Source organism: Microcaecilia unicolor, unplaced genomic scaffold, assembly GCF_901765095.1.
Source record: "Microcaecilia unicolor unplaced genomic scaffold, aMicUni1.1, whole genome shotgun sequence".
In the NCBI taxonomy this organism is placed as follows: Eukaryota; Metazoa; Chordata; class Amphibia; order Gymnophiona; family Siphonopidae; genus Microcaecilia; species Microcaecilia unicolor.
This window is the reverse complement of record NW_021963122.1, coordinates 1-144,179: the sequence shown is the minus strand read 5'-3', so window position 1 is coordinate 144,179 and position 144,179 is coordinate 1. Positions and strand designations below refer to the sequence as shown.

The 144,179-nt window shown below is 43.4% G+C and overlaps 2 protein-coding genes across 2 annotated transcripts; both read left to right on the top strand.

Annotated features, from left to right (window-relative positions):
* The first annotated feature begins 35,218 nt into the window (after positions 1–35,218).
* Positions 35,219–71,626, top strand: LOC115458964 (prolactin-releasing peptide receptor-like). The gene is given in 4 exon segments (XM_030188820.1): positions 35,219–35,340; positions 38,505–39,319; positions 39,322–39,427; positions 70,210–71,626. Coding segments are annotated over 3 exon segments (1,050 nt in total). The 5' UTR covers positions 35,219–35,340; positions 38,505–39,009; the 3' UTR covers positions 70,844–71,626.
* A 19,657-nt stretch (positions 71,627–91,283) lies between these two features.
* On the top strand, positions 91,284–143,122 carry LOC115458963 (rab11 family-interacting protein 1-like; the record flags this gene model as incomplete). The annotated part of the gene is made up of 5 exons (XM_030188819.1): positions 91,284–91,742; positions 120,591–121,045; positions 129,992–131,000; positions 133,384–135,345; positions 143,014–143,122. Coding segments are annotated over exons 1-5 (3,885 nt in total), but the record flags the coding sequence as incomplete, so codon positions are not given.
* Positions 143,123–144,179: the final 1,057 nt, after the last annotated feature.

Below are 144,179 nucleotides of genomic sequence, written 5' to 3'. Positions count from 1 at the left end.
AATCTTTATTGCAAAAAAAATGACTCAACACAGCAGCCGTGTTTTGGCGCGCAAAAGCGCCTTCTTCAGGAGTCTACGAGATATACAATTTTCTAAATATACAAACAAAAACATCAATAAAAAAATGAACATGAAACATATATTGCCAAAAAATCAAGGTTAACCTGAAAATGTATAAAAATAACATAACAATTATACACATACACATAATTATAAATGAGAGATGTCATATGTAAATAAACAATCCATCTATCTATCTATCTATCTATCTATGTGAAATAAAAATATATGACCTATGTATAATGAATTAATATAGCATAAAAAATATACCTATGATTCATACATATATATATCTAAGTATAGATTTAGGCACAGAGGGACATGTTCTATAACAATGCACATAAATTTTGAAATGCCCATTTCCCTGCCAATAACCATGTCCCTTTTTGTCTAACTGCATTAAAATTTAGGCACTCTGCATTACAGAATACGCTTACAGAATTGTGCACATAAATTCTAATTACTGCCAATTAGTGTTCATAATTGCTTGTAAGATGCACTTAACAATGCTGATTAGCTTGTTAAGCCAATTAGGTTTGCACATAGTTACAGAATATGCTTGGATATCAGCACAGAGCTCTAGGCACACTATATAAAATCCAGGGGTAAGAGATTTGCCCAGGGTCACAAGGAGCTGCAGTTGGAATCAAACCCAGTTCCCCCCCCCCCCCCCCCCCCCCCCACTGCACTAGCCATTAGGCTATGCTTCTTATCTTTATGAAGATAAAAACAATCCAGCAGAAAAATCCTTGTGTAAAAAAGTGCTGTAGGATTTGCCCTTGTGAATTAGGATCAGCTAAAATTACAGGGTATTAAAACACACTTTAAAATATAATGGAAATGTTGGTGTGCTATCCAGGGCTTCCTTGTTCCCTCTTTAGACAATGGTTGTCCCATTATAAGTATCTAATCTATTTTCTATCCATCTATCTGTTCCACACCAATACTGATTAAGACAACTGCTTTCCTTAGGAGTGCTTTTTGAAGACTCGTTATCTTTCAGTGTTTAGGTTTCTCAAACTGTTAAAAAATCTTTTTGTATTCTCTGGAAAATCAGATCACTCAGACCCTATCTGGAGGACAAAGCCCTCAAGATTCTACTACATGCATTCACCTTAAATCACCTGGATTACTGTAACTCACTGCTGACTTGGTTACTGCTTTATTCACTTGAATGTCTTCAGCTTGTACAGAACACAGTAGTCAAGTTCATCTATAGAGCAAAAAGATCAGACCACGTTACTCCGCTTTTGGTAGAGCAGCACTGGCTTCCAGTTAAATATGGGATTCAACTTCTTAGGCTAGCACATTGGTCTTTTTAGTCTCATTTGCCATGTTATCTACCTTCAATAATGATTTTCTATCCTTATGCCCATTGACTAAGATCAGCAAATACCAACCTTCTTGTGATACCCACTTTCATCAAGATGCAGTTAGATAGCTCCCATGCCACATTTTTGTCATGTATGATGTGCCCACTTTATTGAATTCTCAACCAAAGGTCTTTCACTTGGAACCTAGTGAACACAAATTCAAGTCTGCACTAAAGGCCTGAGGAATTTTGGTATAAATAAATAACTAAAAGCATTGTTGCTGATGCTTAATGGGCCTTCCCTTTCCCTTCCCTATCCCCCATTTTTTAAATATTTCCCCCTTATGTGTGACTGCTCTGTGCTCTTCAGTTTTAGATAAATATGGTTGTGCTATTCATCTTTCCTTCTGTGTCCGCCCATTTCTTTTTGCCTGGTTTTATGTAGATTCTCTATTACTTGATCCCTGCTTTCTTTAAGGATTGTAAACTGCTTCAAAGTGTAGCAGTATATCAAATTCTGAATAATTAAATAAGGGGACCTTTTCCTAAGCTGAGTTAGGCACTATTGCATGTCTAATGCAGCTAAAAATGGAGTACCATGGGACGCACTCAGGCATCCTGCGGTAACTCCAAACTTTGTGCATGCTAACTGTGCATTAAAAAAATATTTTTAATTTTTTTGAGAGGACAAGACATGGGCAGAGAGCGAGCATTCCTGTGCTAACCAGTTAGTGCATCTACATTATCGCGTGATAACTGGTTAGCACAGGGATACTAAAGTAAGCCCTTACAGCCTACAAAATGGATGGCGGTAAGTGTTCACGCGGTAATTTTTTTAAATGGCCACACATTAATGGCAACATTAGCACATGAACAAAAAAAGCAACACTGGGCTTTCAGGGTTGGGATAAGCAAAGTCCTCCTTTATTGAAAGATAGACCCGACACGGGCAGCGTGTTTCGGCGCACTAGCGTATACCTTACTTATTGTTGGACTGTAATATTTTTATAGATTATTAGTGTTTGGTATATGTGCATGTTCTTATTTATGATTATGTATAACTGATATATTTTTATGTTGTTTTATATTAGACCCCTGAGGCAGGCGCTAGTGTGCTGAAACACGTAGCCCGTGTCAGGTCTATTTTTCAATAAAGGAGGACTTTGCTTATCCCAACCCTGAAGGCCCAGTGTTGCTTTTTTTGTTTCTGTATTGGTTTGTATACTGCTTTATCCTCTCTTTTGTGATCTTGTAAACATTAGCACATGGTCATTAATGGGGAAAATAGAAAACTGGCCATTTTATGGCTATAGTAATAAAGGCCTTGGCATATGGGGAAAGACCCATGTAAGGGCACACCAAGACCATTTTTTGCCACAGCTTTATATATATATATATATACACACATATATTTCTCAGAGAACAGGAGGCCCATGTAATCTGTTTGCTTTCAAAGCCTTCATTACAAAAAAGTTGCTTCCCCTCACTTTAGCCATGGTGAAACCTGCCAAGATTTCTACACTGGTTGAGTCTGGAGAAATGTCGCAAGAGAAAGTCACAATATCTCCTTGTGACTCTGAACTAATCCCAGTTCTGCCGCTGACTGTGTGACTTCAGGCAAGTCACTATCTCCCTGTGAGGTACCACACTGCAAATAGGGCATTGCTCTAAATCTGGGGTTCCCAGTCAATATAGGAAGTAAATACATTTACCATATATTCTGAAAATGATAACAGGAACAGGCAAATGGTTCACTTACCACACAGCCATTTCTTTTCCCGAAAAAAAGACAGCCTTTTACCCACTGTGGTAAAAGGGAGCCTCAGCGCATGTCAAAAACAGGTGCTGACACTAACGCAGGCCCCCTTATACTGCAGCTTAGTAAAGGAACCCCATAATGACTTGTACTCTAACCCATAGGCCTGTTCAAACAGCTGGGTACATAAATGACCCTATTCTATAACATTGCACCTAATTTCTGGGAATGCTCCTGACCCACCCATGCCCTACCCATGCCCCACCCATTGCCTGCCCATGACCACAACCCCTCTTCAGTTACAAGCTAAAAAATTTATATAATAGGGCACAGGATAGATTCATATGTAAACTCAAATGAGTGCCAATTAACAGCAATTATTGACTATTAACAGCTTATTAACTGATTAGTTTGCATGCAGATATGGGATCTGGGCCCAAATTTGGCAACCGATATAGAATCCAGGGGACAGTGTGTACAATTTGCAAAGAGTGCCTACTATTATTAGTAACTGACAAAACAACAAAATGGCCAAACAACAATTAAATAAGATGAATATTCCCATAAATGACACAGGAAATAACACAAAACGAAAATTTTCTGACTGCCCATCTCTAATCTTTTGCTGCCTGAGATTCACTGGCCAAGAGCCATATCAAAGCTCTTGTGCCATTCCCACCCCTCAATTTACTCTGGATAATCCTCTATGCAGTTCTAATGGAAAAACTGCTCCTGCACCTTACATAATATTACTTAGGCCTCACATTAACCTGATCGCTGTTCACAGCAGCTGTATCCAATGTCTTATTACCACAAAAGTTCAACAGCTCATACCTAAAACATCCACAACACTGAAGGCACTCGGCAGGTCCTGGTTTCAGTCCCCCACCCCCACCCCCTGATATAAAGCATGTGGTCAGTGCCACACTAAAGGGATCTTTTGAAAGAGATACCTGTTGCAGATAACTTCAGGCACAGGCAGCTCCTTGTGACTCTGGGCAAGTCACTTAACCCTCCATTGCCCCATGTAAGCCGCATTGAGCCTGCCATGAGTGAGAAAAACGCGGGGTACAAAAAAAAAAAACTTAAGGGCCTTTAGACCAAGCTGTGGTAAAAGGGGTCCTTTGCGAGCAGCAGCAGCATGTGTTTCTGCCCTGCGCCAAGGCCCCGTTTACCGCAGAGGGTAAAAAGGTTGAAAGAAGAAATAGCCATGCGGTAAGTTCACACTTGCCACGTTGCCATTTCAGGGCGGAGCACTTACCGTCACCCACTGAGGTGGCGCTAAGGGCTCCCATGCTAACCCGGCAGCAACTGGGTAGCGTGTAGCTCTGCCCGATTACCACCGGGTAATCCCAGCAGTAAAAATACGGAAATATATTTCCGTAGCGCCGGAAATGGCATGTGCAGCCTGGTGGTAGTTACAGATTGGCAAACAGCAAACCTATTGCCGTGCACCAGCCCTTTCGTAAAAGGGCCCCCTTAGACACTAAGGTCAGCTTCACTGTTCAGCTCCCAGCAGTCGGCAGAGCTTTTTGAAATGTATGACACTGAACAATGTCTATTGTTCTGTGACCTTTACCATTTTGCAGGCACTGACATATTTTCCAGTGCTGCTGTGCATGAGATCTGCAAGTGAAGAAGGATTAAAAAAAAGAAACTTAGAGCCAGTCCTTTGGCAGAGCTGTGCATGGAGCTGCCATGCGGAAGGACACTGGTTCGGTTCCCAGCTCAGCTCTTCCAGTCCCAGCTTGGCCAGTGCTATTAATGCTATGAGCCCCAGTCATTGTGCAAATGTGACTCCAGGGGGTGGAGGGGGAGGCAATGCTATAACAGGACTCCTAGAATTAGGTGCCCAGAGGGCTCATGTTAAGAACTTTTTCTATAAAGGAAAGTAGGCGCTTGATTAGCTTTCGAAGGTAGCCCTTCTTCATCAGATCGATTTTCCAATCTGACGAAGAAGGGCTACCTTTGAAAGCTAATCAAAAAATGTATTATGTCCAATAAAAAAGGTATCATCCTATTTTCTTTTCTATGTTTTATTTTGTTTTGTTTCTATTGATTACCTTTAAAAGTGGACTAACACGGCTACCACATCTCTCTTCTCAAGATAGAATATTAGTATAAGGGGTATAAATGTAACAAATAAATAAATAAATATAACCATAAGAACATAAGCACCGCCATAGTGGGAAAAGACCAAGGGTCCATCAAGCCCAGCATCCTGTCTCTGACAGTGGCCAATCCAGGCCTCAAGAACCCAGCAAAAACCCAAAAACAAAACAAAAATTTAAATTAATAATGTTCAATGGACTTTTCCTTCAGGAATCTGTCCAAACCCCCTTTAAACTCAGCAATGCCAACTGCTGTCACTATATTTTCCGGCAATGAGTTCCAGAGTCTAACTACGTGCTGAATAAAGAAAAACTTTATCCTATTTGTTTTAAATCTACCACATTCTAGCTTCATCTTATGTCCCCTGGTTCTATTATTGTTAAAAAGTGTAAACAAACGCTTCGCATCTGTCTGCTCCATTCCACTCATTATCTTGTAGACTTCTATCATATCACCCCTCAGCCGCCTCTTCTCCAAGCTGGTATATGTGTGCTTAATATTTAGGCACAAGCACTTAACACCAACTGCAAAGCTTGTTGGTGCCTAAGCACTGCAGATATTTGCATAACTTACAGTATTTTCAATAAATGACACATGTGAATGGAAGTCCCACCCATGCTTTGTCCCTGTGTATGCCCCCTCCAAATACAAGCTATGTGATTATTTGCAGAAAAGCACTTAGGTAGCATGCTGGCATATATGCTCATAAGTGTGCACAGACCCTCTACAGACACAGCCGACAGCCGGTTCACAGTGTAAAACAGAACAAACCTCTTTATTGGGTGGTGCATCAATTATATACCCAGGCCTGTTCCTATCAAAGGCCTGGTAACTTAGGGACAAACATAATCCTCTTGTAACTGTGTTGACTTAGAAAGGGAATGGTTCCTTCCAGACTATAGCTACTCAACATGTACTCAAAAGTATCAAATTATTTAACAAACAAGGATGGGCCTGGCTTCTGGTAAGCCATGAGGTCAGCAATTCACAATCTTCAACTGGAGTGGAGGAGTGGCCTAGTGGTTAGGGTGGTGGGCTTTGGTCCTGAGGAACTGAGTTCAATTCCCACTTCAGGCACAGGCAGCTCCTTGTGACTCTGGGCAAGTCACTTAACCCTCCATTGCCCCATGTAAGCTGCATTGAGCCTGCCATGAGTGGGAAAGCACAGGGTACAAATATAATTTAAAAAAAAACTTTCCAGCCTTGGCCATAATTCTGGTTCTTTGCCCTTAACTTGTAGAGGTCTACTCTGAAGGGCTATTCTGTCCTGCTCCTGATCTTCCTGTCTCTTTCCTGTTCTGGGTTTTTACTTTACCCTAACTGGAGTATGCAAGGAGGTTGGATGAACAGGAGACAAAGTAAACCTAGCTTGTCCATTCGGGGGGGGGGGGGGGGGGCTTTTACTAAGCCACAGTAAAAAGTGGCCTGCAGCAGTGTAGGCATGTGTTTTGGGTGCATGCTGGGCCAGTTTCTACCGCATCTGCATAAAAGGGCTTTTTTAAAATGGGACTGGAAAAGGGAATGCAGTAAAACTAAAACCCATTGATCTAGCAGTAAGGGTTCACATGCTATATGCGCAGTGACTAGTCGGCGCATGCCAAATGCCAATTACTGCTGGAAAGGCCATGCGAGTGTAGTGGAAGTGAATTTTAAAGATTGTTTTTCAACTCTGCCTTGACCAACCAGTGCACTTGGGGTCTGTATTTGTGATTAGAAGTAATTCTGTTTAAAAATGATTTTTTAACTTTGATTTTATTAAAATAAGTTGGATTGTAGAAGATTTATTTATTTATTTATTTATTTATTTATTTATTTATTACATTTGTACCCCGCTCTTTCCCACATACAGCAGGTCCAGTGTGGCTTACATAGTAAAAGAAAGCATCTTACATGGTAAAAAAAAAATACAGTAAAAACAAGGAAATGTAGGAACAGTATTACAAATTGTGATGATCATAACTACTTACATTATGAAAGGCATTACAAAGGACATGTGAAAAGAACGTAATGAACTAGAATAGGGAAGGTAGACAAGGATATGATAGGTGAAAGGGAAGGTGAATGGGAGGGAAATGGTAAAGGATGGAGGGAAGAAGATGAGGGATTGAGTATAACATTGGGGTCAGAGTAAGCGTCAACATCTTAGCAGGAGTATCATAGATGATCTGATGGAATTAAGCTGGTCCATTAAGGCAAACTTGCTTGAAAAAATGGGACTTTAACATTTTCCTGAAAGGTAAATAGTTAACACAGCTCTAATTAATTTGGTATGTGAAGGGGGAGACTGTTTTCGAGTTCAGATTGGCCACCTGGACTGGGAAACATGTGACCACATTCCCACAGTATGGCTTGTTTCTCAAGCATTCTGTAATTTTCCTTAGCTCTAAACATGAGCACTAAACCTAATATAAAAGGGGGGGCCTCTGGCAGTGAAGTGGGAAGCCCATCTATGGGTGGACGCACCGTGTAGAATCAAACTCCTGGTCAAAGAAGCTCCTGGCTTTCACTGTGAACAGGGCCCCCCAGCTGATAAGAGCCTGGATGACGTAAGGACCAGTGATGATTGTTTTATTGCTTTTTTTCCTGGTCTAGGAACTCCTAGCATTGCTTAGATGTAGGAACCAGTGATGTAATGATTGTTTATAGATAGGTTTTCTTCAATTATAGATAGAATGATTATAGGCATTGTTTCTTTTCAGTTATATAGCTAATCATTGTATATATATCTTAATCATTGTAGATTTTAGCACCTCTAATAAGTCTCATTTACCTAATACGAATCCAAAAGAATCCACAGTAATTACTGTGTAGTCTGTGTTAGTGAAACAGGCTGTAAAAATCCATAGCAGTACAGCGTGGGAGGAAATAAATCATCCAGGTATTATGGGTGCACAGCAAATCTGAAATTACCACCAGGGGGGGTGTGGTAGCATGGCGGTAGTCTCATTTTGGTGCACACTGCATTCATGTAGAGCCTAACACACCTTTGCAAAATGGCCCCTTTATGAGCTGAAGCAAGTAGGTGGAGCTTCCAAGCAGTAGGCAGAGCTTAATGCTATTTTACTTCACCCAAAACAATAGCAAATGCTATTGAAAACAATAGCCAAAGATTATTAGACATAAGTGACTGCCTATACTTGGTCTATCTGTAAAAAGTCTAAAGCTGTTCCAGTTGGATAGGCAGTGCCTTAAAAAGTAGAAGACAAAAGATTTTTTTTTACTTATTTGACAGCTTTTTAATTTATTTGAAAGCTTCCTATATCTAGATATAAATATCATGAAATTAAAATTGAATATCACTAAAACATCTTACAAAATTATTGTAGTTGGTAGAAACATCACTTACAAACTGTATTTTGTACTCATTTTTCTACACTGTTCTATACAATACAGATGGCCAAATTTCAGTGAGGATATCCTGTTTCCTGTTGGGTTCATCTTAACTGTTGTTGTAATCTGCCTTGGGAAGTCTGGTGTTATAAAGATGGAATATATTGAAATTAAATGGAAGTAAATTAAACTCTCCATTCATTGGAAATATGGAATCACAACTACATCTTTTGTAAAAGTTTACATTTTAGATACATAAATGGATTATTCTGTTGTTTGAGCATGTTTCAAGGACAAGAGGTTTCTAAGTCAAAATAATAAAAATAAACATTTTCTTTCAAACAAATCACTCATTTGTTGAAACATAACTAAATGGGCTATAAGCCCCTAATGCAATCCATTGGTTTTCTTATATTTTGTTCTTGTGATGGCTTATTCTATGCCAAAATTGGAAATACAGTGAGACAGAATAATAGAATTCAGTAACATCCCAAACTTATTTTTTATGTTTTAATGATCTTTATTAAAAGCAAAACATGTTGGTTGATAAGCTTCATATAGAACAAGAAAAACCAATGAACCATCTGATAAGGCACAATATCAACTTTTACAGAGAACATACCACAAGAACCCTTCCCCTCCTGTACTCTCCTCCTTCCCTATAAGGCCACCTGTTTCCACCCACCAAAATAAAACAGATGTACAGATCAGTAGGACCCAAAGCAGTACAAAACAAATAGAGTCATAAACAACACAGTTTATACCAAATTGTTTAACCACTCTTAGGTTTTGCCTTTGGGTTTAACAAGTAATACCATATGCATGTAAGGTCTAGATAAATGAATTTAAACAATCTATGTTTAAGGCATATGCCCTAAATATGTAATAGTTGGTAGCAATAATGAAAGAGTGATGGAATTTTCAAATAGCAGGCAGCCAACAGATTTAATTTCCACTGAAAATAATTAACTTTGTATGAATATTAATGTCATTCAGCTCCAAATGCTTTCCCTTAGCCATAATTATTCCCATGACTCATCTATATGCAAACACACAACCAGGAGACAAAGATTAACCCCCACCCCTCCCAAAAAAACAAAAATGCCTTTTTCAACCAAACAGACTTGAGGAAGAAATAAATACATATCACTCGAAAATGTTGGCACATTTAGACTGACTCTAAACTTCTGAATGAAGGTAGCTTTGCCCTTATTATTAAATATCTCTTCTTTAAATAGTAGTAATAAACAATATTAAGTGCATTTTCATAATATACCAATGCATTCCACAAAACAAAAGGAGCAAGTTCCCACAAACCATCTTTCTCTTTTGATCTAGGCACAGGGAAAAAAAGACTTTTAATGTGGGATAGAAATGTCATAAATAAGTAGATAGAAACTCTGAATGTTGAGCACCTGATTCTCATAACATAATTTCTGTTTTAGTGACCCTTTACCAGGAAAAAAAGATCTCTGTACAAATATAACACATGCCAGGGTGCCCCTATAACAAGCCCCTCCAAATGACACACTGATTACGATTTATAACAAATTGCTACTCTACCTATGAAAAGTTATTCCGTTATTATACTTCCTCTGTTTGCCTCCGTATGCTACACAAGCCGGCATGTTTGAAAATATAAGTGGGATCAAATAAAAATGCTACCAACAATAAAGAATGACAACGTGGATGCAGCAGCTCATAGGTTTCTTTGCTTTGTTTTGAGTTTACTAGATGATGGCTGCACGGGAAAGGCCTAATTGGCTTCAACGTTTTGATGTCATTCTGTTCCTGTTTTATTGAACCTCCTTGGAAGCATAAACTCCTGGCTAAGCAGTCTAGAGCTAGAATTCTCTTAAGGTGGCAGTGTGAAGGAGTATACTTAAGGAGAACTGGGTTTATTCCACATACTCCATCACACACTGCTTGTAGTAATGGTGTGGGGAAGGAAAATGCTGCCTTAATTAAAATACAAAAAAGTGTAATATAATGAGTACAATCTGTGAAAACAGATGACTTTTTAAAAACCTTTCTTTGAAGCTATTAGAAAGGGTCACTACCATCAATGTTACAGCTTTTTTTTCAGTTCTTCATAGACTATTCAGTGAAAACCATGGAAACAAAATGTATAATTAATACTAGGATGGAACACCATCACAAAAATAGGGCGGAAACAAAGAAATGTAATTATGCTATATTTGTGTGTTCCTAATGTGATTTTCATGGACATGTGCAAGTGAATTTTCATAGTAACGCAGTAACATACTAAATGACAGCAGATTACGATCAGTTTGGTGCTTCTAACCTGCCCAGTATGGTGGTTAAGACTGTAAATGATATATCCTCCCCATCCTTGATTGTTCTTGAGCCCTTCCCTCGACACAGCATGATTATGATTAGTATTTTGTAAATCACTCAGAAGCCAGTTCCTGGCGTGGGCGGTACATCAAATGTTTGTAAATAAAATAACTAAATACAGCTGTGTACAGGTTAGCCCCTCACGTCTGTCTAGAGTTGTAGCTGCTGCTCCGTACAGGTTACCCCTCCCCTTCATACCTTTGTTTAGGGTTGTAACTGTTGCTCCAAGCAGGTTACCCCCATGTCTATTTGTACTTTACAATAATGATATGTGAATTGTACGAACACATTGTAACCTTGCAGATCTTCGTGGAGGCTGATGTTAGATGAGCCACCTATGCTGCCAGGCTTTGACGTTACGACCTTGGAATGCCCTTCTAGGGTCAATTCTGCTTGGGCATAAGTGAAGGAGATGTAACCTGCTAATAAACTGGGAATAAGAACATAAGTTAAGCCATGCAAAGTCATACAAAGGTCCATCAATCCAGCAACCTATCTTTGATCATTTCTAGTCCAAATCACAAGTACCCAAAAGTAGATCTATGTCTCATAGCTCACTTCAAAGAACAAGCAATGGTTCTCTTGGATCTACCTGGCTGATAATTTATTATGGACTTTTCCTCCATGAACTTATCTAAACCTTTTTTGAACCCCACTATGCTAGTTATCTTGACAGATCTGAGGCTATAATTACAATCCCTCCCCTGCTCTTCAAAATTTGAGCTCACTTTAACTGTGAGAAAGGAGAAGTTGTGTGGAGCAGCAATGCTTGTTCTCCTCAAAGCCTGTTAGGTCCACCATTAGGGTTGGGTTGCTATAGAAGGGATCATTCTCTTATTTAGCAGCTTGGGTCTTAGCAATAGTACAATGACTCTACCAGTATGGGTCAGGCAGCACCAGAGGCTAAGGGGTGAGTATCACATACCCACCATTATCTTCCATATTCTTTGGATGAGTCAGGGTCCTAGGCAGATGAAGAAGGATAGGGCCAGACACTCACCATTTCTTTCATGAAGGAACTTCCCAGGTGGCTTGAGTTAAGGCTGGGAGGAGCTTAGGGCTTTGATGTAAGTCTGTGAAAGGGGTCTAAGGGAAATATTTTTTAACCAGTTATGCCTGCATCAGGGCTAGTTGGGGGGGGGGGGGAGGCACTCAACTTCTAGGCATTAAAAGCCACCAAGAAGAATCTAGGGGCACTCAGATTCTATGACCCCATTGTCCAAAGGGGAACTTTTTTTTTTAATTTTTGCAAATTGCAGCAGCCAGGAATTTACAAAATTCCCAAAACGGTTTCTAGCTATGAGTTGCAGATGAGTACAAGAATTGAGCAGTAGCCAAGTGATTAGAGTGCTAGACTTACTATCCAGGGGTGCCCTGTTCAAATCCCAGTACTGCTCCTTGTGATCTTGAGCAAGTCGCTTATCTCAGATACAAAATTAGATTGTGAGATTTCCACAGACAGGGACTTATATTTTCAAACAAAAAGTTGTGAGCAAAATACTAATAAATAATAAACAATGATACTAACCTGCAAACATTTGTTGCTTAGTACATAAGGCCCCTTATCAGCAGGTGCACTGCAGAGTTCTAGTAATTATCTAGGTACTGGAGTCTGTGATATTGAGTATTAGACCAATGTAAGAATGATATAATCATGATGGTGCTGGTGAACCTCTGAGACCACATCAACAGAAGGAACCTGTATGTGGCCTTGAAAGCTTCTAATATGGGGATTTATCAGATGCAAGAGTACATTGGTGGCTTTTGTATTACTGTCCTGTCCTAACAATAATTTTATGTTAAATTGCTATTCTGCATGCTTGGACTCTGTTTACATTGTTTATGTGTTATGCTGCCACCTGCTGACCTCATTAGAAAACTGCATCAATTTCTTTAAAGGGGTAGATTATTCATAGGCACTTATTGGGTTAGCAGATGTCGCTAACCCCACAAGTGCTGGTAAGAGGGATATTCAGCAGCAGAGGTGCCAATTTACCCTGTTCAAGCTGGAGAATTTGGGACAGTCCTGAATTTCTGACCCCACCTATCCTGACATTAGTACTGAGCAAAATTACTGAACACATAAATAGCCATGGTTTAATGGAACAAAGCCAAAATGGAATTAGCCAAAGGAAATCTTGCCTCACCAATTTGCTACATTTTTTTTGAAAGTGTGAATATGTTTGTATATATTTATTTGGAGAATATGCGCTATCACCTTCTCTGGTGGACAGGTCAAGGTGGTTTACAATAAAACTTATAACAGAGAAATAAAAAGTTCAGAAAAGTGGAACTCCATAAAATATAGGAAAGATTCACACACAGAGAGAAAGACACTCAAGCCAGGTACTCACTGTGTATCTGACCAAAATCCAATCTGCAATCGAATTCAGTGTTAAATGTCATGGTGAAAAAAAAAATTAGCTTTGAGGACGGATTTAAATTCCTTCAAGGATAATTCCTTATGAAATTAGACCAGAAGTGCATACCATAACATAGAGGCAAGAAAGAAAAGGTAGAATGACAGGTGGATTCAAAGTGAGCTCAGGAAGATGCTGTTCTTTGAAGCAATTGAAGAAAGTAGCCTGAGACATGAGGCGACAGTAAAGCAGATAGATATGAAGGCATGATGTGCTAGTGTCAAATTTTAAACTGAAATCATTAGCGTATAGGCAACCAAACCAATGTAATCCTTTATGTAAAGGAGAGATGTGATTAAATTTCTGTGACTTACAGAGAAACCTACCAACTGTATTTTGCAGCAATTGCAGATGCTCGATCTGATACTGTGGAATACAAACAAAAACAACATTGCAATAGTCTAAACATGAGACTAAAAATGTAAGAATTAAAAGTTGCAGGGTTTGAAAATCAAAGAAGTGTTAGAGTGTAGTTGTCTCAGAACCAGAAAGCCAGATTGCATCACTGAAGTGATATGGTCCCTAAAAAGATGATCTGAGTCAAAGATAATGCCTAAATATATGAATGATTACACTGTTTGGACTGGGGCAGAGGCACCCCAGCCAGTCAGGTTACTGGGATATCCACAATAAATATCCATGAGAGATATTTGCATGCACTGCCTCCACTGCATACAAATCTCTCTCATCAATATTCATTGTGGATATCCTGAAAATCTGGCTGGCTGGAATGCTCCAGGACCAGGTTTGGAAACCACTGGACTGGGGAATTCCAAAGAATAGGAGGAAAGGGAGGGGGTCTGAGGTGGTCAGTCAACCAACCAACCAACCAACCAACAAGTGGTTGTTTTATTGGAGTTAAGAATCAGCAAACATTCCCTGAGCCAGTCAGCAACTTTAAGCAGACAAAGCTGAAGAGTACTGTGCCAAGGTGAGCCAGTTGATGTAGTGTATCTAGATTTTCACAAAGCTTTTGATAAAGTCCTTCATGAGAGACTGCTGAGTAAATTTTAAAAAAATCCATGGGATAGGAGTCAATCTCCTGTTCTGGATTGAGAAGTAGTTAAAAAGATTGAAAACAGAGAGTTAAATGGCCAATTCTCTCAGTGGAGGAACGCGAACAGTGGAGTTCCAGAAGAATCTGTACTGGTACTAGAGCCTTTTAACATTTCTATAAATTATCTGGAAATGGGAACAGTGAACAAGGTGTTCAAGTTTACAGATGACACAAAGGAAGACATGTGGAGAGAAGTTTTCACCTCCAAAAGCTAGTCAAAAAAGTATTGTTAGTCCAATAAAAAGGTTATCATCTTATTTTCCACACTACTTTATACAAAATTATTCAAAGTTCTTAAATCGTAGGCAAGACTGTGAGAAATTGCAGGAAGACCTTGCAAGACTGGGAGACTGGGCATCCAAATGGCAGATGAAATTTAATGTGGACAAGTACAATGTGAGGCACATAGGGAAACCTAACCCAAACTATAGCTAACCAGTGCTAGATTCTACTTTAGGGGTAGCTTCCAGTGAAAAGGATCTAGGTGTTATTGTGAACAATACATTCAAATATTCAGCTTAGAATGTGGCAGTGACCAAAAAAAGCAAATAGACTGTTAGGAATTATTGGGAAAGTAATGGAGAATAAAACAGAGAATATAAAAATGCATTTGTAGCACTCCATGGTGTGACTGCACCTTGAATATTGCTGCTAAAGTAGAATTAGAAAGCTACAGAGAAGGGCAGCCAAAATGATAAGGGGGATGGAACAATTCTCCTATAAGGAAAGGCTAAAGAGATTATAAGGGGCATTTTCAATAGGACGTCTAAATCTGATTTTGGACATTTTGCTGAAGACGTTCAAAACTCAAGTGGTGAATATGGCCATTTTCCAAACCAGACATCCCAGAAAAGCAGTGGGGCACCCTAGGGGGCACTGTAGAGGACTTCACATAAAAGGTCCCAGATACACATCTCACTATTACCCCCTTATATTGTATAGTAAGCCCTCCAAAACCCACCAAAAACCTGCTGTACCCAACTCTACACTACAATAGCTCTTATGACTGCAGGTGTCACCTATATTATTTATTATTATTATTTATTGCACTTGTATCCCACATTTTCCCACCTATTTGTAGGCTCAATGTGGCTTACAGAGACCTGTTATGGCATCGCCATTCCAGGGTAAAAGGTACTATTGGTGTTACAAAGAGATCAAGGATGACAAAAAAGAACTTAGCAGACAGTTATAGAAAGAGGATATTCAGAATAAGGGTGGAGTGGTGATGTGCAGAATAAGGGTGGAGTGGTGATCCATAGTTAAGCTATGGATTCTCGTGGTAGGCCTTGTTGAAGAGATAGGTTTTCAGAGATTTGCGAAAGTTAGTGATAAATGCTCCCAGGTATACATCTCACTGTTGCTCCCTTACCTTGTCTACTGAGCCACCCAAAATCCACTACCTCCAAGTGTACACAACTACGATAGCCATTATGGGTGAAGGGCACACCTATAGGTGGGTACAGTGGGTTTCTGGTGAGTTTTGGAGGGCTCTCAGTTTCCACCACAAGTATAACAGGTAGGGGGAGGTATGGGCCTGGGTCCACCTGTCTGCAGTGCACTGCACCCACCACTAGACTACTCTAGGTACCTGTATGCTGTTCTAATGGACTTGAGTATAACATCTGAGGCTGGCATAGAGGCTGGTAAGTAATGTTTTTAATCACATTTGGTGGGGGGTAGGAGGTGATCACTCCTACTGGGGGAGTAAGGAGAGGTCATCCCTGATTTCCTCCAGTAGTCATCTGGTCATTTAGGGCACCTTTTGTGCCTTATTCTTTATAAAAACAGGTCTAGTTCAAAACATCTTAGTTTTAGTCCTGGGTGGGTTTTATTTTGCTTATGGCTGAAAAATGTCCAAGTGTTAGGAACACCCATATCTGCCCCCCCCCCCCCCTTAACATGCCCCTGACACACCCCCTTGTGATTTGAATGCACTTCTGATGGACTTCTTAAGTTGGTTTTGAAAATACCAATTTGAATGTTTTTTGTGAGAAAAACGTCCAAATGCAGATTTATGCCACCTTATTGGACATTTTTCTCTTTTGAAAATGAGCCTCATAGGCACCAACCCCTGAATTCTATAAAGCTGCACACCCAAATTTCTGACCTGTGCACTAATTTGGGCGTGCACATTATAGACTAGTGCCAGTTGTCTGCCTAACTTAGGGGCTGTTTTACAAAGCGTCAGTAAGCCCAACAAGGGTTTACCAAATGCTAAATCAGGGCTTCTGCTGGCCCAACACAGCCACCAGAGGTAGTTCTTCCCCAAGCGTGCGCCATTTCAGGGGGAAAACGAAAGTGCGTGGCGGTAATCGGGCATTGCCGCACGCTACCCAGTTACCGTTGGGTTACCGCGGGAGCCCTTATCGCCACCTCAATGGGTGGCAGTAAGGACTCCCCGCCGCATGGCCATGTGGTAAGACTTCTCTTACCACATGGCGATGTTTGGGAGCTTTTTACTCGCTGCAATAAAAAGGGCACTGGCACATGGGAAAATGGCCCCTGTGACCAGTGCAGGGCCCTTTTTCCTGCGGCTTGGTAAAAGGACCCCTTAGTTTTGGAGTGCTCACACTTTCCACCACAAGTGTACCAGTTAGAGTGGGATATGGGCCTGCGTCCCTTTCTCTACAGTGCACTGTACCAACCACTAGGCTACTCCAGGGACCTGCTTGCTTCTGTAATAGGACTGGCCATAACATCTGAAGCTGTCGGCTGGTATGTACTGTTTCTTTCACATCTTTGGGGAGTGAGAGGGGGTCAGTGACCACTGGGTGAGCAAGAGGGGATCATGCCTTAATCCTTCTAGTGGTCATTTATTTATTTATTGCATTTGTATCCCACATTTTCCCACCTTTTTGCGGGTTCAGTGTGGCTTACAATATGAGTTAAATGTTGGATATACAATTTGTTACAGATTGGTTATGGATTACATTGTGCAGAGTTATGCGAAACAATCGAGGTGTCATTAAGGAATGTAACAATGGAACACAAACATTGAAACTTTGGAAGGAAACAATGGGAGCTTAGAGGGCGATAATAAGGCATGACGACATATGGTATATATCTTTCTGTGAGTAAAGGTATGAGTGATGTGATAATACAGGAATGAGAGTTCAGAGGTGAATGTATGATGCATTAGTGAACAGTAAGTGTGGACTTTATGTGTTTTGGTTCTTTCCATAAATGTTTTCAAAAAGATGGGTCTTCAATAATCTGCGGAAGGAAGATTGCTCGTTGATTGTTCTTAAGTTGCGTCATTTAGGGCATCTTTTTGTGACTTAGTCATGATTGAAACAGATCTAGACCAAAATGTCTAACTTTTAGATCTGGATGTTTTTGCTTTGTTCCATTATGGCCTATAATATCGCTATAGGCACCTACATGGTTAGCAAGTGCGCTAAGTGTTGCCAAGTGTTGGCACGCTAAAAACACTAACGCACCTTAGCCCTGAATTTTTTAATGACAGAGGTAATGCTTGTGACTGGATCACATGAGGAAATGGTTTACAATCCTGCTGTGTTTGTGGGGATGTTGATCTCAGTTAAACATCAGATTACTACTAGTTTGGGTATTGTCATTGACTCACAGTTGTCTATGCAAGCGCAAGTTTCAAAGTTGGTACAGACATGTTTTTTTTTCAGTTGAAAGTTTTGAGTAAGCTGAAACCATTTCTACCAATGTATGATTTTCAGATTGTGGTTTAGATTTTAGTGCTTACAAAATTAGATTATTGTAACAGACTCTTTTGGGGCATTTCAGGGGCGAAACTCAATGCACTGCAGGAGTGGAGGAGTGGCCTAGTGGTTAGGGTGGTGGACTTTGGTGCTGAGGAACTGAGTTCAATTCCCACTTCAGGCATAGGCAGTTCCTTGTAACTCTGGGCAAGTCACTTAACCCTCCATTGCCCCATGTAAACCACATTGAGCCTGCCATGAGTGGGAAAGCGCAGGGTATAAAAATAACAAAAAATAAATAGTTCAGCATGCTGCAGTATGTATGATTTTTGGTTTGGGATATTATGAGTTGTTTATGGGTGCGATTAAAGCTCTTCATTGGTTGCCCATTGCCTATAAAATTCATTTTAAATTGTTATCACTGTTTTTTAAGACTTTGCTTGATTCAGTTCCTGAATATTTTAGGAAGGTCTTGCAGTATTATAGACCTACATGAGTACTGCGTTCTGAAAACACACAGCGCTTGATTGTTGCATCATTTAAATGTATGTGCTCTTCTGGTGTAGCAAAGACAGCATTATCTTATGCTGGTCCCAGTGGGTGGAATGAATTACCATTAAGAATACATGTGCTGCAAAGATCTGACATGTGTAAGAAACAGCTCAAGGCATCGTTATTTGCATAGTCATGCTTAGGGTTTTAAATTCATGTTCCTGTATTTTATGATGATGTGACAGTTATATGGTTATTATGCTGTTTGGATATGAGTTTGTTGGATTACTGTGTTTGTTTTATGTAACCCACCTAGTTAATAGGTGGGCTATAAATATTTTAAATAAATAATCATTTTTACACCTAAGTTTTGGTGCCATTTTTTTGTTACTGTCTTTACCAAACAGCCTCAAAATAAGCACTACTTGGATTCCCAAACTATGTGACCTGTTATAAAATGATTATCCTGTCAATGTGGATTTCTCTCCTCCTGGTGCCTGGGAATACTGTAGATGTAGCATTCTCAGCCACCCCATCCCCCACATACCACCACATGGGAAAGGATTCTTAACTGTGCTATTCATGGGAAAAATATTTTCTCTTGTACATTGTTTGTTGATGTTTTCCTTTCCTGGAGTTGCAGGATCTTTTATCCTGGAATTACATAAGCAAACTAACCTGTAGGCTTTTTGCACTTTTTTTTTCCCTGAAATGTAAATTATGGACTATGCTATTTCAGCTTAATTAACAAGTATCATTCATCTGGAGCTACTATGGGCTAGCTTAACATCATCCAGTGCCCCACATTATTACTCAGAATAACTGGTTAATTTTCCCCGAACAGGGAGCCTTAGTTACTGTACAATAATCTTGCACTGAGCTGTTCAACAGGTACAGGCTGTCTTGGTTTCTCTGTTTAATGGGTCTGTGACAAAAAAAAAGGTCTTTGCTGGTGGATATACAGGGAATGCAGCTATTTCTAACCAGATTTCAAGATACGAAACAACCTCAGTTTACAGAAACAGAAAACCAGGTGTATACTCAAAATGCTGTGACATTTGAAAATTACTACAAAGTCGAAGGAGGTGAAGTTCAATATATACCACAAAATCAACATATAATACTGTCAACTATATTCATAGCACCTCAGAAATTATTTTAAAGAAAACATAATGAGAGGAAAAAGCATCAATGAGCCAATCGCCAATACTTTGCTGCAGTCACACACTGGCAACAATATTATCACTAGCATTAAAAAACTCTTGTGTGCTTTTATACTTTTATTTTTCTTTACTCAAGTTTAAGAGCACGCCTTCTTTAAAGGTACTGTGCATCAGAAATGTATACTTAGCTTTCTGAAAAAAAAATAACCATTCTGTATGTAGCTGCCACAACTGCCTGACGATGGCCAGCGTTTCATCCACCTGCTTCAGGGACCTGCGGTATTCTTAAAAACATAGAGAGAAGGCGTAAGCTAAGGTAAAACATTTAAAATGTATTTATTTTTGTTACATTTGTACCCTGTGCTTTCCCACTCATGGCAGGCTCAATGCAGCTTATATGGGGCAATGGAGGGTTAAGTGACTTGCCCAGAGTCACAAGGAGCTGCCTGTGCCTGAAGTGGGAATCAAACTCAGTTTCTCAGGACCAAAGTCCACCACCCTAACCACTAGGCCACTCCTCCACATTCACACTCTCAAAAAAAACATATTATAGTGCTTAAACACTGGGCTTCCACTGCTGTTATTGGCTATGAAACACCTAAAATGGTATCTCAACTTATATCAGATGCCATGGCGGGAAAGCCAATCAGGAAAAGACAAAAAAAGAATGCAAAAAGTCATCATGGTCTGAATAATCACATCAAAGCAATAGGGATACTCTCCTAAAAAAAAGTGATGCCATTCAACTTTGCCCTGTGGTTCTAAAGACTGTAATTTAAATATTCACTGCTGCTTTGCTTGAAGGAAACACTACCAAGGATTACCTCCTCTATCATCAGGAGGAATCCATTCCAGAGCCCAACACTTCAAAGAAAGGAACACATGATTAAGCTGTTTACAATGAGCTGAGAAGGGTGAATTTTTGTTTTGAGGCACTATGGTGTTTTTGTGTTACAAGACCCGTATCTTAAATGGTCGCTTTGTCTGCCCTATGTAAAATTTTTCACACGGGCATTGAATACAGCACACCACAAATGAACACAGGTGGTTTTAAATTGCAGTTTTAAAACCACCAACCACAGGGTTCAAACATTTTTGTACTGAAGCTGAAATCCCACAGATCACACAGTTTCCACAAGCAGTATGACTAGGGTTACCATACGTCCGGATTTACCCGGACATGTCCTCTTTTTGAGGACATGTCTGGGCATCCGGACGGGTTTTAGCCAGCCTGCCCATTTGTCTGGATTTCTGGACAAATGGGTGGGCTGACGCTGACGTGCGGGCGGGCGCGCGGTGGACCTCCCCTCCCCTTACTCACAATCTTCCCTGGTGGTCTAGTGACTTCGGGGCAGGAAAGAGCCCCCTCTTTTCTGCCCTGCACGCTGCTCTGCATCCTGCATGCTGCCTGTGACGGTCTCGGCGAGATTCAAAATGGCCGCCGAGAATTGAAGTCTTGCGAGGCTGCTTCAATTCTCGGTGGCCATTTTGAATCCCGCCAAGACCGTCACAGGCAGCATGCAGGATGCAGAGCAGCGTGCAGGGCAGGAAAGAGGGAGCTCTTTCCTGTCCCGAAGAAGTCACTAGACCACCAGGGAAGATAGTGAGTAAGGGGAGAGGTGGTGACGGGGCCGGGGGGAGGGGAGATGAGGTGAGGTGAGGGGGTGACCAGGGGAAGGAAAAATGTGACAGGGGGCGGGGCGAGGTGCGACAAGGGGCAGGGCGAGGTGTGACAAGGGGCGGGGAGAGGGTGTGAAAGGGGCAGGGTGAGGGCGTGAAATGGGGCGGTGCATCTGATGGAACCAAATTCCTTTTCTGTACATCTGAAGGACACAGCATCGCCTTTAAAGTTTTTCCTCTACTGTATGCCACACAAACACTACATCTCTCAAAGCTGGGTAAAGTGGTGACCAACTTCCAATGACATCTTAAAATTTTTACCAACAAGTTTGTTGCTGTATTATGTCTTAGAACACATGTCAGGACATCTCAATCTTCACTGTCTTCTACCGCCCTTGAATATTCCAATAATAAATTGCTATCATTATATTTTGCTCTTGTATAAGCTCTTTTAATAACCGAAGTAGGGTATCCTCCTGCACTGAGCCTCGCTTTCAAAATTTGACTTTGACTCTTAAATTCCTTGTCTGTGGAATAAATTCTTCTATATCTCAAAAATTGCAAAACAGGAAGACTATTTTTTAAGGAATAAGGATGACAGCTATCATAATGAAAAAATGAATTCCTATCAGTTTGTTTTCAGTAGTGGCAAACTCATGGTGATGTTTAATGATTTACACATCAAGTAAAGATATCTCAGTATAATGCCACTGTACCATAAATTTCAATGCAGAACAGCAGCGTAGCCAGACCTACTATTTTGGGTGGACCCACAGTTAAATTGGGTGAGCCCTTTCACCCCCCCCCCCCCTTTAGCTCAGCAATTCCTCTATCCTCCCCCGCCCCCAAAGACCAGCATCTATCCCCTCCTTGAATCTCCTCAGTGTGCATCAGAGTCAACCCGGCAGCCTCAGCAATTCATCTTCACTGTGATCTGGACCACACAGGCTTTTGGCCTCTGCTGCATCCCACCAGTGAGGAAAAAGGAAGTGACATCAGTGAGGGAGGGACATGGCAGAGGCAAGCCTGCGGGAGCTGGTGCAGGCAGTGAAGATGAATCACTGTGGCCGCTAGGATATCTCTGAGGTACACCAGGGAGAGTCAGGGTGGGGGCCACCGGTGGAGAACAGGAAGCGAGGGGAGCGAGACGCTGCTATTGGATGGACCTGAAACAAGAATGGGTGGGCCTGTGCCCACCTAGGCCCACCTGTAGCTACGCCACTGATGTAGAATGACTTTCATTCAACCAAAAACAGAACTCTTCCAGTTCTCATGATGATTCTGCCCATAAACAAAAAACATCATCTATGAATCGCAGCCACAGCCAGACAACCATGGTTTAATTGGACAGAGTCAGCATGGATTCAGCCAAGGGAGGTCTTGATTCACCAATTTGCTTCATTTCTTTGAAGGTGTGAATAAACTTTAACATATGGATAAAGGAGAACCAGTTGATGTCATGTATCTAGATTTTCAAAAAGCTTCTGACAAAGTACCTCATGAGAGACTCCTGAGAAAATTAAGGAGTCATGGGATATGAGGCAATGTCCTTCTATGGATTCAGAATTGGTTATTGGACAGAAAACAGAGGGTAGGGTTAAATCGCCATTTTTCTCAATGGAGTAGGGTGAATAGTGGAGTGCTGCAGGGATCTGTACTGGGACCAGTGTTATTTAACATATTTATAAATGATCTGGAAATGGGAACAATGAGTGAGGTGATTATTGCAGATAACAACTATTCAAAGTTGTCAAAATGCATGCAGATTGTGAAAAATTGCAGGAAGACCTTAGGAAACTGGAAGACTGTGCATCCAAATGGCAGATGAAAATTAATGTAGACAAATGTAAAGTGATGCACATTTTGAAGTATAATCTGAATCATAGCTTATCTGATGCTAGGATCCACCTTAGGAGTCAGCACTCAAAAAAAAACCTAGGTGTCACTGTAGACAATACACTGAAATCTTCTGTCCAGTGTATGGCGGCAGCCAAAAAAAGCAAACAAGATGATAGGAATTATTAGGAGAGGATTAAAATAAGACCAAAAATATTATAATGCCTCTGTATCACTCCATGGTGCGACTTCACCCTGAGTATTGCATTCAATTCTGGTCGCCGTATCTCAAAAAAGCGTCTGTTCACGCTTTCCAAAATAGTAGGACTAGGGGGCATGCGATGAAACTACAGTGTAGTGCATTTAAAACAAATAGGAGAAAATATTTCTTCACTAGATGTGGTGTATTTAGATTTTAGCAAAGCCATTGACATGATTTCACATAGACAACTAATAAATAAACTGAGTGCCCTTGATATGGGTCCTAAAGTGAATGGGTTAGGAACTGGTTGAGTGGATGGCAACAGAGGATAGTGGTAAATGGAGCTCATTCTGAGGAAAAGGATGTTACCAGTGGTGTGTCGCAAGGTTCTCTTCTTGGGCCAATCTTTTTAACATTTTTGTAAGCGATATTGCTGAAGGGCTGTCTCTTTGCTTCTGCAGATAATACCAAAATCTGCAATAGGGTAGGTACCCCTAATGGTTGGATAACATGAGGAAGGACTTAGCGAAGCTGAAGGAATGGTCTGGAATTCGGCAGCTAAGATTTAATGCTAAAAAATGCAGAGTCATGCATTTGAGCCTCAAAACCCGAGGGAATGGTACAGTTTAGGGGGTGAAGAACTTTTGTACACAAAAGAGGAGTGGGACTTTGGTGTGATCGTATGTGATTATCTTAAGGTGGCCAAACAGGTAGAAAAAAGCGACAGCATAAGCTATAAGGATGCTTGGGTACACAGGGAGAGGAATGGCCAGTAGTTTCAAGTTTATTCAGAGTCTTGATATACTGCTTAGGAGCGAACCTATCAAAGTGGTTTACAAAGTAAATATATTGTTAGGTAGAAATGAACTTCAATAAAAACAGGAAGTAAAAATAAAAACGTAAAACAGAAAAATGACAAAAAAAAGGTGATAATGCCGCTGTATAAGACTCTGTTGAGACCTCAGAGTATTGTGTACAATTCTGGAGGCCGCACCTTCAAATAAAAATCTTAATAGGATGGAGTTGGCCCAGAGGGCGGCTACTAAAATGATCATTGATTTTTGAAACAAAGGTTAAAGAGGGGCATTTTCGATATGACGTCTAAGTCCGACTTTAGACACTGCAAAAAACATCCAGAATCTGAATAGGAAAGAAGTTCATTTTTAAAAAAGAAAAATGTCTGTCTTGTTTTCAAAAATACTGTTTCTAACAAGGTTTTATGCTTTGGACATTTTGTTTTTTTAAGTCCATTTAAAAAAAATAAACCTTCCAAGTGAAAAACAGAGAAAATCAAGCCATTGGGATGTAGTACAATACATTTTATGCTGCTTATTCTAGACATAAGCAGTGGATTTTCCCCAAGTCCATTTTAATAATGGCTTATGGGCTTTTCTTTTAGGAAGCTATCCAAACCTTTTTTAAACCCCACTAAGCTAATTGCTTTTACTGCATTTTCTGGCAAAGTATTCCAGAGTTTAATTACATGTTCAGTGAAGAAATATTTTCTCCAATTTGTTTTAAATTTACTATTTGTAGCTTCATTGCGTGCCCCCATAGTCCTAGTATTTTTGGAAAGAGTAAACAATCGAGTCACATCTACCCATGGTCATAGTTTACTTGTCTTCATTTGTTCTTCCTGCATATTCTTTATTTTCAAATCTAGAAATAGAACATTTAGATTTTGTTTCTTTTATTTGCTTTGCTTACATATGTGCCCTTGTTCTTCATTTAGTACTATTACTGGGATCATATCTGAGTGACTGACCCTGCTGTACAGCACATCTGTCACCCACAATTGTTCAATAATCACAATACTCTGGTCCCTGTGTACACAGTGTCTCTCACAGAATGTGAAAGAATAAAACAGGCACACTGCAGAGCAGAATGACTTTTACATATGCGTGCACAAATACATTTTCTCCATTTGTTTAGCGATGTGAAAGGGTTTCTGAGATTAATGTATGCTGGTTTGCAAGCACATAATTGCTGAATACTGAGTGCGGTACAAGTTACTGGCACTTGCTGTCAGACCTCAGAAATAAAAATAACAATCGTTTGCAATGATAGAATTTTTTATCCAGGCAGAAACTTGGTGCCTTTTGCAAATTACTTCATATTCATGTATGAGCCATCGCTGCGGTAAATGTCTGAGCAGTAGACTTCTGAAGTTTGGACTGCAAACAATTTCTAAACACGAGAAAATGGGATTATTAACATTGGAAAACTTGTCATTCAATTACTGCTGTATTAATGCTTGGTAGAAAAAAATACCCAATGCCACTTTACGCTATTTTTAAGATGATTTTCTGTTTTTAAAATGAGCCCCGCGGTGGGGCAATTTTGATATGATGTCTAAGTCAGACTGAGGTCTTTTGAACATATTAATATAGTAATAACCGTTTTGGGCATAAGTGCTAGTTTGGATGTTAATTTTATAAGTCAGACTTTGGACATTTTGTGCAAAACTTCCCAAGTTCAAATAGGAAATGTGGAGGGGCATAATCGAACGCGAACGCCCATCTCCATGGGCGTCTATCTCCGAGAACAAGTATGTGAAGGGGCAGAACAAACCGTATTTTCGGAAAAAATGTGCGTCCATCTTTTTTCCGATAATACGGTTTGTGCCAGTCAAATGCATCGGAATTGTGCAGATTTAAGCTGGGTGGTTTCGTTTTTCAGCGATAATGGAAACTGAAGGCGTCTAGCTCAAAAACGAACAAATCCAAGGCATTGGGTCGTGGGAGGGGCCAGGATTCGTAGTGCACTGGTCCCTCTCACATGCCAGGACACCAACCGGGCACCCTAGGGGGCACTTGTAACAATTAAAAGAAAATTAAAATGCCTCCCAAGTCCATAGCTCGCTTACCTTGGGTGCTGAGCCCCCCAAAACCCACTGCCCACAACTCTACACCATTACCATAGCACTTATGGCTGAAGGGGGGCACCTAGATGAGGGTACAGTGGGTTTTGGGGGCGGTTTAGAGGACTCCCATTTACCACCACAAGTGTAACAGGTAGGGGGGGAATGGGCCTGGGTCTGTCTGCCTGAAATGCATGCACCCACTAAAACTGCTCCAGGGACCTGCATACTGCTGTGATGGAGCTGGGTATGACATTTGAGGCTGGCATACAGGCTGGAAAAAAAAGTTTTTAAAGTTGTTTTTTTTTGGGTGGGAGGGGGTTAGTGACCACTGGGGGAGTCAGGGGTGGTCATCCCCAATTCCCTCCGGTGGTCATCTGGTCATTTAGGGCACTTTTTTGGGACTTGTTCATGAAAAAAAAGGGTAAAAAAAAAGTGACCCAAATTCGCGCTAAAAATGCCTTTCTTTTTTCGATTATCGGCCGAGGACACCCATCTCTCCTCGGCCGATAAACATGCCCCAGTCCCACCTTCACCACGCCTCTGACGCCCCCATCAACTATGGCTGTTTCCTCGACAGATTGCAGTTCAAGACGCCCAAAATGGGCATTTGATTATACTGATTTGGCCACCCACGGGAGAAAGACACCCATCTCCCAATTTGGGTCAAAATATGGGCGTCTTTCTCTTTTGAAAATAAGGCGGATAGCCATTTTTGAAAGAGCAAAACACCTATCTTTTTTTTTTTTAATGGCCACTTGCTAAATGGTTTTGTGCTCTGTGCATTTATCTTTGTGGTCCATTTTCGGGAAAAAAAAAAAAAAAGGAAGTCCAAGTGCAAAATGCACAAAATCAGCCATTGAAATGTGGGAGGAGCCAGCAATCTTAGTAGACTTGTCACACAGACACGCTAGGAGCGCAATGGGGGCACCCTAGGGAGCACTGCTGTGGACGTCATATAAAAGCTCCCAGGTACACATCTCACCATTACCCTCTTATCTTGTCTTCTGAGCCCCCCCCCAAAAAAAAAAAAAGCTCATCCAAAACACAGCCCCAACTGTACACCACTCCAATAGCCCTAATGACTGAAGGGGTCATCTATATGAGGGTACAGTAGGTTTTTGGTCAGTTTTGGAGGGCTCATACTTTCCACCACAAGTGTGACAGGTAGAGTGAGATATGGGCCTGGGTCCCTTTCTCTACAGTCCACTGCACTGACTACTACACTACCCTACGGAAGTGCTTGCTGCTTTAATAGAACTGGCTATAATATCTGAAACTGTCATAGAGGCTAGTAAGTACTATTTTTATTCACATCTTTGGGGGGGTGGGAGGGAGTCAGTGACCACTGGGAATGTAAGGGGTAAGTATCCCTGATTCCCTCCAGTGGTCATCTGGTCACTCCATGGAGTGGAGGAGTAGCCTAGTGGTTAGTGCAGAGGCCTTTGATCCTGGGGAACTGAGTTCAATTCCCACTGCAGCTCCTTGTGACTCTGGGCAAGTCACTTAACCCTCCATTGCCCCTGGTACAAAATAAGTACCTGAATATATATAAACCACTTTGAATGTGTTATGATTGGGGTCAGAACCCCTCTCAAACTTACCTCTTTCCTGGGGTCAGCTTCTTAGCTGGCTTCTGTTTCTTTTCTCTGTCCTTTCTGAGCTGGCTCTGTCTCTCTGTGCTGGCAGCTTCCAGCAGCATGGGGTTAATTGTTTTACATTACTACAGCTGTGTGGGTGGACTGAGTTAACTCTACCTCTCTTTGGGTGTACTGGCTTCAAGTGCTTCACGGTGTTGCATTGGTGTGGGTTGGGCCTCTCTGGGTCAGTGTGCTTTTGCCTAGGTCTAGGGAGTGTGACATCATCAGGGAGGGCCTTGATAAGGAAGTGGTGTTGTTTCCTTCAGAGCCTTTGCAACAGTGGTGTTTGCTTTAGGTAGGGTGGTGCAGTGTGCACTTCTGACTTTGTGTCTAGTTTCCCTGCTTGCTTTTGCTAAGGGCCAGGTTAGTGTTAGTGCAGTGTGCACTGGTGTCTGTGTGTTTAGCTTTCCTGCTTTTCCCTTTGGTTCCCCTACTTTTCCCTCTTGGTTTTGGAAGCATTGCTGTGTGTAGGGCTTTGGAAGTTCTGATGCTGATAGAAGTACTTCAGGGTTTGGTGTTGTTAGGAACACTGCAGAGTTTGCTGTTAGAAGTACTTCTGGTGTTTGTGCTATTGGGAGCATTGCAGTCTTTGCTGTTGGTGTTTGGTGATTTAGAATCACTCTTGGTTTATGCGTTAGCTTCCCTGCTTTTTCCTTGTGGCTCCCCTGTCTTCCTTTTTAGTGCTAGGAGCTCTTCTGGTTGCTTGCCAGAGTAGTGCTTAGGAAGCATCGTGTTAGTTTTGTTTCTAGCTTGCTAGAGCAGTGCTTAGGTAGCTTGTTAGTTTTGTGTTTAGCTTGTTAGTGTATAGCTCTGCTTGTAGCTTGGTGCTTAGTAGCACCTGTGTTAGCTTTGTGTTTAGTTCCCTGCTCTGTTAGTTTAGGGCTTAGGAAGTCCCTTTCTTGAGCAGGGCTTAGGAGCTCCTGTTTAGTATAGGGCTTAGGAAGTCCTTTTGTCAGTTTACTGTTAGGAACACTCCTGCTGGGTTAGGGCTTGGGAGCACGTAGATCAGTTTAGGTTTAGGAGCACTTCTGTTTCCAGTCCTGGTCCCTGTGTCATCCGGTATCCAGTAAGTCCTGCCGGCTACTCGAACCCAGGAGCTCAACTCCTGGGGGGCTTAGTAGCTAAGTGCAGGTGAAGCTGTGTGGACCAGTCCGGTGTGCTGCAGTCCGGTGTTCCAGTCCTGTGTCCTCCAGTCTGGGGGATTCCAGTCCAGTGTTCCAGTCTGGGGGGTTCCAGTCCTGTGTCCTCCAGTCCGGGGAATTCCAGTCCAGTGTTCCAGTCCGTGTGTTCCGGCTCGCTGGGCGGTGCCTGCAGTCCCTGCCGGTGTCGGTGTGCTTGCCCAGCGTTGGTTGGTGGGTTTTGCCTGCTGCTGTCGCTCCTCGTCAGCAGCCCAAGGGCTCACGTTTGCTCCAGAGCCCAGCCCCGCGGGCTCTGAACCTGAGAACCTGACAGAATGTAGTTGCAAAAACCTCAGAAAGGCAGTATATCAAGTCCTATTTCCCTTTCCCTTATTCATTCTACAAACAAGTCTAGATCAAAACATTAAAGTTTTAGCCCTAGACATTTTCATTTTGTTCTATTATGGCTATAAAACATCCAAGTGTTAGGAACAACCTAAGCCCACCTTAATCCCACCCCAACATGCCCCCTTGTGATCTGGATGCATAGATAAATGTCTGCAAAATAGGCTTTGAAAATACCAATTTGGACATTTTGAGAAGGAATACGTCCAAAAGCTGCTTAATGATACTTTTTGGACATTTTTCTCTTTCAAAAATGAGCCCCATACATCATGCCAATGTTTTGATTTTTCCATGCTTAATTTTTACTTTTGTATGTTTAATCCGCCATAATTTTTTTCCTCCTCCCCTCTGTTTGACTTATGATTTAAAGTATATGATTTAGATAATATTCTTGTTTCCTTAGTTTTTATTTCTTATAATTATTTCTTATGGCAGATTGTATTTCTAAATCAAGGAGATGCTTATTAGTTCATGTTTAACTAATAGAAATAAAATTAAAGAAAAAGATAGGAGCAATTAGAGTATGGGTACAATTTTACAAAGGTTATTGTGATGGGTAACTCAAATGATTGGTTTTCAATGAGCACCCAGGAAAAGTCAAGAAGTATATTGCATTCTTCTGTATCACTCTGTAGTACAATGCTACTGAAACTCTACATTTCATTGAGAAGTTTTGATGATGGATAGCCGGAGGCATGCTTCAAGGAAAAGGTAATTTTATTTATTAGTCAGAGTGTAGTCTGTACATCCACACTAGGAATGCAGTTTTCCTGGGGTGATTACTCAGATAGGATGACAAACATTGGGGTCCTTTTACTAAGGTGCACTGAAAAATGGCCTGCAGTAGTGTAGACGCGTGTTTTGGGTGCACACAGAATTATTTTTCAGCGCACCTACAAAATAATACCTTTTTAAAATTTTTGCCGAAAATGGACGTGCAGCAAAATGAAAATGGCCACGCATTCATTTTGGGTCTGAGAGCATATCACCAGCCATTGACCTAGTCTTACATGGTAACGGGGCGGTAATCACCTAGGCATGCCAAATGCCACTTGGAGCGTGTCCGATATGCTTGGCAGAAAATAAAAATTCTTTTTCGACCATGTGTATCAGATGCATGCCAAAAATGAAATTACCACAATAGCCACGTGGTAGCAGTGTGGTAACTCCATTTTGGTGCATTGGGTGCACGTAGACACTTATGTGGCTTAGTAAAAGGGCCCCATTATCTTGTGAGCCAGGAAATAACATTTAAGATGTGCACCAGACACCTCTGTGCTCAATTTCTCCAACTTTCAACTTGCTAGTGGGGTAATTAGTTAAAAAAAGAGTAAATGTAAATAAATTTTATTAAATGATAAACCAAGTAATTCCATCTGTTAAAGACCAGCTCTGGTGGCACAACATCAATCTCAAGTCGATGCTTCAGTGCGATGTTGTGGAGCATACAGCACATCGTCACAATGTCCACCACCTTGACATGGGAATATGGTAGGGATCCTCCTGAAAGATGCAAGCAGTGGAACTGGCTCTTCAGTACCCCAAAATTGTGCTTGATGGTACACCTGGTCAATATGTGGGAATCGTTGCAGTGCTTCTCTGGGTGCTGCGAGCAGGGTCATCAACCACGGCTTGAATCTGTATCCAGCACCCCCTGGAAGAACACAGCAGCCCATTAGTGAGGTTATAGTATCACATACCCAACAAGAATGGCCCTTGTCCAAAGTCCGTGTGTCATTTTTAAAGTGGGATGGATGCACACTGCAAGCCCCCCCCCCCCCCCAGCAATGTCCACTCTCCACAAACACCTCTGGCTCCCATGTCACATCTGTTAAAAGACAATAGCATTCACCAAGTACCCATCCTTGTCTGAATATACCCTGTGCAAATTTCTGCCCTAGAGAACAGTTTGCCAGAATATGAGTTATGGCAGCTCCCAGAGAGCAGGACATGGCATAAAGGATCCTCAGGCTTTGTATCACAGACCACATGGATGTTCACTGAATATCCCATCTTGTGGATGAGGTACTGGATTTCCTGATCCAATGGGGGGGGAGGGGGGTAAATGCCACATGAGTACAGTCAATGGCACCCAAGACATTAGGCATACCAACAATCTTGAAAAAGTCTTGTTTTATCTTCTGTAGTTCGTCTTCCTCCACCGGGAACCTAATATACAGCCCAACACACTTTTTCTGAAAGGGAAATAAGATGAGACCATTTTAGTGGGAATGAGGTAATACACATGAGCCTCCAAAGGTGACCCTTCTTCAGTTTTAAGTTTAATATTTAAAAAAAAAAAAGAATAGCAGTTCAAAAATGCTGAAAAGAGCAAATGGTGACCAGAATATGTCTGTATCTGTGTCAAATATCTAGACACAGTAGACTGGTCCACACCACTGTTACCCCCTATCATGTACTAGAAGTTCCCCATGGCAGGGAACTGCAGGACAATCACAGCTTCACCAGGCTAGCTACTGCATAGAGCTCATAAATAGCCATTCTGGTCAGACGGTATTCATCCACGACTTTCCGGATCAACATTTCTTCTACGGCCACCCAAGCACAGAACACACAGGGATGTGGCCAGGGACGGGCATAAGGCAAGATCACCAGCTGCTGTTCCTCCCTCCTTTGGTCATCATTGTGCCTTGGCTCATCTTCACAGTCCAGCTAGGCCAGGTAGAATCCTCCATCCATGTCTCTGGTTGCACACTTTGATTTGTAAAGCGCGGGCTTCAAGAGTGGTGTTTATTGCACGAAAATGGTCCCAGGAGTCTCTGTGGTGCTTGCCTGCCATAAAGTGAGCCTGAAATGCACATCATATGCGTGTGACCACTCATGTAACATCATAGGAATTTCTTGTTGTGTTCTCTTTCATGCCAAAAAGATGCAAATCACTTTTTAGATCTTTTTTGTTTTTATAGAGTGTTTTTACAGAACCATTATGACAAAAGTGAGCAGAATTGGATACAGCATTGAAATATCATTGCTTTCAAACTCAATAGAAATGATTTAAGAAAATAAAATACTCAAACCACCTTATCATTACTGTAGCCATGGCTTGCCTACCTGTTCTATCTGGTCGCACAATAAACACATTTTGGACGGTTTAAAATCATTTACTATAACACTTGTTTTCTGAGAATTATATAAATAAGAGGGAAGTGATTTCTAGGGGATGTACAGGGAGGGGCAGGGAGGATGACTAGGTAGAGAGGGGATTATTTTATAGAGCAGGAGGAGGAAATATGTGCAGCAGGGTTGGGAGAGGGTTAGCTAATTTAAAGTAGGGTAGGGGAATTATTTCTTCAAGAAGGGTACAGGGTATGGGGGTGATGAGTTTTTCAGTGGGGACAGGGGAGGGAAGATGGGTGCCCTGGGGTCAGGGGTGTAGCACAGCTGGATCAACGTGGGAGAAGAAATATTCAAGCACAACAACTGTGCCTTCTCCTTAAACTCACCTGCTCTGGTAAGATCTTCATCAGAGGGGGTTGAGAAGTATGGGGGAGGTGGCATGTTCATTAAGGGTGGGGGGAGGATGGGGAGGTAGAATTATCAACAAGGGTGGGGGAGGAAGGATTGGGGCCTGAAAATATAAATAACACCTGACAGACTGCATCCAACATGCATCCAACATCTGTGTTGGCAGATCCAAAAATGTAGTCCAGCTGTGTGAAACTCATCATGGATGAACATGCCTTTGAATAGAGCCAGGATTGGGGGTGACATGGTAGGTGTCCGGAGAAGAGGGTCCCTAGCAAGAGACAGGAGGGGGCCAGTCCAGGGGGAGCATTGGGGGAAGGGGGTCAGATGAGTGGCAGGAGGGTGGGTGGACTGAAGGGAGCATGGGGGGAGGGAGGAGGACTCTGGAGAGGGGGGATGTCCAGGGAAGCCTGTGGGGAAGTAGGGGGCTCAGCACAGGGGTTGGAGGGAGGAAGTCCACAGGAAGCCTGGAGGAAGTAAGGGGACTCAGCTCAGGGATGGGAGGAGTGGTACGGTGTGAGGGGCCGGACTTGGGAGTGGGCAACTGTACAAGGGGACGAGGGCTGGTCCTGGGACGCATGGGGAGAGGGGGTGGGAAGAAGGGCTGGGATGGAAGACGGAGTAAGGATAGGGATGGGAGCCAGGGGCAGGACCAGAAAGGGGGAGGGGGCAAGATCAGCCAGACCCTCCTCCTCCTCCTTTTCTTCTGAAGACACTTCCAAAGAGAGACAAGAGGGAAACTGTCACAGCCCCTGATCATGCATGTCACCAATTCAATCCAGAACCTGCCATAAGTAACCCAGACATCATGGGCAATGAATAGATACCTGGGCTGTTGTCAAGGCAACCATGTACAGCATCAAGCCAGCCTGGACTGTGTTTCCTCAGCTGCTTGCCCTCTTCTTTAGTTCTTCAAACTGAAAAACAACAGGTCTACAGTTGTCATCGGTGCCCTGAGGTAACAGAAAGTGTGTATGAACAATGGAGATGGGGGTGGGGAGGGAGGTGCAGCAGCTCTATGAATAGTGGAAATGCAGTCTTACCAAATGTGGAATTTACATAGACATCACATGAACAATGCTGGTGCCAGTAGGGTTCCCACACCTGTTGGTCAACATTTTACAGGACCAGGACACTGTACCAGTGACTTCACAGTGAGAATCCTGAAAGGTAACTTTAAAACCATACAAGAAGGTAAGACCTTTGAAGTCAGAATGATTGAATATTTTAACACCCAACAGAAAGGACTTAACAAGGATCTGGGGTTCCTAGCCCATCATAAACCATAAAGCTGTATGTCTCTGTTGATCACCCCACCCCTCACCTATCCACACCCATCCTGTTAGAATATCAATGATATGCTTTGATGTCCCCATGCATACCTCCGACCCACCCCCATCCTCCCACCCTGTCAGACTGTCATAGTAATGCTTGAATGTTTTCACTTATATACACTGTCAGCTAGCACATTTGCTTATTTCCGATCTGAGGAAGAAGGGCGACCTTCGAAAGCTAATCAAGAAATGTATTAAGTTATGTCCAAGTACACGATCTATCCTCACACTTTCTGCATTTCCTCTTTTCATTAGGCAGGTACCGGTACTACGGGAAGTATGAGCTGTATATTGGACTGATTGATAATGAGATCATACTCCACATACCTTAGCTTAAGAGTGGGGTTCGTTACTGTCATCCTATGCAGAACACTAACCCATTTGGAGATACTGCTCTTCCCAAATCTAATACTTGTCTAATTGCTTTTCAGATACATTTAAGACCAAGGATAGGTCACAGAATACCTGTTCTCCACTGATGGTCTTCCAGAAATAAACATTACCTACTAGTCCACGTTTAAAATATATGAATAAAAAAATATAACAAACTCATTATTGTGCGATGTTCCAGGAAGGTCCGTTGACCCGCAACACCCTTCCCTGAACTTCTTGTATATCCGTTCCAAAACACACAGTTGTCCGCCCTTCACCTTCATTGCTTGTTTTTGGCCATCCTATGCCCGCTGAACCTTTCACTTGCCCAAGAGGCTACTACAGCACGGAGAGTTTCCTGCAACATTTTATTGAAACGAACACATTCAGGTGTCATTAAAAAAACAAAATCCACCCACCTCCCTTCCCCCACTAGTTGAGAAGGAAACTTTCCCCGCCCCAGGATTTGCAAATTCACTGGGAAGGCAGCACGGTGGCGAGCGTTTTTTTAATCTAAAGAAGCCCAGCGCCAGGCAAACGCGGATACGGCCATTGATGAAAGAGACCAGTAGGGGGAGACGGTAGCGTCTTCCAGGGGTTCGGGAGACTGAAGTCTGCAGAAGGATCGTAAACCAAAAGGCTGCTGCAACCTGCTCGCTATCCTCAGCTCTGTTTTCCTACAATGAAATTACGCTCCCGACAGCTGCCTTCCGATCTCCTTTAACTTCAGGTGGGTAATGGTTATATTTGCACCAATGGATGCAAAATCGAGACTGCAGTATGGATTTCAAAGTCCCAGGTAACCTGAACCTGAACAAAACAGTGCCGGTACCTGAGGAACAGGGGAGGGGAGGGTGTGTCGGGCAGGGCTGTAAACTGTATTTCATTTTCCCATTTTCTCTTTTTAAGCATTTGAACACCGGTGAGATTTGGTAAACTTCACGGGAAAGTGTTCAGAGAGCTGGATGAGGTCAGGCTCTCATTTATTGTAACTACGATTTTACCCCAGATGTACTAAAAGGTTTTTTCCTTCATTCCGTATCCATGAGAAAACTGCTGAGTACATCTGGCCCTAAGTTATGTTTTGCTTGTTTGTTTTTATTTTTTTAATGTCAGAGGAATGCGTTTCGATTACCGCCTAAGAGGGTTTCCAAAGTTTATTTCCGGCGCTTTAGTCACTTTGTATTTAAAAGACCTGTTTACTGTGAAATAGAGAATAGTTTGCTTTTTCTTATCGCCTGAGGGAGGGGGAGAGGGAGAGAAAGTCTTTAAAGAGTCCTGCACCGCTTTGCTGAATGCTGATAGATGGGGGCATTAAGATATTGTTCAGATCTGGCTGATCTGTGTGGATTTGATCGTGAAACCTCCCCAACACTTCCCATGGATAAATTATGTTGCAAGACAAATCATATCGAAGCCGAAATTAAAACTAGATCCCAGATAATAAGCTGCTGCCATGGGGGGCCTACAGGTGTGTAAAAAAAACTATTGATTTGTATTACTTCACTGATTGATTATTACTTTTTAAATCACGGACTCCTAAGTGATCATTGGCGGGTGCAGAACGGAGATATAAGACAATCCCATTTTTTTAGCAGCCCCTGATTGGAGTATCACTAAAGTGGAGTCTGTAGAAGTAAACCTTATGCAGGATGTGAATCACCACTCTGGCGTTGCTATAGCTAATTATTGCTAAGAACCAACAAACGCACATATTTTTTTTATTTATTTATTTTAGCCATACACGTTGACTAAAAAAGCTGAGGGAAAACATATTTTCATTTTAATCCTGTCAGATCGAAGTAATTCTGTGAAACACAAACATCGTGAATAGGAGTCACCAGAATTGTGTCAGTAATGGTGAATGCAGCACCTGCCTTTTCACTGCTCCTGAGAGTTGACAGGGGGCAGCTCATTTCTAGGTCAGTTCATCCATGCAGCAAGCAGGTCTATCAATGGGGCTCATTTGCAGAAAGAGAGCTGGGATAGGGAAAAATACCTAAACTCTGCCTTCCCTCTCCTTTTTGATTTATATAGGAATGGGCGAAGGGAAAGTCATTAAGGCGGCCCTATTGTGGTCTTAATTAAAAATAAAAAGAATGTTTTAAACCGGTCCTGACCCCCAGCCACTCCGGTTTTCAGGATACCCACAATGAATATGCATGAGACAGACTTGCACATAATGAAGGCAGTGCATGCAAATCTAGTCACGCATATTCATCAGGGATATCCTGAAAACCGGACTGGCTATGTGTGTCATGAGGACTGGGTTGAGAACCCCTATTTTAAACACCTTTTTTTGTTGTTGTTGGAGGGGCTACATAATCTCTGTAAACCTTGGAGCTGGGGCCCGTTCTCACCCCGTTCCCCCCCCCCCCCCCCCCCCCCCCCCCCCCACCTTTTCAATAACTCTCTCAGAACCAATATTGGGTAAACATAGGCCGCAGCTTGCTTTATTAACTATTCAATGTTGATGAACTTGAACACACAACCCCCCCCCCACGCCTCCGAGCTACAAGTGTCCAGACTTGACGTCATCCAGGACCCCCCCCCCCCCATCCGCCGCTCGCCATCTCAGCAAAACGGTAATCTCGCAGTCCTGTAGCCACCATTCAGGCCCCGCCATAACAGCAAGGGCCCTGCTCCGTGTGGACCTCCACACCAATCTCCCGGGTCACCCGACCCACCGTCCATGCTCTGGCTCAACCCCCCCCCCCCCCCCATGAGCCATATCTCTTGTAGCTCGGGTTTTGTGTTCTTCTTTTTGCTGTTGCGACAACTCCTGCCAATCCTGCAATAAACAATAACAACATCGTCCGCAAAAACACCCCCCCCCCCATGCTCTGAAGGGTGGGAAACCGCCTCCGAGGATCGCCACCCCTGGTCTTTGTATGCCCTTTGCTTTCTTTCTCTTGCCATGCCCCGCCCCTACCTCTTTCGTCAGCCAATCAGCCGCTTTCCCTCTCCTTAGATCAGCTGCCTCATTTGAAGCTACCAATCCCAGTGTCCCATGCCTCTCTGCTTCTCCCGTGGACGCTACCTCCTCCCCTCCCTCCCTACTCGCTCCCGTAGCACCCCCGAGCCAACTCGAACGGGCCCAGCCCTCGTTTAACTGGGCCCGTTGAGACAAGCTCTCGGGCCTCCTATTCCTGTCCCAAGTGCTTTAGTTGCTGATGCTTATGGCCCTAGTGGTCCCTCCTCCACCTCCCCCCCCCCCAATTCCGCTGCTTATGTTTAAACCTTTTTTGACCAAATTGGCCCCTGCTTTTCAGCAGTCAATTTTGGATCACAAAGGAGGTAAGGCAAGGGTGGGGTCGATTTTTTTTTTTTCTTTTGTAATATGTCCATAGTGACACTAGCAAGAGGCACATTGCAGATCTTAAGCAGACTTTGTAAATGGAGTCTTTTGATCTAGCACTAGAGCTGAGGATTTGCGAATGAGCCCCCAGTGATACTAGAAAAAGTGACATGTGAACAGGGCAAAAAGACATAACGTAATAGCAGATTACAATCTGCTACGTTTTATAGCTATAAACATAACAGCTTGTTTTCCACTCTTCAGCTGCTGTTCTTTCTGTGCTAAAAGCCATTCTGCTGGGCACGGCTTACTTTTTTCACTGCTATTAATTAATGAGTAATGCTTAGGTAGCCTTGTTTACTCCACTCGTGCCCCACTTGTGGCCCTTTAGCAGACCAGAACGTACATAAGTACATAAGTAATGCCATACTGGGAAAAGACCAAGGGTCCATCGAGCCCAGCATCTTGTCCACGACAGCGGCCAATCCAGGCCAAGGGCACCTGGCAAGCTTCCCAAATGTACAAACATTCTATACATGTTATTCCTGGAATGTTGCTATGTTTGCTGACTATTCCTCCTACTTGTATCTTCTCAGAACAGAAGCAAGTGGAAGAGAATTCTGACTGTTACTATGCATCATTCAAAGTATTATTGGAACTTGAAGGGAAAGATATAATTAAAAGACCTGCCCATGGAGAAGACTTAAAACAATTTACAAGAGGCCAGGGGGTACTGGAGAAGAACAGGATGTCGCATGGGTTTCCATTTCACCAGCATATTATTTGAAAGGTAATGAAAGATGCAACTCATTTTCAACCACATCCACTGTGTGTGTGTGTCTTTGCACAGGACAGGAAGAGCCATCTGGAGCGTGAAATAGCTTGGTCTGCCCGCTACAGAATAAAGTGCATTTGAGCACCAACTGGGCACCAGACCAGTGCAAGGAGAAGTTAGGTCTGAAGCTGACTGATGAATCCTGACTCCAGGTGCTAAGGAAGTAACCTTTAGTGCTGGCCATGTACGAACTGATTTCCAGATAGGGAATACAAGGCGAATAGCACACATGGAGATTTTTAAGGCCTAAACTGATTTTTTTGGTCATGGAGCATGCAGGCAGTTGGGACTACAGAATGCCTAATGTGAGTGTCTATGAGGTCAGTTTAAAGAACAGCACCAACGCCAGCTCCCAGTTCATCGGGGTGCAACTGATCCAATCTTTTAAGCCCCTGATCATTCCCTGTTACACGTTGGTTGTGCTCGTCGGCATCTTCGGGAACTATCTTCTCCTCTACGTCATTTGCAAGACCAAGAAAATGCACAATGTCACCAACTTCTTAATTGGAAACCTGGCTTTCTCAGATATGCTGATGTGTGCCACCTGTGTGCCCTTCACCCTGGCCTATGCCTTCAACCCCAAGGATGGATCTTTGGGAAGTTCATGTGCTACTTTGTTTTTCTGATGCAGCCCGTCACAGTCTACGTGTCTGTTTTTACATTGACTGCCATTGCTGTGGACAGGTAACTACTGAATGCAAAGAAATCCCTGGTTCCATATTCCGCTGCTTGATTATTACTGTCTGGGTCCCTGGGTAGGCTGCCCTAACGTCCAGCAACAATACTGGTCTCAGCTTCAACCTCTGGGCAATCTAATCCTCGGGGCCAATGAAAGAGTATTAGGAACCCTAATTTAATGGCCTGGCTCATAGACTGTGGCTCCCAGTTTAATTGTCTGGCTTATAGACTATCCCTCTCACCTAAGATTTTGATAATTAAAAACTCAGTGGTCACCGTGACCCCCACCACCACCCCTCCCAGACCAATTCCATAAAAACACACCATTGGGCTTAAGAAAAACAACATGCAAAAGCCATTTTTGTATGTCAATGCTGATTCACCCAGATAAAAGGTTCTTTTGAAAACTGAACACCTTAAGGACTAGATTCAATAAATTGTGCCGAAAAAAAAAATCCACACACTGAGTGTTATTCTATAAACGGTGCTCTGAATTGGACGCCATTTATAGAATAGTGCGCAGTGCCAAGATCTATGCCCAAATTTTGGGCATGAGGATTTATACTGAGACCTGGTGTAAATCCTCGCATGTACATTTAGGTGCAGACCCCACAAATTCTATAATATTGTGCACATCTTTAGTGAACGCCCTGACCCACCCAAGCCCCTCCCATGGCCACACCACTTTTCAGTTGCACGCTATTAGATTTGCATGCGCCTCTTTATAGAATAGCGCATAGCAAATCCAAGTTGTTGCCAATTAACCTCAAAAATTGATTGTTAGCGCCCAATTATTGGTGCTAATTGGCTTGTTACACAATTAGCACCAATTTTTATGCACAATTTTTAGCACCATATATAGAATGTGGTTAGTGTGCCAATATAGCTGTACAGTTCACCAGGAAAGTGTGCTTGTAGTTTCCCTTTCGGAAAAGTAAAAGTACCTGCTGGCTTTGTACCACAATGTACAATTGTAAAAATTGCCTCCAGCCTTTAAATTGTTAAACTTTGTCACATTTACATCACACATGTTTCAAAATCATGTTATAGTATCTAAATGTGATTTTGAGTAGTAGACTGCAAAATACATCTAGACATACATAAAAGCTATACTGTATAGTGTTTACACAGACTACTGTCCTTTACCATCCTGTTGTGTCAGAATAAATCCAAGGTTGCTTCTGTTTCTCCTGATATCAACCCAGACTCAGGCACAGACCTTTTAGGTTGTCCTTTTTCCAGCAGTGCACCTCGCAGGGTTACACTCCAGCCTTGGATAGGCTTCCAGTCTGGATTTCCCTTATCCACCTGAAGCTCTTTCTCCTTCTCAGTTGTCACTTAAATGGGCAGCATCTACTCCTGTTACCAGCCTGTCTTTATTTCTCTCACTCCAGGATCCCCCTATACTCCCAAGGGTCTTGGCAGGGGTACAGACAACCAAGAACTTCATGTACCTCCTTTTGTTATTCTCCAGCGCCACTCCTGTTTTCACTCACTACAGGGAAACCAGTTTATTTCTGCAACTTCTCTGCTAACCCCTCCCCCTGGGCAGGCCTCACAACTCTTTTTCCAGCCCACTGGCAGGGACCTCCCTCCCCCCAGGGCCTCAGGAAAAATCTAACACAATTTCTAGAAATACCCATCTGATGAGGTAATACAGACAGAATGTTAAAAAGCAAATTTTATTATCTGATCCCTATACCTTTTCCCCATAGTTTCAAATCTTGAACTTTCTATCACAGTCTATAGCATTAACAGATGGCCTCTAGAAGGCACAGCAGGGCATAGTTCAGGAAAGCTGGCAAATTGGGCAACATTATAATAATGGGTGATTTCAATTACCCCATTATTGACTGGATAAATGTTACATCAGAGAATGCTAGGGAGGTAAAATTATGAGATGGAATAAATGACTGCTTCTTGGAGCAACTGGTCCAAGAACTGACAAGAGAGGGAGCTATTGTAGATCTAGTCCTTAGTAGAATGCAAAGCATGGTATGAGAAGTAACAGTGTTGGATCCACTGGGAAACACTGATCATAATATGATCAAATTTGAGCTGATATCTGGAGTGAAATCATTAAGGATATCTACTGTAGCGGTATTTAATTTTCGAAATGGCAACTATGACAAAAGGAGGAAATGTTTCAAAAGAACCTAAAAGGGTCAGCCGCAAAGGTTAGGACTTTACATCAGGCATGGACGTTGTTTAAAATTATTATCATGGAAGCCCAGACCGGAAATATTCCACATATTAACAAAGGTGGAAAGAAGAGCAAATAACAGCCAGCATGGTTAAAAAGTGAAGTGAAAGAAGCTGTTAGAAACAAAAGAGCATCCTTCAAAGAATGGAAAAAGGATCCAAATGAAGAAAATAAGCACTGACAAGCTAGATGCAAAGTATTGATAAGAAAGGCTAAAAGAGAATATGAAAAAAAAAAACCATGCCACGGAGACAAAAACTTACAGTAACGCCTATTTCAGGTACATCAGAAGCAGAAAGCCTGTGAGGGAATCCATGGGACCATTAGATCTGAAGGAGCAAAAGGGGCACTCAGGGAGGACAAGGCCATAGTGGAGAGATTGAATGAATTCTTTGCTTTGGTCTTTATGGAAGAAGATGTAAGAGATCTACCTGTGCCAGAAATGGTTTTCAAGGGTGACGATGCAGAAGAACTGAAAGAAATCTCAAGACATACTGAGCCAAATCAACAAGTTAAAGAGTGACCAATCACCTAGACCAGATGGTATACATCCTACAGTACTGAAAGAACTGAAACACCAAATTGCTGATCTGCTGGTAGTACCTGTAACCTGTTATTACAATCATCCTTAGTACCTAAAGATTAGAGGGTGGACAATGTATGCTGATTTTTTTTAAAATGGTTCCAGGGTGATATGGGAAATTACACACCTGATTGTAAGCTTGATTTCAGTGGAGCATATAGAAAAACATGGTTTAAGGGGACAGTCAGCATGGGTTCAGCTAGGTAAGTCTTGCCTCACTAATCTCCTTCATTTATTTGAAGGCATGAATAAACACGTTGATAAAGGTGAGCTGGTTAATGTAGTATATCTAGATTTTCAGAAAGCCTTTGGCAAAATTTCTTATGAGAGACTCCTGAGAAAATTAAAAAGTAATGGGATAGGTGGAAATGTCCTGTGGATTCAGAATTGGTTACTGGACAGAAAACAGAGGGTAGGGTTAAATAGCCATTTTTCTCAATGGAGGAGGGTGAATAGTGAAGTGCCGCAGGTATCTGTATGGGACCAGTGCTCAACCAACCATCCCAGACCTCATTCTCCTCCTTTCCTGACATCACCGAGGAGGAAACCGCTCGCCTTCTTTCCTCCTCAAAATGCACCACCTGTTCCTCTGATCCCATCCCCACCAACTTACTTACCACCATCTCTCATACTGTCACCCCCTCCATCTGTCATATCCTCAACCTCTCTCTCATCACTGCAACTGTCCCTGACACCTTCAAAGCCGCCGTAGTTCACCCCTCCTCAAAAAACCATCGCTTGACCCTACCTGTCCCTCCAAACTATGGCCCATCTCCCTCCTACCCTTCCTCTCCAAAATACTTGAGCGGCACGTTCACAGCCGCTGCCTTGATTTTCTCTCCTCTCATGCCATCCTCGATCCACTTCAATCCGGTTTTCGCCCCTTCACTCGACAGAAACAGCACTCTCTAAAGTCTGTAATGACCTGTTCCTTGCCAAATCCAGAGGCCACTACTCCATCCTCATCCTCCCTCGATCTGTCCGCTGCTTTGACACTGTCAACCATGAGTTACTCCTTGCCACACTGTCCTCAATTGGGTTCCGAGGCTCTGTCCTCTCCTGGTTCTCCTCCTATCTCTCCCACTGCACCTTCAGAGTTCACTCTCATGGATCTTCCTCCACCCCCATTCCGCTATCTATTGGTGTTCCCCAAGGATCTGTCCTTGGACCCCTTCTCTTCTCAATCTACACCTCTTCCCTGAGATCCCTGATCTCATCTCATGGCTTCCAGTATCATCTCTATGCTGATGACACCCAGCTGTATCTCTCCACACCAAACATCACCGCGGAGACCCAGGCAAAGATATCGGCCTGCCTATCCGACATTGCTGCCTGGATGTCCAACCCGCCACCTGAAACTGAACTTGTCCAAGACCGAGCTCATCGTCTTTCCACCAAAACCCACTTCTCCTCTTCCTCCACTTTCCATCTCAGTTGATAACACCCTCATCCTCCCGTCTCATCGCCTGCAACCTCGGAGTCATCTTCAACTCCTCCCTCTCCTTCTCCACGCATATCCAGCAGATAGCCAAGACCTGTCATTTCTTCCTCTTCAACATCAGCAAAATTCGCCCTTTCCTCTCTGAACACACCACCCGAAACCTCGTCCACGCTCTCATTACCTCGCGCCTTGACTACTGCAACCTACTCCTCACCGGCCTACCCACTAGCCATCTACTCCCCCCTTCAATCCTTGTCCAGAACTCTGACTGCACGTCTTATATTCCGCCAGAACCGCTCTACTCATATCACCCCTTCCTCAGGTCACTTCACTGGCTTCAATAGATACCGCATACAGTTCAAGCTTTCTCCTCCTTACCTACAAATGCACTCAGTCTGCTGCACCTCACTACCTCTCTACCCTCATCTCCCCTTACGTTCAGCCCAAAACCTCCGTTCACAGGACAAATCCCTCCTCTCAGTACCTTCTCCACCACCGCCAACTCCAGGCTCCGCTCATTCTGCCCGCCTCACCCTATGCCTGGAACAACCTTACACTGAGCCCTTAACGCAAGCCCCCTCCCTGCCAATCTTCAAGTCTCTGCTCAAAGCCCACCTTCTTCAATGCGCCTTCGGCACCTAACTCTTACCTCTCAGGAAATCCAGACTGCCCCAAATGACTACCCCTATCGGACTGACTGTCTTTAGATTGTGAGCTTTTTGAGCAGGGACTGTCCTTTATGTTGAATTGTACAGCGCTGTGTAACCCTAGTAGTGCTTTAGAAATGTTTAATAGTAGTATAGTAGTAGTAGTAGTTTAAGATGTTTATAACTGATCTGGAAATCAGAATGATGAATGAGGTGATTAAATTTGGAGATGGACACAAAACTATTCAAAGTTGTCAAAAACGCACATGGATTGTGAAAAATTGCAGGAAGACCTCAGGAAACTGGAAGACTGTGCATCCAAATGGCAGGTGAAATATAATGTGGACAAATACAAAGTGATGCACGTTGGGAAGAATAATCCGAATCATAGTTACCCTGACGCTAAGCTCCACCTTAGAAGTCAACACTCAAGAAAAAGATCTAGGTGCGTTGTAGACAATCTGGAAATCTTCTGCCCATGTGCGGCAGCAGACAAAAAAGCAAACAGGATGCTAGGAAATATTAAGAAAGGGATGCAAAATAAGACCAAGAATATAATAATGCCTCTGTATCGCTCCATGGTGGCAACCTCACCTTAAGTATGGCGTTCAATTCTGGTTGTATCTCAAAAAAGATATAGCGGAATTAGAAAGGTTCAAAGAAGAGTGACCAAACCATAAAGGGGATGGAACACCTCCCATATGAGAAAAGGCTAAGAGGTTAGGCTCTTCAGCTTGGAAAAGAGACGGGGAGGGGAGATATGATTGAGGTCTATAAAATACTAAGTGGAGTAGAACAGTAAAACTGAATCAATTTTTCCCTTCTTCAAAAAAGTACAAAGACCCTGGGACACTCAATGAAATTGCAAGGAAATACTTTTAAAACAAATAGGAGGAAATATTTTTTTTCACTCAAAGAATAGTTAAGCTCTGGAACTCGCTGCCGGAGGATATGGTAAGAGCAGTAAGCATAACTAGATTTTAAAAAGGTTTGGACAAGTTCCTGGAGGTAAAGTCCATTGTCTGTTAATGAGTTGGGCATGGGGGAAGCCACTGCTTGCCCTGGGATTGGTAGCATGGAAAGTTGCTACTATTTGGGATTCCGGAATGTTGCTACTAATTGGATTTCTGTCAGGTACTTGTGATCTGGATTAGCTGCTGTTGAAAGCAGGATACTGGGCTAGATGGACTATTGGTCTGACCTAGTATGGCTATTCTTATGTTCTTAACCTGCCCTTGTGCCCCATCCCTCTGGCCCCTCTCCTCACCCATGTACAAGAGTGCAGCAATGTTTGTGCATCACATTCAGCAATCTCTCTCTCTCTCTCTCTCTCTCTCTCTCTCTCTCTCTCTCTCTCTCTCTCTCTCTCTCATACACACACAAGCAGCGGAGAGTGACAACAAATTTGCATTGGTTCAGAAAATGTGCTTCCTCGGCATAAAGACAGAGATAACCTATTGATTCCATTTAAAACAAAATAAATAGGATATGGTAGATTTCATTCAGTGACACATCACAGGGAGACAAAAACGATTAGGTTCTAAGGGACACCTCAGGACTATCAGCTTCACAATCATTCTTTAGTAAAGTCCATTTCATAAAAAGGTAGATGGTACAACAATTCACTGTAGCATAGAAGACTATAAATAGTCTAAAGAGAAGGGTTCACAGTGTGCGAAGGACGTTTGCAAAAATATGAAACAAACAGTTATAGAAGGTAATTTTGTTGTTGTTTTAAAATGAAATAAGCCTGATTTAAATAAGCCTGATTTGATGCACATAAACTGGAAAAAACTCCAAGTCTGAATTATCGACCAATGCACACTATCAGCATGCAAATTATATGCAGGCTGTTAGTTTTGAGCATTGGTTGGTAATTTGGACCCTCTTGACTCCCTCCCCAATCTTTCAAAGTCCTGAGGGTCCAGTGGACCCTAACCCTGACTCTTACCCCATCTTTTAAAACCCCATGGTGGTCCAGCAGACTCTCTCCCAGCACCCCCTATGGACCCTCCTCCAGAACCAAAATCCCTGGTGATCCAGTGGACCCCCTCTTATGGCCCCCCCCCCCCCCCCATGCATCTCAAACTCCATGGTGGGTCTAGTGAACATATCTTCTAAGCACTGGGAGGCAGGAGGGCAAGAGCAACACCTACTCCCTCCTGCCTCTGGTCCCACCCTTCTGAAAAGGACGGTGCCCAACCCCTGCCTGTGCATACTGGGATGCACAGAGAGGTTAAGCACCATAAAAGGAGTTTTATTCCCTTATATGGTGCTTAGCCCCTCCCAGTGCATCCCAGGATGCAGAAATCCAGAGGAAGGGGGACTAGGAATAATTGTTTCTTTCTTCTTTTGAAGTAAGAGCACAAAATCGTACCAGAATTTCCAAGTATACATAAAATATCACAAAATATCTAAAATCTCAGAAGGCTTGGGGAAATCCTTGCCCTAAATATATTTGGTACTACTTTTTAGTGCAGTTTCACATCGCTAGGTACTGAAGAGGTTAAGGACCAGGTTAACATTTTAAGAAATGACAGAAAAAAAAATGTAATGATTGAACTCCACAAAGCTTAGAACTAAAGATAGAAGAGCAGTGGGCAGAGAGAAATGTCCTGGGAAATAATTTGAGATGAATGTGGCCAGATTACACCTAGATACAAAAGGGCTTAAGCTTTTCTAAAGCTTAGTAACAGCAGGAGATATGAATGTATTAACCACAGGATAGCAAACTATCTGATTGCCCTCTCAGGAGCTTTCAGAGGCTTGTCATCAGAGACAAAGAATAATAACGTAGATTTATCCGGTAAGATTACAGAAGCAGTGAGAGGTTCTGCCTCATCACAGAGAACGGGCTTTTTGCCTGGAGAGTGATTATGCTTCAGGGTATGGTGCTGAGAATTAGTATTGAGTTGGTTGCGAGTATGCCACCAGCAGTGGATATGCACTTTCAGACATGTTGAGGCTGAGAACGAGAATGGATTATAGAGCTGCTCCAATCATCATCCGGGCAGGAAAGAAATATGGTAACTGCAAACAAAAAAAAAAAAGATTACTTGCAACTGAGGCATGTGGGGAATGTGGACCAAAAATAAAGGCAGTGACTTCTTTGTAATGCAAGATCTAATAATCAACAGACCAACAGGCAGATGATCAAAAGCCCGCGCTGTCCAAACAGCGTTCTAAAATACGCCTGGAACAGTGTGGGGCACTATTAGACCTAGATCAGAGATACTGCATGCAAATTTAAGCAGCGCAATTATCTCTGATCATGGGGTAGAAGCAGTGGCGTACCAAGGGGGGGCAGTGGGGGCGGTCCGCCCCGGGTGCACGCCGCTGGGGGGTGCCGTGCACCTGTCGACTCCGCTCGTTCTGTGCTCCCTCTGCCCCAGAACAGGTTACTTCCTGTTCCGGGGCAGAAAGAGCATGGAACAAGCGAAGCCAACAGGTGCGCAGCACCACCCCTCCCAGGGTAAAAATGCACCCGGGGGGTGTCCTTTCGCCGGGGGGAGGTGTCCTTTCGCCGGGGGTGGGGGGGTTGTGCTGACCCGGGGGTGCATCGGCGATCTGCCCTGGGTGTCAGCCACCCTAGGAACGCCACTGGGTAGAAGTGCTGGAGAATTGTGCCTGAACATGCGCTCAGCACAATCCTCCCGCACTTGTTTGACAGGTCTGGGCTGGAGGACCAATGAAAAGAGAAGGACGCCCATCTTTAAATTGAAGATGGATGTCCTCAACTTCCCTGTTGCAGGGATGGCTAATTTCAAGGGGGTGTTGGAGGTATAGCGATGGGAAGTTGAGGACGTTCCAAATGCCAAAAGGCAGTAGGGGACGTTTCTGCAATGGCAGTTAAGATGTCCAAAATGGATATTTCTATTTGGACATCCTTAACTGCCCATGGCAGAAATGTCAAAATTTGGACATCCTCTACTGTCCATCACATAACTGTCCAAATTTTGGATGTCCTCAACTGCCCTCGCTGGCAGGTTTGCTGTAGGGGGGAATGGGGGCCTGCAAGCATGCAAATGCATACTGGACAGGGTTCACCATTCCTCCCCAATGATCTGCAAACCCTAATGTCAGCTCGGAGCTGGCATAGGGTTTGTCGTGGCCAGCGACCCAATCTTTGGCGCGCTGGTCGCTGATCATTGGGAATGAATGCGTTAAGCGCTGATTAGAATGCATTTGCAAGCTACTTGCACTAAGAGCCCTGTTTAACATGCATTTGCATGCTACTTGCGCTAAGAGCCTTCGAGTGCATTGTTTCACGTGCTCGAGGGCTCTGATCATGGGGGCAGTAGCAAACGCCAGCGCTAGTATGGCGCTACAGCCTCTAGTGCGGCGCTTGCTTTTGATCATCTGCCTGCAAAAGAGTAACTTTCACACCTATTCTATAACAGCCTGGTTTGAGTTCTGTTTAAATTGTTGCCTCCCAAGTCCATCCCTGACTCCTAGCCTGTCATTTTGACAATGCTCAGTAATTTTATGATAACTGGTTTGGGACATAAAGAGGTACTTCTATACCGCCTTGAGTGAATTCCTTCAAAAGGCAGTAAATAAATTCTAATAAATAAATAATAAATAAAATAAGTGGGTGCTCCAATACCATGAGATAAGAGCCTAGATCAGCTATTTCCAACCCAGTCCTCGGGCATAACTCATGCATATTCATTGTTGAAATCCTGAAACCCAGTGGGACTGGCACATCTCATGCATATTCAACAGTGAATATGCATAAGATAGATTGCATGCAATGCCTCAATTCTATACAAATCTAACTCATGAATAATCATTGTGGATATCCTAAAAACCCGATGGGACTATGTTGGAAATGGATGGCACCCTAGATGCTGTATTGAATACCAGCGTAACCTGGTATCATGACACCTAAATCTAGGGACTATGTCATATTTTTTTGCAATCAAGACGGTTAAGATTAAAATTATACTCTATTAAAATGACAAGGGACCTGAAACGGACCATGTTTCGACCTAATGGCCTATATCAGGTCCAAAATATATCTAAAGAAGGCCAAAAAATACAAATTAAAATATGAATACAATATCAAAGAAAGAATAACAAAAAAAAGTAGAGGAAATCCTAAGCACTTAAAATGAACAATAACAAATCACTAAAAACCCATATATGTAGACATACATATACCCTAACAAAAACACAAATCATTTGGGGCCCTATTTACTAAGCCGCGCTGTAGGCACACTAACGTTTAGCACATGCTAATGCTAGAGACACCCATAGGAATATATGGGTGTCTCTAGCATTAGTGCATGTAATTTTTAGCGCGTGCTGAAAAGTTAACTTGCCTACAGTGTAGCTTAGTAAACAGGGTCCTTAGAAACAAACATAAACATCTTAACCTTATATTGAAGGTTCACGTGTATTTCAAATATCCATCTGAAATTACATAAATCTACAGTGCACTTAAAATCCCATTCTACATAAACATAACTGTATGGAAAATTGCACTGCAAATGACATAGCAATACTTACACAGGAACTTGGGCTGAAAGCCACACCTAAAGGTTGTATATAGAATTGATATAGGTCCCCAAACTAAAAAAAACACACCTACAATTTGAACAAAACCATAGCTATACATAGCCTCGCAAAACTACCTCACCAAACCTTCCAATTATTAAAGTCCACCTCCATACTAACCTACCTAATACCTTCTTCTCTCTACCCTTACTTAATCTCTACACAACACTTAAGTGTATCTGATATCATGTAATGACAATGTCATAACAAACTCTGTAAGCCACATTGAGCCTACAAATAGGTGGGATAATGTGGGATACAAATGCAATAAATAAATAAATTGTCTCATATATATAAATTACATTCCATAGTACTTGAACCAACCTACAAATGAAAATGCCAGTAAAAGTCAATATGGTATGTAATATCCTTATATTCAATCAGAAGGAAAAAAATCCACAGAATGCCTAAATTAGGGCTTTTTTTACTAAGCCAACCTAGCGATTCCCATGTGGCAAATGAGAGGAACCCTATTGGAATTGAGGTCTACAAAATCCTGAGTGGTGTGGAATAGGTAGAGGTAAATAGATTTTTCACTCATTCAAAAAGTACAAAGACCAGGGGGCACTCAGTGAAATTGTATGGAAATACTTTTAAAACAAATAGGAAGAAATATTTTTTCACTCAAAGAATAGTTAAACTTGGAACTCATTGCCAGAGGATTTGGTAATGGCAGTTGGCATATCTGGGTTTAAGAAAGGTTTGGCCAACTTCCTGGAGGAAAAGTCCATAGTTATTGAGATGGACATGAGGGAAGCCATTGCTTGCCCTGGGATTGGTAACATGGGATGGTGCTACTAATTGGGTTTCTGCCAGGTACTTGTGTCCTAGTTTGGCCACTGTTGGAAGCAGGATGCTGGGCTAGATGGATCATTGGTCTGACCTAGTATGGCTATTCTTATGCTTTTATGACTTGCAAGTGTGGCTCGATAAAAGAGGCCCTTACATAATAAATAATAACATATGAATAATATGAAGCCATTATTCAAAACAAAAAATGATGAGTTTCAACCTGGCTATTGTAGTGAAGATGAATATGACGAATTGTGGTCCAAAGTGAAAAAATTATAATTAATGTGACACAAGATAAGTGAATCCCAAATTAATTGACAAAAGTGATATATGTGTATGTGTGGTTGTACGAGAATCTATAAAACAATATATAAAGTGAAGGTATGAAAACTATATGATGTAAAAAGTGTGTAGTTACATTGAAAAAACTAAAAATTAATAAATTAGTGTAAAGAACAAAATACCCATGTACAAAAATGATCTCCAATCCCAATTACAGCCAGGTTGCTGCCATGCAAGCCATTTCCAGGGGTTTTCTTTTTCCCAAAGAAATGGCGTGTGCTCGGAGTGGAACTACCCCCAGTGGCTGCGTTGGGTCAGCGGTAGTCCTGATTTAGCATTCAGTAAGCCTGCATTGGACTTACCGACACCTTGTAAAAGACCCCCTAAGTGCTTTCCATGCTCCTTTTAAACTTTGTACTGTCCTCAAAGATCCTCCAACTGTAAACAACAAGGCAATCGGGTAGAGCCGTTGGCATTGCAGATTAGATTGCTGAAAAAACAGGTGACCTCTTGAAGCTCTCTCCTCTGTTGCAAAGTCCAATGAACCAGGTCTTGGAAAACAGAGATTTTACAATTCTTCCATGTGAACTCACCTTCTCCCGTGGCCTTCCACAGGATTATTTCTTTAAGGGCGGAATCCGAAAAGCAGGCGATAACATCTCTGGGCCTTGCGTCACTGCAGGGGCTCACGCTACAGTGTGCTACCACCAATGAAGTGTCTAAATTATCAGAAACCTTAACGTAGAGAATGAAAGTGCAAAGCTCTTGAACTACTTGCGCACAGTTAGTATAATGATCAATTTCTGGAATACCTTTAAATCTGAGATTACTCCTCTGTGAGCAGTTTTCCAAGTCCTCTATTGTGCCTTTCCATATCACCTTGTTTCCGAGAAGTTTGTATGGTTTTAAGTTATTAATAATAATAATAATAATAAACAGAACTTATAATCCGCTCAAGTCTTGCAGTTCAGAGTGGCTCATATTGTTAGCAACTGGTCAAATCCAGGAATTACAAAAATTCATATCATCCAATATGCTAACAATCAGAAAGTGTAATACAAAGTAAGCTTAGATCCTAAATCGTGAAACAATTTTTTTTTAAAGAAAGGTCTTTACATTTCATTGAAAACCTACATAGGAGTTCAAAGTCCTAATCATAGCTGAGATCTCCTTAACAAATTTTGCAACCTGAAAAACTAAGAAGGATTGAAATATTTTTAACCTTTTATACCTTTCACCGATGGGAAGGAAAAAGAAATTAATACTCCTTTTATGCACTTTTTAGTAACTTTGGCTATTTTAAAATGATCATAAAAATAAGATGGTACTAACCCATATACAACCCATATAAAACATGATTATTTAAATTGATTTCTCACTTCAACTGTGAGCTAATGTACATTTACAAAAAAATTGGGATAATCTGTCAATATTTTTTCAAGGAGAAACGAAGAGCTGTATTTTGGATGGTTTGTAGTTTTGTAAGTACTTGTTTAGTACAACCCAAATAAGCTATAGTACAGTAGTCTACCTGACTCAAGATCATTAAGAACATAAGTATTGCCATACTGGAACAGACCAAAGGTCCATCATGCCCAGCATCCTGTTTCTAACAGTGGCCAATCCAGGTTACAAGTACCTGGCAAGATCCCAAAACAGTACAATACATTTTATGCTTCTTATTCTAGAAATAAGCAGTGAATTTTCCCCAAGTCCCTTTTAATAATGGTTTATGGACTTTTGTTTAGGAAATTATCCACACCTTTTTTAAACCCCGCTAAGCTAACTGATATTACCACATTCTCTGACAACAAATTCCAGAGTTTAACTACAAGTTGAGTGAAGAAATATTTTCTCCAATTCATTTTAAGTTTACTACTTTGTAGCTTCATTTCGTGCCCCCTAGTCCTAGTATTTTTGGAAAGAGTAAACAAGTGATTCATGTCTACCCATTCCACTAAACTCATTATTTTATAGATCTCTATCATATCTCCCCTCGGCTGTCTTTTCTCCAAGCTGAAGAGCCCTAGACACTTTAGCCTTTCCACATAGGGACATTGTTCCATCCCATTTATCATTTTTGGTGCCCTTCTCTGGACCTTTTCTAATTCCACTATATCTTTTTTGAGATCAGTGTCCAGAATTACACACAATATTCAAGTTGCGGTCGTACCGTGGAAGGATAGAAAGGCATTATAACATCCTCATTTTTGTTTTCCATGCCTTTCCTAATAATAGCCAACATTCTATTTGCTTTCTTAGCCACCGCCACACAATGAGCAAGGGTTTCAAGTATCATCAATGATAACACGTAGATCCCTTTCCTGGTCGGTGACTCCTAATGTGGAACCTTGCATTACTTAGCTATAGTTTGGGTTCCTCTTTCCCACATGCATCACTTTGCACTTGCTTACATTAAATGTCATTTGTCATTTGGATGCCAGTCTCCCAGTCTCATAAGCTCCTCTTGTAATTTTTCACAATCCTTTGCTATTTAACAATGTTGAATAACTTTGTGTCATCAACAAATTTAATTACCTCATTAGTTACTCCCATCTCTAGATCATTTAAAAAGCAGCTGTCCCAGCACAGACCCCTGTAGAACCCCACTATCTACCCTTCTCCATTGAGAATATTGACCATTTAACCCTATTCTCAGTTTTCTATCTTTTAACCAGTTTTTAATCCACAATAGAACACTACCTCCTGTTCCATGACTCTCCAATTTCCTCAGAAGGCTTTCACTATGGTATTTTGTCAAACGCTTTTTGAAAATCCAGATACAGAATATCGAACGGCTCACCTTTATCCACGTTTGTTCACCCTTTCAAAGAAATATAATAGATTGGCAAGGCAAGATTTCCTTTCACTAAATCCATGTTGGTTTGTCTCATTAATCCATGCTTTGATCTTCTTTAAAATATTTAATGAATTTGTCAAAGTTTTCTGAAAAGCATGAAGGTTTGATTAGTCAGATTGTCTACTTGCGGTTCCAAAGATAACCATTTATCCAAATAAAATCCCAAAATCTTAATAGAGGATGACAAGTTCAATATCAAAAGTGTCCATTCAGTCCTCCATTTTTTCTACTCAGGGACCTATATCCTGCAGATCTTTCTTTATATCATTAAGCATGCCTTGCACATCTGATCTCTTGGCTGCTATATCTAACTTTAGTTCCTTGAACTATCAGGCCACATCTCATCTAGAAATCTCAGAATTGCTGTTCACACTTTCCACGTGCACCTCATCTTCTGATTCTGTCTGCGCACTTGTAGTTCTTGTAGAAGTTCTGGTGGTCATTATTTGCAGTATTTATATTTATATTTTTCCAGCCATTTCTACATGGCCATGACTTCACATTGCAGTCTTACTGCCAGATTCTATATATTGCGCCTAGTGTTCTGCACCTGAATCTAAGCATATTCTGTAACTATACATGCAACTTAATTGGCTTAATAAGCCAATCAACATTTTTAACAGCACTTAACAAGCAATAATGAACACTAATTGGCAATAATTAGAATTTACGTGCATAAGGCTGTAACTCACTACGCCTAAATTCTAATGTGCACATCCAAAAAAGGGTGTGGTTATAGGCAGAGAAATGGGCATTTTGTGGGTGTTCCCAAATTTATACACGTTATGGCCCAGTCTGCGTAAAGCTATGTGCAGGGGCTTACGCCACATTTTCATTGGTGCAAATGGATGCACATAGTTTTAGGCGCAGGGCTATTGACTAAGCATATTCTATATGCTGAACCTAAATCTTATAGAATACACCTAGGTAAAAATGATTACTGTGCGGATTTTCCAGGCGCCATATATAGAATCCCCCTCAATGTGCTTCAAGTAGTTTAAGCTTGTTTTGCCAGAAGGAAAATGTGGCTTAATTAGCACTCCAATGGAGCTCAGCAATCAGGTTTCCATTTGCAGCTGTGATATCACTTCCTTTTCAACGGTTTTTTTTATTTTGAAGTTAGTCAGTGTTGGTACATTTTTGCCAACTCTGACTCCACCCACAATTGCTTCCGACTCCAACTATGACACGAATTTCACAGCGCTGGCTGGGAGGAAGGGAAGATAAATCATGCCAAGGATCATATGGGGGATATGGGAGAGGAAACCAAATTTAAGATAGAAAAAGGATGGAGGATGGGGAGAGACAGAGTGATACTTGTTGATGAGGGAAAGGACTGGGGATTGAGAGAGGGATGGAGAGGAAGAAAAGGAAAAGACTCTGAGTAAGGGAAAAGGCAGTGGAGAGGAAAATGAGAGCCAGAAGGGACAGTGAGAGAAAGGGCCAGGATTTTGGAGAAATGACTTAGGAATATTATTTAGTTACAGAATTTAGATTGTATTTATTTATGGAGAAAGGGAAGAGACAAAGAATATGGGAAGAGATGGGGGAATGGAGAAGATGAGAGGAGAAGGACTGAAGGACAGGGAGAGAACACTGGATAGGAAGATGTAGACAGCAAGAAGACAATCCTGCTTATAATCGAAAGAGAAAAACGCCTATATTGCGACCCAAATCGGGAGATAGACGTTTATCTCCCCAAAAACGAATAAATCGATATAATCGAAAGCCGAGTTTGGACGTTTTCAACTGCACTCCATCACGGATGTGGACAAAGTTGATGGGGGCGTGTCACAGGTGTGGCGAAGGCGGAACTGGGGCGTGGTTATCGGCCGAACAGAGATGGGCGCATTTCACCGATAATGGGAAAAAAGTATGCGTTTTTAGCTAGAATTTAGGACACTTTTCCTGGACCCTGTTTTTTCACGAATAAGGCCCCAAAAAGTGCCCTAAATGACCAGATGACCACCGGAGGGAATCGGGGATGACCTCCCCTGACTTCCCCAGTGGTCACTAACCCCCTCCCACCACAAAATTGAAGTTTCACAACTTTTTATTTTCACCCTCAAATGTCATACCCAGCTCCCTGACAGCAGTATGCAGGTCACTGGAGCAGTTGGTAGGGGGTGCAGTGGACTTCAGGCAGGTGGACCCAGGCCCATCCCCCCTACCTGTTACACTTGTGCTGCTTATTGCTGAGTCCTCCAACCCCCCCCCAAAACCCACTGTACCCACATGTAGGTGACCCCTTCACCCCTTAGGGCTATGGTAATAGTGTAGACTTGTGGGCAGTGGGTTTTGGGGGGATTTGGGGGGCTCAACACACAAGGGAAAGATGCTATGCACCTGGGAGCTCTTTTATTTATTTATTTTTTTTTAAAGTGCCCCCTAGGGTGCCCAGTTGATGTCCTGGGATGTGAGGGGGACCAGTGCACTATGAATCCTGGCCCCTCCCACGAACAAATGCCTTGGATTTGGTCATTTTTGAGCTGGGCCGCTTCAGTTTCGATTATCGCTAAAAAACGAAAACGCCCAGCTCAAAAAAACAACCAAATCCAATGCATTTGCCTGGCACAAACCGTATTTTCGCAAAAAAAGATAGACGTCCATTTTTTTCGAAAATACGGTCTGGCCCGCCCCTTCACGGACCCGTTCTCGGAGATGGACGTTCTTACACATAGGCGTTCGCGTTCGATTATGCCCCTCCAAGTTAGCTGTATGGAGAGAGAAAAAAGACGTGATGGGGATGAGAAAGAGGGAGAAAGGACCCTGTAACTGGGAGAAAGAGAAGGAATCTTGGGAAGAAATGGTGAAGGAGGGGTATAATGAATGAACATGGAGAAGGAATGGAGACAGAATAGCAGGCAGGAAGCTGAAGAAAAGGAGGAAGAGACAGGGATGAAGAAGGGAAGAAAGCCAAATGGCTGAGGAGAAAATATTTTTTTAAATCCACTCTGAGGAAGAGACAAAGAAGAAAAGAGGACAAGAGAGGGGGAGGATTAAAAAGAACAGAAAAAAGACCCACTGAGCAATAATAGTAAGCCAGCAGCTCCAAAAATTGGAAACATATTGTCTGACACATAGAGTCAGTACAAGAGTATTAGGCACCCTAGACAAACCTTCAATCTCTCACCCCCTCCCCAGTTTTAGACCCTTTGCCCCACCTTCCTAGCTATGATCACCCCCAACATTACCCCTTCCAGAATAATGTGAGTAAATGGGTATTTGAAAATTGCCCACTCACCAAAAAAATAAGCTGATGCCCTAGGCAACTGCCTAGACCTGCCTATGGTTGGGACAGCCACGCTTACAGAGAATATTAGTAACTCACAGTAAATTCCCTGGGATCCACACTGAATGTACATGCTGGGAATAAATTGATAGGCCAGCTCTGACTTTTTCAATGCATCAACCCTTTTGTAGTCAGGACAAGCCCACCAGTACTGAAGTTTTCATATTAGACCCCAAACTATTTTGATGTTTGACTAGATTGCTATAATTTTCCGTGGGGATAATCCACTAAACTCCACCACTCACACCAAAATAAACAGCTCACTCACCTCTAACTACCAGAAATCTAATAATAACCTTACCCTCCCTCCCACTGACAAGAGAGCAGAACATTTTACCAGCGTTTGCCTTCTCTGCCAGCTTTGGTCTCAGGTTTGAATGCAAAGGCCTCTAAACTCTCATGATCTGTTGGTCCTGCAGGTACACTTATCAAATTGATGCTACTTCTGCTGATAGGATGGGGGAGGGGGATCATGCAAAATGTGTTTCAGTGAACCAGGATGGTAGGACAAACTTGAAAGTGTTCCACAGAATGTGAAAGAGTAAAAAATGCTGGTCTATATTTCTATAAAGTAGGAAGAATGACTTCATGGACTTCGTGGAGTACAAATTAAGGGTGAAGTGAGGATGTATCTCCTGATTGCTTCTTTGGCTTTTGCTGCTGATTACAAGTTCTTCTATCTCTTTTAGGTTTTTAGAATTTCACATCAATTTACTTTCACCCAGCTTCTTTCTCTTGGAAATATGTCATTGTGAAGCTATTGAAAGAGAGATGCATGCGATTGTAACATGATGTGTCACAAGGATCCTGTAACATGACACTGTAGCAAAAAGAACAGATGACAGATCACACTGTAAAAACATACTATATATCTTGTAAATATTTTAGACCTGATCATTTTTTCTATAACAAAGTAGCACCAGCCTAGTGATAGAAGAGGCCCAACATCTCATTACATTTTATGGGATTCATTTCCTTTATTTTAAATAATTGAAAAGGAATGTAACAAACAAATCCAAAATGAATAATTATCTGTGCACACCTCTGCCTCTTGGCTGCTTCTCACTCGACGCCTGGCATTAGACTGAGAATGTTATGTTGGTATTTTAATTTTCAGAATGTACTTTATTCAGTATCCTCCAGATTCTATAAAAGCCGCTACAAACTGTGCATGCAAATTTTGCATGTACAATTTAATTGAATAACGAGCCAATTAGTGCCAATAATGATTGTTTGAATTCTAACAATTAGTGCTAATTGGCATTAATTAAAATTTGCATGCGTAAATTTGCACAGCACCAAAAAGGAGGCATAGCCAAGGGAGGGTCAAAGACCAATCAGGGGCATTCCTTTAATTTAGGAGTGTTATAGGATAAAGGAGCTGTATGCCTAATTTAGGCATGGGACTTTACACCAGGGTTTCATTGGTGTAAATGGTTGTGCCTAAATGTAGTTGTGGTTCCTTGCACTAAGCGCTGTTCTGTAAATGGTGCCTAACTTTGGGGCCCTTTTACTAAAGAGTTGGCGTGTAGTAATGGGCTTGCCGCATGCCAATCTGGAAGTACCACAGGAGCCCAGCGGCACTTACCACCCCCAGCACACAGCATTTCTGGCACTACAGGAATTTTTGTGATTTTTGTTGCACTTGAACTTAACTGGCGGTAATCGGGCAGCACCGCATGATTCACATCTACCCGTTCCACTCCACTCGTTAGTTTATATGCCTCTATCATATCTCCCCTCAGCCGTCATTGTTACTACAATGCAAATCACACAAGAAACATATAATTTAAAAAAGTGATGTTTTTTAAAAATATCAAAATTAAAATACATAAATTTAAAAAAACAAACAAACCTGACAAACTCATTTACGTAGTATGTCAATTTTGGTGTATTTTTTTAAAGTTGTTATTTTAATTATATATTTCTTGTGTGATTTGCATTGTAGTAACATTATATGCCCCTGAAGCTGGTGCAAGCTGAAATGTGGCCACATCTTATTAAAGATTTTACCATGCTGCTTTATTTTGTGGCTTTTTCCAACTCTGCATTTTGATAGCTTACATTGGATGCCAGTACATTGAAGAGTTAGGTATAAAGTTTTAGCACTAGTCCAGAAGACTTTCATCAGGGCCGTGCCAAGGGTCTGTGGCGCCCCCCTGCAGATGATCAGTTGGCACCCCCCCCCCCCCCGCAGACGAACAGTTGGGCCCCCCCCCCCCCCCGTGAAGGTGATCGCTGCCCTCCCTCTACCTGGGCCATGTCCCAATTGCCCGCCCTCTTCTCCCCCCACCCAAGATCCCTTTTAAATTTACCTCCGGCAGTGAACGAAGGCACAGCGTCAGTGAAGGAGGCGGCGCTCCCGACATCTCTAGTCTTCCCTTCACTCAATGTCCTGCCTTCTTCTGACGTCATTTCCTTGACATCAGAAGAAGGCGGAACACTGAGTGAAGGGAAGACTAGTAGAGACGTCGGGAGCGCCGCCTCCTTCACTGACGCTGCACCTTCGTTCGCTGCCAGAGGTAAATTTAAAAGGGATCTTGTTGGGGGGGAGAAGAGGGCGGGCAGTTGGGACATGGGAGAGGGCGAGGTAAGCATGGCGTGGCACCCCCCAGAGGACGGCGCCCTCCTGCCGTGCTTACCTCGCTTACCATGTCGGCACGGCCCTGACTTTCATTGATGATTCTCCTTCTTCCTTAATCTATTTTAAGAGTTTACAGAACCTATCATTCTTTTAGATGTGAAGAAACTCAGCTGTTGTCCATTCTATCTATTCAATAGATCCACTTTGTTGATAAGAAGAACTGAATTTTTTAATACTGCTGGGCTGGCAGAGTGCAATACATTCCCTGCATCACTGAGAATTATGAATAACACATATGCTTTCTGGAAACATTTGAACAGGGCTGACTTAGGGGCCCTTTAACTAAGCTGCGGTATAAAGGGTCCTGCGCTAGCGGTGGCGGCCATTTTTGCTGCACGCCAGGGTGCCTTTTACCACAGAGGGTAACAAGGCCAAAAAAAGAAATAGCTGCGCAGTAAGTCTGTACTTGCCACGCAGCAATTTGGGGGGAAGGGCACTTATGAACTACCACCGGCACCCGCGTTGGGCCGGCGGTAGTTCTGGGTTGCCGCACGGCAACCCATTAGTAAAAGGCCCCTTTGGGAAGAGGAGGGGGCAACCAGGTCAAGTGTCCTGGGCCCCATATCAAAAGGGTGCCCCATTTCTGGTCAAAGGTAAAGCAGTGGTGTAGCCCACCCAATTTGAACCCGGACCCAGCCAAAATAGTGGCGCTCTTGTTGTGGCTGGTGAGGATCCCTAAACCCTGCCTGCTCAAGATTTCCTCCTCCTTGGGCAGCCAGTGATCTTCCACACGGCAGCCGACAGCACTTGCCTCAAGCTGATGCTGGCACCAGCCCCTCTGTACTGAATATGCGCCAGCGGTGGCATCAGTTCGAGGCAAGTGCTGCTGGCTGCCATTTGGAAGAGTGCTAGCTGACCGAGGAGGAAATCTTCAGCTGGCAGGGTTTGGGAATCCCCCATCAGCACAGATATTTAATATTTTAGGTGGGAAGGGGCAGAAAGTGGACCCAGTGGGACAAATTCCATGCCCCCACCGACCTTGGGCTCAGGCCCACCCAAAATCAGCTGTCTGGTTACACCCCTGAAATAAAGAAAATGTGCCAAAGGGCTTTGCATCCCTCTGAAATTTCTGCCCTGCGCCCAAACCACGTCTAACACCAGCTCTGAATGTGAAAGTTTTGTTCTTTTCTGCTGTAATGATGATATTGATTCAGGGAAACACAAAAACCAAGCCCCTCTGATGAGAAAGAGCCTTCCCGTTGGCTGGCACAAATGGGGGAAAAAAAAGTGTGCTTCTCTCCCCACTGAGAAAGCACTTCACCATGTTTTCTTCAGCAACAAAAGCTTTTTATCAAAACAGCTAATTTTGTGGGTGTTGCAACGATGTGCTAATTACGTTCTGAATGGAATTAAAGGAACTGGGCTGTGCTGATGTACAACGCTTTATGAATTCTTGAAAGGTCTCAATTTCAATCAGCACCCAGTGCAGCTTCCTACTAAATTGTTAAATTATAGAGTAAATGATAACAAAATAAGTGCCTGTGAGGGGTGGAGGGGAGGGGTAACTAGGAAATAGAAGCTTTTGCATCATAGGGAACTGTTTCTTCTTTATTCTTCAAAGCTCAGAACTAAAAAAAAAGAAATGTTGCTAGCATATTATCACCGATAAACTACAGATTCCTATTTTCTGAGTATGTAACTAGGTAGCAACATTTTGTTTATCCAGGCAGATAAACCAGGTGAGAATTCTAATGTAATTAGCTAATCCTCTATTAATAGGCATGAATGTTACACTTTATTTTTATTTATTTATAAATATAGAATTTGATATACCACCATTCATAAAAGAATCATCAGCAGTTTACGTAGTTTAAATAAAAAGAGAAATGGTAATGGTAGACATAAAAGATAACATAATAGTCAAATAACAGGAACATGGAGTGGAGGAGTGGCCTAGTGGTTAGAGCACCGGTCTTGCAATCCAGGGGTGTTCAGTTCAAATCCCACTGCTGCTCCTTGTGATCTTGGGCAAGTCACTTAACCCTCCATCGCCTCAGGTACAAACTTAGATTGTGAGCCCTCCTGGGACAGAGAAATATCCAATGTACCTGAATGTAACTCACCTTGAGCTACTACTGAAAAAGGTATGAGCAAAATCTAAATTAATTAAATAAATAAATAAATGGGAGGGAGCTGAGTAGCACAAAGTAAATATTCCTTCAGCAGCTAAATCTCTGCAAGGCCCTGGAAAGGTCCCTTTAACCTTCCTGTGTCACTAAACTAAGCCTCCCTGGCCCTATTGCTTTAGCTACCTGTACTTAACATAATATTACTTGATGTGTACAGACACTCCAGGGATTCATTTGGCTACTATACACTAATGGTAATTCTGTAACTGGGTGTCCCAATGGTATGTGCTGAGTGCCAATTCTAAAATAGTTTATAGTTTATTAAAATTTACTATACCACTCAACGTAACTTGCAGACCTGAGCGGTTTACAAAACTAAGGGGTCCTTTTAGTAAGCCATGTTGGCACCTTTGTATGTCCAATGCGCACCAATTCGGAACTACCCAGTAAACGCATGAGACCTTAATGAACGGGTGGCGGTAAGGTCTCAGGCACAAAATGGACATGTACCAGTTTTAATTTTACCACACATCCATTTTTGGCCAAAAAAAATAGCCTTTTTGGCAGACATACTAAAAAATGGACCTGTGCGCATCCAATACATGCATCTATGACAGCACAGGCCATTTTTGGCACACCTTAGTAAAAGGACCCCTAAGGGTACATGAATAGGCAGAAAGGAACTACAGTATGAGACAGGAAAAGACTAACAGGCTTATTTTCAAAAGAGAAGGGCACCCATCTTTCGACACAAATCGGGAGTTGGGCATCCTTCTCCCAGGGTCACCCAAATCGGCATAATCAAAAGCTGATTTTGGGCGTCCTCAACTACTTTCCATCGTGGGGATGACCAAAGTTCACGGGGGCGTGTTGGAAGCATAACTAAGGCGGGAATGGGGCGTGCTTAACACATGGGTGTCCTCGGCCGATAATGGAAAAAAGAAGGGCGTCCCTGAGGAACACTTGGCCGACTTGGTCCTTTTTTTTATGACCAAGCCACAAAAATGTGCCCTAAATGACCAGATGACCACCAGAGGGAATCGGGGATGACCTCCCCTTACTCCCCCAGTGGTCACTAACCCCCTCCCACCCTAAAGAAAATGTTAAAATATTTTTTCCAGCCTCTATGCCATCCTCAAATATCATACCCAGCTCCATGGCAGCAGTATGCAGGTCCCTGGAGCAGTTTTAGTGGGTAATGCAATGCACTTCAGGCAGGCGGACCCAGGCCCATCCCCCCCTACCTGTTATACTTGTGGTGGTAAATGTGAGCCCTCCAAACCCACCACAAACCCACTGTACCCACATCTAGGTGCCTCCCTTCATCCCTAAGGGCTATGGTAGTGGTGTACAGTTGTGGGGAGTGGGTTTTGGGGGGGGGGGGTTGAGGGGCTCAGCATACAAGGTAAGGGAGCTATGCACCTAGGAGGTTTTTCTGAAGTCCACTGCAGTGCCCCCTAGGGTGCCCGGTTGGTGTCCTGGCATGTCAGGGGGACCAGTGCAGTACAAATGCTGGCTCCTCCCATGACCAAATGGCTTGGATTTGGTCATTTCTGAGATGGGTGTCCTTGGTTTCCATTATCGCCAAAACTCGGGGACTACCATCTCTAAGGTCGACCTAAATGTTGAGATTTGGGCATCCCCGACCGTATTATCGAAACAAAAGATGGCCACCCATCTTATTTCGATAATACAGGTTTCCCTGACCCTTCGCAGGGACATCCTGCGAGGACGTCCTCAGGAAAACTTGGGTGTCCTGTTCGATTATGCCCCTCCACACCATTCACAAGCTTGAAGAATGGTCTGATAATTGGCAACTAAGATTTAATGCTAAGAAATGCAGGGTCATGTCCTTGGTGTACAAGAATCCAAGGGAATGGTACATTATAGGGAGTGAGGTGTTTCTGTGTACGAAAGAAGAGTGGGACTTGGGGGTGATTTTGTCTGATGAACTTAAGGTGACCAAACAGATAGAAAAGGCAATGGCCAAAGCCAGAAAGATGCTTGGGTACATAAGGAAAGGGATGGCCAGCAGGAAAAAAAAGAGGTGATAGTGCCCTTGTATAAGTCTCTGGTGAGACCCCATTTAGAGTACCGCATCTATGAAAAGATATAAACAGGATAGATTCGTTCCAGAGGGTGGCTATAAAATTAGTAAGTGGTCTTTGTTGTAAAACATATAGGACCCCGTTTACTAAGGCGCGTCAGCGTTTTTAACATACCTACAATTAGTGTGCGCGATAACCATGTAGGCGCCTATAGGGATATTTTAGGCACGCACACAGTTAACACGTGAACATGGTTAATGCGCATTAAAGACGCTAATGCACCTATAACGCAGCTTAGTAAACAGGGCCCATAGGGACAGGCTTAGGAACCTCAACATGTATACGCTGGAAGAGAGGCGAGAGAGAAGGGATATGATAAGAGACGTTTAAATACTTCAGTGGCAATACTGAAGGAGACGAGCCTTTTTCAAATGAGGACTCTTGTCAGAATTTAAGAAAGCATGGGACAGGCATGTGGGATCCCTTAGGAAAGGAAGAGTTAATGGTTACTGACGATGGGCAGACTGAATGGGCCATTTGGCCCTTATCTGCCGTCATGTTTCTATGTTTCTACACATAAGAAGTATGTACAAGCTAAAGAACAGCAAGTAGGATGAGTCATAGGAGGCAAAGGGAGAGGGAAAGGGAATAACACTTGATTTACTGCCTTTCTGTGGTTTTTGCAACTGCATTCAAGGTTTACATAGTATATACAGAAGCTTATTGGTACCTGGGGCAGTGGAGGGTTAAGTAACTTGCCCAAAGTCATGGGGCGCTTCAGTGGGAAATGAACTCAGTTCCCCAGGATCAAAGTCTGCTGTACTAACCACTAGGCTACTCCTCCACCAGGAGTCTGAATTTTGATTCCCCATATAGTGGATCAGGAAACCATAAAGGCTTTATTAAAAAGCCAGGTTTTTATAGTAGTCTTGAAGTTTTTAAAGGATGATTCGGCACGAATGGTTAGAGATGGAGAATTCCAATGAAAACGTACAGCAAAGAAAAAGGCATGGTGTCTGGTAAATTCTAACTAAGCAGCTTGTGAGCTTGGGAGGACAAAGCGATGATCATCATTAATCAATTTCAGAAGATGAGCAGAGGAATATGGGATGATCAGTAATGCTAAAGTAGTCTGGAAGACCCAATCTGTGGGCTTTGAATGCCAGCATGAGTAACTAAAGATGATCCATTTCTCAATAGGGAGCCAATGAAATTTCTGAAATAAGGAGGACACATGATCAAACTTGCGTGCATGAGTTATCAATCTTATAGCAGTGTTTTCTATAGATTTGTCTTTTTAGATATGTGTGTGAGAAGCCGAGATAGATTATGTTGCAATAGTCAAGTGTAGTTACCAACAGTGAAAGGACAAGGGAGTGAAAAGTCTCTTGAGCAAAATACCACTGGACTGCGCCAAGACGCCATTATGCAGTGCCAGCATAACCTGCCAGTAGAGCACCTAACATTTACACAGCAACTTAACAGTATTCTAGAAGTTCCACACCCAAATTTGGGTTCCATAAAAATTCAGCACCCAGCGATATTCTATAAAATGTGTTCTGCATCGAGTGCTGATCTGCGGTATTCTAGAACACTGCGTGCAAATTTCTGGACCTCCCTGACCCGCCCATGCCCCCTTTTGGGTTGTGCGCTATAGGATTTGAGCACACAATTTTATAGACTAGCTTGTAGCAAGATGCGCATACAAATCCAAATTGGTGCCATTTCTCATCAATCAGTGTTAGCATCCAATTATTGACGTTAATTGGCTCGTTACCCAACTTAGTTGCGTGCCCATCTCAGCATCGTGCCCAAATTTGGGTGCGCAGATTTGAGTGCCCTTGATAGAATCTGGTGGATAACTTAGTGCCCCACCCATGCTTCACTCAAGTCTATGCCCCTTACACTTATGCATGATGCCACCTACACACAACTTTATAGAATCATGCCTAAGGCATGATTCTCTGCAGTAATACACACTAGTGGTGTGTAAGTGTAGATGATCACAAGGAAAAGTCTGTTCCAGGAGGGATGTCACTAAAAGGTTTTATTGACAAATGCACCATTTTCAAAATCCAATGCACAAGCTGTGTGGATGGACCCAGATTCACAATTCTCAAAATCCAGTATAAATGCTATACGGATGGACCCCACATGAGCCATGTTTCGGCTTTCAAGCCTTCATCAGGAGTCCTGTAGTATGGAACTTGGGGAGTGGAGTGGAGATGTGGCCCTTAATGTAGCTGGCTTCGAGCCTGGGTTCAATTCCCACTGCAGCTCCTTTGCCCCAGGTACAGCACTGCATATGTCTAGTAGCACTATAGAAATGATTAGTAGTAGTTGCCCTGAAACAGAACACAGTGATGAATATGAGTCACCACAAGGTAATAGTTCAATTTGACACAGCCGTGTATAGCCAAACTGATGGCATCTTCAGCAGTACCCTCAATAAATTGCACCCAAAGTTAGACACCAGGATGATTCCACAATAAGCTAATATTCTACAAAGTGTGCGGAGCGTCCTTGATAGAATACTAGCTTAGCATGCATTTCACACCTAACTTTGGGCACGAGCACCTATGTCTGCCAAAGGCTGGTGCCCAACTAATGGCAGGTGCACAAATGCAGGTATTCTATAACATTGCCCCTAATTTCTGGGCATGCCCCTGACCCCCCCCCCAAGGGCCCCCTTTGGAGCTGCATGCTATGAAAATTGGGGGAGGGGGGGGGCTGTTCTAGAACAGGGCTTACATGCAGGTCATTAAAAAGTACATGTCTTTTTGTCAGTGTCTACTTTTATGTGGATAACCCGCAGGTAATGCTTATGAGGCCTTTTATATGCCAGAGAAAAATCATTTATAAAATTATCCCAATTTGAAAAAAAATGTATATATATATATATGATTTGGCCTATATGTCTCGGTAGCAGTTTTAGAAATGCCATCAATAATCTGTATTTACAGCAGCACACAAAGATTATATTCTGGGTGGTCCTTGGCAGTATATGTATATAGCAGGGGTTCCCAACCCAGTCCTCTGGACACACTCAGCCAGTCAGGTTTTCAGGATACCTACAATGAACATGCATGAGATAGATTTGCATATAATGGAGGTAGGGCATGCTAATTTATCTCATGCATATTGGTTGTGGATAGCCTGAAAATCTGACTGGCTGAGAGAACTGGGTAGTGAACCCCTGATATACAGAATTATTTTATAACAGAAATATACACATAAAAAGCAATTCTACAAGCCAGCACCTAGTTTATAGCTTATGTGCATGATTGGTGCCAATAATTAACAGTTACACATATAAGTGTCAAATCGTTAGTGCAAAAATATCAGGGGGGCATGCCTGTGGGCGGAGCATGGGTGTGTCGCCAAGTGACGTGCAACTTATAGAATACTATCAGTTGTATACATTGCATGGCATACTTAGGCATACCCACTTACGTCAGCCTATCATAAGTAGATGTGCCTTTTGGCGCCAATGCAGCTTTACATTAGTATTGTAGTATTGTATAACATCTCGGGGCTAGTGCTGGGCAGACTTCCACGGTCTGTGCCCTGAAAATGGCAGATACAAATCAAGGTAAGGTATACACAAAAAGTAGTACATATGAGTTTATCTCGTTTGGCAGACTGGATGGACCATGCAGGTCCTTTTCTGCCGTCATCTACTATGTTACTATCAGCCTTATTTTCGAAAGTGATGGGCGCCCATATTTCGACCCAAATCGGGAGACGGGCACCCATCTCACAAAGGCGCCCAAATCGGTATAATCGAAAGCCGATTTTAGGCGCCTGCAACTGCACTCCATCGCGGGAATGAACAAAGTTGACGGGGCGTGTCAGAGGCATGGTGAAGGCGGGACTGGGACGTGTTTATCGGCCGAGCAGAGATGGGCGCCTTCGGCCGATAATCAAAAAAAATGGCCGTTTTTAGTGCAAATTTAGGTCACTTTTTTTTTACCCTTTTTTTATCACAAACAAGTCCCAAAAAAGTGCCCTAAATGACCAGATGACCACCGGAGGGAATCGGGGATGACCACCCCTGACTCCCCCAGTGGTCACTAGCCCTGTCCCACCAAAAAAAAAAAACGTTAACTTTTTTTCCAGCCTGTATGCCAGCCTCAAATGCCATACCTAGCTCCATCACAGCAGTATGCAGGTCCCTGGAGCAGTTGTTAGTGAGTGCAGTGGACTTCAGGCAGGTGGACCCAGGCCCATCCCTCCCCTACCTGTTACACTTGTGATGGTTAATGTTGAGCCCTCCAAAACCCCGCAAAACCCACTGTACCCACATCTAGGTGCCCCCCTTCAGCCATAAGTGCTATGGTAATGGTGTAGAGTTGTGGGCAGTGGGTTTTGGGGGGGATTTTGGGGGGCTCAGCACCCAAGGGAAGGGAGCTATACGGACTTGAGAGGCATTTTACTTTTTTTTTTTAATTGTTACAAGTGCCCCCTAGGGTGCCCGGTTGGTGTCCTGGCATGTGAGGGGGACCAGTGCACTATGAGTCCTGGCCCCTCCCAAGACCCAATGCCTTGGATTTGTTTGTTTTTGAGCTGGGAGCCTTCGGTTTCCATTATTGCTGAAAAACGAAACCGCCCAGCTCAAATCTGCACATATCCGATGCTTTTGCCGGGCACAAACCGTATTATCGAAAAAAAAGATGGCCGGCCATTTTTTTCGAATATACGGTCTGTCCCGTCCCTTCACGTACCCGTTCTCGGACATAGATGCCCATGGAGATGGGCGTTCGCGTTCGATTATGCCCCTCTATATATCTCAGGCACTCCCTTAAGCCGTTACAGAACTGGCACTAAGCATGCCCCCTTTGTGTAAGTGCCTGTGGGCACTTACACCTGCTTAGAGTTACACAACCTCTGCTTTCTGCCTATGGACTAGAAAGAGTGTGTGAGGAAAGAGGGGGAGGAATCAGTGGAGGAGCAGCCTAGCAGCCAGAACCACTGGCTGAGAACCAAAGAAGCCAGGGTTCAAATCCCTCCATTGCCTCCTGTGACCCCTGACCAGTCCCCCAACCCCCACCACCTCCACCTCCCGTGCAAACTTAAACTGTAAGGGACAGATTCTGTAAATGGCATCTAAAATATGGACATATCCAAAAAAAGCTCTTAGCACTATTCTATAAATTGCACGTAAAGTTAGGTGTGATTTATAGAATAGTGCATACAGCAAGGGAGTATTTAGACACAGACGTTTACACCACTGAAAACCTACTGTATATACCCATGCCAAAATGTAGATGCATTACCCCCAATTCTATAACCACACACATAAATCTGAGAAATGTTAAGTAGTAGTAGTAGGAACACCCCCAACACACCCACACTCCCCCCATGGCCACACCCCCCCTTACCTATACACATTAGGACTTACACAGGCCTCTTGGAGTGGAGGAGTAGCCTAGTGGTTAGTGCAGCGCACTTTGATTCTGGGGAACTGGGTTTGATTCCAACTGCAGCTCCTTGTGACTGTGGGCAAGTCACTTAACCCCCCATTGCCCCAGGTACAAAATAAGTACCTGCATATATGTAAACTGCTTTGAATGTAGTTACAAAATACCACAGAAAGGCAGTATATCAAGTCCCCTTTCCCTTGCCCTCTTTTTAGAATATGCCTAAAAAGAAGTGAACGGAAATTCCAATTAGTGCTGATAACAACCAATTATCCACCAATTATCATCACTGATTGGCTCATCAGTCAAGGTGCATGAATAAATTGGACATGCACCCAATTTAACGCGTGCAACTCACCACGCCTTCTGTAGAATCTGGGGAAAGCCTTCCAGGAACAGGAAAATACACCCCGGATCTGAATGTAACTTGCCTTGAACTACTACTGAAAAAGCAACAGCTAAATTCCAAAACAAATTGAAATGTGCTCACTCATCTTGTCTTCAAAACACACATTAACAGTTGTGCCACATATACCTTATAAGCTGCCATTTATACATTTGTCTCCTGTGATTGTTTTTGACAATCTAAAGTGGACCTGATGTACCTAATGTCATTCCCACGTGTACCTTCAGTGGTGCTGTAACTATTTTACAACAGGATCAGCATCCACCAAGTCTTTTATAAAATACTTGCCTAGTTATATATGGTCAGGCCTTGTTTATTTATTACTAGAAAGATTAATTTGTTGCCTGGTAGTCAATCACTGCTTGAGAGTTTATAGCCAAATGAGAGAATTTCTAGGCCTTAAAATGGTAAGTCATGACAAGCATAGTCTCAGATAAATGCATATGATCTTTGCTAAGGAACAGCAATACATACATGAATCAGATATTGCCCCCCAGAGAGACCTATCTATCTGAGCTAATCACCTGTCCCTTCTGTCCTAGGTACTATGCCACGGTGCATCCTCTGAAGAAGCGAATATCAGTCACCACTTGTGCATACGTGTTGGCTGGGATATGGATGCTCTCCTGTGGGCTGGTGGCTCCTGCCATCGCCCACACCTACCATGTGGAGTTTCAAGAGGAAGGTTTCACCATCTGCGAGGAGTTCTGGATGGGCAAAGAGAAGGAACACTTGGCATATGCCTACAGTACCCTCATCATTACCTACATCCTTCCCCTTTCGGCTGTCTCCCTCTCCTACATTTGTATCACAGTGAAGCTGAAAAATCGCGTGGTCCCAGGCCACCCAACTCAAAGCCAAGCTGCGTTTGACAGAGTCAGGAAGCGGAAAATCTTCCGCCTCATTGTCTTGGTGGTGGCAGCTTTCGGCATCTGCTGGCTCCCCATTCACGTGTTCAACATTCTCAGGGACATCGATATCAACCTGATCAACAAGCATTACTTCCTGCTGATCCAGCTCCTTTGCCACTTGTTTGCAATGAGCTCCTCTTGCTGCAATCCCTTCCTCTACGCCTGGCTGCACGACCGCTTCCGCAGTGAACTGAAGAAGATGTTCACCCTTAAGCAGAAAATCATTCCCACCAATAATTGTGTGGCAGTAAGCGTCATGCTCTGAGACATCCTGGGACTCAGCCATTCATAGCCATGTGTGGGTGGGCTGGAGATGTACTGTACCCCACCCAATGGATCCTTTCTGTGCCAGTGCTGTTATACTGCATATCTGATCTGCAAAAGAGGGTCTTGTCCTAACCAACCAATATAATTAAATACCGAATCAGAACTGAATTTGAGATTTACATTTATCTTTCCTCTAGTCAATGGTTTTGGTGCTGGTTTATTTCTCTCTACTGTGCTGCTGTTGGTCTTCTTGTCTCACATTACTTGTTCTCTCTTCCTTTTTTTCTGTTATTGCCCTTCTAACAAAGAATCATCTGGCTCTGGGTTAGGTCCCTTCCCTATAAGCATTTTCCAAAGAGTCCTTAAAAGTCATTATCTGGGTCCTCTCAGGGATTCCTTTGCATCTGCCATTTTCCCTTTCCTTTCTTTTCACTACTAACCCAAATTGCCGATGAGTCAGTTAGTTATCTCTCCTGTATCTTTATCAGCTGATGGCCTTATTTTGTAAAGCAGTTTCTAAAAGGCAGAAAATATGTATTTTCCTCAGCTAAGGGTTATTCATGAGCTGAAGAGCTCACTTCTAAAAACATTTTTTTGTCAAAGCTTTTGAGTGTTAATGTTTCAGTTGGCTCAGACCACAGACCTGCTTCAGTCTTAAGTCTTTCTTCTCCTACTTTCTACTTTACTACTATTAATTGGATTTATTTTCTATATATCTGCATTTTATCTTATTTTAACAATTTATTGTAAACCACCTTCTATAAGGGTGAAGGGCAGTATATCAAGTTTAATAAACCATAAACCATGAATGCTCATGAGCAAAACTGAACTTTAAAATATTGTTTTTTGTTTCTTCTTTTTTTTTTAAATTTAATTTTAAGTACATTAATAGGAACTAGTCCTTACAGAAAATTAGTGAAATATCACATTAAAGTTTAAATCATGAAAATATTCTAGCATAGTGTTTCCATTTCAACCAATATACCAATCCTCAATAGAAGGAGATCCAAGAACACAAACAGCATGAGCAACACTATCTCACAGGATAAATATGGGAATTACCCTAATGAAAGGACTAATATTAATAAAATATTAATTTGGGAATTTAATCTGAAAGGGCTGCATATACCAGTTCAGCCGACAGTACCTGACAACCTGCCTCAACAGTTTTATTACTCAAAAACATTATTAATTGAGATGGTTCAAAGAATATATAAGTATTAGTAAGATGTTTTACTACACATTTTTTAATTTTATTTTAAGTAACATTTCAAAATAATTCCAAGAATAAATCTTGATACAGAAAAGATGAATAATATTGAAACAAACTTGTAATTATAAAAATGAAACAAGAAAATTACTATATTATCCAATCTTTAGTCCACAATTTAACAGGGGAACAAGGCACACAATACCTAGGAAAAGACAAGTCGCTAATCAAAATTAGAGACAAGAAGGGAGTAGCACAGGGTTATAATAAAGTTACGGAGCAGATGAAATTACTGCTCTTGGCTGCGAAAGTGGAATTACAACAGTCTTGGATTCAAAAAATGAATTTACATAAGTACACAAGTACATAAGTATTGCCATACTGGGAAAGACCAAAGGTCCATCAAGCCCAGCATCCAGTTTCCAACAGTGGCCAATCAAGGTCACAAATACCTGGCAAGATCCCAAAAAAGTACAAAACATTTTATACTGCTTATCCCAGAAATAGTGGATTTTCCCCAAGTCCATTTAATAATGGTCTATGGACTTTTCCTTTAGGAAGCCATCCAAACCTTTTTTAAACTCTGCTAAGCTAACCGCCTTTACCATATTCTCTGGCAACGAATTCCAGAGTTTAATTACACATCTCTAGGTCATTTATAAATATGTTAAAAAGCAGCGGTCCCAGCACAGACCCCTGGGGAACCCCACTAACTACCCTTCTCCATTGAGAATACTGACCATTTAATCCTACTCTCTGTTTTATATCTTTTAACCAGTTTTTAATCCACAATAGAACACTACCTCCTATCCCATGACTCTCCAATTTCTTCTGGAGTCTTTCATGAGGTACTTTGTCAAACGCCTTCTGAAAATCCAGATACACAATATCAACCGGCTCACTTTTATCCACATGTTTGTTCACCCCTTCAAAGAAATGTAGTAGATTGGTGAGGCAAGATTTCCCTTCACTAAATCCATGTTGACTGTCTCATTAATCCATGCTTTTGAATATGCTCTGAAATTTTGTTCTTAATAATAATTTCTACCATTTTGCCCTGCACCAACGTCAGACTCACCGGTCTATAATTTCCCGGATCTCCTCTGGATCCTTTTTTAAAAAATCGGCGTTACATTGGCCACCCTCCAATCTTGTGGTACCATGCTCAATTTTAAGGATAAATTGCATATTACTAATAGCTCCGCAAGCTCATTTTTCAGTTCTATCAGTACTCTGGGATGAATACCATCCAGTCCAGGAGATTTGCTGCTCTTTTGTAGAACTGCCCCATTACATCCTCCAGGTTCACAGAGAATTCATTAAGTTTCTCTGACTCGTCAGCTTCGAATATGTAATCTGTTGGGTTGGTCGTGAGCCCTTGGGCCCTGGCCGAGGCCAGCAGGCGCCGACCCAGGCCAAGGGGAGACCGACCCACCACCGCACACCCCAGCTACACAATACCCCCTAAGCTACCCCTCCCCACAGTCCCTCAGGAAGAAGGGAAATAGGCATACAGGCGGGCCTCGCGGCCGAACCGGAACCCACGCACACAGAGCCACTCGTGCGAGCCTCACAGCTGAACTGGAACCCAATCACACACAGGGAGGGGTGAAAGAAACCAGAGGGCCCCAAGATGCCAGACACGCGCTGAACACCAGCAATAGGGCAGAGGGGGAAACAAAGGACCAGAGCGGGCCACGCCCATGCAGGGGACTAGCGCAGGACAGGGGAACTAACACAGCACCCCCCCCCCCCCCCCACCAGGGTAGGAGCCCCAGGCAGAAGCCAGAGGAACCAGACACAAAAGGAAGGCAGAAAGCCTTTGCCTCAAACCCACTGTAGACAGAGGCACACGGAACACAAAGGGTTAAGCTTGTAGAGCCAGCAGAGAGAGAGTGCCATAAATCAACAAACAATCAGAGAGAACGCTTCCCCTCCAGAGAGGGAGTGGGGCCCATCCAACAAACACACTGGCAGAGGCAGGAATACAATACACACAGTACACAAAGGGTTAAACTCACTGAGCCAGCAAGCCAGGACACTGGGAAGAGAAATCCTTAAAACAAACAAACAAAGGAGAACAGCTGACCCTGATTACAGAGCTAAGCACTGTGATAAACCACAGTGTCTGGCCCTTACTTGAGGAGGCCGCCAGAGGGCGCTCTCCCATGGAAACTGGGAGCTCCGGGGATCTAGCTGAGTATTGGCATGTATGGGCCAGTAGAGGGAGCTCCAGAGAGATAGCTGGGGGAGTGAGAAGAGACTTCTGGACCCAGATCTTTCTAGAACCAGAGGGGCGAGGTCTCAAGAGGTGGGGAGGTTTATTGGACACCTCATAAATAGCTTCCTCTTAGCAGAGGAGGGAGGTTTGCCCGAAAGAGAGAAGTTTTGCCCGAGGGAGAGGAGATGGGAGCCTGGAGACTGGAACTGTGTGTCCCGGGGCTGAGGAGAAAGGACTGTGTGTCCGAGGAGGTAAAGCAGGCTGCAAAGCCTTGGGTTGGAAGTCCCCAAAATATTGTGGTTGGAACTGTGAAGTGGTTAAAGTGAACAAACAGCCGTGGGTGGAGGATAGGACTGTAAGGTTAAGGTGAATAAAGTGTGTCCTATCCAGGGGAGGTGGCTGTTATACCCTGAGACCCAGATGTTCCCAGTAAATGGTCTCGGGGGGGGGGGGGGGGGTGCTTCGCAGTCAAAGAATAAGAGTTGGAAAGCCAGGTTCCCAAAAGACTGTAATCAAGCTCTAATAAACTGAATTTACATGCAACCAGCTAATTTGCATATTTTTGCAAGCAGAGGAAGCTGTGCTATCTTCCAGAGAAGGGTGACCAAGGGGCCCCACCAGAAGAACTGGTAAGGGGGATTGGTTACCAGGAGATACAGCGGGGAGGCCGAGCCAGTACTGAAGGTTAATGAAGAGGTCACCCTGAGGGAAAGGGGAGGACCAAACATAGAGGCCCGAGTCAACGGACACAGACAGAAGTCTGGTCTTAAGGTGGTTCCCTGAAGCAAAGGGCTAGGGAGGCTGAGCAGGAGCCACTAGAGGGCCACTGCACACGAGAGAGCACTCCTGTGGGCTTACAGCACACACACACACAGCAGCAGCTAACCCAGAGGGAAGGAAAAGAATACTCTAATACAACACAGATCCCTGTCAGAACCTAGAGCACGAAACCTAGTAAGTAACACAAAAGCAGAGAAACTCTTTAGCTGCAGGCTAAAGTACTATCCCCTGACGTCAGCACAACCCCTGGCAGCCAATCAGAAGAGAGTAATCCACCTAAGTGGATGAACACAAACTCCCACGTGAAAACAACAGCACAAAAAAAAGTGGGAAATGGACCAATAACTCCAGGAAAACGGGAAATAAAATACCAAAGAACCACTTTATTCAATGACTCGACACAAGTAAAACTGTGTTTCGGCCAGAAGGCCTGCCTCAGGAGTCTTGGTGATCCTTGTAAAAACCCCAGGTTTTTACAAGGCGCGAACAAGATTTCATAAAGGTCTTTTTCAAGACTATCCAACCCCAGGTTTTTACAAGGCGCGAACAAGATTTCATAAAGGTCTTTTTCAAGACTATCCAACCCCAGGTTTTTACAAGGATCACCAAGACTCCTGAGGCAGGCCTTCTGGCCGAAACACAGTTTTAATTGTGTCGAGTCATTGAATAAAGTGGTTCTTTGGTATTTTATTTCCCGTTTTCCTGGAGTTATTGGTCCATTTCCCACTTTTTTTTGTGCAGCCAATCAGAAGAGACATCCCCCCCTCCCCCTCAGCCAAACCGGCAGAATCATAACAGAATACCATTTCCGGCACCGGTATCCCACCCAAATCTTCCTCGGTGAAGACCGAAGCAAAGAATTCATTTAATTTCTCCGCTACGGCTTTGTCTTCCCTGATCGCCCCTTTTACTCCTCGGTCATCTAGCGGTCCAACTGATTCTTTTGCCGGCTTCCTGCTTTTAAGATACCTAAAAAAAAGTTTTACTATGTGTTTTTGCCTCCAGCGCAATCTTTTTTTCGAAGTCCCTCTTAGCCTTCCTTATCAGCGCTTTGCATTTGATTTGACATTCCTTATGCTGTTTCTTATTATTTTCAGTCAGTTCCTTCTTCCATTTTCTGAAGGATTTTCTTTTAGCTCTAATAGGTTCCTTCACCTCACTTTTTAACCACGCCGGCTGTCGTTTGGTCTTCCGTCCTCCTTTTTAATATGCGGAATATATTTGGCCTGGGCTTCCAGGATGGTGTTTATGAACAGCATCCACACCTGATGTAAAGTTTTGACCCTCGTAGCCGCTCCTCTAATCCGATCATATTATGATCACTGTTATCAAGCGGCCCCAGTACCATTACCTCCCGCACCAGATCATGCGCTCCACTAAGGACTAGGTCTAGAATTTTTCCTTCTCTCATCGGCTCCTGTACCAGCTGCTTCATAAAGCTGTCCTTGATTTCGTCAAGGACATTTACCTCCCTAGCTTGCCCCAATGTTACATTTACCCAGTCAATATCGGGGTAATTGAAATCATCCGTTATTATTGTGTTGCCCAGTTTGTTTGCGTCCCTAATTTCCTTTAACATTTCTGCATCCGTCTGTTCATCCTGGCCAGGCGGACGGTAGTACACTCCTATCACAATCCTTTTCCTCTTTACACATGGAATTTCAATCCACAGTGATTCCAAGAAGTGTTTTGTTTCCTGCAGAATTTTCAATCTATTTGATTCAAGGCTGTTGTTAATATACAATGCTACCCCTCCTCCAATTCGATCCACCCTATCACTACAATATAATTTGTACCCCAGTATGACAGTGTCCCACTGGTTATCCTCTTTCCACCAGGCCTCACAGATGCCTATTATATCTAATTTTTCAATTAGTGCAATATATTCTAACTCTCCTATCTTATTTCTTAGGCTCCTGGCATTCGCATATAGATATTTCAAACAATGTTTGTTGTTCCTATTTACATCATGCTTAGTACTTGACAGTATTAATTTGCAATCATTTGTCTGATTTTTATTTTTATTTAAGGACACCTTGCAACCTCACTATCAGGATACCCTATCTTCCCTGTTTTGGTGATATCTTTGAAAGATACCTTATCCCGAACCATGCGCTTTTGAGCGACTGTCGGTCTTCCCCCCCCCCCCCCCCCCCCCCCCCCATTTCTAGTTTAAAAGCTGTTCTACTTTTTAAATGCCAATGCCAGCAGCCTGGTCCCACCTTGGTTAAGGTGGAGCCCATCCTTTTGGAATAGGCTCCCCCTTCCCCAGAATGCTGCCCAGTTCCTAACAAATCTAAAACCCTCCTCCCTGCACCATCGTCTCATCCACGCATTGAGACTCCGGAGCTCTGCCTCTTTCTTGGGCCCTGCGCCCAAATGTGTAGGATCATAGAAAACATATTTCACTGAATTCAATTTCAATATACATTTACATGAAATATTCAGTCAAAAAAGACCACCCAGTTGCAAACCCGTGGACGAAGTTAAAAGAACAGTTGGCACCGCTTTTGGGTTGTTCTAGATACATCCGGAAATACTTTAATCTTATAATTCAAAAAAAGCTCTTTTTTCTGACCAAAAAATTGTTTCAACATCCAGTCTCTATCAGGTTGTAGAACAAAAGTCATAATTAACATTGCAGGTTTTAAACCCAAATTATCATCTTCAAGTGTCTGTGTAAGGTTTAAACTCTGAAAAGATACTTCAGCTCCTTAAGTAACAGGCTGATCAGTTGTCTTCTTAATATAAGGCAATAAGTAATACATTTTAGAAACCAGAGGGTAAGCTTGGTCCGGAATCTTCAATATTTGAAATACTTTTTAAAGGTTATAAGAGGTGCAATTGAAGACTGTCTAGGAACATTTATAAACCGCAATATTTTAGACCTCTGTTGAGTTTCTAAATTTTCAATCTTGTTCTGCAGCAACAAATTTTCTTTAATCATATTAGCTTGAATTTGTTGGAGAGATTGGATATCTTTATGTTTTACCACACATTTAAAAGGAAATTTAAATACAAAAGCAGCTCCAATATCTACTATTCTAGGAAGCAGCAGCAAAAACTGCTTACAAGGACTTTGTGTAGCTTTAGAAACATCAGGAAACATTGTCACATTCAAAGACAAATAAGAAGAGTTTTTGTACTTGAAATACAGTCTCAATAGCCAATCCCTATCAGGATCTAGCGGAAGAGTAACTAACAATTAGGGCTGTGCCTAGGGTCTCTGGCACCTCCTTGCAGACCATCAGTTGGCGCCCCCCCCCCCCCCCTGCAGACTATCAGTTGGCGCGCACCTCCCCCCCCCCGACCTGCCTGGCTCCAAGGCACGTCTGGGGCGCGATGGAGGAAATGGCTGGGTTTGGCCTGAGCCTCCTCTGCTCCATCCCCGATTCCCCGGCGCTTTAAATTTACCTCTCTCCGCCTCCGGCTCCAACATCTGCGCAGCGTCAGTGAAAGCGCTGCCTGTCTGACGTCTCTCCACCAGCCTTCCCTTCGCTCGTTCGTTCCCTCTGGGTCCCGCCTTCTTCTGACGTCATTTCCTTGAGGGCGGGACCCAGAGGGAACAAACGAGCGAAGGGAAGGCTGGTGGAGAGGCGTCAGACAGGCAGCGCTTTCACTGACACTGCGCAGACATCGGAGGCGGAGCGAGGTAAATTTAAAGTGCCAGGAAATCGGGGATAGAGCGGAGGAGTAAGTTTTTTTTTTTAAATACAGCTCGACGGCGCGGCGCCCTTGAAGGCAGGCGCCCCCCCCTGCGGCGCTTACCGCGCTTACTGTGTTGGCACGGCCCTGCTAACAATGTAGAAGGAATAACTAGTTCATCCTTTGAAGATTCCAGGAATGCCAAGTTTAAACTGTCCTTAAAGGTACAAGATAAAACATCTTGCCCATCTTCATCAGCCTTCTTCTTAAATGGTAGTAAATAATAGACACGAACAATAGGAGGTAACGATTGGGAGGGTACTTGTAAATCAGACAAAGTATCAGTTCTCTTGACTACTTCCTCTGTCTTCTGGATATGAGTCTCACAAACAGTTAAATGTGATTCATGATTTTACACTAAACTCTCCAGCTTTAAAACTTGAGAACCATTTTGCGCTAGTTGCATTGATAGGCCTTGTCCCAATGAGACTATCAAAGTCCAAAAATCATCCAAAGTTAACGAAGACGGTCTTCCCAGATTAAATTCAAAAACTGGTGTTGCTTGGCCAGACACTGCAATTTTGCCAGCCGAACCAAGAGAGGTTGCTCTGAGTCCTGCTAAACTCCCGGGTGCAGAGGTGCTCACCAGGGCAGCTACCAAAACAGCCTCCCCTTGCAGCAGAATCGAAGAACAGGAAGTGAGATCTTTCCCCTGCACCTACCCGACTGCAGATGCTCCTTCCCTCGCAACTGCTGGGTTGACAGGAGGATTTCTCTCTTTAGGGGTCAGCAAAGTGCTGCAGTCAGGAGGAAAATGAACAGGAACATCGTCCTCCACTATCATCAGTGGCCCATCCCTGGATGGTAAAGTTTTTATCACAAAAGCATCCATAGTTGCTGAAATTGGAGGGGGAGGTAAACGGGTCTCCAACAAAGCAGAGTCTGGGTTCCCCTTCCATTTGACGCACTGTGGCATAAGGTAAGGAGCTCAATATGACCACATGTTCACATTAGGGAGCCATTTTGGATCCCCAAGTCTGAACTTTGAAATATTGATTGATACCCACCCTTTCCCTTAACTTCCTTTTTTGCCCTCTACAGCAGTGGTTTTCAACCGAGTCCTCAGGGACCACCTGGCCAGTCAGGTTTTCAGGATATCCACAATGAATATGCATGAGATGCACTCTCTCATGGCTAAGGAGAGGGCCAAATCTGCTCCTTTGGAAATGCCCAGAACACCAAGTCCACAAAATCTGACCTGAAAAGGAGAAGACAGAATTAAGCATCTCAAACAAAAAGCTCTCAGATACCTAGAGAGCACTACAATAAAAATTATCCTCCAGCTTCCCTCCATCTTCTAAGGGAATCCTACAGGTTCCATTCAGTCCTCTCCACTCTTCTGTGTACCTTTTAAACTGGCCACCACTGCACTATAGTGGCCATTGCACTGGTGATTGTAGCTAGAACAGATTACAATGACTTGTGCTATCACCCTTATTTCTGTCATAGTGATCATTACAGTATGTTGTAGACCAACAATACTTTAAGCTCGCATGTCCTTATTGCTCAGTATGTTAAACCGAGTTACCTATGAGTCATCATGCTCACAGGAACAAATGTTTGGCTGTACTGACTGGCAGCACGTTGCATCAACTGTGGCACAAAGAAGTATACCAGATTTTCAAATGACATGTTCCACTGCAGTGATCTGCACCTGGGTGCTGTAAAACCATGTCAACATGGACAACAATTCTTGCAGAATCCTCCAGATAAGCTCTAGAAAAGGCCAAGGACACTTCATTCTTTCTCTTCTACACATGTTATTGGTCTTCTCTCCCCATCACCCACCTCTTCTCTCTTCCTCTTACATTGCCTATTTCTTGCCTTGCTCTGAGATGGGAGCAGTCACGCAACCATGATTTTTACAGGATTCCCCAGAACGATTACTGATGCTGTGAGGGAGAAAGAACAAGACTGAAAGACCCGGGGTAAACACCATCTATCTCTCTACTTCTGCTGTAACTGGGTATATTGGCTTTTTGACTCCACTGCTGATTAATATGCTGAACCTCCTGGCTTCACAAGTCCTGCTGCTGGTGACCTCTTTGAGACAGAGGGAAGGGGTAAGTGAGGGAGTGAGGAGAAGGAGGACAGGAGGGAGTGGCAGAAAATGAGTGAGTAAGGAGTTCAGAAGACATGGTGCTGGTCCACTGCTTCCTCCCTAATGCAGAGAGCGGGCCACATGGATTTTAACTCCTTATTCTCCCCCCTCCTCTAGGAGACTGAGAAGTCCAAGCAGTATGAATAAGACTCCTCTTCCAGAGGAGTCAACTGATTCTGACCAAGGATGGGGAGAACAGTTGAGAGCGTGAGCTTCCAGGGAAGTAGAAATTAATGAATACTGAGAGATGCGGACAAAATCACTAGGAAAGAGAGGATGAGGGTAGAAAGAAATTGCTCCATTTTCTATACGCTCCTCTTTACCACAGTAATCCTCCAACCCCAGCTCTCAATACCTGTAGGCTAGGACTGTCTACTGGAGTTTTGGGTAGAGAGGATCACTGAGGTAAAGAAGAGAGTTTTAGAAGAGGTCACGCCTAGGCCTGGCCCTACTTCCCCCCCCCCAACCCCCGCCCCAGACACTCCACCTCCTTTTGCTCTACATAATTAAGTCTTGGTTACTGCCAAACGTGATCAAGGTCTACTTCAGTACACTCCAAGTTCACTAGCTTCACCATTTGTTTTCCAGAAACTCCTAAAAACGTCTGTCAGTAGCTCTTTTTTTTTTTTTTTTGCAAGTATGTGAGAAGCTGTAATTCCACAGCTGCTTCTGTGCTGCAAAAACACAACCCTACACAGGGCAATAAATCTTCACAGGAAAGAGCCAAGTACCACCTATATCAGTTCAAATATCTTATTTGCCACATGAACAAAAAAATGCCACAGGCTGAATATTTCCAGATGTGTGGCCATTTCCCAGGATTATAAACTTAAACTGGAAAGAGTAACTTGTTTTAAATAATTCAACGCAGTGCTTAGTTTTTCCTAACGGAGTACCAACCTTATACCTTTTGAAATTCTTTACTGACCCATATGTTGAAAACCAGTGGATTAGAGTTCAGGACCTGCGTTATCCTGTTCACTGAATTTTCTCCTGAATCAGACTCTGGATGCTAAAGTCATACAAAAATCATCATCCTGATATAATACATGGGCTGCAGGAGCACAAGGTCCACACTCAAAATATTGTTCCAGTCATCTTGCTGAATCCTAGTTTATTTAGGCCCAAAGAACACCTATACGCAAAGTTTATTAGCTGTACAATAGACTCAGATGTTAACAGAAAAATTGGACTTCCACCAACTGCTGTCTGCAAAAATTCTACATCTTCTTGAGTAGAGGAGTGTGGTAGCCATGTTAGTCCACTCTTAAGGTTATCAATAGAAATCAAACAAAATAAAACATGGATAAGATGATACCTTTTTTATTGGACATAACTTAATACATTTCTTGATTAGCTTTCAAAGGTTGCCCTTCTTCGAAGGAGGGCAACCTTCGAAAGCTAATCAAGAAATGTATTAAGTTATGTCCAATAAAAAAGGTATCTTATCCATGTTTTATTTTGTTTGATTTCTATTGATACATCTTCTTGGAAATTGTCCAGCTGGAACTCTTCCAGGCCTGCAGGAAGATCTTCAAAGCCAAAACAAGCCAGGGCTAGCATCACAAATCCTTTGTTGGCCAGAAGACTTGCTCTGTATTCGATCAGACCCCTTGCAGTGCCATACACGTCAATCACTGCTGGAAAAGGACCAGGTCCAATGTCCGTGAGTTTTGAATCCAGTATAATACCTAAAACTTTGGATTTACTGTCAATAGGGAGCATCTCTCCGGAGGGCAGAGTTAGCAGATTGTCATTAGGTTAATCCTCTGCCCTGAACCATACTATATTGATTTTTTGCTTATTAAGATTTAAAAAGTTATCAAAGGTCCAGTTATCTACCAATTGAATGCTATGTTTTAGAACTTGCATAGTTTCATCATAATCCTCAAACACTGGATTTAAAATAAAAATATCATCAGCATATGAGAGAATAAAAACACTCAAGTCATCCAACATCCTTCCCAATGAGCTTAGGTAGACATTATACCACAAATTCTATAAATGGCGTTAAAAATCGCATCTACAAATTAATTGAAAAACAAGTCAATTAGCGATTATAATTGTGCCTTAACAATCAATTATTGGTGCTAATTGGCTTTAATTTACGTGCCCAGGTCTGCGCATAAATTTTACACGCAGCTCCAAAAAGACAGTGCGGCCATGGGAGGGTCGTGGGAAGATCAGGGGTGTTTGCAAAATTTATGGGTGCTGTTATAGAATAAGGGGGATCCACGCCTGATTTAGGCATAAGGATTTACACCAGGGTTCAGCTGGTGTAAATGCTCACACCTAAAGGTAGTCATGGATCCAGGTACTAAGCACTATTCTACAAATGGCGCCTAACTTTGAGTACCATTTATAGAATAGTGCTAAGCGCTATTTTTTTCAGTGCTGAGATATCAGTGTCATTTATAGAATTTGGTTCTAAACAACAATGGTGACAGTAGGGAGCCCCATGGCACCCCACAATGGCCTGCCCATATTGATGAAAAAAAACTTTTCCATGGACACAGTACCTTCTCTTACTCAGAAATTCGAAGAACCAATTTAGCACACAGCCACCCGGGCCAAGAGTACTAAGCTTGTGATGCAATAATTGGTGATCCATTGCGTCAAAAGCCAACAAAGTGTCAAATTGAATAAATATAGATTGTTTGCCTTGACTTAGGCGTTTCCTTATTTCTGATATTAGAGTAATAAGTAATGATTCGGTACTGTGAAATGTTCTAAAACCATGTTCTGTAAAGTGCACACCATTATAAGATGAAAGATAAATCAGTTGATCAGAAACAGCAAACTCAAATAGCTTAGTCAACCATGGTATACTAGGAACAGGTCAATAGCTATCAACTAAAGTCAAATCTGCCCCTAATGACTTTGGAATAGAAGTACTATACAAGCAAGAACTTCAGGGTTAAATCCCTCTTACAGGGTTTTATTTACAAAACTGGTTAACCAAAAGAGCCACTATGCATTATGCAAAAAATGTTGAAAAAAGCAGCTGATAGAGGAGCCCCGCAGAACACCAGACTTTAGTGTCTGCCAACTAGACTCCTGACCTTGCCAAAACATTTTTGCTTATGATCTGCTATAAACACTTGAAACTACCTATAAACAGCAGCCCCAATACCCAGGGAGAAGAGCTGAAAGAAAGTCAAAACAGAGAGACAGAGGGTAGCCTGAGAACCTGGGGAACTGGGTTCAATTCCCACTGCAGCTCCTTGTGACTCTGGACAAGTTACTTAACCCTCCATTGCCCCAGGTACAAAATAAGTACCTGTATATAATATATAAACCACTCTGATTGTAACCACAGAAAGGCAGTATATCAAGTCCCATCCCTTTTCCCTTTCCTACTGATGCTTGGTTTAGAATATTTATGAACATCAGCAGAGCTCTAACCGCTTTCACTTTGATGTAATCTCTGCTTCTACAGGTGGCATGTTCTCTCATCATATGGAGTTTCCCCTGTAACTTTCTGCATGTGGAGCAGTTCAGGCAGCAGATCTCTTCAGTTGGTGGGGCTTGGGCATCCTCGCCAGCAACAGGTGGCTACACCACTGCATGAGACACACCTGGAATAGAAACAAATCCAGAACAGGGAAGCTTGAGCACCGGCACAGGAAACCAGGAATCACAGCCAGCTGGAAACTTGAAAGACAGGCAAGAACCAAAGAACATGAGAATCACAGGAACCACTGATATCAAGATTATCACAATTAATGACTCACTGCTGGTGCAATCCAGAAGCAGAGTATATTGATCCCTCCCTGCTCTCTGGGCTGAAGTCAGCAAGAGCCAATCAGACAAGACAAAGGGAGACAGGACTAAAAATAACAGTGCACAACAGTCCCACACAAAACACAAGGTATAAGGATGCAGCTCCTCCTACAAACAGGGAGGCTCATGAACAGCACTGCTGGCCCTGACATTAATCTGCCTTCCAGTAGGTTTAATTTGTGCTGAAATAGAAATTGAGCAGCCTGAATCTGAACTAAAAACAAAACTCATAGCTCCAAGATGAAAGAGCTAAGAGCAGCAAAAGGGAAATATTACTTCATAGAAAGGGTGGTGGGTGCATGGAGCAGCTTGAAACAAGTAAAAAGGATTTCTGGTTATAAAGTGGAGTGGAGGAGTGGCCTAGTGGTTAGGGTGGTGGACTTTGGTCCTGGGGAACTGAGGAACTGAGTTCAATTCCCACTTCAGGCACAGGCAATTCCTTGTGACTCTGGGCAAGTCACTTAACCCTCCATTGCCCCATGTAAGCCACATTGAGCCTGCCATGATGGGGTACAAATGTAACAAAAAAAAAAAACAAACAAAGAGAGGGGAAAGACAGAGCTTAGCTGCAGTGGCGTTCCGTGCGTGGCTGACACCCGGGGCGGATCGCCGCTGTGTGCACCCCCCCTCCCGGGTGCAGTGCAACACGGCACCCCCCCCCCCCCGGTGCAGCGCCTCTCACTCCCCCTGACAGTCCCCCACCTGCCAGCACCTCCAATCTGCAGTGCTGCTGACTTTAAATAAAGAAAACCGTCTCGTCGTTGACCCTTCACTCACTGAGTCCCGCCCTCGAGGAAATAGGAAGTTATACAAAATGAAAAGATGTACATGACATGCTCATTAAATGCTTAGAAATGTACATTTCATGAGCATGTCCCACTTTCTTTTCCCTCCCATCCATGAGCAGTATATTCCCCTCTCCACTTTTCTCCATCCCCTTCTGTGTATTTTCCTCTTTTGCTCCTTCCCCCATGTATGTTCCCCTCCCCAATCTTTTTTCCAGCCTCCCTCCACCCACCTTTTTTTTTACAGCTCCCTCCCTCCCTCCAACCACCCAGGGCCTTGCACTAATTTTCAAAGGCAAAGCATACTCTTCTGCAGGCACTTTTTTTCATTTAAAATAACATGCAGATTTGAAAATGAAATCGGTGTCTGATTTTCCACCCCCAAGAATGCTTCACCTAAATGCAACAAAGAGTATATAAGTTACAGAACAACGCATGTACTTTAACCACATTAAGTGGAGGAGTGGCCTAGTGGTTAGGGTGGTGGACTCTGATCCTGAGGAACTGAGTTCGATTCCCACTTCAGGCACAGCTCCTTGTGACTCTGGGCAAGTCACTTAACCCTCCATTGCCCCAGGTACAAATAAGCACCTGTAAGCCGCATTGAGCATACCATGAGTGGGAAAGCACGGGGTACAAATGTAACTAAAAAAAAAAAAAGAGATGATAACTTCCAGATAGATAATTTACCCCTGGCTTTGAAAACTGATCTTCCCATGCTTACTGCAATAGAGACTACAGAGTACCAGGATATGAAACTTATAGATTTATTACATTCAATCCCACCTTCCTGCATGGTCATAAAATTAATCACTTATCTGGATATACATCATGTACTTAAACTTCACATGGTAAGCTCCTTGTCACTGTGCTTTACATTGTTCAGCACACACTGGCTTTGTCTCATAACTGTAAATATTATCTTTGCTGGTACAAATTAATAATCTCTCAAAGTTTTGCAAAGCCCACATGACTCCATCCACATTCCCTCCCCTTCTTTCACGTACCTTATCGTGCTCTGGTGGCTTAATGGCCTCTCCAGGGAAGGAAAGAACCCAACTCTTTGCTTCCCGGCGCTGCCACCGACCACTCGCTGCCCGCGCTGCTTCAAAATAGCTGCCAAGACTTTAAGCAGTGATCTCGCACGACTTCTGCAAAAGTCTCATGAGGCCGCCGCTTGAAGTCTCTGCAGCCATTTTGAAGTGGCACCGGCAGCGAGCGGTCAGCAGCAGCGCCGAGTAGGAAAGAGTAGGGTTCTTTCCTTCCCTGAAGAGGCCCACCAGGGCACGATAAGGTATGTGAGGGGAAGGAATGCTGAGACCCGCCAGCCAGCCTGCCCGCAAACTCGAACAAACTGGAACAACCTGCCTGGACGCCCCGTGGTGCCCTCAAAAAGAGAACATGTCCAGGTAAACCCGGACATATGATAAGCCTAATCATAGGTGGCTCTGATTTTATGTGCATGCAACAACTATCCAAGGATCTGGACCGAAAGTAGGTCAACAACAGTAATCCAGTGCATTTGAGGTGAGTTGACGATTGTCTGCATCAGTGAACAATGCTCCTCAAATTATCTGTGAAGCACAAAAGGAAATGCTCAAACTCATTTGAAATAAAATTAAATGAACCTGAAGCTTGCAATGAAACACATTCAAGCTCATTGTAGAAAAAAAAAGATGTTCGCAAAATATTCTCCCTGTTTACCAAGCTGAGCCCTTTTACTAAGCTGTGCGCCAGGGCCTCTTTCACCACAGTGGGTAAAAATGGCCAAGATGAAAGGGCAAGTGCAGTAAATCGATACTTGCTGCGCAGCCATTTCAGGGGAAGCACTTACTGTCACCCATTGAGGTGGCAGTAAGGGCTCCCGTGGTAACTCAGCAATAGCCGGGCACTTCCTAATTACCACTGGGTAACCCCCTGTGGAAATATTTTCAAATATTTCCACTATCTCCAGAAATGCCATGTGCTGGGGGTGGAACTACCCCCAGCGCCCAAGTTGGGCCGACAGTAGCTCTGGATTGCCACGCAGCAAGCCTGAGACGGGCTTACTGCTGCTTAGTAAAAGGGTCCCAAAGTGAATGGGCTGTGTCGGTATTAGCACATGGCAGCTAACACACAGGGAGGGGGGGGGGGGGTATGTGTTACCAGGAGGCTTACGAGGTAACTGCCTCCCACATGTGTCTTTTTGCTCTTCTTGGTGTACAAAAGGATGAATGCATCTGGATCTGCTCCATTTTACAGCAGATCTCATTATCAGCTCTTACAGCTCCAAGTTTAACCAGCAATTTCAGGATTTCCCAAAATCAGCACCTCAGGATCCTTGAATAGATCTGGTTTTCAGGATAAGCAAAATTTATTTCGATTTTGCTCACACCTTTTTCAGTAGTACATAAGAACAAAAGAGTAGCCATACTGGGTCAGACCAATGGTCCGTCTAGTCCAGTATCCTGCTTTCCAAACAGTGACCATGCCAGGTCACAAGTACCTGGCAGAAATCCAAATCATAGCAACACTCCATAGTACAAATCCCAAGGCAAGAAGTTGCTTCCCATGTCTGTCTCAATAGCAGACTATGGACTTTTCTTCCAAGAATTTGTCCAAACCTTTTTTAAACCCAGATACGCTAACCGCTGTTACCACATCCTCTGGCAAAGAGTTCCAGAGCTTAACTATTCCTTGAGTGAAAAAATATTTCCTCCTATTTGTTTTAAAAGTATTTCCATGTAACTTCTTTGAGTGTCCCCTAGTCTTTGTACTTTTGGAACAAGTAAAAATTTGATTTACTTGTTACATTTGGGTACTTCTCTGTCTCTGGAGGGCTCACAATCTAATCTAATTTTGTACCTGAGGTAATGGAGAGTTAAGTGACTTGCCCAAGATCACAAGGAGCAGCAGTGGGATTTGAACTGGCCATCTCTGGGTAACAAGACTGGTACTCTAGCCATTAGGCTACTCCTCTTATTTTTAGACCCAAACTAATCAGAAACAGCTCATAAGTATTTTCTCTGCTTAATCCCTAAACACAGACCTCAGTGAAAGCTAGAGGACTAAGCAAAATGACAATTTCAGAAAGCATGGTACGTATAAGCATGTATGCTTATACATCAAAGACCCAGCAGGTGGTGCTAATGATTAGCAAGAAATGGGCTTGTATTGGATTAATGGCCCCTTACTGGATTTTGTTGCATTTCAAATAAACATATCTTTCAAAAATTTAAAAAACAACAATTGCTTCCGTATCCAGAGATAAGGGGGGGGGGGGGGGGGGGCTCTCTCTTCTTTAATCATAATCAGGGCTGGCTGAACAATTAGGCAAATCAAGTGTTCATCTAGGATGGCAGTTTTGGGCGGTTGGTGAGGGACAGCAAAGAACATTAAAGTCAAGCATTATAAACTAAAACAATCAGCAATCCATAATTTCCCTTCAGGGATGGGAGATAATTTCCACACAGCCCATTTACCAAGATAAATAGCTTCTGGAAATTACATTCATTATGCACGTGTGTATATAAAATCATGATGTCTAGTTCTGGGAGAGATGACGTTAGAGCGATCATGATTGTTCTCGGTCTTTACTATCCAGTTTCCAGTTGTCATTTTCAGTTGTACATGATGAGATGTCCACTCAGTTGTGCTTTTTTTTTTCCTGTAATGGGACCATCCTTATGGACTATGTCCTGGTATGTACTATTTCATAAGGGACTCAAGGCACATTTTTTAAATCTGTTTTCTGACTTTTGCTTTTATGTTTCATTCATAGTAACATAGTAAATGACGGCAGATAAAGACCTGTATGGTCCATCCAGTCTGCCCAATAAGATAAACTCATTCTACATGGTATGTGATACTTTATATGTATACCCGAGTGTGCTGGCTCCTCCCACGACCAAAGGGCTTACATTTGGTCGTTTCTGAGATGGGCGTCCTTGGTTTCCATTATCACCGAAAATCAGAAACAACGCCAAATGGTGCAGCCTTGTCTAAAATTAGGCGCAATCCCCGGGTATAAGCACTATTCTATAAACCATATCTAGCTTTAAGTGCGGCTTATAGAATAGGGTTTTTTTTCAATGCCATATATAGAATTCACTCCATAGTGTGCACAGTTGACTATGGGGCCCTGTTACATAATGGCAGTAAGCCCAACGTGGGTTTACTACTCACTCTTCCAGGATTAAAAGCTGGCCCAACATGGCTGCCAGCTGTAATTCCGAGTCCAGCATGCACCATTTCCGCATTAGCGCGGTGATAACCTGGAGGTAATGTGGCATCACCGCACACTGCCCGGTTAGCGCCTGGTTACAGCGGGTGCCCTTACCGCTATCTCAGTAGGTGGCGGTAAGGGCTCCCAACTGCATGGCCACGTGGTATGAGTTATCTCACTGCGTGGCCATTTTTTGGGGGGGAGGGGGGTTTACCAGCTGCAGAAAAAAGGCCCTAGTGCGTGGGAAAAACAGCTCCTGCCGTTACCGCGGGGCCCTTTTTCTCGCAGCTTAGTAAAAGGACCCCTCTCTGATTAGTGATATACCACTTTTATGGTTTAGCATTAATTTATTTCATATTTTGTTTTTTTACCTGGTGGTTAGACTTCACTGTTTAATTTGCTCTGGTTCTTTATTTCCCTATGGCCATCATGTGACTTAGAATTTACACGCATCACGTTATAGATAAGCTTAGGCAGTTCTGAGCGTAAATTCTAATTAATGACAATCAGTGTCAACAATTGCTTAAGTGGCAATTATCAGCAATGATTGGCTTGTTAAATAAGTTGCACGTGCAAATCCAAAATACAACTGGATTTGCACAAGCATCTTACGTCGTGCTATAGAATCTGGGGGTAAGCATAAAATTGGGCACTCATGATTATATAATTAGGGGTATTTATGAACACATGCACGTATATGCTAGTAAATATTCACACATTTATCTGTATGTAAATGTTAGCCCCTAGTTTATACAGTTGCCCTTTAAATGTCTGTAGGTGGTGGAGGTTCAAAGAACGAGAAAGTACACATAAATCATTTGAAATCCTTTCCTTTTGACTCATGGAGGTTGCATTTTGGAAGCTTTGTTCTGCACTGGATGTTTTAAAAACTTATATAACAAAGTTATTGCGAGAGGCTACCCTGAAAAAGATTTAACGAGCTGTTTGCAAACATTTCGATGAGCAGAACCCATCCCTGTTATGGAGTTCTAGCACGAGGTTTCCTAATCTCATCTGCTTCATACCAGTCCACACGTAATGTAGCTGCTTTAAACGTCCCTTCTTTCTCCAACTCAAGGTGGGGCAGAATTTGTGTTGTGCAATGTTTGACTTTCCTTCAGAACGCAATACGTAAATACAGAACCTTCCCAGAAAAACCTCAGGTTTAACTTTACCCCTCCCTGTTGGTAAAGATTATGATGAATTGAAACTCGTAGTCTGAAGTGTGAACATTTTAGGTTCAGGGAGGAGGAAGATACTTCTTTCCTGCTCAACTGGAAGACATAAAGAATAGAGAACTAAAAAGGCTCATCAAGAAACACAGAAGACGTGTATCAACAATTCTTCAGAATAAAAAAGCAAAAAGATTTGGTGGCATTAAAACATGACGCACGGATACGACACAGAACACTAAGCTAACTTCCCCTGGTGCATTTTTCGTTATTTTAAAATCGTTAGGGACTTTAACGATTTAGATTTTTTAACGTTTGGTTGCTGCATCTGCCTCTCAGTCATCACACAGGGAGGGAGGAGGAGGAGGTACGTACGGCGCGTCCAGATCGAGGCTTGGCACGCGCGTGCCTCCACTCTCGCGAGATCTAAGTAGGTTACCTTAGCGACGCGGCGGCTCGTGGTGGCACAGTTGCTAAGCGGCGGCAGGTGAGAGAAGGTGGAAGCGGCGAGGCTCGGGAGCAGCCGATACAGCGGTATCCAGAATCCGAGGGCGAACCCGACAGTGAATTCTTCGACCTCATAAACATGTCTCTGATCCAGCAGTCACAGGTTTGGTTCCCCACTCACGTGCAGGTGACTGTGCTACAAGCGAAGGCCCTGCGGACCAAGGGAAAGGCTGGTACCAACGACGCGTACTGCATCATCCAGCTGGGCAAGGAGAAGTACTCCACGTCGGTGTCCGAGAAGAGCCTGGCGCCGGTCTGGAAGGAGGAAGCCACGTTTGAGCTGCCGCTGCTGCACCAGGGCAACCAGGAGCGATGCACTCTCTATGTCATCGTCATGCACCGGGCCCTGGTCGGGCTAGACAAGTTCCTGGGCCAGGCTGCCCTCAACCTGTGGGATCTGCACCAGGACAAGAACCGCAGGAAGTGCCAGTGAGTGCTGAAGCAAGCCGGGTCTGACTGTTCCTAGACTCTCTGTCTCTGTTTTTCTCTCTTATCTCTGTCTACAGGGTGAGCCACAAGAAGATCCAAATAGCACCAAAATAAGCTCAGTCTATTTTTCTTCTTCAGTTTAATTCCTCTGAGGGCCATAAGAAAAACCTAAGGGTAACAAGACAAGAAGGAGGCTATCTGCAGTACGCGTACTTTAGCCCAGAACATAAAGGTGGGGGATAGGGAGGTGGGAGAAATATAGGAGGCTATTTTATCTGGCTGTCCCTAGACTTCCAGCAAAGCCCAATGAGTGTCATGGCAAGACATGGGCTTTAGAAAACAACCCCCAGTCTCCCACCACAACTCACAAGAATAACAAGAGCGCCTTAAAGCTCACGTTTATTCCTGGTTTTTTGAACGTGACTATAGTTGCCTCAAAGTTGGTATCTTGAGATACTGACTGGTTAGTCACATAGGTAATCTGCATGCCTATATTTTAAATGAAGGTCCAGGAAGCACTGTAATTAAATGATTACATACAGGAAGTTTCTCTCTCTGTCTTGTATATAACGATAATTAAAGGTATAATAGAAACTCTCAGTCACTTCCTAGGAAGGAAGGAAGGGATAGAGTAGTGAAATCCTCATGCTACTTATTGGTCTTATATACTAACTGAAAACAAAATGAACTTCTTTGAAAAATAATTAAAATGATTTAGACTAATAAACTAAGCAAATATGAATGCAGGGATAAGAAAAAAAAAACATTTCTCTTAAATCCTGGGGCTGATGCAGAATTTATGTCTGTGTGATAGAGAAGCAGGGTTTTCTTTTATTTTTTTTTTTAAGAAGATAGTGCTGCATGAGTCTATGCATAGAACACTAAAATGAATGGTAAGGAGGATATTTGCTATTCAGCCCCAGTGCAGAGAAGTACATAGAAGATTTAAGGCCAGCACAATGCTAGAACTTGCTAGGTCTGACCAAGCATAGAAGGATTATTTCATCCTTTTGTAGTAGGGTCAGAGTGCACTTAATGCCAGTTTCATCTTTGCTGCAAGCATAACAGTACCCACAACTTTTAAGATAGTACGGGAAGTGACTGTTCTGCACCCACGTAGAAGCAGAAAAAAAATTGCATTTGTATATTGTGCTGAGAAATTGGAAAATAAGGCCAGTGCTGGGCAGACTTCTACAGTCTATGCCCTGAAAATGGCAAGAACAAATCAAGACCAGGTATACATATGAAGTATCACATACCATATGTAATAAGCTTTATCTTGGGTAGACTGGATGGACCATACAGGTCTTTATCTACCATCATCTACTATATTACTATGTTACATTGACTTAAATGTTGTTCTGCGTATAAATGTAACATTTCCCCCCCCCCCCCCCCCCCCCCCCCCAGATTCTATATATGGTGATTTGAGCTGTGCGTGCAATTTAGACTTGCATCCAAATTTGTGTATGCAACTTAGTTAGTGAGCTAATCAGTGCCAATAAATGGCAATAAGCAATTATCTGCACTAATTAGCAATACTATAAATATAAACATAATAATAATATAAAGAGATGTGCCTAAATTCTAGTGTGTGGATCTGAAAAGGGGGCGTGGTCATGAGAGGGGCATGGGCAGGTCAGTCGTTCCTAAAATGTATGTGTGTTATAGAATTACCGGGAACCGCGCCTAATTTACACATGGGGATTTATACCAGGTTTTCATTGGTGTAAATGGTCACGCCTAAATATAGTCGCAGTTCCTGGTATTAAGTGCTATTTTTTTCGGTGGTGATTTTTTTTAGGCACCACTTAAAGACGCTAGTCCTTTATGTGGAAGAAAATTTTGTAGACTGATATTTGTCCACAGAATAACATTGCCACACACGTGTGCTGACATTCTCGGACATGCAGAACCTTGTGAACTAATCAGGGTAACCTGCCTGACAGTTTTGCACAAGTTTTGCCAGCTTTAAATTTGTTTATGATTAGCTTTCTGCATTGGTAAACAAAACTTTTTGATTCAGTTTGTTACGCACAGCTTTCTGCATACTGTTGGTTGACTTGTAAATCGCAAAGATTTATTTCCTTATTTGCATATAGAGTTTCAAGATATAACAAGTATGGACAAAACCAGTGTTAATTAGCCAAAAGAGAATGAAGTCTAGATGTTGTCAGTCATTTTGCTAACCTAGTATGGAAATATTTTTGTGTGGCTTGTTTATAGCAGTGATATATTCTGGTCAGATTAATAATTACAAGAGATTTTCCCCTTTAAGGGCTAAATTTACTAAAGTGCACTACCTTATCACTATGTATTATTAGTAAATAGATAAGTAAAACAAATTAATGCATGTTAGCGTGCAGTAATGTACTTCAGTAAATCTAGCCCTGTAAAGTGAGGTTTGTTGGTTTCTCTTTGTGTACATTAACACTAGCCCCTTTTATCCTACGTTTTTAGAGGTAATACACTTTCTGTTGTATACTTCTGTGCATTGCTGCTACTGTCTGGCCAAAAAAGCTGAGTTATTTCACAGTTGTGAACATATGCAAGAGTGAGAATAACTCACTGTTTATAGCTACATAATGTGACATGCAGGATCATGTACAACTCTGTGGAATAAAATTCACTTTATTGACCCGTTTGCAACAGTGCTGTGATCAAATTCAGACAATTGCTAAAAGTCATCTATAAAAGTTGTTTCATACTGCAATATATATATGAAACAAGTGTAGTACAAGGAAACCAAAATACAGCATTAATAATTTACCAGTTCATTTGGATGGGAATGTGATCCACCCACGGATTAACTAACAAGCAGGTGTGGCAGTGAATTATTTCTTTTTTATGTTGGTGATGTAGTGCTAAGAGTGAGACAGTGTCAAATTTTTTGTGCACTAAATAACTTACAAGTAAGTTTTTAAATCCTAAAAACGTCTTCATTTGCCCAGCCTGTATAGAAACCTATATAGGTATTAAACACATTTTTACAGCCACACTGTTTAGATAAATACTTTGGGTGTCAAAAATATAACAAATGTGCCAATGTTTGACTGAAAAGCAAAACCAGTGTAATAGTTTCACAGATCTTTTCTCAAACAATGAAGTATCAGACAAAAGTGAGAGGGGAGATCTTTGTAGCTCTCAAGCTGGTTAGTACTTTTTTTTTTTAACTTTATTGAACTGTGCTAATTGAATGCACGAATTTAAAAAGTGATATTACCTTTGGCATCTCTTTACACTTATTGTGTTTGGCTCGATTGAAAACTTGAAAAAGATCAGCGGATATGTTCAAAAAATAAAAAATGAAGAACTTAAGTAGTGATGGAAACCACTCCTGTTTTCATAGTGTTTATAATAGACCATACAAAACTTCACATGCAAAACAATATGGTCACATGATGAGCAGGTTGGCAAGGACCTCTTCTTAAAATGAAGAAGGTAGAAGTAAAGCAGTAGTGTGGAGTTTCTGCTTTTCCAGACACAATGTGTAGAACTGTTTATAAAAGGTAGAATCTGTTGAAATAGCTTTTGTACCTTAGTTGTCAGAAATTAGGACATTGGGAAAACAGTACAGTGATGCGATAAAGCCTTCTTCCCCTCTCCATTTTTCCTATCATTACACATGTCACATAGAATGGTTTCTGTCTGATCTGTAAACAAAATGTAATATACAGAACAGTAAACGTAACACAGCTTTGTTCATTAAAATAAATGACATCTAACATCCATATCACCCTTGTGAAAAAGTAACTTGTCCCCTAAACTTAACTGGTTGTACCACCTTTAGCAGCAATAATTTGCAACCAAACGCTTGCTATAATTTGATATTAGTATTTTAATATTGCTGTCGAGGGATTGGCCCACTCTTCTTTGGAGAACCGTTTTATTTCAGACAAATTTATAGTTTTTGTGTGTGAACTGCTCATTTCAGGTCCAGCCACAGAATCTCTGTTGGGTTCAAATCAGGACTTCAGCTAGGCCAGTCCAAAACTTTAATTTTGTTTCTCCTCAGCCATTCAGATGTAGACTTGCTTTTCTGTTGTGGATTGTTATCTTGCTGTGAAACCTGAATACGCTTCAGCTCATGGACAGATGACTGAGCATTCTCTTTAAGAATTTTCTGGTATAGTGCAGAATTCATGGTTTCTTCAATAATGGCAAGTTTTCTAGGTCCTGAGGCAGCCAAGCATCCCCACACCACCATATTTGACTGTTTGGTATGATATTCTTATTGTGGAATGCTGTATTTGCTTTACACCGGACATAATGGGACCTGTATAGTCTTGTCTGTTAATAGAGCATTATCCCAAAAGGCATGGGGATCATCCAAGTGTGATTTTACAAATGCGAGATGAGCATTGATGTTACTGTTAGCAGTGGTTTCCACCTTGTTATTTTCCCATTTTTGGCCAGTCTATCTTGTAGAGTCATGAACACAGACCTTAGCTGAGGCTAGAGAAGCCTGCAGTTGTTGGGGATGTTGTATGAAGATCAGTTGGAAGGACGTGTCTCAGATGAGCGCATGAGATGAAGGGAGGTAGAAGATCTGGCAGAAGATCTATTCTGTTCTGTTTTTGACACTGCCTTTTTCAATACTAGACCCAAAATGATTCACATTTAACTTGTTTGTCTCATGTTTATTTTGGTGTTTCTTGTTTTGCATGTTATTAGTCCATTTACTGTATTTTGTTTTGAGCCTTCAAGAAAGGCTGTCTAAAATTATAAAACAAGTAAATAAGCAGGTTTGAGTGATAGCATAAAAGATTGGTCAAGATGTGGAAATTTAAGCAAAACAAAGAAAGCCAAGTATAGAGAAAACTGATGCACGTAGAATGCCAGTAGGGATGCGGATGATGTGTTGGTGCTTTCTATCCCCCAGCACTCCTTAACATGTGTTGGATTTAGTTGATGAATTTCACTATTATTTTGAATCTAGGTTGAACCTTCAAAAATCCACAGCGCTACCTTTTCAAAATTTTGTTTGTACCCTTTGGCAGGAGGAATTCCCTTTAACGTGGATGGCGGGATAAATTAAATATCTAGGTATCTACTTGCCTTGAGACCTTGCAACTTTGTTTTCTCAGAATTTGGAACACCTTTTTACATAAACTAAAACTTAAGTTGAAAGCCTGGTAGTCTTAGCCCTTGTCGTTAATGGGGAAAGTGGCGTTGTACAATGTGGTCATGTTACCTCATCGGCTTTGTCAAATGCTACTATTTGTACTTAGTGTGAAACAGGATAAGTGCTTGGTGAAATTGCTTAATGCTTATTTATGGAACGGGAAGCAAGACCGGCTACCATTATCTAGAGCTTATTTTTTTAGGGAACAGGGGAGGGGGTTGGGTTTATTATCAGTCCGTTTAGTTTCCTTGGTCTGTGGCATGCGACACATTAACGATTGGTATTGGGGCACATCTCACTTTTCATATACTCCAACCGAGACTGTTCTATCCCACCCTTTTCACTTTAGTTACGTGTTGCATGCTAGGGTTTCACATCTGTAGTCCTTTTGTCATACTTATCAGTGTTTTTGCCATCTCTATGCAGTATAGTGCTGGGTTTGTAATGCCCTGAAGTTGCTACCCCAGGTAACACCTCTGTTGCCTGTTCAGGGTAATTGTGATTTTTTACTGGGAATGTTGGTGGCTCGCTTCTGGTCCTGGCGACAGAAAGGCTTAACTTTTCTCTTTCAGGTAGTTACAAAGGCTGGACTCGTACAGCCTTATCTTTCTCTATTTAGATGACAAGGATGTGTTTTCTTACTTGCAACTCAAACATTGTATCATCTCTGCCTGCTTCAGCATTGACTGCTGAGATATATGAGAAACTTCCCAAAACTTATAGTCTAGACTAGTATATGGCAAGTATGCGTGCCATTACGCTATCACCATCAGGAATTGTTGGACTTACCCCTCATTTTGAACTCAAGAAGGTGGCACAAAGATGGTCCATGGATTTGGCTACTGTGGTATCTGACACCCATTTACTTAAAATTATCTGGAGTAGCCATTTGCTTAGTAAACATGTTTTGCATTGGGAACAGCAATATAAACTTACATGCGGCTCTGTGTTTCTCCACATTGTACTCATCTGGCCCATTTGGATGCTACTGGTTGCTGTTTGAAATGTCATGCTTCAATGGGTACTTTGGGCCACATGTTCTAGACATGCCCATTCATTAGACGCTGTTGGCGGTCTCTGGGAGTGCATATCTCATCACTCTGGAAGACACATTGGGTTCTGTGGCCTTTGGCCCTTTTTGGAGTGTATGACATCCAGTGTCCCACACCTAAGTGTTCTCAAGGATTTGTTAAATGAGCAGTCTTATTGGGTGTTAAGTGTGTTCTTTTTTTGCTTGCTTCAACCAGAGCTACTGCCTTTGGCCCATTGGAGATCTTTCATGATTACACAAGTTTCCATGGAACGCTGTGAATTTTCTGATTTTGATTCAGTCCATGGATCTAAATTTTGTACTATTTGGGAACCATTTTTGGTGTCCTTGATGACTGTGGCCTGTAGTAGATTGTTAAATGCTTAATTGTTGTTTGTTTCGCTCTCTGGAGATGTGGCCTATACATGGTGAATTATTGTATTTTTCTTTTTAATTGGGGGGGGGGGGGGGTTGGTGGAAGGGAGTATTCTAAAAATATATATCATAACACCTGTTCATATTTGATGCTGTTTTGTATTGCTGTATTTGGTTGTTTGTTGGTTTATGACACACAAGAGATCTTAAGAATAGAAACGAAAAATATAGAAAGAGAAAATGGAGTATTACGTATGCAATTTTTCCACCTCCTCTCTGTATGTGACTATGACCTAGTATGAAGAGAGGCTGGGGCAGTTTCAATGGAGTAGTACGGAAACATTCAGGGGGTAGAAAAGAATAGTAAAATGAACCAACTATATCTAACGTTAAATGCTACAGTCAACAGATTTGAAGGTGGATTCACTGTCCCACATCAACAGGTATTGCGATGATTCTCCATCACTAGTTGGCAGTGCACAGTGCATCCAATAGTACATGGTTCAAATAAGAAGTTACAACAACAACAAAATTGAAATACAAATGGAAAAACCAAGCATGGATAGAGGTGTAGCAGCAATTTGGTAGAAGGGTGGGAGTAGAGTATGGTACATAAAACATGCAGAAAAGAGAAGGATGATAACAATATCAAATGTCCTTTATTGTCAATCCTAAGAGTTGATACGGACTTGACATGGGCTGAGTTTCAGGCTCTGATGCCTGGATCAGGAGTCATTGAAAACCGTAGTTTAGGACTTACTAATCTAGAGTCCTTCTTGTTCAAACCAAGCAACATAGTGAGGAATAATATCTTAAAGCTCCAGATAGCGTTCTTCACAAGAGTCATCTAATTCAGTTTTTGTGGATTCCTGATGCAGGCGATGGAGCTGAAACACAGTTCGTGTTGAATCCGTATGAACTCTTAGCATTGACAGCAAAGGTCGTTTTAATATTGGTATCACCCTTTTAATTTTTGTTTGGTCTTTCCCACTATTTTGCTTTTGCTGTTGCAATTTGTATGGTTTTTCTTGGTTTCCTTCTCTTCTCTGGACAGAGAGCATGTCTTATAGAACTGCTATACTTTGGATCCTTCTAAGTGTATTTGCTTTTCTGACAGAAATACATTTAGCAATATGGTCTTTCTCTACTTTGAGGCTTATTTTCAAAGCACTTATCCTCCCAAAGTTCCATAGAAACATATGGAACTTAGCCTCCCAAAGTGCTTTGAAAATATGCCTCTTTGTTTCTTAGATTCTTGATATACTACCTTTTTTTTTTTTTTTTTTTTAAATCTCCCTCATGACAAATTTGGTCCCCTTGCATTAAGTTTTCAGAGTTATTGTGCCACCAGACAGACAAATATTCTTAATCCCTTATGTATAATTTCTTTTCAACATTCTGTAGGATTGGAAAGAATAAAAACAGCACATAACGATGAGTAAAGGACTGAATCAATATGGTGTCATCTATGATAAGTTTGTGTTGTAGTTATATCATCTTTAATATTTTATATTAATGTAGGAGCACAAGGCTTAAGCAGTTATTACAAAAATATTTCAGTATCAATTATCAAAGGTTTAATCAGGATGTGTAACATTTCTTGGTTTCGTCTCCATTTTTTAAATACTTTGGTTTTCCAGGCAAAGTAGATGTGGAGTCATATGGGGTTTTTTTTTTTTTTTTTTAGTTCTTACTGGAATAGGGTGGTGGGCTTTGTTCCGTCTCCTTATTGATCTGTGGAACAAAACATACCACTTTGTTTAACTACTTATTTTGTGGTAGTCACATTGCATGTGAGTGGTTTAGTTTGGATGACTATAAATAGTTTTTAGTATTTCAAAATTGCTGTCGTACTTTCACAACACATGCAATAGAAACTTGGATTATTGCCATGCAGTGGCCACACACTTGTTCTCATCCTCAGGCAGGTCACGTCATTCTATTCATTACATTACAGGTTCCAGTTGAGCAACCAGCTTGCTTGACTACATTCTTTTGAGAGACCATGTTATCTGTCTTTGGGTGCCAGAGTCCTGCAGTGGATTGACTGGCTGGATAATTCAAGGTCTTTATTACATTTTGGGGCTCATTTTCAAAGCACTTAGACTTCATAGGTTACGAGACTGGGAGACTGGGCATCTAAATGGCAGATGACATTTAATCTGAGGAAGTTTAAAGTGATGCATGTGGGAAAGAGGTACCCGAATTATGTCTACGTAATGCAAGGTTCCACGTTAGGAGTCACCTACCAAGAAAGGTGTCGTCGTTGATGATACGTTGAAACCTTCTGCTCAGTGTGCTGCTGCGGCTAAGAAAGCAAATAGAATGGTTAGGTATTAGGAAAGGAATGGAAAACAAAAATGAGGATGTTATAATGCCTTTGTATCACTCCATGGTGCGACCGCACCTCGAACATTGTGTTCAATTCTGGTCACCGCATTTCAAGAAAGATATAGTGGAATTTAGAAAAGGTGCAGAGAAGGGCAACAAAAATGATAGAGAATGGGACGACTTCCCTATGAGGAAAGGCTAAAGTGGCTAGGGCTCTTCAGCTTAGAGAAAAGAAGACTGAGGGGATATATGATAGAGGTCTATAAAATAATGAGTGGAGTGGAAAATGTAGACATGAAGTGTCTGTTTACTCTTTCCAACAATACTAGGACTAAGGGGCTTTCAATGAAGCTACAAAGTAGTAAATTTTAAAACGAATCTGAGACAATTTTTCTTCACTCAACATGTAATTAAGGACCAACCGGGCACCCTAGGGAGCACTGCAGTGGACTTAAGAAACTGCTCCCAGGTGCATAGCTCCCTTACCTTGTGTGCTGAGCCCTCCCAAAACCCACTCCCCACAACTGTACACCACTACCATAGCCCTTAGGGATGAGGGGGGCACCTAGATGTGGGTGCAGTGGGTTTGGAGGGCTCACATTTACCACCACAAGTGTAACGGGTAGGGGGGATGGGCCTTGGTCCGCCTGCCTGACGTGCACAGCACCCTCTAAAACTGCTCCAGGGACCTGCAAACTGCTGTGATAGACCAGAGGCTGGCATAGAGGCTGGCACAAAATATTTTTGTTTAGGGTGGGAGGGGGTTGGTGACCACTGGGGGAGTAAGGGGAGGTCATCCCTGATTCCCTCCGGTGGTCATCTGGTCAGTTCGGGCACCTTTTCGAGGCTTGGTCGTGAAAAAAAATGGACCAAGTAAAGTCGGCCAAATGCTCGTCAGGGACGCCCTTCTTTTTCCCATTATCGGCCGAGGATGCCCATCTCTTAAGCACGCCCCCGTCCCGCCTTCTGTACGCTGCCGACACACCCCCGGGAACTTTGGTCGTCCCCACGATGGAAAGCAGTTGAGGACGCCCAAAATCGGCTTTTGATTATGCCGATTTGGGCGCCCCTGAGAGAAGGACACCCATCTCCCGATTTGTGTTGAAAGATGGGCACCTTTCTCTTTCGATTATGCCCATAACTATTCTAACCATAGTGTGTGACCACTTTTAAGATCTTGTTCCTTACTCAGGACAACATTTATCTTCCTCATCTGTACTGCATTTTCTTAAGCAAATAAGCATGCAAGACCTTCCTCCCCACCCTTCCAGTACATCTAACACACTTCTCTTTGCAAATCTATCTACAAAGCTTTCTAAAGATCAAGTATGCATATGTAGTATTGCACCATACTTTATGCTATGAGTTTATCTTGTTGGGGCAGATTGGATGCAGTGGTGTAGGAAGGGGGGTGGTGGGGCGGTGCGCCCTGGGTGCACGCGCTGGGGGGGGTGTCGGCGCCGCTGGTTACCTGCTTTCTTTGCCCCGGAACAGGTTACTTCCTGTTCCGGGGCAGAGAAAGCAGGGAACCAACGGAGCCGACGCAGCTCCCAGAGACGACGTGCACTCGGCGGGGTGGAGCACCAGCAGTAAAGATGCACTCCGGGGGGGGGGGGGGGGGGTTGTGCGTGTCGAGGGGGGGTGCACTGTGCTGCACCCGGGGGGGGGGGGTGCGCAGCGGCGACCCGCCCCGGGTGTCAGCCGGCCTTGCTACGCCGCTGATTGGATGGACTATTTTCGGCGAATATCAGACTTAAACGTTTTGTTTTTTTTTTTTTTTTTAAATATTTTGATTGTATGGTTTTCTAACATTTTCGGGTGAGAAACACATCTGTCTGCCACTTTTGCCATTTTGTGGACTTTTTTATTTTGATTTATGAGCCACATGGTATATGAATGGTGATGCGATAACATTTTAACAAGCATTACTTTCGAGATAATGGAGGTTGTTGAAAATAAAAGTTTTAACACCAATAGCATGCATACTTGTACATATGTTATATGAAAGTGCTCCTGGGTACGGAGTTGTGATATATACAATTAATAAAATATTAGAATAGAGTACACATGCATGTTTACACTTGTGTCAGAGCAGATGTGAATTGTGCATTTGTGTGCATTCTGGGTGTTTATTTTATTAAGGCATATAGGCACCTATGTTGCCTTTTTATAAAATAAATCCTTTCAAATAACACCTACAGTTCAATAATTTTATAGAAATATAACTTATCCAAGTCTAGCCAGTTATTTCAAATATGTGTGCCCATGCTATCTTATTAGAAATTAAAGAGTGTTGTGCCAGCCATCTGTGATTATATTAGCCCTTTTTTTAGCATCCTAAACATACGGACTATTTTTATAGAGATTTTTAGACATTTTTATTCCATGCAAAAAAAAAGGTTTTTGAATTGTTCTTCAGCACTTTTGGGGTCTTTTTACTAAGCTGCTGTAGTGTTTTTAGCTTGTGGTAGAAATTAGCTGGCGGTAAGTGCCGAGAGGCCCATAGGAATATAATGGGCATCTCAGTGTAACCGCCAGCTGATTTCTATTGTGAACTAAAAAAAACACTACATCGGCTTAGTAAAAGATCCCGTTTGTTAAAGCACAGGAAAATTATTTAGCTTCATCATTTTTGGAGATGGTAAAAATAAAAGGGTTACATAAAGCAGGATATAAACCCATTCCATAGAGGATGAGGTGTGTAAGAGAATCTGGGTATATATGTAATTGGTATATAGCAGGTTAGATTTTATGGTTGTCATTACAATACAAAACTGTTGTTAAAGGCATTTTGAGAACCTAGACTATTTCACCGGGAAAGATAAGTTCATTACTATGTTTAGTGTACTGTTGATTGATTTTTCTTAGCTGCTGCTTTGGCTGTATTTGGAGGATCTTCTAAAAGATTGTTTTGTTTAAAAAAAAAAAAGCTGTATCAACGCAATCAGCATTTTGTCAGGAAGAATTAATGATCATGCAAAAATCTGTGTGTGGGAGAGTGAATTTCCTTGTGCATGGGAGATAGCGCTTACAAAATTTACATTTCCTAAACTGATAATCTGTGTGTTGTTGGTCTGAGAATGGAGACTGAAAAAGACAAATTTAGCACTGTATGAATGCAATATAAACTGTGGTAAAACGTCCAAGCAGCTAAAATTATTGTCCTTGGGAATATATCCAGTAGAAGTCACCATGGCATGTTCAGTTGCACAAGACTGCTTTTACTTGTAAATATTTTCTTAGGGCCCTGTTTATTAAGGTACGCTAAATGCTAGAGACACCCATATAGTACTATGGGTGTCTCTAGCGTTAGCGCACGCTAAAAACGGTAGTGCATCTATAGTGCGGCTTAGTAAACAGGGCCCTTATGGCTTCTTTTACAAAACCACACTAGCAATTCCTGCGTGACAAATGAGAGGAAGCCTATAGGAATCGAATGGGCTTCCTCTCAATTGCTACACTAAGAATTGGCAGCAAGGCTTTGTAAAAGAGGCCCATAGTTTTCAGTCTAAAATATGTAAATAAGTACTTAATAGATCCAACTGAAAAATTGATTTGATTTCCTTTTTGAATTTATACCAGTGCCCATTTTGAAATTATAAAAAAATGCAATGCTGTATCCCAAGCACTTGTCTTCTCCCTGTCTGGTTTCATAAACCTCAGTTGATTGTACCTTTTTTGTTTTGAGTGACTTACTGTTATTTCCTAGCCTACTTCTTCTACACTTGTTAGTACTTGCTTCTTTCCCTTTGTCTATTGATGCTGATTCTAGTCATAAAGAAATTCTATAAATTTAAAAAATATAATTTTTTGCAACCCAACTTAGGCATTTTCTTCTACCTGTTATTCTATAGCATCTTGGGATAACTTATAGCATGGTGCTGGTCCTCAACAATTCATAAACGACATAACGAAACACCTGAATTACATGCTAAAAAATGGGACTCTTCCCGAAGGAAAAAGGAAACCTTTTACTCACCCCCATACCCAAAGACGCAAAAAAAAGTGCTAGTGAACTAACTAACTACAGACCAGTAGCATCCATTCCCTTAATAACCAAATTAACGGAAGGGTTGGTGACCAAGCAACTTACAAACTATCTAGACAAATTTTCAATACTGCACGATTCCCAGTCAGGATTTCAGTCTAACCACAGCACAGAAACAGTATTATTAACTCTCCTGACTAAATTCAAACAAATGATTGCATCTGGTAAGAATATACTACTTTTACAATTTGACATGTCAAGCGCTTTCGACATGGTTGACCACGGAATTTTACTACACATCCTTGAATACTTCGGAATCTGAGGCAACGTCCTCAATTGGTTCAAGGGATTCCTAACCACAAGATCATACCAAGTGACATCTAACTCGTCCATTTCAGCCGCATGGGTACCTGAATGCGGAGTACCACAAGGATCCCCCCTCTCGCCGACTCTGTTCAACTTAATGATGATACCCTTGGCAAAATTATTTTCAAATCAAAACCTTAATCCATACATTTATGCAGATGACGTAACGATCTACATCCCATTCAAACAAGACCTAAAAGAAATTTCCAATGACATCAACCAAAGCCTCAATATCATGCATTCCTGGGCGGACGCATTTCGGCTAAAACTTAATGCGGAAAAAACCCCAGTGCTTAATACTTACTTCCCAACACATCAAGAAAGAATTCACCGCCATTAACACACCTACTTTAAACCTTTCCTATTTCAGAAACCCTAAAAATTCTTGGAGTCACTATTGATCGACACCTAACACTAGAGAACCACGCGAAAAACACAACCAAGAAGATGTTCCACTCAATGTGGAAACTAAAAAGAATAAGACCATTCTTCCCAAGGAGTGTTTTCCGCAACCTGGTACAATCAATGGTGCTCAGTCTAGACTATTGCAACGCACTATATGCCGGCTGCAAAGAACAAATAATCAAGAAACTTCAGACAGCCCAGAACACTGCAGCTAGACTCATATTTGGCAAACCAAAATTTGAAAGTTCCAAGCCCCTACGAGAAAAATTACACTGGCTCCCACTTAAGGAACGTATCACGTTCAAAATATGTTCACTAGTTCACAAAATTATCCATGGAGACGCACCAGCTTGCATGTCAGACCTGATAGACCTGCCACCTAGGAATGCCAAAAGATCATCCCGTACATTCCTTGATCTGCACTTCCCCAGCTGCAAAGGAATGAAATACAAACTAATGCATGCGTCAAACTTTACCTACCTGAGCACACAGTTATGGAACGCACTACCGCACAGCCTGAAATCGATATACGAAAGGACGAACTTCCGCATATTACTGAAGACCCATCTCTTTAATAAAGCGTACCACAAAGATCAACAAATGTGAATATACACAACTCGCACATCTATATTCAGAACTGTTTTATATCTGCTTGTATACTATTACTCTGTTGTTTTGTTTGTTTGTTTATTATCATCATGCTGACCAAGATCCTGCAATACTAAATGCCTACTAGCATTCTTCCACTACTCATGATGTATATTGTAAGCCACTTTGAGCCTGCAAAGAGGTGGGATACAAATGCAACAAATAAATAAAATTATACATTAGTGGCTGAGTCTTTGCCAATCTCTAGATTTTCCTTGTGAGAATGCACATTTGCATGTTGCACAAAAAAATAAACGCCTCTGTTGGAATCAGTATACCAGAACCAGCTGAAATGCTGGTCATTTATAGAGCAAAAGAGATTAAAATTGAAGAGTGTATCTTGTAAGTTGCAGTTTCATTTTATTTTCAGCTTTGTTGTCATATTTGACCTTCCCTTCCATTACTTGCTTTTTTGATTAGCAAGTAACTTTTTGGGTCATTGCCATTTTAACAGAAACCGAGACACTATAATTCTTTCTTCCATGATGTTTTCAGTACTGAATATTAAGGATAGTATGTCATCTGTGTAAAGAGGCTGATATTTCAACGTTCTTATTACTCCTTGAAGACAGTCTGTCACAAATTTTATTTATTTATTTATTTATTTATTTTTAGAAATGGTTAGGAAGAAAATACCCCATATTTACTGTTGAAGACTTCAAGTTAATATTTCTCCCTCCCCATCCCATTTACAAGAAAACTTGCAGTGTACTATGGGGCTCATTTTCGAAACAATAAAAACATCTAAAAAGTGTCATAAAGCAGCATTTGGATGTTTTTCTCAAAAAAACATCCAAATCGGTATATTTGAAACCTATTTTTCAGATGTTTTTCTATGCTGTTGTTCTGCAGTGCGTCCAAATCTTGAAGGGGTGTGTTAAGGGCAGGATTTGGGTGTTTCTAAGACTTAGTTTTAGTCCTTGATGATTTTGTTTTGTTCCATTATGGCTGAAAAACTAAAATGTTTTGAGCTTAGACCTGTTTTTACTACTACTACTATTTAGAACGAATAAGGCAGAAAAAGGTGCCCTAATTGACCACTGGAGGGAATCAAGGGTGACCCTCCCACCCCTCCCAAAAATGTGAATAAAAATATAACTTACCAGCCTCTGTGACACCCTCAGATGTTAGTCAGGTCTATTAGAACAGCATGCAGGTCCCTGGAGTAACACGTGCTAATACTAGAGACACCCATAGGAATAGTAACATATAGTAACATAGTAAATGAAGGCAGATAAAGACTTGTACGGTCCATCCAGTCTGCCCAACAAGATAACCTCATTTACATGATATGTGATACTTTATATGTATACCCAAGTTTGATTTGTCCTTGCCTTTCTCAGGGCACAGACCGTAGAAGTCTACCCAGCACTGTTCTTGTACTAAGTTCTGAAGCTAACGTGGAAGCCCCTTAAAATTTACACTCCAGCCCATCCCTATCCAGTCACGATCAGGGCATAGACCGTAGAAGTCTCCCAGCACCAGTTTTTTCCCAATTACCACCCAATCTCTGCTAAGATTCCACGGATCCATTCCTTCAAAATAGGATTCCTTTGTGTTTATCCCACGCATGTTTGAATTCCATTATCGTTTTCATCTTCACCACCTCCTGCGGGAGGGCATTCCACATATCCACCACCCTCTCTGTGAAAAAATACTTCCTGACATTAGTCCTGCATCTGCCCCCCTTCAACCTCAATTCATGTACTCTAGTTCTACTGCCTTCCCGTCTCCAAAAAAGGTTCATTTGTAGATTAATACCTTTCAAATATTTGAACATCTGTATCATGTCACCCCTGTTTCTCCTTTCCTCTAAGGTATACATGTTCAGGTCAGCCGGTCTCTCCTCGTACGGTTTGCAATGCAAATCCCATACCATTTTTGTAGCTTTTCTTTGCACCGCTTCCAGTCTTTTTACATCTTTAGCAAGATACGGCCACAATACTCCAAGTGGGGCCTCACCAACGACTTGTAGAGGGGCATCAATACCTCCGTTCTTCTGCTGGTTATGCCCCTCTCTACGCAGCCTAGCATCCTTCTGGCCACGGCTGTTGCCTTGTTTTATTGGATGTCTTTATATGGGTGTCTTTAGCATTAGTGCATGCTAAAAAAACTAGTGTGCCTACAAGCATGGTTTAGTAAACAGAGCCTTTAATCTTATTCATTTTTTGCATTCTTTTTTTTTCCCTAGATTTTAGGCACCCAGTGAACTGGTATTTGGTATATTTCCAGCCCTGTATTTTATGTATGTGATTTATCCAAAACTAGGAAAAAATGCCCGTTTCTGAAGGGAAGGAAACGGGCGCTAGCAAGGCCATCCCCCACCCTCCCTCGCTGTTCCAGACTCCGCCCTCCCTCCGTTTTCCCCCCCCTCCACCCTGCATCACGGACCCCTGTACCCCCCTTCCACGACCCTGTCGACCCCCCCCCCCCCCTTCGCGGCGAAAACCGTCCTCCTCTGCCGTGGAGTACCTGGGCTGATGGGGGACCGCAACCCCCATCAGCTGGAGTCCTGGGCTGATGGGGACCGCAACCCCCGTCAGCTGGAGTCCTGTGCTGGCCTTCGCGGCGTTGCTTCCTCAATGATCTTCTGTTGAAGTTCCTCTGCGTATGTCTGACGTCAGACGCACGCAGAGGAACTTGAACAGAAGATCACTGAAGAAGGAATGCCACGAAGGCCAGCACAGGACTTCGGCTGATGGGGGTTGGGGTCCCCCATCAGCAGAGGTACTGGACGGCGGCGGGGGAATGGTTTTCGGTGGGAAGGGGGGTCAACAGGGTCGCGGAAGGGGGGTACAGGGGGCCGTAACGCGGGGGGGGGGGGGTGTTGAAATCGGAGGGAGGGCGGAGTGTGGAACTCAGGTGGGAGGTGCGTGAGGGGACACGGGGTGTTTATGCTCGTCAGGTGGGGGGGGGGCAGGTTGGTGATGTGGGGAGGGGGGGGTTCTGTGTTGCCCCGCTCCCTGCCACTTGCTCCGAAGTGGCAGGGAGCGGCGCACTGACAGCTGATTCCCATGCTGATTCCCCTTGCTTTGGAATCAGCTGTCACTGACGTCAGTGCGTGTCTGCCTAGCAGACCACCTCTGAGGGAGGCTCGATCCCAGGCACATTAGAACGTTGGAGGTGAGAATTATTATATAGGATAAGCCTCTGAATGATAGAAGTAGAATATTTCTAGTCACTCCTTTTACACGACTCTGGAATTAAGCACAATAGAGGATTCGATCTTTTATACTGTGTCTCCTTTATCGCTATGTAGGTATTTCCCGTTCTAGCCACAGGAAGGAATTGTCCTTATTTAGATCTTTGAATAAGATCAGTGTCTACACCAGTCTTAGGGGCCCTTTTACTAAGCCGCATAAGCGTCCTCGTGCACCCAACGCACACCAAAATGGAGTTACCGCACAGCTACCACGTGGCTGTTGTGGTAATTTCATTTTTGGCGTGCATCAGATACACACATCCAAAAAATAATTTTTATTTTCGGATGTGCGCCAAGTGGCATTTGACACACATAGGTCATTATCACCTGGTTACAGCGTGAGACTTTACCGCTAGGTCAGTGGCTGGTGGTAAGGTCTCAGACCCAAAATGGACACGCGGCAATTTTCATTTTGCCGCACATCCATTTTCTGCAAAAATGTAAAGGTATTTTTTTACAGATGCGCTGAAAATGATTTTGCGCGCGCCCAAAACACGCGTCTACCACAGGCCATCTTTCAGCACACCTTTGTAAAAGGACCCGTTAATCATAGAATCATGCGATCGTGGCTATATGTATGCCGAAGAAAAGGTGAAAATCTTTCCAGCGAGCCACTACATACACGTGATACAAACGTCTACCTTCCACAGTCTGTAATTAACATATCTTCCAATCGAAAGTTACACCTAGTCAGTTTATTTTAAGAAGTTACTGTTCAATCCACAATGCAGAAAAGAATGTTAAGGTGTGGTAGTATGGGCATAATCACGTTAAAATAGCACAACTTAAATGTGAGAGACAAGTGACTGCAACCACGAGAAGCCTAATTATAGGAAGAGTTGTACCTTGAAATGACTTGCTAATATGTATTATATAAGCTACATATTTTGGTTTATGTTTGGCAAAAATAAAATGCTGTGACTTTGCCACCCAGCATTCTTAAGAAATACTACCTTCTCCAAGGGTGTTTGCCATGGATTCACACTGAAGAATGCATTACCTTCAGAGAACAATTACAGGAATGCCATTATTCCCAACTGAACAGTAATTAATCTTGGTGTTCTGTAGGTGTTATGTAATATTCTCTGTACTAATCATTACTCCCATCCTCCTACATGGTGGTATAAATAGCTGGATATATCGGGCTTTTGTAGGAGGGAAATGGGTGGGAAAAAGACACTGAGGAGGGCCATGATGAATAAACAGTAAAGTGCATAACATTTTGCAGACATATTAAACATCACATTATTCACTCGTACTTTTTAATGTATAACAGAAGAAAACACCATCAACAGCATGGACTAGTCAGATCAAGTGAGCAGGAGCTCCCATAATTTTGTGAGACTCCTGCCGGCAACGCATCTCCTAAAGGGACTACCAAATAAAGCCAGAGCGTCTTCTGAACGTGGATGGCTGTTTGATTCTGTCACCTGATAAGAGAATTACTTTTGATTAAAAACTTCAGAGGTGTAGTAAAATTTATATGATGACGGATAAGCGAGTTGTATTGCATTGTATTAATCTTTGTATATTTATTAGGGTAAAGCCGTATATTTGAAACCTCATTTTACATAGGATGGTGAGGGAGCAGGGAGGAATTGAAAGGTTGGGATGTTTGCATTTTCCCTAGCATTTTACAAAAGGCTTTGCTGGACGTGCCACCTTTACGTAAAATACATAGGATGATGGCAAAGGCACATATATGTTTGTTGACAGGAGCAGCAAATTTTGTAGCAATAAATGTGGAAGTAAAGAGCGCTATCGCATGGTAGCTTCTTAGATTAAATAATGAAAAGGCTGGGTTAAAATATAATAAATAAGGTATTGTTTCACTCATTTATTTCAATAATTAAAAATTGTTTAATAGCCTGGGCAATTATTAGAGACAATACGGTAAGTACCAGTACTTACACATAAATCCCGGGATTTAATATACGGCGCCTTAATTTCCGCACGGAAATCGAAGTGTATTCTATAACAATGCACGTAACTTGGTAAAGTAGCAAATCAGCTCTGTTAATTGGACATTAACAAGCAATTATCAGCACTAATTGGCATTAATTTAAGATTTACTTGCACAACTCGCTAAGCATTATTCTGTAACGTGGTGTGCTTAAATTCTAAGTCGCATAGTTGAAAAAGAGGCATGGCCATGGGTGGGACATGGGCATTTCTAAAATCTGTGCGCATGGTTATAGAATACACCCGCTCTGCACCTAATTTAGGCGTCTGGATTTATGCTAAGTAATATTTGGCGTAAATTGACCACAGTTAAATTTGGTTGCTTGGAAAGGCACTTGGCATATTCTATATACCATATGGAAATTTAAGACTATTATATAAAACTAGTATAAAAGGCCCGTTTCGGTAGGCAATGAAACGGGCGCTAGTAAGGTAATCCCCCCCCCCCCCCCCGCAGCGTCCTTTCTGTCTCCCCTGCAGCCACCCATCTGGTCTCAGGGCCCCCTCCCCACCAACCCTTCTCTGCCCCTGCAGCCACGCATGTGCAGCGGTCCTCCTCTGTCCCCTGCTCCCCCTGCAGCCACCCATGTCCAGCGACTCGCCTCTCCCCCTGCCCCCCTGCAGCCACCCATGTCCAACTACCCTTCTCTCCTTTCCCCTGCCCTCCCTTGCAGCCACCCATCTGGTCTCAGGGCCCCCTCCCCCCAACCCTCCTCTGCCCCTGCAGCGGCCCTCCTCTGTCCCCTGCTCCCCCTGCAGCCACCCATGTCCAGCGACTCACCTCTCCCCCTGCCCCCCCCCTGCAGCATCCCTTCTGTCTCCCCTGCAGCCACCCATCTGGTCTCAGGACCCCCTCCCCACCTCCCTCTTCCCTGCCCCTCCCCTGCAGCCATCCATGTCCAGCGACCCTCCTCTCCCCCTGCAGCCACCCATGTCCAGCAACCCTCCCCTCCCCCCTCGGCGCATCACCCAAGCCCCTACCCCCCCCCCCTCGGGCACATCAACCCCCTCGTCACCCGCAGCCGCCAATACTAACGCTGTCCGACAGCTGCTGCGTCTCCTGTTGAGCAGCAGCAGCCGGTACAAAAAGAAAAAAGCCAAAAAAAGATTTTAAACCTGAAACATGGCTCCATAGACAGCCATCTGGCATTGGCTGTCATCTCTGCAGCCACTCCTCCTCTCCCCTCTGACGTCACTGCGCTCCTCCGGGGTCTTCCTGCAGGGGCAGTGACGTGGAGGGGAGAGGAGGAGCGGCTGCAGTGACGACAGCCAATGCCAGATGGCTGTCTACGGAGCCGCGTTTCAGGTTAAAAATCTTTTTTTTGGCTTTTTTCTTTTTGTACCGGCTGCTGCTGCTCCACAGGAGAAGCAGCAGTGGCCGGACAGCGTTAGTATTGGCGGCTGCGGGTGGCGAGGGAGTTGATGTGCCCGAGAGGGGGGTAGGGGCTTTGGTGATGTGCCGGGGGGAGGGTCTTGGGTGATGCGTCGAGGGGGGAGTAGGGGCTTGGTTGCTGTGCTTGAGCAGGGACTGTCCCTCCCTGTGTAGAAATGCTAAGTAGTAGTAGTGTGCCAGGGCAGAGGGGCTTGGGTGTTGCGCCTGGGGGGGGCACTGAGAGCTGATTGGTAGGCAGGGGGAGGAGTAGGGAAACACGGTCCCAGGCACATTAAAACGTTGGAGGTGAGAATTATTATATAGTATATAGGTGTACTTGTAGTTTCTCCGAGGACAAGCAGACTGCTTGTTCTCACATGTGGGGTCGACGTCCGCGTCAGCCCAGGAATCGGCATTTTGCAAGCAAAATATTTAAAAAGTTTTTCCAGAGTCTTCTGGCGCGCATGCGTGGACTGATTTCCCACCCGTTGCGTGAGCACTTCTCTTCAGTTTTTCTTTCTCCGCTTTGAGGTGCGGCAGCGTTCGTTTCTGCGCCTCAACAGGCCCAGGAAGAGTCTTTACTGATTGCGAGCTCGTTCGCTTCTATTTCTTTTATTTTTTTTCTTATAAGATAAAAAAATAAATAAATAAGGTTCCCGTAGTTTCCTTTTAGTTTTTTTTACCTATTTTGTTTTCTTTCTTTTTCATCACAGCAGGCCTTGAGGCCGCGCTGTCAGGTTCTCCCCTTTTCTCTTTTGTGCCTTTTTCTGTTTTTAGGCACAATCGCATCTTTTGATTTTGCCGAAGCTGTTTTTCCTTCTATGTCATCAAAGACTCCCAGCAACTTCAAGCGTTGTACTCAGTGCAACCCGACTATCTCAGGTACCGATACCCACGCCTGGTGTATTCAGTGCCTTGGGCCCGATCATAGCCCAGCCGCTTGTAGTCTGTGTCTTCGTATGAAGAAACGGACACAAGTGCCTCAAGAGGCCCAACGAGAAAAACTTTTGGGGGCTCAGTCTGGTTCTTCGACGTCGACTTCGGTACCGAGGGTGTCGTCGTCGTCAACTTCGAAGGGAGCATCGACGTCGGGGAGAGAGGTAATGGCTGCTATGAGACCAACTTGTGCTGGGAGCAGTAAGGCGTCGAATGGGTCTCCACCTGCCTAGAGGCCTCCTATTATGCAGGCCCCCCAGGACTGGCCTTTGTCAGACCCGGCCCCGAGGAGGCGTGAGGATTCCACGTCTTCCTCATCGGTACCGAGGAGTCTCGATGACAGGCGTCAAGCGAAGGCTAAGAAGCACCGTCATCGTTCTCCTTCGCATGGTACCGGGAGCTCTGGGATGTCGAGAGAGTTGGCACCCGAGAAGCGTTGGCGCTGAGAGGATCGTTCCCCCCCTCGATACAGGAGGTGCCGATGCATCGTTCTCCTAGCAGCCCAATTCCTGCTCCCGAGCTTTCACGGATTCTGACACAGCCTATCCCACTGACCCCACAGCCTTTCCCGATGGTGGCTCTCGACGAGCGCATCCAGGCCTTGTTTCCAGAACTTCTGGAGGGACTGCTACGTCAGCTTCGGTGTCAGGGGTGCTCTTCTGTACCATCTGCTGCAGCGGTGTCTGGCCCTTTACCTGTGGTGAGATCCCCTCGACGTCGGCTGCCACCCAGGTCGATTCCCCTTCGACATCGGTGGAGGGAGCTTCGCCGCAGTCGGACAGGGCATCAACCTCTCGACATCGCCATAGAGGACATTGTTCCTCGGCGTCGAGGCAGGTCCAGTGTCGAAGCACCTTAACTCAGGTTTTATCCGACACTGAGCAGGAGCGTTCGTGGGAGTCAAATGAGGATCCCAGGTACTTCTCTTCTGATGAGTCTCTTGGGATTCCCTCTGATCCTTCCCCTCGCTAGAAAGGAGACAGTCTCCACCGGAGAGTCTGTCCTTTTCCTCTTTTGTCTGGGAAATGGCTAGGGCTATTTCCTTCCCTGTGGAGGTTGAGGATGAGCCCAGGACTGAGATGCTCGAGGTCTTGGACTATTCTTCTCCACCTAAAGAGGCTGTGACAGTTCCTCTGCAGAAGGTACTGAAGGAAGCCCTTATGTGAAACTGGTCAGCCCCTCTGTCTGGCCCCGTGGTCCCGAAAAAAGCTGAATCCCAGTATCGGATCCACAGTGAACCTGGGTTGATGAGGTCTCAGTTACCCCACAATTCCATGGTGGTGGACTCCGCCCTCTAGAGACTATGCTTTGGCGCCCCCAGGCAGAGAAACTAGGACTCCTGATTCTTTTGGGAGGAAGATGTATCAGGCCGCTATGCTCGCTGCCAAGATCCAGTCATACCAGCTCTTCACGAGCATACGCTTGCGGGACTGTCCAGCTTGGTTGATGCATTCCCTACGGAGCTGGCCGAGCTTTTTCGTCAGGTTGTCAGGCAGCAGAAGACATGTTGCAAGTTCCTGGCCAGGGATACTTTTGACACTTTTGACGTGACATCCAGAATCGCTGCTCAAGGCATAGTGATGCGCAGACTTTCAAGGCTGCGTTTCTCTGACCTGGATCATTCTGTCCAGCTACAGATGGCGGATATTCCTTGCCGGGGGGACAATCTTTTTGGAAACAAAGTAGAGGATCTAGTTGATCAAATCAAGAAGCATAATGATGCTATGGATTCTCTCTCCCACCGGGCGCCTTCTGCTACTGCCTCCTCATCTAGGAGGTTTTTTGGAGGGAGGAGGAGTGCCCCCTATACCTACTGTAGGCATAGGTACACTCCTTTCTCGGCAGCCTTCCCAGGCTCAACCCCAGTGCGCTCGTTCTCGTCAACAGCGTGCAACTAAGGCCCATTGTGCTCCCCAGCAAAAGCAAGGGACGGGCTTTTGACTGGCTCCAGTTCAGCATAGCCTCAGTAAAAGTGTCCATTCCGGACAACTTACCGGTAGGAGGGAGGTTGATTGTTTTTCACCAAAGGTGGCCTCGCATAACCTCCGACCGGTGGGTTCTTCAAATAGTCTGGTTAGGATACACTATCAATCTTACAGTTCCCAGCACAAGCAGGTACTTGCAGAGGAACTCTCCGCCCTTCTAAAGGCCAGTGCGGTCAAACCTGTTCCACCAGGGGAAGAAGGGCTGGGATTCTATTCCAGGTACTTCCTTGTGCAAAAGAAAACGGGGGTGCGTCCCATCCTAGACCTAAGGGGCCTGAACAGATTTCTAGTTTGAGAAAAGTTCAGGATGGTTTCCCTGGGCACCCTTCTTCCCATGATTCAAGAGAACAATTGGCTATGCTCTCTGGACTTAAAGGATGCTTGCACACACATCTCGATACTTCCAGCTCACAGGAAGTATCTTCGATTTCGACTGGGAACTCAGCACTTTCAGTACTTTTTGCTGCCTTTTGGTCTGGCGTCTGCGCCCAGAGTATTCACAGAGTGCCTAGCGATAGGCGCAGCAACGCCGCCTGGGAGTGCATGTGTTCCCTTATCTCGACGATTGGCTGGTGAAGAGCACCTCGAAGGCGGGCGCTCAGCAGTCCATGCGAATGACTATTCAGGTGCTAGAACTACTGGGGTTCAGATCAATTACCCCAAGTCCCATCTCACTCCAGTCCAAAAGTTGGAATTCATTAGAGCCCTATTGAGCACAAAGACAGTTCGAGCTTATCTTCCCGAGGCGAGGGCAGACATCCTCCTGTCCCTGGTGGCCATAGCTCGAGCATCTCAACAGGTCATGGCTCGACAGATGTTGAGGCTTCTGGGCCACATGGCCTCCACAGTTCACGTGACTCCCATGGCACGCCTACTCATGAGATCAGCTCAATGGACCCTAGATTCCCAGTGGTACCAAGCTGCGGGGAATTAGAGGATGTATTCCAACTGTCCACCGACTTTCGGAATTCTCTGCAGTGGTGGACGATTCGATCCAATTTGACCTTGGGACGTCCATTCCAAATTCCTCAGCCACAAAAAGTTCTGACAACGGATGCATCCCTCCTGGGGTGGGGAGCTCATGTAGATGGGCTTCACACTCAAGGAGCCTGGTCCTTTCAGGAAAAAGGTCTTCAGATCAATCTCCTTGAATTGCGAGCGATCTGGAATGCTGTGAAGGCTTTCAGAGACCGGCTGTCCAACCAAATCATATTGATTCAGACAGACAATCAAGTTGCCATGTATTGCACCAACAAGCAGGGGGGCACCGGATCTCGCCCTGTCAGGAAGCCGTCCAGATGTGGCTTTGGGTGCGCCGTCACAGCATGTTTCTGCAAGCCACTTATCTGGCAGGCGTAAACAACAGTCTGGCCGACAAGTTGAGCAGGATAATGTAACCTCACAAGTGGTCACTGAACATGGGTGTAGTCCGCAAGATCTTCGGAGCGTGGGGCACCCCCTCGGTGGATCTTTTTGCCACTCAGATCAATCACAAGATCCCTCAGTTCTGTTCCAGGCTTCAGGTCAGATGCCTTTTTCCTACATTGGGGGACAGGCCTTCTGTATGCATATCCTCCCTTACCTCTAGTAGGGAAGACTTTGTTGAAACTCGAGCAAGACTGCGGAACCATGATCCTGATTGCACCTTTCTAGCCGTGTCAGATTTGGTTCCGTCTTCTTCTTCTGGAGTTGTCCTCCGAAGAACCGTGGAGATTGGAGTGTTTTCCAACCCTCATCACTCAGAACGAGGGGTCGCTTCTACATCCCAACCTTCAGTCTCTGGCTCTCACGGCCTGGATGTTGAGAGCTTAGAATTTGCCTCCTTGGTTCTTTCAGAGGGTGTCTCCCGAGTCTTGCTTGCTTCCAGAAAAGATTCCACGAAGAGGTGTTACTCTTTCAAATGGAGGAGGTTTGCCGTCTGGTGTGACAGCAAGGCCCTAGATCCTCTTTCTTGTCCTACACAGACCCTGTTTGAATACCTTCTACACTTGCCAGAGTCTGGTCTCAAGACCAAATCCGTAAGGGTTCACCTTAGTGCGATTAGTTCTTATCATCGCCGTGTAGAGGGTAAGCCTATCTCTGGACAGCCTTTAGTTGTTCGCTTCATGACAGGTTTGCTTTTGTCAAAGCCCCCGGTCAAGCCTCCACCAGTGTCATGGGATCTCAACGTCGGTCTCACCCAGCTGATGAAAGCTCCTTTTGAGCCACTGAATTCCTGCCATCTGAAGTACTTGACCTGGAAGGTCACTGGAAGGTCGTTGTCTTGGTGGCTGTTACTTCAGCTCGTAGAGTCAGTGAGCTTCAGGCCTTGGCGATGCATGCACCTTTATATTTGAAACACTTTAAAATTTAGGGGGTAATGTTATAAAGGATTTTTCACATATAAAGTTTTGATGCTTATAAAAAGACTTTTTAATAAAATTACCCCAGGATTTTGCACAGTGACAAGAAGCTGTATACTTTCCATGACCTGCATGTTGGTGTCTTCAAGAATGGAGTTTTACTGTACCAACACAGGCCCTTATTTAGAAGTATCCCTATATGTAAAAGGCAATATTTAAACATATAGAGAGGCCAAGACATCTAAATGTCATGTCAGAACATGGGTCCATATATGAATGCTTCATCTCCCTGGCGGTAGTACCAGTGATATTACTGCTAGAGGTCTTGACAGCCATTTTGGATGGCCTGAGTGTCCAGATGGGAGTGAGTGGGCATTGCTTCTGCCTCTTTATTAGACACCAGAGAGCCCCAATCAGTTAGGGAGTAGGTCAGCGGGTCCATTTAAATAGGGAACGTGGGGTTGGGCTTGGGGGGAGACTGTCACATATTGGACTGCTGCCCAAGGGTGGGGTGGATCTCAAATGGGGTGTATGCCTAGAGGGCTCTTTATTTTGGAGGGGGGATCACTCAAATATGGGGAAGAGATGGCATCCCAAGGGCGTGCTGATACTCGGATTGGGCCCTTTTACAGAGGAGGCAGTGATATTAGAAGGCAGCTCCCCAGATCTATGGCGAGGGGGGTTCTACATTGGTTTCCCCACATGGAGCTTCCTCTGTATTTGGAGGGATTTTGTTGTGCAGTCCTGTATCTGTTTTACAAGAGGCTCTACATTTGTAAAATAGTATGGGAATTCCTGACATTCTGACTTGGATATGTGAATTCTCTCTTCTAAATTTGCTTGATAGCTTATAAGATACACACACTTTACAACTAACTGTCTTGTGGCTTCAGTTTCCCCCTAGCATTTTTATAAAGGCATATAGGCACCTATGTGGTATTCTAAAATAGGTGCTGCTTTTTAGCCTATGTGGCCTTCATACATAGGGTAATTTTTTTATAACAGGTGATTTATGCCTAGATCAAAACAACATTTACACCTGTTCAGGTGCAATTGTAAATGGTAGAGCCTAAAGTATACAAATTTATTTAAAAATCGGGTATACATCAAAACTGCACCTATTCTTTGCCCCCTAAACATGCCTACATTCAGGTTATATAAAATTATGTGCCACCTCATCACCATGTATACTTTTGCATGTTCAAACTCTGGTGTAATTTGATAAAAGCTCTTTTCCACATGAGAATGTCTCTATAAAACTCCTTCCTTATTGTTCCTGCTCTTTTGGATTTCTCTCTGCTTCATCTCTTCTTCCTCCTTTTCCTCCTCCTCGTTTGTGCATTCCCTGTTCTTGCAGCTAGCAAAGCTATCTATGGAATGTAACCACCAAGTGGGAGGGTTAGCTTCCTCTTAGTTTCTGTAAATATTACATGAGTGATGTCACCTGTTTGCTAGTAACTACAGTGGATTGATAAGATTACCAAGGTTTATTTAAATAGTTTTAAACAAACATAGTTCTCCAGTGTTTTTCTTTTAATATCATAATTCTGAACATGCATCACCTGACTAGCAGAAAAACAACTAAAGCATGTGGTAAGACTCAGTGTAAGCACAGAAAGCCTTTCTTACAAGTAAAACAGTGTAGCTGATTCCCCAAGAGATAGATGACTAGCATATTTATGCAGGTGACACTAGCTTTTGGGTTTTAATTACAGCTTTGACAAGAAGGAGAAATATGATAAGAGGTCTATAGAATCTTGACTGAAGTGGAAGGGGCAAAAAAAATTGGTTCTTTATTTTTTCAAAACATAGCACTATTGTGCATGCCATGAGGCTATTAATTTACACCCCCCCCCCCAGTTTACGAATCCGCGCTAGTGGCTGCTGTGTTATTGCCAACACAGCCCATTCAAAATGAATGAGCTATGTCGGCATTGCTGCGCGGCAGCCACTAGAGTGGCTTAGTAAACAGGGGGGTTAGTATGTTTAAATAAATAGGAGAAAAGAATTTTTCACTCAACACATAGTTAAGCTAGGAACTCATTGCCAGAACATGTGGTAAAATGCAGCTAGGGTAAATTCCTAGAAAAGTCTATAAACCAGAAAATTGTGACCTGGCATGGCCACATTTGGAAATGGGATGCCAGGCTAGATGAAAATAACATACATAGTAGATGACGGCAGAGAAAGACCTGTACAGTCCATCCAGTCTGCCCAACAAGATAAACTCGTATGTGCTACTTTATGTGTATATCTGACCTTGATTTTTATCTGCCATTTCAGGGCACAGACCGTAGAAGTCTGCCCAGCACTGGCCCCAATCTCCTCTAAGCTTCTGAGGATCCATTTCTTCTGAACAGAATTCCTTTATGTTTATCCCACGCATTTTTTAATTCTGTTACCGTTTTCATCTCCACCACCTCCCGTGGGAGGGCATTACAAGTATCCACCACTCTCTCCGTGAAAAAGTACTTCCTGACATTTTTCTTGAGTCTGCCCCCCTTCAACCTCATTTCATGTCCTCTAGTTCTTTATCACGCAAGGGGGTCTTTTACAAAGGCGCACTAGCATTTTTAGCACATGCTAAATGCTAGAGACGCCCATAGGAATATATGGGCATCTCTAATGTTTAGTGCACGCTTATTGTTAGCGTGTGCTAAAAATGCTAGCACATCTTTGTAAAAGGGGCCCTCAGTAAAGCAATTCAGCAATAATCATAAACACTTGCAAATGCTTTTTAAGACCTACTAAAATTGTGTTTTTTTTTCTTTCACTTCACAGGTGGTATAAACTGCAGTCAAAGCCAGGGAAGAAGGAAAAAGAAAGGGGTCAGGTTGAGATAGATGTGCAGTTTATGAGGAATAACATGACAGCAAGTATGTTTGATTTGTCCATGAAAGAGAAGTCCCAGTCACCTTTCCGAAAACTGAAGGACAAAATCAAGAGGAAGCAACATGATGGTCTGCCTGACACTGCCTCAGCCATTGTGCCCAGTATCACTCGATCAGCAGCCGACAGCGATGAGGAAAACGCTCCACAGAAAGAGAAGGAGAAGAAGAAAAACAAGATCAAGACCTTATTTTCTAAGTCTGGTCTACAGAAGAACACCCTCTCCCAGTCTATGACTGTTCTACCCACGTTTCAGCCAGGGCCCGTTGTATCAGAGAAAACTGTACTGAGACCAAGTGATTTCAAACCTTGCTTTGATGATGTACCACTGTCTCCAACATCAGAAGGTGAGTGGGATGCACTGTTATAGTTATGATTGGCCAGTAGTCCTTTACTTTTATTTTCAGTCAGATCACAAGATAGGATGAGCATTAATTTTATTTGCTTAGCTTGATTGGGGAGAGTTTTATGAATGTCTTTCTGTGTGAAGCCTGTTGTACATGTGGAAAGGTGATGTATGGGCATATAAATAATGCATGCCAACAAGATGGTACCACATACTGTGTAGGCATTCCTGGGGGCATAGTTTGATTGAAGTTGCAACATATGCACATGTTTAAAAAAAATGTACATACACACTTTCACCTGCCTAGGACCAGGTGCAGATGTATGTGTTAGCATTTGCACACTTTCAGAGCTGGATCTGGGAGTCTGTTTCTTTGTAAAGGCCCATACTGTAGGTACCTATGCTACCATTATATAAAATAGGCTCCGTTTCAGACTTCTCACATAGACCCTTTCCCCTAGATTCCCAGGCAATTAATTAGCTAACAATCTATTTAATGTCAATAATTGGGTGCTAGCAATCAATGATGCTAATTGATACCCATTAAAATTTTGCGTGCATCTGGCTACGTGGTATTCTATAAGGCAGGCTCCTATTATTATTATTAGCATTTGTATAGTGCTACCAGACGCACGCAGTGCTGAACACCTGATACAAAGAGACAGTCCCTGCTCAAAAGAGCTTACAATCTAAGTAATACAGACAAACAAGACAGTTACGGGTGAGGGAAGTAATGGGTGAGAAGGGAGGAAGGGACAAGGGGAGGGCAACTGTGGCTAGGAGCTAAAAGCAGCAGTGAAAAGGTGGGTTTTCAGCATAGATTTGAAAACAGGTAGAGATGGAGCTAGACGTATAGGTCCAGGAAGTCTATTCCAGGCATAAGGTGCCGCGAGAGAAAAGAAGCGAAGCCTGGAGATAGCAGTGGAGGAGGAGGAGGACGACGAGAGATTTGTCAAGTGAGCGGAGTTCACGGGGAGGAATGTAGGGAGAGATGAGAGCGGAGAGGTAATGGGGGACTGCAGAGTGGATGCATTTAAAGGTCAGTACGAGAAGTTTAAACTGAATGCGGAAACGGACAGGGAGCCAGTGAAGTGACTTGAGGAGCGGGCTAATATGGGTATAACGATTCTGGCGGAAAACAAGTCGTGCCGCAGCATTTTGGACAGATTGGAGAGGAGAGAGATGGCTGAGCGGAAGACCAGTGAGAAGTAAATTGCAATAGTCCAAGCGAGAGGCGACAAGGGTGTGGATAAGGGTTCTGGCAGCGTATTCAGAAAGGAAGGGGCGAATTTTGCTAATATTGTAGATAAAGAAACGACAGGTTTTGGCGATCTGTTGAATATGGGCAGAGAAGGAGAGAGAGGAATCAAAGATGACTCCAAGGTTACGAGCCGAGGAGACAGGGAGGATATGAGTGCCATTAACAGAGATAGAGAAAGGGGGGTGTGTCCATGGAAGGGGCACGTTAGGGGTGTTTAGAAAAGTTGCATGCATTGTTAAAGGATAGAGGGTCAGCACACCCAACTTGGACGCCAGTATTTGCACTATGTTTCAGCAGGCATAAATCTGGCACCTAAAGTTATGGCACGGGAATTTGCACTAAGCATGAGTTTATAAAGGTCTCACTCTCTTTATAGAATCGCACTTAGCACCAAACTTTTCTGATGCCCATTTTTGAACACCATTTATAGAATCTGGCCCCTTATGACTAGCTTAACCATTAGGCAGACTAGAGAGTTGCCTGGGCTGATAGCTTCCGGGGCCACAAGAAGTTGTTGCAGTCAAAGCAAAGCAATAGATCTTGACACTACACAAAGAGCCATCAGTGTGTGCTTTGCCTGCAGGGAGGGCGGGCAATTTTCAAATCACCCAATTACTCAGCTTTTGGAAATTGTCCTCGCTGGAGATGATTTTGTAAAGCATGTATGACATGCAGAAAATGCTCTTATAAAGTCGTACAGGGTTTTCTCCGAGGACAAGCAGGCTGCTTGTTCTCACGACTGGGTGACGTCCGCGGCAGCCCCCACCAACCGGAAAAAGCTTCGCGGGACGGTCGACACGCAGGGCACGCCCACCGCGCATGCGCGGCCGTCTTCCCGCCCGTGCGCGACCGCTCCCGCCAGTTCCTTTTTTTCCGCGACTGGAGAGAGTTGTGCTTCTGCCACTCTCTCTGTTTCAGCCGCCGGATTTTTCGACCGCGTTTACGCGGATCGCCGCTTCGCTCGGATTACCGTTCGGTTTTCCCTCTTCTTGTTTGTTTAAAAAAAAAAAAAAAAAATCTCTGCGCGTGTGGAGCACGCGCTCCCCTTTTCCCTCGCTTCCAGCGGGGACGCCACGTTGCGGCCTAGTGGTCGCTCGGTCGTTATTTTTTCGTGGTGTGATTTTAGCCACCATTGACGACTTTGACTTCGCCGACGCGATTTTTCCGTCGATGTCCTCGAAGGTCCCGAGTGGTTTTAAAAAGTGTGGTCGCTGCGGCCGGCCGATCTCGCAGACCGACACCCACGCTTGGTGCCTCCAGTGCCTCGGGCCGGAGCACAATCTCAAGTCGTGTGCTTTGTGTCTCGGTCTCCGGAAACGGACTCAGGTTGCGAGGCAAGTTCTGCGGGACCGTCTTTTTGGAACTTGCGCCGGCCCCTCGACGTCGACCTCGACGGCATCGGTATCGAAGGCCGGTTCTTCGGTACCGGTATCGATGCCCGAGACATCGGCACCGATGGCAGCGACCCCAGGAGAACAGGGCCCGCCGGTCCGCCGGTGAGAGTGGGGTTGAGAGGCCGCGTGGGCAATCGGCCCCGGTCACTCCCTCAGCTCGTGAGCCACGGGACCGAACCCTGTCTGACCCGGTACCTCGAGACCGAGGGGGATCGACCTCCTCCTCCTCCATGCCATCCGGCGCCGGTGACGTGCATCGAAAAAAGGACAAGAAGCGTCGTCACCGGACGCCCTCGGTGCATCCCGAAGAGGAGTCGACGCCGAAGCGTCATCGTCGAGAGGAGAGGTCTCCGTCGGTTGTGGAGGTACCGACGCGTCGGGGTTCCGGCACCTCGGTGCCGTCTCCTGGCTCCCAGCAGCTTCCGGCACCGACACCCTTACCGGCCCCACCGCCTTTTCCGGCAGCGGGCCTGGACGAGTGCCTCAGAGCCATCCTTCCGGGGATCCTGGAAGGGCTGATGCGCCAGGCGGTGCCGGCGCCGGGGGTGCTTGCGCCCTCGGCGCCGATGACTGTGGCGCCGGCGAGCTCTAGCCCGGCGCCGGGGACGTCGACACCGCCGCCGCTTGCGGTGCCGGTCTCGACAGCCACGCAGGTGGAGTCCCCGTCGACATCGATGGAGGGAGCTCCGTCCCCGCCGGCGCGGGAGTCCACCGCTCGACGACACCGAGACCTTGGTGCCTCGACGTCGAGCCGGGCCCGGTACCGGACTCAGCTACATGAGCTAATGTCCGATACCGAGGATGAGGACTCGTGGGGGGAAGAGGAGGACCCGAGATATTTCTCCTCAGAGGAGTCTACGGGCCTCCCCTCGGACCCCACGCCTTCACCGGAGAGGAAGCTCTCACCTCCTGAGAGTCTCTCCTTTGCCTCCTTTGTGCGGGATATGTCTATCAGCATTCCCTTCCCCGTGGTCTCTGTGGAAGAGCCGAGGGCCGAGATGCTCGAGGTCCTCGACTATCCATCACCACCTAGAGAGTCCTCCACGGTGCCGCTGCACAATGTCCTGAAGGAGACGCTGCTTCGGAACTGGGTGCGACCATTAACTAACCCCACCATTCCCAAGAAAGCAGAGTCCCAGTACAGGATCCACTCTGACCCAGAGCTCATGCGGCCCCAGTTGCCCCATGACTCAGCGGTCGTGGATTCTGCTCTCAAGAGGGCACGGAGTTCGAGGGATACCGCCTCGGCGCCCCCGGGGCGGGAGGCTCGCACTCTGGACTCGTTTGGGAGGAAGGCCTACCAATCCTCTATGCTCGTGACCCGCATCCAGTCATACCTGCTCTATATGAGCATCCACATGCGGACCAATGTGCAACAGCTGGCGGACCTGGTCGATAAGCTCCCGCCGGAGCAGTCCAGGCCTTATCAGGAGGTGGTCAGGCAGCTGAAGGCGTGCAGAAAGTTCCTGTCCAGGGGTATTTTTGACACCTGTGACGTGGCATCTCGTGCTGCGGCCCAAGGTATAGTGATGCGCAGGCTCTCATGGCTGCGTGCCTCTGACCTGGACAACCGCACCCAGCAGAGACTGGCCGACGTCCCTTGCCGGGGGGATAACATTTTCGGTGAGAAGGTCGAGCAGATGGTGGACCAACTGCATCAGCGGGAAACCGCTCTCGACAAGCTCTCCCACCGGGCGCCTTCAGCATCCACCTCCACAGGTGGACGTTTTTTCCCGGGCCCGGCAGGCTGCACCCTATTCTTTTGCGAAGCGTAGGTACAACCAGCCGGCCCGAAGGCCTCGTCAGGCACAGGGACAGCCCCAGCGCGCTCGTTCTCGTCAACAGCGTGCGCCTAAGCAGCCCCCTGCGCCTCCACAGCAAAAGCCGGGGACGGGCTTTTGACTGGATCCACGGGAACATAGCCGCCCTACAAGTGTCCGTACCGGACGATCTGCCGGTCGGAGGGAGGTTAAAATTTTTTCACCAAAGGTGGCCTCTCATAACCTCCGACCAGTGGGTTCTCCAAATAGTGCGGTGCGGATACGCCCTGAATTTGGCCTCCCTGCCCCCAAATTGTCCTCCGGGAGCTCAGTCTTTCAGCTCCCACCACAAGCAGGTACTTACAGAGGAACTCTCCGCCCTTCTCAGCGCCAATGCGGTCGAGCCCGTACCACCCGGGCAGGAAGGGCAGGGATTCTATTCCAGGTACTTCCTTGTGGAAAAGAAAACAGGGGGGATGCGTCCCATCCTAGACCTGAGAGGCCTGAACAAATTCCTGGTCAAAGAAAAGTTCAGGATGCTTTCCTTGGGCACCCTTCTGCCAATGATTCAGAAAAACGATTGGCTATGTTCCCTGGATTTAAAGGACGCATATACTCACATACCGATACTGCCAGCTCACAGACAGTATCTCAGATTCCACCTGGGCGCACGGCACTTTCAGTATTGTGTGCTGCCCTTTGGGCTCGCCTCTGCCCCACGAGTGTTTACCAAGTGCCTCGTGGTGGTAGCGGCCTACCTACGCAAGCTGGGATTGCACGTGTTCCCATATCTCGACGATTGGCTGGTCAAGAACACCTCGGAGGCAGGAGCCCTCCGGTCCATGCGGTGCACTATTCAACTTCTGGAGCTGCTGGGGTTTGTGATAAATTACCCAAAGTCCCATCTCCAGCCAACTCAGTCTCTGGAATTCATAGGAGCGCTGCTGAACTCCCAGACGGCTCAGGCCTACCTTCCCGAAGCGAGGGCCACCAATCTCTTGGCCCTGGCTTCGCAGACCAGAGCGTCTCAGCAGATCACAGCTCGGCAGATGTTGAGACTTCTGGGTCATATGGCCTCCACAGTTCATGTGACTCCCATGGCTCGTCTTCACATGAGATCTGCTCAATGGACCCTAGCTTCCCAGTGGTTCCAAGCCACCGGGAATCTAGAAGATGTCATCCGCCTCTCCACCAGTTGCCGCACTTCACTGCTCTGGTGGACCATCCGGACCAATTTGACCCTGGGACGTCCATTCCAAATTCCGCAGCCCACGAAAGTGCTGACGACGGATGCATCTCGCCTGGGGTGGGGAGCCCATGTCGATGGGCTTCACACCCAGGGTCTGTGGTCCCTCCAGGAAAAGGATCTGCAGATCAACCTCCTGGAGCTCCGAGCGATCTGGAACGCACTGAAGGCTTTCAGAGATCGGCTGTCCTGCCAAATTATCCAAATTCGGACAGACAATCAGGTTGCAATGTATTACGTCAACAAGCAGGGGGGCACCGGATCTCGCCCCCTGTGCCAGGAGGCCGTCGGGATGTGGCGTTGGGCGTGTCGGTTCGGCATGCTCCTCCAAGCCACGTACCTGGCAGGCGTAAACAACAGTCTGGCCGACAGACTGAGCAGAGTCATGCAACCGCACGAGTGGTCGCTCCATACCAGAGTGGTACGCAAGATCTTCCGAGCGTGGGGCACCCCCTCGGTGGACCTTTTCGCCTCTCAGACCAACCACAAGCTGCCTCTGTTCTGTTCCAGACTTCAGGCACACGGCAGGCTAGCGTCGGATGCCTTTCTCCTCCATTGGGGGACCGGCCTCCTGTATGCTTATCCTCCCATACCTTTGGTGGGGAAGACCTTACTGAAGCTCAAGCAAGACCACGGCACCATGATTCTGATTGCGCCCTTTTGGCCCCGTCAGATCTGGTTCCCTCTTCTTCTGGAGTTGTCCTCCGAAGAACCGTGGAGATTGGAGTGTTTTCCAACTCTCATTTCGCAGAACGACGGAGCGTTGCTGCACCCCAACCTTCAGTCTCTGGCTCTCACAGCCTGGATGTTGAGGGCGTAGACTTCACTGCGTTGGGTCTGTCTGAGGGTGTCTCCCGGGTCTTGCTTGCCTCTAGGAAGGATTCCACTAAAAAGAGTTACTTTTTCAAGTGGAGGAGGTTTGTCGTGTGGTGTGAGAGCAAGGCCCTAGAACCTCGTTCTTGCCCTGCACAGAACCTGCTTGAATACCTTCTGCACTTATCGGAGTCTGGCCTCAAGACCAACTCAGTAAGGAATCACCTTAGTGCGATTAGTGCTTACCATTATCGTGTGGAAGGTAAAGCCATCTCTGGAGAGCCTTTAGTAGTTCGATTCATGAGAGGCTTGCTTTTGTCAAAGCCCCCTATCAAGCCTCCTACAGTGTCATGGGATCTCAACGTCGTCCTCACTCAGCTGATGAAACCTCCTTTTGAGCCACTGAATACCTGCCATCTGAAGTACTTGACCTGGAAGGTCATTTTCTTGGTGGCAGTTACTTCAGCTCGTAGGGTCAGTGAGCTTCAAGCCCTAGTAGCTCATGCTCCATATACCAAATTTCATCACAACAGAGTAGTGCTCCGCACCCACCCAAAGTTCCTGCCGAAGGTGGTGTCGGAGTTCCATCTTAACCAGTCAATTGTCTTGCCAACATTCTTCCCCAGGCCGCATACCCGCCCTGCTGAACGTCAGTTGCACACATTGGACTGCAAGAGAGCATTGGCCTTCTACTTGGAGCGGACGCAGCCCAACAGACAGTCCGCCCAATTGTTTATTTCTTTCGACCCTAACAGGCTAGGGGTCGCTGTCGGGAAACGCACCATCTCTAATTGGCTAGCAGATTGCATTTCCTTCACTTACGCCCAGGCTGGGCTGACTCTTGAGGGTCATGTCACGGCTCATAGTGTTAGAGCCATGGCAGCGTCGGTGGCCCACTTGAAGTCAGCCACTATTGCAGAGATTTGCAAGGCTGCGACGTGGTCATCTGTCCACACATTCACATCACATTACTGCCTCCAGCAGGATACCCGACGCGACAGTCGGTTCGGGCAGTCGGTGCTGCAGAATCTGTTTGGGGTGTAAATCCAACTCCACCCTCCAGGACCCGCATTTATTCTGGTCAGGCTGCACTCTCAGTTAGTTGTTCTTCGTAGGTCAATTCCTGTTGTACCCTCTCCGTTGCGAGGTTCAATTGACCTGGGTTCTTGTTTTGAGTGAGCCTGAGAGCTAGGGATACCCCAGTCGTGAGAACAAGCAGCCTGCTTGTCCTCGGAGAAAGGGTATGATACATACCTGTAGCAGTTGTTCTCCGAGGACAGCAGGCTGATTGTTCTCACCTACCCTCCCTCCTCCCCTTTGGAGTTGTGTGTTTCATCTTTTGCTAGTTATTCAACTGGCGGGAGCGGTCGCACACGGGCGGGAAGACTGCCGCGCATGCGCGGTGGGCGTGCCCTGCATGTCGACCGTCCCGCGAAGCTTTTTCCGGTTGGTGGGGGCTGCCGCGGACGTCACCCAGTCGTGAGAACAATCAGCCTGCTGTCCTCGGAGAACAACTGCTACAGGTATGTATCATACCCTATACATGTGTAAAAAGTAGGCACCAAGAAAATATTGCCTGCTTTTATGTGGTCTGCATGTAGGTGTTACTGGGAGTATAATTTGGGCAGTGATGTATGCATTTACTTTACAGAGTGCACACACACACATATTTTACTCCTGCTTTGGAGCAGATGTGAATTGTGTGAGTGGCTTTGTGTACGACTTGGTTATTGTAGGAGCCCATTGTATAAAGGCACAAAAGCGCTTTGTACAATGAGGCACCTATAAAATTTCTCAAACTCACACTTATTTTAGAAAGGCAACAATCACCCCTATTATAATGTGAAACCAACTTTAAAATTAAAAACCACCACTTTACAGGATTTTTGTGAAAGGGGTGCTTTGGGGTAATTATGATTGTTGTGCTTAATTTTCAAAATCTGAAGGATAGGGGCCTAGGTGTCTGAAAACGAATTGAGGAGGGCACAAGATTGAAGGATTGCTTAGGGCACAAAGTACCCTTGCAGCAGCCCTAGTGGCTAGTGTGGGTCCCTGAGTAAATTTTAGTACTGTTGATTTATAAAGTTTGTATGCTTCAACTGTCAGGGAAGCACTGATGAGAAGGGGGTCTTTTACTTAGGCGTGCTGGTGTTTTTAGCGCACGCTAAAAATAGTCACGCGTTAAACGCTAAAGATGCCAATATATTCCTATGGGCGTATTTAGCACTTAGCGCATGCCTATTTTTAGCGCGCAGTAAAAACACCAGCATACCTAAGTAAAAGACCCCCAGAATTCTTCCATCTTGATGGTTTTTCTATGCTCAAATGCTTTTTTTCTGTCTTATTAGTGCATACATGTGTCAGACTCATACAGCAAATTGTCTAGGTGCCACAAATTCCGTCATTTAGTGTGTACAGCCTAAGACAACAGGATAGAAATCAATGTTTTTGCTATTTAATTTCTTTTTTCCAGATCTGTTTCAAAACAAAACAGAAGGCCGATCTTCAAAGTTGTCTCATCTTCCAGTAATTATGTCTCACAAAAGAACCATCAGTGCAGATCCCAGTCAGATGAATCAGATGACCTCTGGCAACACCAAGAAAGAAGGGCTCTCCTTCTTCAGTGGCCTTCGGTCGAAGAATGACCCTATCACACGATCCAATTTGTGCATTAATGGAAACCATGTTTATATGGAGAATACTGAACCTAAAAGTGACACCCTATCAAAGGACAGTAACCTCAGTAGTTCACCTCTGGGTTTTAGGAAAACACCAGTGTATGCATCAGCAGAAAATCTCTCTTCCAGAAGCTTGGAAGAAGGGGCCACAACTGCAGGCATTCTTGCTGACAAAAACGTGCCAAGATCATTATCTAAAGATGCCCTCAAATCAATGACAATGCCAGCCTACAAGGCTTCGGCCAGTGAGGAATCTGGGGGCAGCAATACACTTGCAAGTTTCAACCCTCCAAAAGAAACGAAAGGGGAGAAAAAGCCAGAGAAGCAGAAGCCAGCACTTGAAGAATCCCAGGACAGCATCACTCCTGTAAACGGTGATCCTCCTAAGGAAACAAAAGAGAGCAAGAAGTCCTCTCTATTATCTCTTGTGACAGGAAAGAAGGATGTTGCTAAAAGCAATGAAGATGGGCCGTTTTCTGAAGCCTTCTTGGAAGAGCGAGAAAAACCTGTTAACGAACCTAAGGAAACAAAAGAAAGCAAGAAGTCATCTCTGCTATCTCTTGTGACAGGAAAGAAGGATGTTGCTAAAAACAATGAAGACTGGCCGTTTTCTGATGTCTCCTTGGAAGAGAGAGAAAAACCCGTTAACGATCCTAAGAAGGATTCTGAGCTAGCCCCCAGAGAAGATGAGTTTAGCAAGAAGAAGCCATTCAATCCATTTGATGAGGACCTGGCTGAGGAAAAGAAACCAGAGCCACCTTTGGCATCAGCAAGGACCACAAAAACCTCAGCTGTCAAGCCCAGGTCAGTCTTTGAATATCCACATCATACATTTTGAATTGCTTGTCTAAAACATATGCAGTCTTATTTCATGATTGATTGATTTTTTTGAGTAAACAGGGAATTTTCAACCTTTTATTTTGATAAAGTTGGTTGAAAGTTGCCCTCAACAGAGCAGCAAATGTGTGCAAAGGCTGTGGGATAAAGGAGGTATGGACTTTAGGACAAGGGAGGAAAAGAGTACGTGTGCATTCAGTTTTCAAATGTACTTATGCTATTTTCTCTGCTGTGCACCTGTAGGAAGAGTAGGCACAAAACAGATGCTTTTAGAACAGGTACTTTGGTCATATTAATTTTCAAAAAGAAACTGCATGGGTAATCCTTTTGTAAATTTGCATATAGTACCTTCCTTCTAAGGGCTTTCATGATTTGCAGTTTCTTGGACTATTAGAAACGGCCTCCCATAGTGTCAAACACTTGATAGGACTTGAGGGTTCTTGTAATGAACTGAATTATGCAGCATGCGATAACTGTTAGTGCATACTTACATTAACAGTTGACACTTCCCAATATTTAGGGTTCACACTTCCCAAGGTACCAACTCAGTGCTGGATTTTTAAAGGAGAAACTCCATGGAGGGGGGAGGGTTTCTTTAGTAAACTGGCTTGCAGGCCTGCAAAATCTACAGGGGGTCTGAAAATTATTATTTATGTACTGTATGTATGTACATAAATCATAGTCCTTCAAAATTGCTCATATTTAAAAAACGTTTCAATTTTGCCATTTTACTATCAACCAGTATTCTACTTTATGTCAAAATAGAAGGTGTTACCCATTTATATCATTGTTCAAATATGCAGCTGGAACAAAATCCCCAAAGAATGTTTCTATAAATCTGAGATTATTTGGATGGCTGAGGCTTTTTAAGCAGGTGGGCACTTTGAAGGAATGACTGCCCGACCTTGTTCCTTTTAAGCTTAACATAACAGTTTTCTTTGATCAACCTTGTAATTTCCCCATTTGCAATCAAGTGTATATCTTGGCTCAGGCATTCTTGCTTTACAAAGCCTCTTTTCTGTGCAAGTAGTAGCTCTGTGGGGTGTTGGAAGAGTGGACCCCCTGTGTAAGTTTCTTTATGACTAACCTTTTATGCAGTGCTGGCCTAGTGGTTTGGGTGTAGGATGTTTTTAAAGTATCATGATTCTATCAACAGCTAGCCCTTGTCTACAACTATTTTTTTCTGTGTTTCCTTTCTTTCTATTTGCAGATGTTTACCACCATCAGTACTTTTTATCTTCAGTTACCATCTTTACTAATAAGCTAATGTTAACACTGACCTTTCAGCACAAAAAGTACTTGTCTATTTATGTTTAAAGCAGGATAATCAGTTGTTGTTTTGCTGTTCTAGTAAATCTTGTATTGTGAAATAGCTAGAATTAATAGCACATTCAAAAATGTCATTAAACTATGTAAGTAATTAGGTTCTATTGCATAAAATAGGACTTGCAGTAAACATAGTAACATAGAGGCATATTTTCAAAGCACTTAGCCTCCCAAAGTTCCATAGAAACCTATGGAACTTAGCCTCCCAAAGTGCTTTGAAAATATGCCTCATAGTAACATAGCAGATGATGGTAGAAAAAGACCTGCACGGTCCATCCAGTCTGCCCAAGAAGATAAATTCATATGTGCTACTTTTTTATTTGTACTGTCCTCTTCAGTGCACAGACCGTATAAGTCTGGCCAGCCCTATCCCCGCCTCCCAACCACCAACCAAACTTGCAGTAAAATGTGTGTTTAATGCAGGAGCGCACCTTAGTAACTGTAGCTGAAAGTTTGCAACAGAGATCAAAAAAGATGTTGCACAATTGTTTTGGTTTTTCCCTGGAACATGGAGATTGATTTTGGCTTCATACCTAGAATTATGAGTCATAAATCAGGAAATCCCCAGAGATTCAAGTGTTTTGAGCTCTGCTCCCTTACAGCCTAGTAACCTTAGGCTTGTTCATCTAAATTTTCATGCCTCCTTTTTCTGCAACGGAGACTGGCTACTTCAAGCACCAAAGTTCAAAGCTAGACTTTCCTTCCAAGTATTCTAATTCTCAAGTCTTTTGTTGCCATCGAGAAAGCACTAAGGTGCAATGACATTTACTCTTGGCATGTTTTGGTTATAGTTTAGTAATATAATAATGGACAGTTGCTATCCAAAGCTGCAAATTTTTAGTATAGGTGTCAAACAATTCAGTTTTACCATGTCACACTTTTTTTTTTATTTTTCATTGTAACATTTGGACACAAATGGGTATATATGTATGAGAATTGTTTAGGCAAATAATCTTTAAAATACTTGGGAGATTGTGCTTTCTGAAGCAACTGACCTTTAGATTTTATTTTGTCCTCTTTGCAGACTGGACGTGTCTTCAGAGGATGAAACCAAAGCCAGGCTTACTTCTGCTTCTCCTTTATCTGAGTTTTCTTTCTCTCTTTCTAATGATCCTGATGACCCTTTTTCTCTCACCCCTAAGCTGGGAAAGGGGATAAATACACAAGACTTGGAAAATCTTTCGACTCAGCCCTTCACTCTTACTCCTCTGAATACATCTCTTTCTTGGTCTTTTCATGGCAAAAGCTTACCCTCCTCAAAAGAGAGCCTCACTAATTCAGGACTGTCTGAGCCCCAAAATGAGCCTTTAAATAATAACAGTTCTACTAGTGATGATATCTCTAATTCACATTCTGAAAAGCCTTTCAGCTCTTGGGAGAAAATGATGATTACTAAGAAACCCAATGAAACTAAAGAAGTGCAAATTGTTACCCCATTTACTGAACAAAGCATAAATGCTAAGAGCTCGGTGGAATCCCTTCTGGGTGAGATAAAAGGTAAAAAAGAAAACTTGAACTCTTTGCAGGCATTGGATGCTGAATTGCAGGATAGAAGCCTACCTGATCAACATAAAGAGAAATCTCATGAAGGCCAAACTGTCAAATCATTCCTGGGAAATAGATTGTTTTCTTCAAAATGTGATGAGGTTTATACCCTTAATACCTCCTCCTCTAAAACCAAAATCACATCTTTGAATTCTTCTAAAATCAGAACTAACAGTGAAGACAAAGAAATGTTTGTCCCAACCAAAGTGGATGAGTCGCTGAAAGAGAGAGAATTTATTCATCAGTTAGATTCAACTTTGATTCTTTTAAATAAACATGAAGCCATTTCAAGCCCAAATGAGGACCATCAAGAAAGGAATGAAAGCATGTTTTTCTTAAATGAGATGGCATCAAACAAACAGGGAGCTGTCACAGGTTTGGCTGATGTGATTACCCCAGGAGTTCATGATGTAAGGAGCAAATCAGAAGAGCAGACAACAAATAACCAATTACTTCACAAAGAGCCACCCAAAGCAGCTGCAAGGGTTCAAACCCAGCCCATGAAGGAAGGAACGAAGGAAGGATCTATTACAGAAATAGAATCTAAACCTGTACCGCCAAAGCCAATGCCAAGAAAACTAAATAAAATTGAATCTAACTGTTCAACAAATAGTGTTTCTTTAACATCAGAGTCCTTTCTGACTGACTCGACAGTCTCTGCATTGAAGTCTGTGGTACACAAAGAAAGTCCTCTTAAACTTGAGAGTGAACCAGAAAAAACACCTGTTCTATTAGATGCATCCACACTTGAAAGCCATAATACGGATGATGATGACAAAGGTTCCCAAAGTAAGGCTGATTTTAGTAAAGACTTGTTCAGGGGAGATGAGCTTCCAGTAATCCCAGAGAGACCAGAAGATGAGTGGCTGATGGACAGAAGCAAGGAGGAAGAAGTTTCTGAAGAACATCCTTCAAATAGACCCTATTCTGTTGATCAAATGGAGAGCTCAAATCACATTCTCTCTGAAGAAACATGGCATCCAAAATCTAGGACATACCTGAGTGAGAAGCAAAGTGACCAATTTAGAGCCAATAAAGCAAACCAAAATGTAGCTTCTGAGGACAATAAACAGGTATCTTATCCAAACAAGTCAAACCAGCAAAAATCAGATCAGTTAATGGGGATTAATGACATAACAGAAAGCAGCAAAAGTGATGGATTTGATGTGCATAAAAATAACTCCCAAAACAAATCTAACCCCTTTCTGTCTGATCGCTCCTTTTCTAGTCCTTCTGCTCTCTCCTCGTCTTCCGGTTCACAGCTTCCTTCTAACACAAACCACAGTTACAGAACAGAGTCTTCGAAAAGTCCAACAGCAGAGAGTTCTGATAAGGCTGAAAACACTGGCAAGAAGAAACTTCTGCAGGCATGGGTTTCACCCTCTGAGACACATCCAATCCAGACTCGGCAGAGTGATGGGATGGTGTCTGCCAAGCACAGGTGAGAGAACTTAGTTCCAAAACCGTATCTCCTTTGTCAGATTATTTCATCTCCAATCAGCATCTGTTTTCTCCTCCTTACTGATGCCCCATAATGCTGTTCTGTGAGATTTCATGGTTACAGGGAGAAGGGAACAGATAGTAGACCACTTTTTAACAAATGCTAACCAAAATAATCCCTTATAGCAGTGTGATTTTTTTTTTTCCTTCCCTCTTCCCTGTCATTGAATTGGAGTTTCTTTCCCCTTTTCATTTTTATTGTATTTGTAATTGTACACTGCTCTGATTTGCCTGAAGGGCAATATATCAAATCAAAATTAACTAAACTAACCAGATAACTTAGTTAACATTTAACCAGAAATCTCAAAAAAAAACTTCTCCAGTTAAATAGAGCCATTGAAAATCGCTATCCTCTTCTGGCTAACTTTAGGACAGCTTTTCTGACCAGACTTGACTGGTTATACTGGATAGTGTAGAATTTCAGTGCTTTCTGGTTAAATTCTCACCCCACACTCGGCATGTCTCTTGCCTCTCCCATACTTAACAAATTATCTTATATCTGAACAACTCCATTGTCTGGACAAAAGTTAACTGGTCGGTGGAGAGGGAAATTTGTCCAGTGAGTTCCTGAAGTGAACTGAATCTTTTGCTTGCTAGCCGTGATATTGCTGATGGCAAAGCATGTAAGACATAATGTCCAGAGCCTGATACATCAATACATAAACATTATCCCTCATTAACTTTTAATATCCTAACATCTATTCTAAAATTTCAAATCATAAAATCTTTCCCACCCAGCATCAAAATATAGTACAATATAACATAGGTAATACATTCATGTCACAATGCATTCTGCACTTAAATATCATTATCACATGAAGAGGAAGTGGCCTAGTGGTTAGAGCATGGGTGGGCAACCTTTATACACAGAAGGCCACATGAATGTCAGTACTACCCCTAGCAGGCTGCAACATTATGTAATGACCAGAAATGCACAGAGCTCTATAGACCTGTAATAAATAAATATATAAGTATTTAACTAAAAATGATGCAAGCAAACTTCAGGTTCCCAGTTAGATGGTGAGCTCTCTAAAGAAGGGACATATTGTACCTGAATACACAGCATTGCACAGTGACATGTATTCATCTGGTAGTGTTATAAAATAGGTTATTTTGGAAGCATATTACTATAGCAGCTATCTCTTTGCCTACATAAATCTGTCTGAAGCATTGATGCCAACTATAATCTTATATCCATTAGAATTCTAATCCTGGTACTCTGGATACACTGGAGCAGATGATCCAGTTTTAAGTTCCTGTTTGAAGATTATATAGTTTGCTAATCCTTAAGCAAAAAGTTTGTAACTGGAGAGACGGAGAAAGCTCTGTACCTCATCTTTATCTGCTTAGTCTCTCTCTCTTTTTTTTTTTTTTTTTTTTAAATAAAGGAATTAGGAAGAGTGCCTCAATTTTTAAATTACATCAACTTATTCGTGCAGTGTTTACTGAAAAACATTTTGCTATTTTGGTTCAGTCTATAATTTTATCCTATTTATATTATTGTAATGGCTTATATAACCTTTTATCTGCTTCCTCTATAGCTAGATTACAGATCTTGTAAAACACTGTAGCAAAGCTGATATTTGAGGAGAGGTGGTTTGACCACATCACGGCGTGTCTGATAGGACTGCATTGATTTCCTATAAAAACCCGAGTTTCTTTTAGGTTGGCTTGTTGGGTTTAAAAGCTTTTTGAAGGCTGGTTTTTATTTTTTTTTTCTTTTCCATTATTATCTGCCACCTCTAGGGCAGGGACCTATTTATTTTCCATCCTACTGTGGAATTAAATATAAAAGCTTTTTGCAGTCAACTTTTGTATAGCAGGCTGTTCAATTTTGTTATTCTTTACCTATTAAACTTTAGAACAGTGCTAACTTATCTGTATTTTTGTAAAGGTTAGAAAACTCTTCTTGTTTGTATTTTCATTTTTGTTGCTTGTAACCCGCTTCGAACCAGTTTACTGGGAGTTGGCGGTCTATAAGTACCTATTGTATCGTATCATAATTACTGACCTTAATTTGTTCCTAGCGATATCTCAGACATTCCTTTAAGTACCCTGACCCTTGCTCAGATAAAGGTCAAATATACAAGTTAAAGCTTTTAAATTGAGTAACATCACAGGCAGTCAGTGAAGGGGCTTCATACAGGGCTGATACTCTTTCCACCTTTACATTCTTGTCACTTTTTCCTAGCTGCAATGTCTTGAATCTGTTGGAGACACTTTAATGAAGGCAGACCACAGTATAGACTATCACAATAATCAAGCCATGGTAAAATGTTAGTAAAGGTGGTATAGTAAGTTCCAGTAAACATACTTTGGAATTCCTTTCCATCTTAAATTTCCAGCCTTTCGGATAATCAGGCATATTTATACCTCATTACAATTTCTTACAATATCAGAAGACTGATAGAATTAATGATTCATAATAAGTGGAAAAGGCACAGTTGGTTTTATTTATTTATTTATTTATTTATTTTTAAATAGCTGTCAGTAAATTAGCCGCACTTCTGTTGGTGCAAAAGCATTTTCTCTGGCACTTTAATTTTCTTTGATTGTGTTCTGCCAGCCTATGGTCATTTTTGGGTTAAAGTTGACAGAGGGTTACTGCTGCACTTTTGATGCTGTCACTGGTTTTTCATGTGTTTCTGCTAGAACTCGGGGTAACAAGCTTTGTAGTATCTGTAAAGGCTTCCTTTTCTTTTATGCAGTTAGCTTGAGTAGTTCAGCTACTGTCCATGTACATTTTTGGTTGACATGGGGAATCTACCTTAAAACTTGAAAATAAAAGGCTGGGGTTGTAGATGCAACTTGTTGGCCCCGAGGTTTGTGTGAAGAATAAAAAAAATATGTTTAATGTTTCAGTCATTAAATTTTCAGTACTTTGTTCCCACCATCCTTTTGGGACTTTATTTTGCCAGAGACAGAACATGAAAACTGCTTCGAAAATAAGGTTGTGGTTCTCTTATGATGCATAATTCCCATCACTCAATCCCTTGTGGTAGCAAGGATCAAGTTTTAAACCTTTTCTTTTTTGTGCTCAACTGCACTGCCAACAAGAAAATTAATAGCATAGTTTCTGGAAGGTAGCAACAGTGCCTCTTCTCAAACATTTATCCAATATGACCCTGTTTTAGAACTGTAACAATTTATGTGACTCCATGAAGAAAGTCACAGCATGATGGCTGAAATGTCTGTTCCATTTACTTAAACACAGCAAGACCCAGACAACTGCAAGAATCGTGTGACTTCAAATGATGAAAACCCCTACTTTCCTCCCCTTCTCTCCCTGTGTGCTTCTTCCTCCTCTTCACACTCCCCCCAACCTATCCAAATCATGAAGGTGACATCATCCAGTACAGTGACTGTATGCTCACAAACCCCAGTACATTGCATGGATTTACAGCCTAAAAAGGAGGGGGGTGGGGAGACGAGACGGGACTCCACACTGATCTTAAAGTGGCAGTGACGTCAGGCCCATGCTCCAGCGTTGCATGTCTTGCCAGTCCCAAGAGGAAGTTGCCAAGGGGGAGAGTCATAGCATTTCTGGACTACAAGCCTGTAGAGTGAAGGTTTCACACTGCAATTATTTTGCCCAGTCAGAAGTAGCGTAGTGGCAGCAGCAGGCCTAAGGAAGGCTGCCAGCAACCCTAGCTCCACACCTGGATTCGAGTCTAATTCTAGCACCTGTAGCCATTGTCAGCTGAATGGAATAATATTTTGCCCAATACAGCATCAGCAACTAGAGAGCTTGGGGAGGGGGGCAGCCTGGAAATTGGTTTGTTTGGCCTCTCTAACCAAAAAGGAGCCCCTGCCTCTAGCTACCAACAAACTAATCATGGCAGCACATCATATAAACCTTGAAGTGTTATTATCCTTTTATAAAAGAGGGCTCGTTCTCATTATCTAAAACAGGATTTCTTGCCCCCTGTGTTTGTGCTGCAGTTAGACTATAAGAATCACAAACAATCCAATTGCACTTAAGTATGCATGTTCATTTTCATCACTGCAGCAAATGGCAAAATGTAACTTGTATTTCAAACTACGGCATGACAAAGGGCCTTTAAAACAGCTATAGAACAGGCTTATTAGATGTGAGGTTTGCATTCTGTCTGATAATTCAATACTTGCCTATTACTTTGAAGGATTATTGCAGCCTCCATCAGGTACTAGAAATTACAATTAAGATTAGATTGAGAAAGGAATGAAGGGTAAGCAGTTAAGAGCCATATACATGCAAATGTGCACAACTTATTGCTGCCTCTAACTGCTTATATCAGTACTAATTAGCTGCGGAATCTGATCTGCATTAGATAAAAACAAGCAGAAAATAACTCTGAAATAAAGCCAGTCAGAAACACAGGCACTGTGACATTTTAAATTCTCAGGTATAAATGTGAAAAAAATGACAATATGGCTGTAGGTTTTTTTTTTTTATATATATATAAGAACATTCCAGTGTTTAATGCCCTTGAAAATGTTGGCTGCAATTTCAATAATGTACTAGTACATATTTTCATAATAATTTCTTAATATCTAAAAATAGTGTGGTTGGTCTGCTAAATTTTGGTTGACTTATTTCTGCATATTGAAGTAGACTATGAACTGATTAGAAATGTATCGCCTATTTTTTCTTGATGTTCCTTCTCAAAACGTATAGGGTAAATGGACTCTTCTGTGCATACCCCCATTCTCACCACTGTCAAACACCAGATGCTGAGTGAGATGGACCTGTGTGATCTTCACCAAGAGGTCTTAACTTAGGAGACCTCCTAATTCATTTACCTTTTTATCTGAATCACAAGCTGAGGATGGTCCCTTGATCTTTTGGCTACCACACCTCTTGGCTCAGGTTGAAATCCTAAAGGATAATTGCCAGCCAACCCCATTGGGGATATAATAATGCAACAACCTTTGCAAACAGGATTAACCCTTGCTAATTTTTTTTTAAGCATGCAATTCTGCTCTGACATTAGCAGTTTATTGGCATGTTGCAGAGATCTAGCTTTCCTCAGGCAAGCAATTGTTGTCATGGTAGTGGTATACTTCTAATTTTAGAGACCAGCTTCTTTCAATCTCGCCAATAACCAATGAATACCATAGAATTAATCTTTTCCAAGTTTAGAGGCCAGTACTCAAAACTAACACACTAAGAAGTGTTTAGGACTTCATTTGCACACTCGTTATTTATTTATTTATGTATTGTTACATTTGTACCCCGCGCTTTCCCACTTATGGCAGGCTCAATGTGGCTTACATGGGGCAATGGAGGGTTAAGTGACTTGCCCAAAGTCACAAGGAGCTGCCTGTGCCTGAAGTGGGAATCGAACTCAGTTATTTTCCACAAAATGCTTAAAGGGCTGATATTAACGTATGCGCTAAACATTGCTGCAAATTTTATTGAAATGCATTTAAAAGAATGCAAATGAGAGGTCAGTTAGTATTCCTTCACAGTGCTTAGAGGGCAGTGAAGCAATGCCCAAAGCAAATGGCGATCTATAATGCCAAAAATGTACTGCCGGCTTAGGGGCACAGCATGGAGGGATTTGGGGAGAGGATGTGTTGTCAATTTCTCACATTTAAACTGTCCACTTTGTCTTCTTTTGGAAGCATAAGGAAGCTTGTGCTGATAGTGAGAAAAAACATGTGCAAGTCTGAGCAAAAGTGAAAGCGCAAATCTGCGCATGTTTTTTCTGCATTTAAATAGGAGCCTTTCAAAAATTTAAGTGCAAACCAATTTTTTAAAAGTTCATATATAAAGGTGCAGAAGAACAGCAGTGATATGTGTTTGCATTTCAGGTTCAGTCTGAACATGCGCACAAGAGCCGCGCTTAGCGTAAAACATTTGTGGATATGCACCAGGCACACTCCTCCCATTCCTTTCAGTTAATAGCATGCACTATCCACACATATAATTCTTGTATTGTAATTTTGTTCATTTTAATTGCAAAACACAAAATAAGAAATAAAAACAGTCCACCGGGGGATTGGAGAAGATACAATAGGAAAAACAAAAAGAAATCTAGGCATAACTATCCACAGTCCATTTCACTGAAATAAGGCCTAATTACTACCAGTACTTTTCTCCCTAACAGAAATGTTTCTAATTGAGATGGATCAAACAAAACAAAATTCTTTTCCTCATATGAAATGAAACATGTACGTGGAAATCTGAAAAAGAACGTTGCTCCTAGAGCTAGAACACGTAATTTATAATCCAGAAACTGTTTCCACATCACTTAAGTGGCTCTAGTGGCATTGGGAAAAATACGGATACTTTGCCTATATAATTTCTCTTCTTTCTTAGAAAAGTAAAGTTTTAAGTATCTGAGCTTTTTTTTCCTGTTCACAACCAAAGGCAACTAGGAGTGTAGCTCTAGAGGAAATAACTGAGAAGGATTTGAGAATTCTGTTAAATTTAGAGTCAACATTTCCTTGTGCCTCATTCGTGCTCTTACAATATACACATAGTAACAAATTAATATGGTAATATTTTCTGCCTCAATATGCAAAACTTCCTTTAAGCATTTCCCCAAAAACATCAAAGGTGCCGTTAATCTACAGTACGGAAATTCAACAAATTTAAATTTCTAGCTCTCAATGAATTTTCCAAGTTATCCAGTCATCTGTGAATTAAGACTGTGCTTAATTGCTGACATGCAAGTCATTTGCAAAGTTTTAATTTGTGATGTAGCTAAAACCTGATTCCGTTTAACGGTCAGAACTCTTGACTCAAAATCATTCAATTTGTCCACAGTTTGTCATGAAAATTCACATAAGAGAATAGACGTTCTCAACCAATTTTCAGTCCCTGAAACAGCATTCCATATATCAACCAGGGAAACATCTCTAGGAGTATCAGAATCAGGTTATGAAAAATTAGGGCAATTCACCACCAAGAGCATAGGAACTGTAGATTCCTGAAGGCTCACCGAGTCTTGAGGTGATACTAACCCAGCAGTGGCCAAACCCTCTGAAAAAGGACCTCCAAGCTGGGTGACCAAAGAAGTAGCAGGTGGAGATGGGGGTAGGCCTATCCCCTGAACTCAAGGAGGGACCTGAAGCCAAACAAATAGTCATAAGCACTGTGACATGTTTATCTATAGGACCTGCCACTCATGGGGTGCTAGCCATATTTAGATGATAATCTGGACTTCACCTTAGCTCTGTGTGGCCCATTATCCAATGAACAGTAATAAACAAAAGTACATACCTTTATCGATGGTAAGTCAGGCCCTAGCTCTCTGGGTCCTAAAGGGCTCCCAAGGGGCCTGGTGTGCCCCTTCAGGCATGCACCTGCGGCCACAATTATGCAAAAAAATGACATCGGACACCGTTCTCAGATCTTCCCGGCAGATCAAGTCTCCTCCCAATAGTGTAGATCTCTGTGCTCCCCCATGCATATAATTTGAATGTCATTTGCTTTGAGCATTGGTTAGGTGTTTTTTCTGTGCTGTTGTACTATTGGGTTTGCATTGTGGCTTTTAGCACCCCTGGTTTGAGCATTAGTCCCTTAATGAGGGATATCTGGTTTCTGTGTTCCACCTAATAATATTGACTGCTTTAGTGAATGAATGGAACTCATTATATTAATGCTTACTGTTTATTTCAGACCTCATCCAGTGAAACCCATGAATACCACGCAGACCAGAACCTCAACCACATCAAGCTTTGGGACATTGGGCAAAAATCAAGAAAATATAATTGAGTTCAATGCAAAGGTATGCTCCATCCTGAAATAAAGTAAAGGGTAACACATGAATATGCATTGGTAAGGCAAATCATGGCTATGGCAGAATAGTACATCTATGCCCCGATGATCAATTCCCTGTTCTGTTCAGAAACAGCACCCTTAAAATAGTGCCAGAACAGCGTGGGGAATTAACTCACCAATGATCAACGCCAATAAAATGCAAATTTAAGTGCATTAATAGCGTTGATCATCAGGGGAAGTGTAGGAGGATTGTGCCTGAGCATGCACTCAGGCACAATCCGGCCGCACTTGTTTGACAGGTCTGTGCTGTCAAAAGGCCGGACCTGTCAAACACAGGACCTATAGGTCCTTGACCCCTCAAAATCAAAAGCCCCGGTGGCCTAGTGCCCCCCTCAAGCCCCCCACGCATGGGGGGGGAGGGGCTGGAGGTCTGGTGGATCTCTAGCCCCCCTCCCTTGACACCCCAAAAATCCCTGGTGGCCCAGTGGCCAACCCTATCCCCACCCCCCACCCGCCCTGATTGTCTAGCGGTCTCCTCTCCCACCCTTACCTCATTGTTCGACAGAGTAGGGAGTAGCACTCCTTCCTCTTCCAGCGCAGCCTCCAAAAGGCACCATTTTGGAGGCGCGCTGGAAGAGAGGGACTGCTACTCCCTACTCTGTCGAACAATGAGGTACAGGTGGGAGAGAAGACCACTAGACCAGGGCGGGTGGGGGTTGGGGATAGGGTTGGCCACTGGGCCACCAGGGATTTTTTTTTTTTTGGGGGGGGTGTTGGTAGGTTGGGGGACTGGAGATTCACGGGTCCTCCAGCCCCCCTATGAGTGCATGGGGTAGGGGGCTGGAGGTCCGCAGGACCACCAGCCCCCTGTGTCACTGGCTTGGGGAGGAGGCACTAGGCCACCAGGGCCTTGCTTTGAAGGGTCCAGGGGTCCACTGGACCCCCCCCCCCCCCCCCCCCCAGGACTGATGGTAAGTGACAGCCCGGGCTGCCTGACTTCGGACAGGGGGTGGGAGACAGGAACAGAGGGAGTCTTAACCCTAACGCCAGCTCAGAGCTGGTGT